At 38.3% G+C, this 123,561-nt stretch overlaps 2 protein-coding genes across 6 annotated transcripts; both read right to left on the bottom strand.

The window, feature by feature from the left end:
- Positions 1-21,425: 21,425 nt before the first annotated feature.
- On the bottom strand, positions 21,426-27,348 carry GP5 (glycoprotein V platelet). Its single transcript, XM_033092517.1, has 2 exons — positions 27,240-27,348; positions 21,426-26,256 (listed from the first exon to the last, which is right to left on the bottom strand). Exon 2 carries the CDS (start codon positions 26,245-26,247, stop codon positions 24,520-24,522), a length of 1,728 nt encoding a protein of 575 aa, XP_032948408.1. The 5' UTR covers positions 26,248-26,256; positions 27,240-27,348; the 3' UTR covers positions 21,426-24,519.
- Positions 27,349-30,950: 3,602 nt separating this feature from the next.
- Positions 30,951-109,634, bottom strand: ATP13A3 (ATPase 13A3). Of its 5 annotated transcripts, XM_033129220.1 has the most exons (35): positions 109,536-109,620; positions 108,674-108,716; positions 107,023-107,168; positions 85,935-86,033; positions 84,530-84,703; positions 83,677-83,859; positions 83,305-83,375; positions 81,554-81,634; positions 80,301-80,370; positions 78,432-78,566; positions 77,926-77,998; positions 75,539-75,670; positions 74,203-74,382; positions 73,904-74,061; positions 73,010-73,198; positions 72,248-72,309; positions 68,589-68,739; positions 65,834-65,950; positions 65,248-65,265; positions 65,002-65,155; positions 64,774-64,894; positions 61,600-61,724; positions 59,578-59,753; positions 58,950-59,072; positions 58,791-58,870; positions 58,119-58,161; positions 57,921-58,030; positions 57,599-57,695; positions 56,616-56,688; positions 54,512-54,689; positions 53,032-53,219; positions 47,856-47,944; positions 42,326-42,406; positions 40,825-40,914; positions 34,215-34,412 (listed from the first exon to the last, which is right to left on the bottom strand). In XM_033129220.1, exons 4-35 carry the CDS (start codon positions 85,983-85,985, stop codon positions 34,215-34,217), a joined length of 3,771 nt encoding a protein of 1,256 aa, XP_032985111.1. In that variant the 5' UTR covers positions 85,986-86,033; positions 107,023-107,168; positions 108,674-108,716; positions 109,536-109,620. The 5 variants fall into 5 exon arrangements, with proteins under 5 accessions (XP_032985092.1, XP_032985118.1, XP_032985111.1 ...); XM_033129210.1 differs by lacking the exon at positions 107,023-107,168 and having other exon boundaries at positions 109,536-109,634; XM_033129223.1 differs by lacking the exons at positions 107,023-107,168; positions 108,674-108,716 and having other exon boundaries at positions 109,536-109,594.
- Positions 109,635-123,561: the final 13,927 nt, after the last annotated feature.

Here is a 123,561-nt window from a genome sequence, read left to right as displayed (position 1 = left end):
TCTGGAAATATGAGGGGAGTGAGTTCAGGAAAATCATTGAGTCAGAGCAGGAAGGAGAGAGCGCTCCCAAGCAAAGACTGAGTTTGGTTGGAGCCCAGGTGTGTGACAGGCCTCACTGGGGAGGGCTGGGATACATTCCGGACCAGGGCAATGTCCCTCTGCAGGCAAACAGGAGCCAGTAAAGGTTTTAGAGGAGCGGAGAGGCACAGTCAGAGCAACACTGCAGCAAGGGTACATGGCAGGGTTTCCAGCTTTCATGGAGGATCCGTGGGTGTCCACAGGGCATACAGTTTTCAAAACACTCCTGTCATCCTCCTTGGTCCTCGGGATAGGACATAGGTTTCAATACAGTAACCAGGCTTTGCAAGAAGGACCCATTTCCCAGATTGGGGATGGCTGTAAGGGTTTCAGCTGCAGGACATCTGAGCTTTAGCTCACTGAGTTTTAGCTGTCCTGAGGAAGGACTTTATCTCTACAGAGAAAGTAAAATGGCCCCAGTCAGCCCCCAGAAATGAGATCTATTATTGGTGGAGAGTAAAAGCCTGATTCACCACCCACAGGCCCTGTAAACCTCAGGGCTCACTTTCCACCCCTCTGCCTCAGGAGAACCAGAAGGGCGAGGAGTGCCTCAGGGCTTCAGAGAGTTCTGATCCCTCCCACCCATCCATGTTTCTCTAGCCTAATTAATAAGCATAAGATCCAAGAACTTGGAGGTCATGTGATCTAGCTTCCCCACTGGGGAGGAAATCCCTCCACAGTACCCTCAAGAGATGGAATTATGACCCTGCTAGGTCCACTTCAGGGATGGAGAGCGTGGTACCACAGGATGAGGTCCCCTGGTAGACAGGCAGAATGAAAAAGATGGAGAACACCCAGGGTTGGCAAGGATGTGGGTAGTCTTTATTGACGGGAATATAAATTGCTAGAGCAGTAACTATCAAAATTCAAAATGTGTAAACTCACTCACCAGGGTCAGTGCCAACACGCAGACGTGATCATGTGTGTGCACAGAGCTGTACGTTCAAGAATGCTCACTGCAGTATTGTTTGTAAAAACACGTCATTGTAAACAAGGCGAATGTCCGTAAGACAATGATTCCATGTATCGTGAAAATCCATACCCAGTAGCCAATTTGAAAAGATAAGATGCATCTTTATTTGCTGAGGAAGAAAAATATACCCAATGTATTAAGCAGATTCATATATATATGGATATATAATATGATTGCACTTACTGGTTTTATGGGGGGGAATCATAAAGGTATAACTCCTCAGTCATATTTCAACGTATGGGAAACATAGCGAAGAAAATAATCTCAATGATCACACAAAATGCCAGAAGATGGTACAAACGTCAGCTTTCCCATCAAAAGCCCTTCCGTGCCACTGAAGTCTGTCTTGGATGGGCATCCAGGGATTCTGTCTCTGCCTGTCCCCCTAATTCTCTCCTCCGCCAGGTCGCCTGCTCTGCTTCCACCTGCTGCTCCCCTCACAGTGGCCCTGCCGTCTTGGAGGCAGAGAGGACCATGGGGTGCCCGAGCTCCCAATGGGCAAACATGGTGCCCGCTCATTCCCTCGGCCCTGGCTGTTCTCTGAAGGAGGGATTGTAGGTTGTTCCTCGGAGCAGTGAATCTCAAAGACCAACAGGCATCCCTTGCGCTCATGTGGACAGCCTCTCAGAGCAGGACGGAAGGAGTATGCGGCCAAAGTCTCTGTCCAAAGCCTTCCCCAACACAGATGAGCAGGAACAAGAAAGAACTATGCAGATGAAAGAACATTTCATCCAGCTATAAATCTGCATGTATGTGTGTGTGTTTATACATACATGTAACACATGTATGTGTGTATACACACATGGATGTATATATATAATACATAAGCATGTATTATGCAAGTATAGACACACATATACGAGGTCATACAATTAAGCTCGTGAACTTGTTGCAACAATGTTGTTAACCTTTTTTGATATCAGAGGGATTATTCATTATGAATTTGTACCAACTGGACAAACAGTTAGCCAAGTTTACTGTTTGGAAGTGCTGAAAAGACTGCATGAAAAAGTTACACGATTTGAATTTTTCGCCAACAATTCGTGTCGTTTGCATCACGACAATGCACCAGCTCACATGGCACTGTCTGTGAGGGAGTTTTTAGCCAGTAAACAAGTAACTGCATTGGAGCACCCTCCCTCCTCACCTGAGCTGGCCCCCAATGACTTCTTTCTTTACCCAAAGATAAAGGAAATATTGAAAGGAAGACATTTTGATGACATTCAGGACATCAATGGCAATAGGACGGCAGCTCTGATGGCCATTCAAGAAAAAGAGTCCCAAATTGCTTTGAAGGGTGGACTAGGCACTGGCATTGGTGCATAGCTTCCCAAGGGGAGTACTTCGAAGGTGACCGTAGTGATATTCAGCAATGAGGTATGTAGCGCTGTTTCTAGGATGAGTTCACGAACTTAATTATCTGACCTCGTACGTAAGTATACACACATATGTATATGTGTGTATACATATATGTATATCTATGCATACATATATGTATATCCTTGTATATAGAAATGTTTAGAAAAAATCTGGAAGGATACATTCAAAACTGCTATAGTAGTGGGGGTAGGGAACAGTGATGACTTTTTGTAACTATGTGTTGTTTTATGTTTCATTTAAATACAAATGCATTCTTCAGTTGCATCTAATTGACAATTAGAACAGTTATATTAAAAGACAGAAAACAAACTTCTATTCTTCCAAATGTTACTCTGTATTACACTGAGACAACTTCCTTGGAACCTCCACCAGTGGGTTCTCTTCCTCCCTTTCGGCCTCACATGTGGGCCAGCCCCTCAGACATTTGCAACCCATGAACAGGCTCACCCCATTCCAAAACCTCCTTTCTCCTGCATCGTTGGACACATCACACACACAGTCCCTTCCCTCATCCACTCTGGCTCCTCACCATGGGGTCCCAGTGTCCACTCAGCAAACTGGATGTTTAGTAAGTGGCAAGCCCTAGGTGAGGTGCCAGGACACAAAAGTGAGTCCATTCTGAGGGAGAGTCAGACCCATGAACACTCGTATTCAAGGGTAAGGCACGCGTGGGATGGGGGCACACAAGGGCGCCACCGAGCCTGCCTGGGCTGTGGGGAGAAGGTTTCTCCAAGGAGGTGACTCTGTGGACTAAGCATGGTAAGATAAGCAGGTATTTGGGGAATCTGGGAAGAACAAACAGCATTTGCAAAGGCTCAAAGGCACGCTCAGCATGTGGCAAATAGTTCAAGGCAACCAGAGAGCAGGGTACTCGTGAGAGCTCAGTGGAAACACCATCCTGGGAAGAAGGCAAGAGGCAGTGATGAAGGCTCTCACCAACTGGGACTCAGTCGTAGGCCATCAAGGGCCGCGGAAGTGTTCAGCCGGGGCCAGATACAGTCAGATTGGTGTAGGGCAGTGGTTCTCAACCAGTGGTGATTTTGCTGCCTCTCCCAGGGGACATTTGACAATGTCTGAAGACATTTTTGGTTGTCACAACTTAGAGAATGCAAATGGCATCTAGTGAGTATAGGCCAGAGACACTGCTACACATCCTCCCAAACACAGGACAGCCAGCCCCTCACAACAAATACTTATCCGGGCTGAGACGTCCATAGCACCGAGGGTGAGAAACACGGGTATAGAGGGTGGGTACTTGTGGCAGCACTAGAGAGGGTGGGTTCGGGGATGGGAGACGGCAGGGAGTGGGGAGGGGACTAATGGGGAAAGGAAGGAAGACCTGACAAAAAATTCCAGCAATGTCTCAGATGGGAGATAATTAAAGCCTGAGCTAACACAGGGCAGTGAGGATAGAGAGAAGGGACTGAATCAGGAAGTGACATACTCGCAAGTAGTGAAATGGGTAAAACATGGTGATGGACTGGTTATCGTGGTGAGTGGGATAACACAGTGGGGCTGTTCCTATAGGCCCCCGTGACAAAGTGAGCCAAAAGAGCACCAGCTTAAGCACGGGGGAGGTTTATTTCCCATTTAGGGCTGGCGGGGTGGCTAGACGGCGTCAGGCACTGACACCTCGTCTATCTAATTGCTCTAATCCACCATCCGCACGCAGTCTGCGTTCCCGTCCAAAAGGGCTGCTCCAGCTTCTCTCTTCACAATCACACTCCGGCCAAAGAAAAGCAGTAAAGAGGAAGTGAAGGGCTCAGTTCTTTCACTTACAGGCATGACCTAGAAGCTACATACATCACGTCTGCTCATATTCCATTGGCCAGAACATAGGCATGTGGCTGCCCCTACCTGCAGGGAAATGTAGTCTTGAGCTGAACTCTGTGTACAAAATTAAAACACTTATAACTACAGAAGTCGGAGCAAGCAGCCATCAGGGGGACATTAGCAGTCCATGCCACAGGTGATGAAAGAGAAAAATTCATGAAAGGAAATGGCCAGTTTTTCAGCATGGGTGACCGAGTAGATGGTAGATACCATTCAGAGGGGTAGAGAACACAGGGAGGGTTGTGGGGGCAGGTGGCAGACTCATTTTGGACAGGTTGTGTTTGAGCCCTGTGGGACTACTGGGGAGATTGCCCAGAAACAGTGCTCAAGCTGCAGTCTACAAATGCCAGCCGTTAAAGCAGGCTCTCTACACCTCAAGGACTAAAAGGGAGATCAACCTATGAATATCCTGAGACTGGATGCCAAAGCATGTGGACATGTGCTGTGCGTGTGCCCTTTTTGGAGAGACACCTCATTACTTTCATCAGATTCTCAAGGGGTCTGGGTGGAGAGAGACAAAAAGAGGATCCAGAAAGGCAGCCTGGGACCCTTGATAATACTGAGACAGCAGAAGAAGAGGAGACCAACTGAACGGACCAAGAAAGAGCAGTGGAGGGCGGGGGATGGGTGGAGGTAAAGGGCAGGGAGAGTGGATATAGAAGCAGCAGGACGGGGTGTTTGTAGAGCAGAGAGGGCAGAGATTTAAGAAGAATGTGGTAGCCCACGAATGAAGCCAACAGGACATCAGGAAACCCGTGGCAAGGGCAGGGTCAGTGGTGTGCGTGGGGGGAGGGGAGTGACAGGAGCAGGTGCAGGAAGACTCCTGGAGTGGACACAGGGCTTTTTAAGATGACAGAGGATTAACCATGTCTACAAGTTGAGTGGAAATGCCCAGCAGAGAGGGAGGGATTGAGAAGAGCAAAGATAGAGGGAATGATATTTTCTTCTTGAAACAGGCCCCCGACACCCGCCAAGTCCTCGGGTGGATGTGGTCCCAGAAGCAGGAGCAGAAGTGCTCACTGCCACAGGAAGGCTCAGGCTTCTGGTGGTTTCCGAATCCCAGCTCTGCCGTTGGCTGACTGGGACCTTGGAAAATTAATCCACCTCTCTGAGCCGCCTCGTCCGCAAGTGTGAACTCAGATGACAACCTGCCGCACAGGAATGATGAAACGTTTAGAAGAAAAATCATGTGTGACGCGCCCAGCTCAGGTCCATATCACAGGAGGTGCTCGGTAAGTGGCGTCTACTTGTCCCCTCCCCAGCCCTCCCTCCTTATAGGATGGGTTCGCTTTAGTTTCTTGCAGGAAAAGGACAGTCTTTAAGGAAATGATTTTATAACCTTCCTACTTGTCCCAAAGGGGCAGAATTTGGTCTATTTACAGTATTGCACACCATCCTCACGTGGGAAGGATGAAGCCAGAATCATTTAAAATATATAGATAATAATAATGACAAACAGACAGTCACCTTCTTAACAGTCACCCCAGTGTCAGTTCCCAGACTCGTCGCCATTCATACCTGGTTATTAGTGGTGTTTCTCCTAAGACAAGTGTCACGAGATTGTTTTTCATCCCCAGCATTCTATTCCTGATGATGATGTGTTTAGAAGTCAGGAGTGTCCCAAGGAGGCTGTTTGGTCGGAGGTTATTAAGCCTGGGAGCAGTGGGTGGAGGAGAGAGGATTTCATACATGAAAAAGCAATCCTCAAACAAACAACCCAATTAAAAAACAGGCAAAAGACTTGAGTAGACATTTCTCCAAGGAAGACATACAAATGGCCAACAAGCCCACGCAAAGATGCCTCACATCACTAGTTCGTCAGAGAAATGCAAATCAAAACCACCATAAAGTACCACTGCAGACCCATTAAGGTGGCTACTATCTAAAACAGAGAAAACAATAAGTGTTGGAAAGTACGTGGAGAAATTGGAACCTCTTGTGCATTGCTGGTGAGAATGTAAAATGGCACAGCTGCTGTGACAAACAGTCTTGTTCCTCAAAAAATTAAACCCAGAGCCACACTATGATCCAGCAATTCTACTTGTGGGTACAGACCCAAAAGAACTGAAAGCAGGGTCTCAAGGAGATATTTGTATCCCATGTTCATAGCAGCATTATTCACAATGGCCGAAATCGACCTAGTGACAGATGAATGGATAAACAAAATGAGGTACATATATACAAGGAACTATTATTTAGCCTTAAAAAGGAAGGAAATTCTGGCACAGGCAACAACAAGGATGAAACTTGAGGACAATCTGCCAAGTGTAATAAGCCCACCATAAAGAAATAAATACTGTATGACTCCACTTCTATGAGGTACATAAAGTAATCAAATTCACAGAGACAGAAGGTAGAAGGGCGGTTGCCGGGGGCTGGGTGGGGGGAATGAGGAATTAACGCTTAATGTGTACAGAGTTGCAGTTTGGGACATTGTAAAAGTTCTGAAGACGGATCGGGATGATGGCTGCCCGATCATATAAACATACTGAATGCCACTGAACTATACATTTTAAAACAGTTCAAATGGTACATTTTATGTTGTGTATATTTTACCACGCACACGAAAAGCAATCTTCACATAAAATTATGTCTGAGAGAGTCGACGACCATTATTTAACAGATGACATGTTTCTCTATGAAACTAGAAATTAGGCTTTTCTGAAAATATCATCAAAAATAAAGAACACAGAAGCCCAGTCTGAGTGAGCTGGTCCCTGGTTCACCCCCCCGGGACGTGCACAGGTCATTGAACCCCTCCCTCTGCTCTGAGCTACACTCAGCTCCCCTCGCCCAGCAAGCATGTCTGAACTTCTGAGGACAGCTGGTCTATCGAGATGACAGAAATGTGAGCCACTTTTCTCTCCTCTATAATTTTGTCCTTTTTATATTTTCTGCATTTTCTGTAATTGGCTGGGTGATTTTTACAATGAAGGAAACATTCCTTAAATTATTTATGTTTTGAAGACTCTGTCCTCCGTGCCAGGCCCTGTGAGCCAGGGCTCAGCGTTTCCCAAAAGGAACTTCCACTGGCCGGGATTAACCCCTGAGGGAAATCGCTCTTCTCAGGTGAGTCCTGCTGTTGGGATCATAGGGACGGGCGAAGTTCACAGTCTAGATGAGCAAACGTCTCAGCAAACCCTGTGGCCATCAGCTGGGCTTGAGGTGGGTACTCAGCTAGGAGTCTGCAGAGACAAATTGGGATGAGCATCAGCCCCCACCCTCAGGGGTCAGTCTCAGGAGACGGAGACACAGAAGCAAAGCACTTAAAGCATCCCAAACTACAAGCAGCCCTGACGTCATGCCTGCAATGTGCCCTGAAAGGACAGGGGAAGGGAAGGTTTGTCCACACAGGACAGAGCACAGAGAGTGTGGTGGGGGGATAGAGGGCTTGAGGATGATTGGGATTCTGAAAGAGTTAAAAGGGGTGGGCGGGTGTTCCAGGCGAGGGGGGGCCGCAGGGGAGCAAAGGCTCAAAGGCAAAACAGGTTGCTTCGCGTGAGGGCAGAGAGTTTTAGAGGGAACTGGATTACGAAGTCCTTGTATGCCAGGTTTAGAAACTTGGACTTTTTCCCATAGGCGACTAGGAACCAAGAAGGGTTGTGGTCATTCTTTGTTCATTTATTTTATCGAGAAACCAGTCCACCTGAATGTAGAGGTCTCAGAGTCTGCCTTCGTATCCAGCCAGCCTGGAGGACAGTCGGAGACGAACTCGGGTAAGCTTGCCCAACGTCTTTTTAAACATTGTGTTTCAAAGAGCTCACCCATCCCTTTCCCTCAAAGGGACTCGAGGAGTTTGAAAATAGACGGTTTAAAGATAAGGGTGGGTGAGGGGCCAGGGCCAGTTTCAGGAAGAGGAAGGGAAAAGTTCTCTTTGGCCTAAAGCAATTTATTCAAGTTACGTTTAATTGTATATTTTAATATGAGACTTCCAAATTTTATGCCACAATAAAACAGCGCAACCTTTGAAATGATTAAACTAGCAACTTCGTAGTCCTCATGGCTGGAGCAGCTTCTAGCGCGTCACCACACCTAATTAAAGGTCAGAGATGGGTGCTGTAAGAGCTGCTGTGTTCTCCTTAATTATTACATGAATGAACAGGTCTATTCTGAATGCCCTACATGACTGAAGTTTACACAGAAACACAAGGGCACGTGGGCTCAATCTAGGAAGCCCCATTCTTCCTCTGCTCCCCACTTCGAGAAACCTGTCTTGCTCATCACGCCCTCTACAAATTCCTCTTAGTGTACAAGCCAGAAAGGAACAGGTTCAAGAACACAGGGAATGCCAGGAGCCCAGAAAACGGACCTTGGCAAGTCACTTCCCCCTTTAATATCAGTTTTTCCATCCATAAAGTGAGGACATTACACGAGATAACCATTTATGACAGCCTGTTATTCTATGAAGAAATCATAACTTTTCACCTTATCTGCTAAAGAAAAGGAAAGAAGGATGGACGGAAGGAAGGAAATGAGGAAGGAAAGGAAAGGAAAGGAAAGGAAAGGAGAGGAAAGGAAAGGAAAAGAGGGAGGGAGGGAGGCAGGGAGGCAAAATTTGTTCCCAGTTCATGTTTGTATCCACCTTGACTAATGTCAGACCCTCCTGACTCTTGCCCTGCCCAGCACACACGTGTCAGTGCCCAGGCCAAATAGCTGGTTAACAAAGGCTAAACGAGCCCAATAGCTGAGGAGGAGTTTCGAAACCCAGGCGCCCAGGCCAGATGAGCATTTCTCCCAAGAGTCTTTGCACGGAGGACACTTGGTCACTTAGTCCAAACATCCTCAACATCAAGCATCCTAACAACAGATGAGGCCTTGAGCTCTGAGCGCTGTTTCTCACCACATCCCTCCACGTGAGCGAGTGGAATCACCGTAAAATAGGAAGCAGGTTCTGCGGAGGGCTCAGCACGTGTGGTCCGGACCCCAGCTCTCTGCACCTCTGGCTTGCTCGAGGGACATCTTTTAGGCTATCGGGAGGAGTGCCTGAACCCGGCTTTCTAGCAACTCTCCCTAAATACTGTTCCTCTCACCTGAGTATTGAAACAACACTGATGGCTATGACGCCAACACCACTCTTTTGGCCAAGTCTCTGCAGAAAGTACAGTCCCAGCCACGCTGGAGCTCCTGCGACATCAAATTGCCTAAAAAGGGAAAGTCTTTCCATGAGCAACGAAGGAACCACCGGGTAATCTGAGAAAAGCAAGAATTCCTCAGGGAGAAAGGAAGATGAAGGAACTGGTTTTCAACTGGGCGTTTAGGTGACATCTTATAACTCAACCTATAAACCAAGCCCAAAGGGCTGGGCTCTGTTTAAGAGGCTCGCACTGCAGTCCTGTCAAGAGGACAACATGCTGGGAAAGCTGTGTCGCCCCGTGCTGCGCACTTGGACCACAGGCAGCTTCCTGTGTAGGGCGGGCCTGGGAGCAGCGCCGGCAGGGACCGCCATCACCACACCGGCTCCGTTTCCAACCACTGAGCTGCGCAGAACACTCTGGTCTCCCTGCTGCCTCAGCCTTGGGGACAACTCAAGGGCTCTGTGGTGCAGGAGTCCTAAGAAGGTGGAGAAGCTTCTTGAGTTCACAGAGCCTCACCCAGAATTCGAGCATGTGGATGTCTGTGGCGTTGAAAAGAAACTTCTCACTTTATAGTTGAGGGAACTGAGTCCAAAGAAACGGAAAACTTGCCCAGGGTCATGCAGTGAGGGGCAAGTCGGGAGTTCTCTCTCTCTCTCTCTCTCTCTCTCTCTCTCTCTCTCTGTCCTCTCTCTCTCCTCAAAAGCACCAGAACACAATACATCTGACCCCAGGTACACAAGTACCTGCTGACCTTACATGGCCCCCAGATGCTCCCAGGGAGAGACCAAGTCCTGGGAGGACGTGACCCACTGGACCACGGGTGCCCAGTGGACCTTCCGGATGTAGTAATTCCTCACACAGAGCTTTGCAAGTCACAGAGCACTTTCTCACCCATGTCTCAGCATGATTGTACCAGGAAAGCCCATTCACAGCCATCCGCAGTGGTTAGCGACGGGCCACACTAGCCCAGAGACCTCCTGCTATTGCATTAGGAAAAATAAGATTCCATGCTGGTGCCAGAGGACGAGTTTCTCTTTGTGAGCAGGGACTGGGTAGTGGCTAGCTGCTTCGGAACACACAGGCGGTGTTCCCAGTTAGCACGGAGTCTTGGGACCAGCCTCAGCATGGACTGAACTGGGACTCAGAGAGGATATCTCCAGGGTTCCCTCCAACCAGGAGTCACGAGAACAACAAGCCCAAATATGTCTCTGCAAAGCATGGTACAGGCAGTAAGAACACACATGGGGACAGGGACACCAGGGCAAGCACGGACACCGATTCTCCAACAGTTCTGAGAAAGGGCCCTTTCTATAACCAGTGTTGGAAGGGAGATGAGCAGGGTCAGCCATTCCAGTGCAGCTTGGGTATGGGGTAGGGAGAGGTGACAGGGATGTGTCTTTGAAAGGACATAGGTCGACAGACAAGGTAGGCAAAGTGATTTGATTCAGGACCTAGACTCTGGCTTCCCGAAGCATCAGAGTGGGAAGGAACCCCACTGTACAGATGGGGACAATAAGCCCCAGGGAGTGGAAAGAATTTACTTGAGGTCACCAAGCTGGTCAGTAACAGTGCAAGGATTTGATCCCTGGGCGGGGAGCCTGAGTATCTAAAAGAAGGGAGTCTGGGAGGTGGGAGAAAACCAAATACACACTCTGGCCAGCAGCCAGCCCTGGAAGGACTGCATGTGAACCTTGGGTTGAGCTTTGCCGAAGCAATCCGGGAATATAAAACACGAGGAGGGGGTCTCTGCAGGCCAGTGAGAGGCCCCCTCCCTGGAAACAGCAAATTGCAAACTGCCTGCTGTTGGGACTGCTGGTTTTACGTGTGTTTGTTTAAAGATGTAGACTGACCCCGGGGCAGTAAGCACCCACGCCAACACAAGTCTGCAAATTGCTCTTTCACTCAGGGCAGGTCAGCTCAACAAAGCCATGGCCAAAGTCTGAGGGGCCAGTGTCTGGGCAGCTGGTTACACCCACACCCACCCTGTTGAACCCAGGGCAGGGCCGATTAATCACAGTCTGTGCAGGGGAGCAGAGATCTTAAAGAGCATTTAAAAACCTCACACCGATCGCCATCAGACGCCGGAATTCCTTCCGTCTTGGGGTTGCTGTCGCAGCCTGGACTCCACCAGAGGTGGCTGACGGCGCCACGTGCTTGACCACTCCCAGCCCCAATGGTACCCACCGGGCTCTCCTTGGACTCAGCCCAAATCCCCGCCCCTCCTCACCCTGTGTTTCCGACCTGTTGCTCTTCCTTCTGTCCCTTGATACATCATGGGACAAATCCCTTCCTCTTCCCCACACCAAACTTTTGAGTGGTTACACACAGTGGCCAGCACCCCCAAATCCTCTTTTCCAGGCTAAAGACTCCTGGTTCTCGACTAGTTTCCACAGGACTGGGTTCCAGTCCTTCACCCAGCGTCCCTCTCACCCTCCCTCTTAGTTATTTTCTACCACACTGTCTCCACTTGGTTAGTTGTGGCTCCCCAGGATTGAACATGACATTCAACGTGAAGGCCAACATCTCAAATCACCCTCCATCTAGAGGCCTAATACGGCGTTTTATCCGCATGCCCTTCTCCTTCCTGTTGTCTGGTGTTTGGACTTCCTGATCCAAGCTTCTGCGACCCAGATGGAAAGGCCACACTTGCTCAGAGAGCAAAATTACAGGTACCTACGCCCATAATTAAAGATGCGTGGCAAATCCTGGTTTTCTAAAACCTTAATAAGGAGAAATATTTAACACTCTAAAGGGTAGTGGGGTCACGGGTGAGAACCTCAATAGCACAGCATGTATTGCAGCTAACTCTGTCAGGTCTGATTCTGGGGCCAGCTTATGCATCACATTTTCATTCCGGTGAGCACTAACTCTCAGTACTGACTGTGCTCTGCAGCCAGGATAGAAAGGCTACTTAATATAGCTTTTACCCCAACGGGTTCAGTTAAGGAGACCAGCATACATAGAATTATAGGACAATATGCTAGATGCTGTAACTGAAGATGCTGGAAAATGGGAATGTTTAGTGTCCTGTTGCTGCTGTAACAAATAACCACAAACCCCAAATGGGACTCACCGAGCTAAAATCAAGGTGTCAGCAGGGCTGGGTTCCTTCTGGAGGCCCTAGGAGAGGTTCTGTTTCCTGGCCTTTTCCAGCCTCTAGAGGCTGCCCACATTCCGTGGCTCATGGCCCCCTTTCTCCATCATCAAAGCCAGTGGTTGTCACCTCTTCAGATTTCTCTAAACTCCTGCTTCTTTTTCTCACTTAAAAGGACCCTTGTGATTACATCGGGTTTGCCTGGATAACCCAAGATTATCTTCCCATCTCAAGGTTCTTAATTTAATCTCCTCTGCAAAGTTCCCTTTGCCGTGTAAGATAATACATTTACATATGCGTAGGTTCTGGGGATTAGGACTTGAACATTTTTATCAGGTATTATTCTGCTTCCCACAGGGAACAACTAACTGTATGCATGAAAAGAGGCATTACGCTTGCATGGATTCTTTGGGGCTTTGCAGGAGTTTTATGCAGAAGCACCCCGGTATGAAAGGGAAAAGAGATTTACAAGAAGAAGGTGCTTGCACAAGGCACAGAGACAAGAAGCATGGCTAGTTTTTGCTCTTCACTATTATTGTTATTATTTGTTGGCTTTCCTTTCACTTCTTTCTCAGGAAGAGCCAGCCTCTGCCTGATTGCCTCTAGGGTTGTAAGTCTCACTACCTTTCAAGGTACCTTGTTTCTTCCTATTGACAGATACGAAAGGAGAAGAGTCTTCCTTAAATTGAATCCTTAAATTGAAACCTAATGTTCAATTTAACATCACTGGAAATGTTATAGATCTCACAGTGCCCAGGAGTTTCTTTAGTTGGACCAGAAACGGGTACTGGGAGGTCATGGCACACAAGGGTCTGATCCATCCAGGAGGTTCCCTGAGCCTCGACCTCAGAAAGACTGTCCCACATGAGTGCCCCTGGGCAGGTCTCCAGGCCAATAACTTCTTAAAGGAATGCCATTCCCAGAGCTGGACAGTCTGTAGAATTTCACCGAAACCACCTCCTCTCAACTGAAAAGAATTTGAACACAGGCTGAATTTGAACTTGTACTTCAAGGGGTAAAAACTCAGAAATACCGACATTTTTCATCTCTCTTTTGATGTCACTGCGAACATAAAATATTAGGGGTTTGGAGCCAGGGAGGAGACTCAACTCTCTGCCTTCTGCCTGAGGCAAGCTGGGGTCTGGCAGGCCTGTCGGTGGTCACTGCTGTGCCGTGGCTGTCAGAGGAGGAAGTGGGGCTTTCTGGGCTGTGGGGCCAGTGCAAGGAGGACAGTGTCACGGAAGAGCCTTGCCAAGAAGACACATCCTGCATCCTGTTCTCTCTCTGCATCCTCTGTTGAACATCCTTCATTCCTGGGCCTCCTCTGTGCCAGGTGACACTGTGACACTGTTCTTGGTTACACTTTGGGGGGTGGAGGCATGGAGCAGACATCACCCTGCCCGCGTGGTGTGGCAACAAGGGAACCCTTTACTGCTGGACAGAGCTTCAGTTTACAGCACACTTTCACATGCATTACCGTCTTAGACTCTTATAACACCCCAGGGAGGATGGGGAAACTGAGACTGTGGCAGAGCTAAGACCCGCATCTGAGACCACCTCTGCCTTTCTCACCACATTTGGACACCTCCCATGGGCTCTGGGTCACTTCTGCTGGGTCAGGGCCAGGATCACACTTAGATGTCTACTTCCCTTCCCCCATGTCCTGGCCTTCACAGTTGCCTCTCACCATCCTTTTTCCTTGTGTAGTCCACTCTCTTAGTCTCCTCTGTTCTCCTTCTCACCAGCCAAGACCCCCACAAGTAGCACTCAGCTCTCAGGGCGCCTCTCCGAAGTTTGAGGGACTAGGATCTCCACATCCTACATCAGGATGTGGGTCAGGATGTCCACAGCCACAAACGTGACTGTCTTTCTGGGGCTTGCATCTCTGTGACCAGAAGGTCCTGGCTTGGGCACTAACCCCAGCCATATCAGGGGAAGCAGTGGGGAGACGGCTTGGACTAGCTCTAGGCCAGAAGCCAGGAGACTTGAGCTTACACAGCATCTCTGCCAATCATACCTTATGTACGTTACTGCCCTACTCAGAATCTCTGTTTTGGGTAAAGTGGGATAATAATACCTACTTCCCAGGGCAGTTTTGAGGGTTAGGAAAGTTGATTTGATGATGCCCGCCATAGCCAGATGTTCAATAAAGGTTGGTTGAATGAGGTAGCAGCTGGAACACAGAAGCCTCCCAAGAGTTGGACTTGGAAATATCTATATCTGTGCTGGGAAAATCAAAGCCACGAAGCACCTGGAAGCATGGACAGAGAGGCGGAAGGGAATGGGAGAAGGAGGCAACTGTATGCCTATAGTCACTGGGCAGAGGCTGCTCATCGTTTCTTCCCCTGGGCATCTCAGGCTCTGGTACTCTGGATCCAGCCACTGAACTCAATTAATGCTTGTCTGTTTATGGTGTTGATGAAATCATCTCGTAGCATTCCAGATGCCTAATGAGGGTGTGTGCTGCAACTAAGTGGTGAGTCCTGGAATCTCCCTACCTTTGGCACGCCCTGGTAGTAATGGTGATTTTTAAAAGCTGGGAAGCCCAGCGTGACTTCTCCCCAAAACAGCCTTGGTTAGTCCCAGTGTCAGCAGAGATTCAGAGCCCAAAATGCCATGGTTCCAGAGAGAGAAGCCTATTAGAACATGCAATGGGGGGAGGGGGAATGAGGGTGAGGCTCAAAGTGCCAGGAGGAACCCGGAGACTCGGGAAAATGCAGACCCAATTTTGTCCAGAAGAAGTCAAAGAAACTTCTAGAGCTGGAAACTTGGAGGATAGAAATGAATGGACTTTCAGTTAAACATGAAAATTGATTGTGCCCAGTTGCCACCTCTCCACCCCTGAATCCCACTTAGATGATAGTAAAAGAATTGAAGTGGCATAAGCCCACAGCATCACAGGAAATGGGAGAGGAGTCTCAATGGACTGCAGATTTCAGCCAGTTTATGGAACAGAACAAGAGAAGGTAGGTGGGGAGGAGGACGCCAAAGGCAATGTGAACAGAGATAGCTCGTTTTCTTAACAGAACCCCAAAGAGGCTTGAAAATTGATTATACCAGATACAATGCAGGACAAGTCTGAGATCCAGGAGTAAAACCCAAGGAGTTACTTGAAAGCTGGCATACGCAACAGTTGCCTCTGCTTTGTTCCCCTAGGAAAACAAACAAAGAATTTGCTTAAAGAAGTTACAAGGTAACAGAGAAAACAACCCTCTACAAACATTCTGGTGGGTAGAGGTTCCCAGTAAATACTCAGCTTGCTACCCCAGAACCCTAAAATGAAACTTGCCAGTCAATAACTCTTGCCATGTGCACAAAGCTCCCAAAGTGTATTTTTATTGCCTCACTTTCAAAATATGAACCAACAACCAAGGATTTAAGGGAAGCAAGCAAGCAATAAAAATAACAAAAATCCCAGAGAAAACAGAGACAGCTTACAAAGTAAAAGGGAACTTTAAAAAGTACAAAAATGTAAACTCTAGTATCCTAAGAAAAATCCAAAAGAGACTGCATCTATAAAAAAAGAATAAGAGTCTACAAAAAAGAACAATTAAAAACAATTAAAGAACAGGGGTCACAGAATTTTAAAATATAATTGCAGAAATTAAAATTTTAATTAAATTGTTGGAAGATAGAATTGAGAAGTCTCCAGAAAGGAGAAAAAAGAAATAAAAAAGACAAGAGAAAAGAGAAGATAATAAAAGATTAAAAGAGAGGACAAAAAAAAAAATCAAGGAAATGGTATAAGAGAATTTCACACAATTTAAGGACAAAAGTCTCCAGAGGACCCTGAATGTCTCCAGCAGTGTGAATGAAGCAAAGAGCAATACCTGGCACATCATATTGAAACCAGAACAGAAAGGACATAGAAAAGATCTGAAAGGCTTCCAATCAATCAATCAATATATAAATAAAAGAGTAAACTATAAATAATAACAAAATCTCACCAGCAATCTTGGTGGCAAAAGATAAACTGAATTTAGAATTTATTCCCAGCTAAACTAGCAATCAAGTGTGACAGGAGAATAAAGAAATTTTCAAGCAAGTACTCAGAAAAGAGGATACCCTCTGTATCTCTTCTCCTAAGAAATTATAAAATGAGGGAGTAAAGTAAGAATTTAGTAAACAGTGGAAGCAACCAAGAAACACCATGAAAAAAAGCTCCAGGAAACAGCTGGGTACTGGCCCAGAATGATTTCTAGATAATTCTAGAAAAATGAAAGAAGTGCTTGAAAGGAAATGTAATTACAATGTACTACTTGACACTATAGTAAATAATATTTACAAAGGAACAATGACATCAACTCCTTTTTATTCATTTTTGAAATTTTCAACAATCACTAAAATTTTAATTATGATAAGAGAACATAAAAGTCATCAGTCTTGACAGAAATTGGGAGGTGAAAGGGTAAAGAAGAGCTTGGGACAAATCGGAGCAATGATGTCAACCTACAGAGCAAGGTGTTAATTAATAGAGACCATCTATAGTTGATGGAACACGACATAAAGGTGAAATTTAAAGTTACAAATGTAATTATTAAAAGGTATATATGGTGTTAAAACTTTAAAGTGAATCACGTGAAACTTTTTTAGGTAAAAAATGATTGAAAATCAGATATTTCATATGATTCAACAAATATATATGAGCAGAAATGTATAATACATTAGTAAATTAAATTTAATTCCAAAAAAATTTTAAAAACCAAGTTTTAAAAGGTCAACCCAAAAGTTAGGTAACTAGATACCAAGGATGGTTGTCTGTGTTCCCTGGGTAGTTAAGACAGTAAAATCCATTGCGTGTTTAGAAATAGAAAAGAAAAACTGAATACTTTAAAATTAGTTAGAAAAAAACATAATTAAGTCTGCATGTTTCAAAAGATAACCACTGAAAGAATAACCACAACAAAAACCAACAGATATGAGAGTACTACTATAAATTTATCAATCTCCCAGAGGGCATGAAAGAAGCCCAGGGGGTTGGTGGTGTGGGGGTGGGACAAAGAAAGAAATGGGAAATAGAAAACAAAAAAAATCACTTTGTAGTAACAGTACATCAGTAACCAGCTAAAATAAATATAAGCAGATTAATTTCAGTTATTAACAGAAAGACGTTATCTAAATAAAATTTAGAAAATTCCAACTATATGTTGTCTACAAAAGAGTCACCTAAAGTAAAACTAAAGAAAAAAGATGAAATTAATGAATGAAAAAATACATACTATAGAGATATTAACCAAAAGAAACCTGCAGTGGTTATAAAACAAATAAACAAAAAAAACACATAAAATAGACTTTAAAAAGAAAACATAGGGAATACAGACTGACACTATATAATATAACTTCAAAAACTTACATAACCTTAAAACTTTAAAAAAACCTATATAAATAACCTTATAAAAGATTAAATTAACTAGGAATTTTAAATTTCTATGTGGTTAATTTTATATATATGTATTACATATAAATTACATAAATATATACAGAGATTTATAGAATTATAATAGGAATTCAAATTCACAAACTTTCTTTCTGTAATTAATTAATCAACAAACCAAAATTTAGTAAGCTTACAGAAGCCTTGAACAACACACTTAACAAGTTTTATCTAATGGACATATAATATTTTGAACCCAATTTAAAAGAGAATTTTTTTTCTCAAGCACATAGAGAACATTTAAAAATATTGTGTACTAGGCCATAAAACAAGATTCAAAAATGTTCAAAGAATTGGGACCATACAGACCACAACTCAGTTAGAAATCAATAAAAAAAAGATTAAGAAAATGGAATAAAAAGAACATTTCTGAGTAACTCAACTCAAAGAAAAAAATCGTAGTGGAAATGAGAAAATACAGAACTGAACAATAACACAGAATTATTGTTAAAGTAATGCCACAGCTTAAAACAGGAGCTGCTGCTAACGCAGTATTTAGGGAAGTTTTATATCCTGAAAAAGAAGAAAGAATGAATGGGCAAAGTATCCAACCTAAGAAGTCATGAAGAAAAAAACTAAACAGACTCAAAGAAAATAGGGGAAAGAAATAATAAAGATAAAAACTGACAACGAATGAAATAGAAAACAATGACACAAAAAGAGAAGTGTACCAAAGGCCAAAGGTTGTCTTAGTAAGAACTAATAAAATAGGAAAAAGGATTGCAAGATTGATCAAGAAAAAAGGAAGATTAATATAAACAATACTAGAGATGAAAAAAGGGGACAACTACAGATACTACAGCTATAGCAGAGATTTTAAAGCAAAATAGAAATAAAAATATTATGAAAAAATTGAAACTTAGAGATGAAAAGAAACTTCCTAAAATATATATATATAATGTATAAAATTGAGATCTATAACCACTGAAAAAAATTAAATCAGTAGTTAAACCACACAGCTGTGGTAGCCAGGCTCCAAAATGGCCCCAGTGATCCTGTCCTCCTGGTATCAACACTCTGGTGTCCTGACCTCCCACATTGAATAGGGCCGACCTAAGTAAACCAGTAGGATACTGTGGAAGTGATGAAAAGAGGAAATGTGACTTCTGAGGCTAAACTATAAAGGACATTGTGACTTCTGCCCTGACCTGTCTGAATCCTAGTTCTGGGGGATGCCAGCTGCCGTGTCCCAAGGACACTGAAGCGTCCCTATGAAGAGGTCCATGCAGCAAGGCTCTGAGGCCTCCTGCCATTAGCCAGCAAAGAACTGCCAAAGACCGTGTGAGGGAAGTATTTTGGAATCAGATCCTCTGGCCCCGTCAAGATGACTGTAGTCCCCGTCAACATTTCGATAACCCCATGAGTGTCCTGGAACCAGAACCACCCAATTAAGCTGCTCCCAAATTCCCAATCCTCAGAAACCGTGAGATAATAAATGTTGTTGTAAGCCACTAAGATTTCAGGTATTTGCTATACAGCAATAGATCATTAATATACACACAAAAAACCAGGTCAAGATGGTTTTAGAAAGGAATTCTATGATACATTCAAGGAAAAAAAATAACCCCATTTTTTACAAACTATTCCAGAGATTATCCCCACCCACTTTATGAGGCTGTATAATTTGGATGACACAGTCAAAATCAGTCAAAGATTTTTTTTTTAAATTTATAAGAGAATCTCACTAATGAACAGATAATAAAAGTTCTCAACAAAACATTAGCAAACTAAATCCAACAACGTAGTTTTTTAAATGCATGACCAGGCTCAGTTTACTTCAGGAATGCAAGAATTATTTTAGTTCTCAAAACCTATACATTTTATTTACCACTTTAACACATTAAAGGAGAAAAACTTTATGAGCGTCTTAATAGATGAAAATACATTGATAAAATTTAACATCTACTTATAGTTTAAAAAATACTTAGCAAACTAGAGCTAGAAATGTCACATTGATTGATGAAACATTAGAGGCATTCCATTTGCAATCAGATGCTTTTAAGGATTCTCATTATCACTATTTCTATTCAATACTGTATTGGAAGTTTTAGCTAGTGCAGGTAAGAATTTTTTAAATTAATAAATAAAAGGTATAAGGTTTTAATAGGAAGAGGCAAATTATTAGGATTATTGTCAGATATAAGATAAATATGTAAAAATAAATTCCATTTCTATATAATGGTAATAAACAATTAGAAACCATAATTTTTTTTAAAAAGATAACATCTACATAGCAACATAATTTTAAAAAAGGGGAGTATACCTAGAAATAACTCTAATAAAATACGTGCAAGATTTTTATTAAAGAAATTCTGAAACCTCACTGGAAGATTAGAAAAGACCAAAATAAATGGAAAGATGAACCAGTTTATAGACAGGGCACTAGGTATTGTGAAGAATGTAAATCCCTCCCCACCAAAATTAGTTTACACATTCACTGCAATTCTATCAGAATCCCAGCAGGGCTTCTCAGTGGAACTTGACGTGCTGACCTTAACCCATGCATAAAATTGCAAAAGGCCCTGAATAGATAAGACTTTTCTGAACAAGAACAAGGTGGAGCAGCGACCCCATACCAAGAATTATTAAAGCTACAATAATGAACACAGTGCGTATAACATAAGACTAGATAAATAGGCTAATGATTTAGGCTACAGAACCCAGAAACCAACCCGTGCATATGGAAACTTGATACATGACAGGTAGCTTTGCAAGTCAGTGGGGACTGCGGGATAAATGAGGGGTTGTGGGATAAATGATCTGGGACAACAGGACATAATGTACATTCGGAAACTACATTGGGTTCCCTACATCGCACTGTATACAAAAATAAATTCCATGTGGACTAAAGACCTAAATGTCAAAAACAAAATTTTACAGCTTTCAGAAGAAAATATAGGAGACTACTTTTATGACTTGAGAGGGGGAAGAATTTCTTAAACAAGATTTTTTTTAAAGCACAAACCATAAAAGTATATTGCTAAATTTGACTAGATTAAAATTAAAGCTTCTGTTCCACAAAACACAGTATACAGTGAAATAGGAAGCCACAAACTGAAAAAGAATAGTTGCAAAGCATCTACGGGCCGGACAATTAAGTTCGTGAACTCATCCTAGAAAAAATGCTACCTACCTCATTGCTGAATGTCACTACGGTCACCTTTGAAGTACTTCCCTTGGGAAGCTATGCACTGACACCAGTGCCTAGTCCACCCTTCAAAGCAATTTGGGAACTGTTTTTCTGGAATGGCCATCAGAGCTGTTGTCATATTACCTTGATGTCCTGGATGTCATCAAAATGTCTTCCTTTCAATATTTCCTTTATCTTTGGGTAAAGAAAGAAGCCATTGGGGGCCAGATCAGGTGAGTAGGGAGGGTGTTCCAATACAGTTATTTGTTTACTGGCTGAAAACTCCCTCACAGACAGTGCTGTGTGAGCTGGTGCATTGTCGTGATGCAAGAGCCATGAATTGTTGGCAAAAAGTTCAGGTCATGTAACTTTTTCATGCAGCCTTTTCAGCACTTCCAAATAGTAAACTTGGTTAACTGTTTGTCCAGTTGGTACAAATTCATAATGAATAATCCCTCTGATATCAAAAAACATTAGCAACATTGTTGCAACAAGTTTGCAAACTTAATTGTCAGAACTCAAAATTTAGAGGATTAGTGTCCAGGATATGTAAAGAATTCCTACAAATCAAAAGGAAAAAGACAAAGTGCCCCATTATAAATTGGTCTATGTATATGCAGAGATAATTCTCAGAAGAAGAAATCTGAATTTCCACAAACAAAAAAAATAATTTTAACTTCACTAGTTATCAGGAAAATAAAATATAAAACAATAACGAGTTAGCATTTCGTACCTTTCAGACCGACAGAAATTAAAATTTCTGACATTATGTAGAGTTGGGGAGGATACAGAGTGTTAGGGAATAAAAAGAAAAGAAAAAACACTGGAATAAATATCCATCAACAAGAAAACAGATAAATTGTTGTATATTCATTCAATAGATAATGTTGTAGCTTTTAAAATGAATGAACTAGAACCAAATACTTCATATGGGTAAATCTCAAAATTATGTTAGCCCAGAAAAAAAAACTATATGCAGAGTAGCATTATTTATATAAAATTTGAAAACAGGCAAAGCATTACTTCAGCTTGCTCAGAGTTGTAGACACATGTAATAACTATAAAAACATGCCTAGGGATGTGAAAACACCAAATTTATTAAGTAGGTTACTTTTAAGAGAAGGAGAGCAATGAGAACACGGAAGACATATGTGCAGGAGACTTCAACTTCACCTGTTGTGTTTTATTGTTTTTAAAAAAATCCATAGCAAATATTTAATAGCAAGGTATAAAGATTTTATAAAGCGGGTTGAGGCGTCCACAGTTGTTCTCCTTACATTTCTGAATGTTTAAAGATAGTGGCAAAGAGTTCAGAAAAGATGTTTTCGTTGGAGGAAACACCAAAATGTAAACCCAACGGAATCACGTATTTTGTTTCATCCACTGCTCTATCCCTCCATTTAGAAGAGGCCTGGTACAGAGGAAGGACTCAACAAATATTTGCTGAATGCATGAACATCTGCAAAGGCACTGAGACGTGTTAGAACACAGCGTGTTCTGAAAGAGCTAATCATAAAAATAGCCAATTTCTATGGAGCTCCATATGTACCAGCCAGCGACTTAACTATTTGGCCTGGATTATTTCATTTCATCCTTGCAACCATGATCATGACCATTATTATCCTCACTGTACAGGTGAGGAAATGGACACTTAGAGTTAGGTAGCTAACCTGAGAGCATAATGAATAAATAGGACTAGAGTCCATCAAAAAAAAAAAAAAAGTCTGGGTTTTATGCTGGGTAGTTGCAAACTTTGGAGCAGTGGAAATAAACAAGACAAGGAGGCACATGAACATACACACACCCCAGAGTGAAGGCTGAGCAGGAGCAATGGGGTGGGGAGGGTGCCTGGAGCCTGAAAGCCTGAGAGGTTGGCACACAGCAGGGAACACTAGTCTGCCTGGGTCGTCAGGGGAGGCTTTACCAGGAAGAGACATTTAAACTTGGCCTTGAAGGGGAAATGCACCTACAAATGCCAGGAACCCAGTAATTCCTGGCCCCCATCCAGCTGGTGTTGCTCAGGGGGTCCATTGCCCTGGACTGTGAGCACAGAGCCTGAGCACACAGGGCGGAGACCGACCACATGTGAAGACAAATTGGTTTGCGTGCAATGTCCAGTTTGAGAAAGTTGGCTCTCACTTTTATACACACAGAGAAAAAAACAACTCGGACCTCTTCTTTAAAAATCATGACAGCAGCACTATAGGTAATTGCTTGCCCTTTAATAAGAGCTAACATTTGAGTATCTAGCGTATGCAGTGCGCTGGGCTGTCATCACAAGCTTAACGCCTCTAATTCTCACAACTCTATGAGGCAGCTACTATTTATCCCTTTCCTGGGCTGAGGAAGCCCAGGCTTAGAGAATTGAGGTGTTTTGCACCAAGGCCTAGCAGTTAGTAAGTGGTGGGGGGGCTGGGATTTGAGCCCACGGGAGTCAACTCTCCAGGCCATCTTTTAACTCCTGTGCTCACAAGGACATCCAGCGAAAGCATCAAGGGTTTTACTGCTTTCAACTGCAGCAGGAGAACGTGATCTGAGCATAATAAACTAGAACTCAAGCTTCTCATTACATTCACAGACACCTGTCACATGTTAGGTGCCCCATAAATGCTTGTGAAATGAGGTAGCATTTAGTCGCAGGAAATAAAAACCAGCCCAGTGTCAAAATGACATATTTCATTCTTCTAGCAGTTTCAGAAATCTGCGCAGACACACATACTTAGACCTCCTGGTGAGCTGCTAACTTCTCTCTCAAACCTGTTCCACCCGCCCTCCCCGTGGTCCCTCCTCCCGCTCCTAAGCTCAGCCCTGAGGGTGGCTGCCTGGTTTGCCACTGGGTGCTGAGCTCCTGGAGGGAAGTCCCTATGTTCTTTTCTCTCTCAGCCTATCACAAAGTAAGTCTACTCTGAAAATATGCATTGAATGAATGGAGTCCAGCACTCTCCCTAATAGCCCACAGGTGGGAGATACAGAAAGTGAGGGACAAAAATAGGATAAAGGAAAGAACTGGAAGAGTTCTGCTTTTTCAAATAACAGTACATAATAAGAACAATGTATCCTTTCCCTCAGGAAAAGTCTCCATCACTTGGACCATGTGTATTCACTTTATTCATTCATTTCACAAACATTTACCAGACACCTACTATATGCACAGGAGCTGGTCCCTAACCTGGGGTTGCCTGGCTTATTTGCACCCTTCCTTCCTTGGTAAACTTTGAAGAGACCGTCTCTCCACCTGGCACAGCGGGCTTACGGATGGGGCAGTCACAATCCACACCCAGGGGCACACAGTGTGTGGGTGTGGGTGTGTGTGGGGTGTACAAAGCAAAGCTGGCAGTCAGAATTTACAATTGTAAAGGCTGTTCTGTGGAAGGGGAGGGAGGAGGAGGTGGAAGACAGAGGTGGGAAAGGGGAGAGCGGAGAGCGGGATGGAGAAGGGAGAAGAGGCGCAGGGAAAAGAAAAAGGGAGACACTGGCAGCCGGGCTGGATTCTCCCCAGAGCCACATCTAACAATACTCTGGTCACGTTTTAATTAATTCCAAGTTTCTCCCACTGATTCTAACAAGAGCTCTCTCTCTGATTAATTTTCTGAAGAGCCGGCCTAGTTTAATCATAGCAAATACAATAAACCCGGTTATGATGGCCTGCGTGGCTAAAAGCAGAAAATAAAGAACCCAGAACAGACTATGGTCTTGATGCTCGCTGGCGGCCACCGGCTGGGCCCACGCCCTGGGTTCTGAACTGGTAGGCACCAAGCCAGGGGGACCCCGGGCCGTGGGCACGGCCCGCCGGGAGGGGATGGGAGAGTGAGGAGGCGGGCTCCAGGTGCCTGGGCACCCCGGGTCACTGTCTGGCAGGGCCCAGAGCGGCAGGCCAGCGCGCTGCACAGGACCGCGGCACCGCGGGGGCTCGGCCCGGCCCACGAGGCTCGAGTGCTGCCGCAGCCACGCCAAGAACGGCCGCAGGCCACAGTCGCAGCGCCAAGGATTGTGCCCTAGCAGGACCTCCGCCAGCTGGGGCAGAGCCCCAAACACGTCGCCGGGCAGGGTGTCCAGCTGGTTGTGGTCGAGCTGGACCTCCTCCAGGCTGCGAAGGTCGTGGAAAAGCGCGCGGGGCAGGGTCCGCAGCGTGTTGTGGCGCAGCGACACTTGGCGGAGGCTGCGGAGGCCACGCAGCAGGCCGTCGGGCAAGGAAGCCAGGCTGTTGGAGTGCAGGGCGAGGACCTGGAGCTCGCCGAGGCCGCGGAAGGCGCCCTCCGGGAGCACGCTCAGCCGCGGGCTCAGGGTCACCCCTAAGGCCCGCAGGCGGCTCAGGTTGCGGAAGGCGGCGTCCGGCAGGGTGCGCAGCTGGGTGCGGTTCAGCCACAGCTCCTGCAGGCCCGCCAGCTCCCCGAAGAGCACCTCTGGGAGCGCTTCCAGCGGGTTCTCGAACAGTGTCAAGAAGCTCAAGTTGTGCGAGTGAAGAAACAGTGCAGAGGGCAGGAACTGGAGCTGGTTTCTAGAGAGAGTCAGATGGTTCAGGTTGCGGAGCCGGTCGAAGGCCCCCGGCGCGATGGAACGGATGTGGTTTCTGTGGAGCTGCAGCTCTATCAGGGCGCGCAGGCTACTGAACAGCTCCGAATCCACAGAGACCAGCTGGTTAGAGTGGAGCAGAAGTTTCTCAAGCTTATCCTGTGCCCCAAGCAATCCCTTGGGCAGGTGGGTCAAATTGTTTCCCGATAAATCCAACAATCTCAGGTTCCCGAGATGTGTGAAGAGGGTAGCAGGCAGGGAAACGAGTTGATTGTGGGTCAAAATGAGCTCCCGCAGGTTAAGCAGTTTCTGAAACATGTCTTGGTCAATGCCCTTTAGTTCATTGTTGTTCAAAATTAACTGCTCCAGGAGCACCATCTTATCCAAGAGCGCGCCCGGAAGATGAGTGATCTTGTTGTGCGACAACCTCAGGGTTTTCAGTTTTATCAGGTCATTGAAGGTGCCGGGGGCGATGGCTGAAATGTGGCTGTCTGACAGTATCAGGCGTTGCAAGACGGTCATGCCTCTGAAGCTGTGCTTCTGCAAGGCGCCGCGGCCCATTCGGAAGAGCAGGATGTGCGTGAGGTTGGTGGGCAGGGCGAGCTCCGCGATGCGCGACACATGGCCCCCGGAGCACTGCGCCGCGTCCCGGAAGACACACTTGCAGGCGGGCGGGCAGGGAAAGGGCTGGGCACACAGGAGGCCTAGCACGGGGCACAGCAGGGCGCCCCTCAGCATGTCTGAAACCTGCAGGCAACACACAAGGGCAAGCGCTCACACTCCATCTTGTAACCCTGGGAACTGACGTTTGCAGAGGCATGATTATCGCCGGGGTCATCACGGACTTGGAATGTTACCCAGATACAAACAAATAAGTCTCCCTCTTTTCTCAGGGCTGCAGATTTTCCAGGATGGTAAGAACACATTCGCTCTACACAACGAAGTCTCATTCTTTTGTTTTACTAATTTTCCCACTCTCAGCATGGACATTACATCGTTTTCGAGCTATAGAAAAGCCAGTACTTTTAAGATCTTTTTACATAGATAGGACGCATTAAATAATCATTCTCAGCTAAGCTCCAGACATCACAGACCAGCGCCCATTATGAAAAGAGCTGTCTCTGCTCTTGACGGTATAACTCACCTAGAGGTGGCTATAACCAAGTCATGAAGGGAACAGCAGTCTGTTAAAACAGCAGCAACCACCGCCCGACTCCTTTTATTACAACCATGGTATATCAGCAATTATCAACTACTCTACTAAAGCAACGGACACCCTAAAATAGTGAACACCCTCAGCCACACTGAGAAAAGCAGGTAATACCTATGTCTTTATGCCATGCATTGTTCCCAGCACTTTATTTGGATCAATTCATTTACTCCTTACCTAACCCTATGAAGTAGGTACTATTATTATCCCCAAAGGATGAAGACATTAAGGCACAGAAAGGTTAAGTAACTTAACCAGGGTCACGGAGCTGAAATTTGAAAAGTAGCATATCTGAATGAACCATAAATAAAGGAGCTATCATTTCTAAGATGCTTAATTAAAAGTTAATACTCGTCACATTATCTGTGAAAGACACACAAAAATACTAATCTATCAAAACAATGTTTCCCAAATGTAATTTTACACAAATCAATTCTTGTACTAAATTGTATTTCTTATGCACACACACTAACCAAGCCCTCCAGTTCCCCGTACTAATCTTTAAAACATTTGGACTTACCTGAAATGGTGCTGCACCCCAAAGCAACTGACTGAAAGGCTTAGAGCTTTGCTTGTGATTCAGCACTTTCCAAAGGAAGAGGGAGGTATTCTTGCATCCTGAGGATAAAGACTTTACCAGAATAAAAGTCACAGAAAGGATCCTATCTCAGAGGGCATATTCTGGGTTTTAATGACAAATATTGTCAAAATGAACGACCATATACAACCTAAATCCTTGTCAAAGCTGAATGATAAGAGCAGAAGGGAGAGAAGTGTCTCCATAAATGGCACAAATAGTTCCAGTGCTAGAAAAGCTTAGTGACACAGTCGGATCATGGCAGCACCCACACCCTAGATGGGCCACACTTCTTTTGGGTCTTCCTCTTAGTGCCACATTGCCCCAATTCTCTACTCCAGTTACCCCTTCAATGAATAATAAGACTAAGAATATTCTCAAATATTGTTCCATTATGGCATTATTCGGTTGAGGGGTGTTTACATGTTCAATTTAGGAGTGTCAAACTGCTTTCCAAAGCAGTTGTACCAACATATGTCACCTGCAGTGTATGACAGTTCCTGTGCTTCATAGCTCTGCCCACACTTGGTATTGATTTTTAAACTTTTGCCATTCATATAAAATAATTGTCACAGTGCGCTTTTAATTTTTCTCTAATAATGAACTTAAGCATCTTTTTATAGAGCCACTTGTGCTTCCTATTCTGAGAAATGAGGGGTTTTTTTTTGCCCATTTGTCTATGTGTAAAATATGTACTTGTATGCTTATCTTTTAACAAAACAAATTATAGGCATTCTTTATATATTCTGGATACTAATCCTTTGTTGGTTATAGGTGTTGCAAATATCGTCAAGTAGTTTGATTTGCTCTTTCACCTTCTTTATGAGGTCTTTTGACAAATGTCTTAATATAGGCAAAATTCATCTTTTTTTTACGTGTTTTTTTCTATTAAACCTTTCCTCCCATCAGAAAAATATTCCCCTATAATGCCTTATTTTTATAGCTTTGTCCTTGCTTTTATGTCTTTAATCCATCTGGAGTTTTTTTGTGTGTATGATGTGAGTCTGATTTTATTTTTTCTCATGAGGATAACCAGCTTTTCTCTCTCTCTCTCTCTCTCTCTCTCTCTCTCTCTCTCTCTCTCTCTCTCTCTCTCTCTCTCTCTATATATATATATATATATATATATATATATATATATATGTATCCCTTCTTCCCTCAGAGCTAGTGTCAGCACTGCCATGAACCAACATCTCACAAATGTATGGGTCTCTTTCTGGGTTCTCTATTTGATAATCCCTGCACCAATACCACACTGAAATAACCTTTTAATGTATAAAGCTTGAAAAATATCCAGTATTTTTTGAAGCATGAATAGACATTCTCATAGTACATTGGTGGGATTATAAATTGAGGCACACTTAGGAAAATTTAGTAGTATCAACCACATTTAAAACATACGTATCCTTTGTCCAGCAGTTCCACTGCAAAAAAAAAAAAATACACACTATGGATATGCTCATTATGTGCACAAAAACATTTATTGCAGATTGTAATAGAAAAATAAATGAAAACCTAAATCACCATCAACAGGAAACAATTTAAATTATGGTATGCCCATGCAATGGGATGCCTTACAAACTTTAAAGAGAATGACCTTGAGCTGCAAATGCTGACATAACTTTCGCAGATATATGGAATGACATAAAACAAGGGCAGCGTAGCCTATAAAATGGGATTCTACTTGTGCAGGATTTTTAAAAACGTATTCTTATATGAAGATTATATATATATACATATACACATATACATATACATGTATATTTATATACATATACATACATATATAAATATATGTATTTATATATATATATATAAAAATGAATGTTTTTTCTGGAATGAAATACCCAAGAAACTTTAGTATTCACCTTTTAGGGGAGCAACCAAGGCATAGGCGGTCTTCCTTATATACCTTTCTGTGAAGTTTGCATTTTTATTAAATATGCTTCTATCACTATTATCTTTTAATAAACATTAATGCAAAAATAAAGCGATTTGGAAGGGAAAATAGCATCACTGAAGAAAAAGGTAAGAATAACGGTATGAAAACATACTGGAGAAAGTCAATGCTTAATTATGAACGAGTCAACACTAACCTCTGGGACAGTGTATGTGGTTCTTAAATTATCCCTTTTGGGAAAAGTCCCCAGATCCATGACATTTTCAGGTGTTGTAGAAAAAGCACTGAGATGCAATCAGCCTTTGATGTAGCAAATGCAGTCAAAGCCCAGTAAATGCTGAAGTGCCTGAAATTATCTCCTACGTCATGAAGTCCTAAACCACAGGGAAAGCCCCTGCCTTGGCCAGGCATCAGAGAATATGTATCTTTCGGCTCTATCAAGGGAAGCAACTCCAGAGCCCAGAACAGCTGCCCTGGGGACAGTCAGTCACACATAGGCACACCAAGTGAAAGTCCCCTGCCCACGAAAACGTCAGGGAGCAACTGTGATGGACTGGGAAGGATACTGTGAAACGATCAGAGTAAGACTTTGGGTCAAACTCCAGCGAAGTGTCGTCAGCCTATTTTCTCAGGAAAACCTCCAGTTTGTATGGCCTCAGGTTTTGCTCTTTGAAGACAGCAGGACATCCTATTGCCCAACAAGGGAAAACTGGATACAGAAGATGCGGACAATGGAGGAACATGGTGAGTCCAGCCACTGAACGAACAGACCAGGTGCCGAGAAGTATTTTGAGCAATGAAGTTGACAACTGCAGTGTTCAAGTGCTCTGGATTTGGGATCCACGGAACAGGTCAGAAATGTGCTGTTCTGAAAGGCGGCTTCTGTATCAGTCATAGACCCCTGGTCTGTGGGGTTTTGCCATTCAAAAGCAGGTGTCTTCTTGGATGGAATATGCTTTTCTTCCTCCATGGGGGAGACTCAGCGGCCAGGACACAGCAGGGGTCTCTACACTTAGAAAGTAACCACTTCAACTTTGAACAGGGACAGTTTCCTTCAAACTCCTGGACCCCGTCCTTCCCAGCAACATACACTCAGAATAAAGCACCTGGCAGTGATGGGGGAAGAAGGAGAGACACGAACTGCCCATGTCAGCAGGCTACAGGGACATGATCATGTGCTACACAAACCACAGTGAATAGCAAAACTAGGCCTTGACACCACTGAATCCATCACACCACAGCCAGCTGCACAGCCCACAGCAGACGACGTAAGGCTCCCACAGAACCTGTGATACCAGTTAACACCTACCCAAGCACAAAAGGCCGACACAAACCTGTCTTCCCTGGGATTTCTACGACCAGTAGTTAGCTCCAAAGATTCTCTCTTCTCGGAGGGCTCTTTTTGTACCCATGGATGCCACTTCGCTTCAGTGTAACATGTCCTCCATGGTATTAGCTGTAGGTTTGACCTTCCCAACAATTAGCAGACTATAAATCCCTTGTCTTAGAATTTACCATTTCCCCCAGGCCTCCTGACACTTAACATTTGGCTCTAAACTGTATCTGACTGAGAGGTTTCCAAGGGGTGGTCACAGACATGATGTGTTATGTGAAATGCTGTATCTATTTCCTTCAAAAATCCAAAGTTAAAAAAAAAAAGGAAATGGGAAAGTATTAAGCAGGAAAATTAATCCAGAGAGGGAGGTATTCATATAAACAGCAAACAAAGGTATAAAGACACAGAAAAAAAGAAATGTTATTTCATTCATTTACATTTTTATTTTGAATAGCTTTAATCAAAAAAGATTTCATAAGGTTATTTACAGTGCTAAATGTACAATTATGAATGTATGCCTTTTTGACATTGGGTACCATTCTTGAGCAGCAATACAGTTTAAAAAATATAAAGATGCAGTATCATTTCTGATATAAAGTTTCTTTAAAAAAAATCCAAAGTCTTAGGGAATTCACAAATCATAACAGGAAGTAACTATTTTATTAATTTAATGTGCACATAATTACCAAATTTAAATACATTAAAAATATGTGTAAATGCCTACAGACTGTACAAAAATTAACATCCCATATTCTGTTAAAAGTTCCCAACCACCTCCCACCATAAATATACAAAAACCTATTTTCAGATATGTCAAAATTACATGCATGAAATCTCAGAATGTTTCCTAAAGCCTGAATTTTGCTCTTCTCTGAATATTGTATGTATAGCCATTTTGGAAACAGAACATATAAACACCGATATTTTACCATGCCTTTGAAACTCTGCAGTATTTTCATAAACATGGAAAACAAAATAAATCAACTGCAACAGTTTTGTTTAACTGCAAGTACAATTTGGAAAGCTTTCGAATGTAAGGATTATAAAACTAATATAAAAAAGTATTTATTTGTTGTTGGCTTAGCCACTTTTATTCAAGCGTTATTTGCAGCATTGCTTTACAGCAGTTGGTGCTAGAAGATACAAAACATACAGTTACTACTATTTATATTTGAGGGAGGGGGGAAAAAAAAAAACTTTAAACAACCCTGAGGGAGACACACATTAAAAATCTTGTTATTTATTTAAAAAGTTAAAAATTACATATCATTATTTAACAATTACTTTCCCGGACATTTCTGTCCTTAACTATGTGCATAAATAAAATTTAAATCAGCAATATTTATTAATCTTAATACATCAAAATAATATATGTACAGATTTTAAAATTTAGGTCTGTATACACTCAAATAATTTAATGTGAAATTCAGAATCAAAATTACTATGTAATGGTGACCTACAGAGAGACGACTCTATATCTATGGCACTGAGTAGGAGCCACACCTGGATTCACAGACATTCTTAAAATAATATTCTGGAAGCCATCAATTACAATTTGAACAACCCACTTTGTCTACGTTCAAATCTAATTTCCTACAACTTCTTTTCCACCTATCTAAAAACCTTCTTCCTTTGAAAACAATATGGACAGATGAGATATAAAACCCTTATAAAATCTAAATGTTAAAAAAGGGGAAGGGTGTAAAAAATATAGCTCTTTACGATCATGCTCTTAAAGATGTTAATTACAATCTGATAATTGGGTTTTTAAGCTGCTACTTAGTAATTAATTATATGCTTCAGTATTTAAATCAATGAATAAGATTTACAATTCTGGGATATCACTGAAGAATAACACTTGTGTATGTTGAAAATTAAACAATCAAGAGAATAAGTAACTACAGAAAACTGCTAAATCACAGCTCAAGAGGTCTAAGATGCATAGCTTCAGAGAATCATCCATGGGACAATTGTTCTCATCATCTAATATGTATTAATATCATATCATCCTTTTTGATGGAAAACTTCGATTATATTTTTGTTAAGAATCATCAGTGGCAACAGCAATAACAGTGATCCTGAGTGTAACTTACATTTTTTTCTATAGTTACCAAACATCATTCATGTCTCTGCAGCATAAAAAATGAGAACCATTTGGTTCTACAATTCTGGGTACATTTGATAAACTGGTTAAGCATGTATCAAGAAAATAATGATCAGCTAGAAGTGGAAAGTACATGCATGCTACTGGTTAAGAACATAGGATAATGTCACAAAGTTTTAGTAGTTTAGTGTCCATTTTACAGCAATATCAGTTTCCTTGTTTATCATTAACTGTGGGCTTTGCCAAACTGCTAGATCTTACAAAGGCATTTTTAAAGTTACTTTAATTTTGTTTAGAATTTAAACATTAACCAGGCAAAACACAAAGGTGAAAAAATATTATCCACATTTCTTTTGGCTCAATGAATGTCTATTCTTTAACTTTATTTCCATTTTTCTTCCAGAAATTTCCACAACCAAAAATGTGCTCATTTGTCAACAGCCAATCCAAAATAAATACGCTCTGACCTTTGGTGCCACCTAATGGCACAAAAGAAACTTTCACTGTGTTCATATTGCTTTGAAAAAATAGCAGTCATTCAAAACCACTCATTATTTTTTAAACCTTATTATTTATAGGATAGATATATATCAAACCTTACATTTTAGATGGCAAAAGTCTAACGCAAAAAACTAAAAAACACACACAAAAAACAAAGCCAACTCACTATTATCCTATGTCTTTAGGTAATTAAAAAAGTAGAAAATAAAGACATTTAAATAATATAAAACCTGAGAGAAAAAACAGGTATGAAGAGATATTAGAAATATAGATAGATCCACATCTATTGCCAAAAGAAATAATCTTTTCTCCTAATGAAAAAGGTTTTACAACATGTAACTGAAACAAATTACACTACTGACACCAGACATAGCACAAGATCCATTTAATAGCTTTGAGGGACATCTCAAGAAGGCAGTGAAGCACCTTGCTGATTAGAAAAATAAAACCCAGGTAGTTTGTACGGAAAATATAAAACCATCAATGGAAATCACCTGAGTTGTTCTATAAGCAACACCATAAAACTCACTCCTAACTCTAGGCTATCAAAGGGAACTGGTGTATGTATATATAGAATTCTTTGGAAGAAATGTTGGAATCAAATGAAAACAGGCTTTTCACCTATTTTCACTGGAGATTAACACCCATTTAATTTGTCAACCACAAATTTAGGGCCTATAATATAAATGAGGACTTTTTTCTAATAGGGTTTGTGAACATAAGTTTAAAGGCGCAAACTAAGTCTCAAAAGGTAATGTCTAAAACCCTACCAAATACCAACTTTCTTCTGTACTGTACCCTATATAAAGAGTATCACGGAGGGTAACAAGAAAATTCTGGAAATATTTATAATATTCAGAGTTACTGAATGAAGATAGAGGACTTCACAGATTGATTATTAATTTAATTGGCAGGCCACTCATTTTCTTTTTCTAAAAAAAAAAGCATTCAAATCAGCTACTATATCAGACGGGGCATAAATTGAAATAGTGCCATTCTGACACACAGGATCAGAAAGTCCTAAAATTACATTCTGCTCAACACTGCCGCTAGCACACCACTGAGACTGATGCACTGCTATGTCACGGTGATGATCTGACATGATCCGTTTTCCTTAACCAAGGTTTTAGCTTCTGTTGTTGTCTGAGGTTTTGGTGGCCATTCTGGATCAAACAAGAGCTCCTGGGCCAGATACATGTACTTTGCCTTTGGCATCTTCTTTCTACAGTCGAGGACCCAGGACAAGCAGCATTTTCCCCAATGATCCACTGACTCCTAAGAAAATAAGGAAAAAAGAACACCCTCGTAGATTAAGGGCTGCTTGTGTTTAACACGTTTGTTAAAGCACAGTACATCAACACAGAAAAATAAGAGGAAATGACTTCTGAGCACAACAAATGAAAAAAAAATCCATGTAAAAAAGTCAGCTTTCAATTATTTAGGAACATATTGTTTTTTAAGATAAGATGCTTTAGTTACTGATGTAATTTATTTTATTTAGTTTTATGTACCTATCTTCTTGTGTGTGGATGCATTATTAAAATGACATGTAGATCTGGATTCTGTAACTCTGTAACACAAAACATCTAATGTATTAAGAATAACTTTAAACTATTCAACAACAGAAAACATTTTTAATATTTAACATGCAAACCCTCATATTCTATTTCTCCAAACAACTTAGCTACCAGATCATTTTTGGAAGTGAAAAAATATTGTTACTGTAAATATCACCTTTCAAAACATGAAGCATTATGAAAATACTGTTAGATCAAAATTAGAACTTAGGTCATGTTTAATGTCAATCAATTCTTTTAAAACCTCATTTTTTATTAATATAAAAAACAATTTTATTTTACAATGATGGTTTCCCTTGGTGCTCCACTACTGACTGGAAAGAGGTACATAGAAAGGTATAGAATATTATTTCTTGGTATTATTTCATTATAAAAAGCTCTGCTGAAATCCTTCTGATCAATCCTGCTTTTTTAAATGAATGTGATCTTAGATAAATAATTCTTAGAAAACAAGAAAGCAGATTCCCTGGTTACTGTACAAAAATGTAAATTCAACAGAAGCCTTCAGAATTTACCTTAATTGAAATCTGAGATACAGAAATGAAATAAAACTAAATGACTATACTGAGACCTGTAGTTATATTTACCTCTAAAAAAGAGTCAAATTTTAATTATTTTGGCTGTTGCTTCTCCAAAGAAAAGTTTAAATGCCAGGTTGTTTTGTTTTGCTATCAGCATATAACCCAGGCTACAACTGGGTCTATTCTCAACTGAAATAATCTCACAAATGGAAGTATAACATGGCTGAGATGGGCGTTCTATTAACACCAAAATATCCTCATGATAAAGACAGGCAGATTTGTTATAACACGTTTTGAAACATATGTTTCTAAATTTGACAATGGAGAAGAGCAAAATACTTTAATATGAAAACTCTTTCAAACGTTTCCATAGTTTTATACGGTAAGGCTTCTCATCTTACTGCGACAACCACCGGGAACACACTAATCTTTCCTTCCCCCAAACCCCAAACCGTGGGGTGGGCGAGTGGCAGCACCGAGACCAGGATAAACAACAACTATGTGCTTTTAAAGGTATGGTTACTTTGTCAACAAAACACAGCAAGCTGCATCGCTACCAAGAATTTACAGGCAGAAACTGTGGTCTCAAGTAAGCCATACTTTAAATTCTGGGGGCTGGGAACAGATGTAAACACCATTCATCTAGTAGCCTCTTTAATGCCACAGCTAACAAGACTTATTACCATCACCTTAAAAGAAGCCCCCCCACACTCAAATTGAGCATTAAGAGATAAAAGAGACTAGACATAAGGATTCTTCAGGTAATCCAAATAACAAATCACTCCTTTCAGTGCAGGAATACACATACACAACAACCTGAACATTTCATCGGAGGTGATGGCTCACTACTTGGATCTCTCTTGGTATTTCAAGTCTTCAATCTAATTGCAGAAAAGATCATTGTTCCTAAATCAATCTGAAAGCTGTCATTTTTTATTTTACAGCATGTGGCACTGTTAAAGGATCAGTGGAAAAGGAAAATGGTGAATGCTGACTTTTTTAAAAAAGCAGAAACACATAGGTCCTGTCCGTCCAGATGAGCCAGCATGGTTGAAGGGCAGTGAACAGCAGGCTGAATTAAGGGAAGTCACAGCCAAGTGTATTCAAATGGAACACACACACACACACACACACACACCTAAATCCACGCTTCCCTACTGTGAAAAATGAGGAAAGCAATAAAATTAAAACTAATTTCATTGCAAACCGAATCACAATAATTCTTTTTACATTAAGGTACATGTTTTAAAAAATCCTCACGTTTCTATTAAAAGCAATGCACATTTGTTATAATTTAGAAAAAATAAATTAAGTCACAAGGAACACCAGGGATACCCCATCCAGTGTAATTAAAGACATATATTTTGTTCCTGTGCCCTCATGTCCCCAATATCACACCACAGGCAAGCATAGGTTTATCAGGTTACAAACACAAACATATCACACATATCCTCAAACAGTATAATCCACTGGTAGAGAAAATAAAAGGGGCCACAGGCATGCTGGAATGAGAGCTAAAGCAAGGGAGAGAAGATGGTGTCCAAGGAAACAGGCAAGCACCGTGCAGCACACAGGCGTGGAGGGTGAGCGTCACACACGGGCTTAGCATGAGCGCTCGGCCGAAGTCCCTGAAGCAGAACAAGGAGCCCTAGTCACTGGAGCTCTGGGTTTGCTCGAACAGGAATGGTTACATAACCCAGTGTATCCCTCAGAGAAGGAAAAGGGGCGACCACAGACCGGCAGAGAGACCACAAAGAAATTTCAAAACCTACAGCTGAAGTTCTTTTTGCATCTTAGACCATTACAAGCTGTTCTTTCTAGAACCCCAATGCCAGTTTACTCTCTGCAGGGTCTTTTAGGAAATGTTTTCATGGGGAGCATGTACAACATAAAACCATGCTTATAGGAATTGTTACAATGTTACACTGGTTTTCATAAAAGTCTTCTTTCATACCAATCCTGAATATAAAAGAAAGACAATCAGAATTAGCATTCTATCTAAATAAGCTTGAATAATATTCCAAGTGGCATAAAGACTACACTTGGATTTTTTTTCCCCAAAAAAGAAAACACAATCAGGCACCAATCCTCAGGCAGGATCAAACTACATGATGGTATTGATGTTATTTCCACCTCTATCACTACACAGCCTCAGTTTACCAGACAGAAGACAGGTACAAGTGCTTCTTAGTAAGAGAATGTGCAGCACAGATCTTCTCAAACAGGGGTAAAACTTTATAGAAAACCACAGATGATGGGACCCTCTGCTAAAGATTTATCATTCAGTAGGTCAAAGAATTTTGAAGTTCAAGGAATTTTGAAGAATATCTTCACTTGAGAATCACTGATGTATCAACATTACAAGAAAAAATATTTAGCTACATAAGTTTTAACTTTGATTATTTGCAAATGGCTTACTTAACCTGTGTTCCGTTTAATTCAGTGGACATTTTCTGGGGCCACTGAGTATCAATAAGAAAAACAATCACTATTGGAAATAAATTACTATTATGTAAAAAATCCTCCTGTATCTAAATTAGGTTAGCTGCATGAAAGTTCAGTAGGCCAAGTAGAACATAATATCTAAAATGTCTACTACTAAGAAAAATGATTCTTAAAAGTTTATTTTGTCTTTAAAGAACAGATGGGAGCTTTTTGGTATAGAAACATTATTGTCCTGGGTCCAGAAAAACCTCAATTTGAATTCCAGTTCTAACACTGTTTTTTCATCTGTGAAAACTGGGAAAGACTAAAGATACTGCTCTCTTAAGGTGGTTGTAAAAATTAGAGCGAATTTATACATAATGCCTCACACAGTGTCAACCATCGAAAGTAGGTACTGAAAACAGTAACTACTGTGTCTCCATTTTGTCATCTGATTGTTCTATTAGTTTACATCTGTATGATCCCATGTGTGTGAGGGACTGTGGCATAATGAAAAGCAACACTCCTCTGGAAATCAGAAACCCTGACTTCAACTCCCAACTCTACCATTCATGGTACAAAACCTTGGCAAATGGACTGAATGCTGTATAAAATGAAGTTAGAAATGCTGTAAGACTGAAGGGTCCTGGAAGTGTATGGTGCCTTGTAGATCACCAGACACTGGGGACATGGTTACTACAGATTTCCAGGTGAAGTTCTTGACTTCCCCATTCACCTGTCAAAGACCTGGAGCCTACTCCAGGGTCTCTCTAGCTTTGAAACTTTCAACCCAATTCAGTGGTCCCTGGTAAGGGGGGAAAGGAGAAACAGGGCTTTTCTTCCCCTGACGTTAACAGAGAAGGTTGGAAGTTGCAGTCTGAGAAGTCCTCATGGGACTCTTAGTAGAAAGAGCACAGAAGGGAGTTTGGGGTGAGGAAGAACTACGGCCACCACAGAAGTCCTCGGTGTAGCAAGCCATTCTGATCTGCACTTCCTTTTTCATCCCATGGCAGGTTTTCAACCTTGGCACTACCGACGCCTTGAATTACATATACTTTGTTGTGAGGGGTTGTCCTGTGTGGGATGTTTATTTAGCAGTACTCCTGGCCGCTACCCAACTTCATGCCAGTAGCAACACCCTGCACCCCAAACTGTGACAATCACAAATGCTTCCAGGTACTGCCAAATGTCCCAGGAAGGGAAGGGGCAGAGGAGTGCCCCAGCTGAGAACCACAGCCTTCCAGTAATATGACTAATCAACTCTTGAAGGGTCGCAAATGTGAACAGTGACACCACATTACACACAGAAATGTCAGAAGATGAAAGTATTTCATTCTGTGCTAAGAGGTTCTAAGAACTCTCTTTTCTAAAGCCAGTAAGTTAAAAAATGCTTTCTTAATGATGACCATAAGAGTTGAAGACTGAAATCCGTATCTACTCAATGATTCTCAGAAGTGGGGAGCACACAGGGCATGCTGCAGCTACCCGCTCAGCCCCGTCTCTACCATTGCTCTCCCCTAAACACTTCAGAGGGAGGACTTCACCTGACAGAGACAAAATCTTAGAAATAAGGAGGACAGATACTTATTAACAAATTTTCAGAAAATAGAGATGTAACAAATGATAGAATTTTCTGTCATTTAATTCTGGTTGAAAAGTATGGAGAGATTTCCAATTCAAACATTTTAAAGCAGTATGACACCCACTTTTGACTAAGTCAGGGCATAACTCCTCTTCAGAACTTACATTTTCTGTTTAGATAAACAGTCGAATATCTTTCTGGAGAAGCTGAAAACTCAATGTAAATGTTTTCCTTGGCCAGGCCCTATAAGTATTTCATATGAGGACTGATGGTAAAAGCCAAAGTTAACACTTCCAGATAATGTAGTAAGGTAACCAAAAAGAAAAATATATAGACACAGAGGAGATTTAGCTCAAGGACTTGAGTCCCTAACACAGCTCTGGTTACACTCACTACTAGGGACAATTGGGCATTACACTGCTTTGAGAAAAAGAAACTAAAGCTGATTCCAGACTCATCCCATCCTTACAAAAGTACCACTATTCATGGTAAAGCATGAGGAAAGGAAATGGTACTCTCCAGGACCTCTTACAAGGGATTCCGTGATATTACACCAGGCATTAAGCCTGCTGCATTCACCAAAATAAAGCTCAGGAGTTTGCTACTTAGGTGAAGAAAAGAAAAAAAAAAAAAAAGGCTAAAATAAGTGAGCATCCCAACTCAGCAATGCCAGGGAATCCTCTTGAACCCTACAAGCTTCCTTGTGGCTCAGGATGAGGAAACAATTTAGATTTAGATATCTTTAGTAAAAGATTTAGACCACATCACCCACCTAAACACATGGGTAAGATAATGAAGGGGTGAGTCTTTGTATTGTCAAGTTCTCTGTACCCAAAAAGCTGTAGTATGTAATCCAATGAATGGCACTGGTTTAAAAAATAAGACTAACCTGTATTTCCTATTAAAAACTATACTTCAACATCGTAACACCGGGAAATGGGTTTTATTCATGTGATTCTCTTCTCTTTTTATCACAGAGCTTGCATATCTTTCAAATAATAGGCTACTTAATGGATCCAAAAAGCCAATAATCCTAAGCCATGGTTTGTACAAAAACGAGCACTGTCACTCTGAAAATTTTTCGGAATGATTAGAGGCATATGTTGAAGAAAGCCAAACAGCCGCCCCAAATTAAGGCACAATAACAAGACATCAGAAATAATTCCTCAAAATTTTGACCTTTGGACTCTGATTCATGAAGAAATAATTCCCATTTCGTAACTCTGTTCACATGAATCTCATTTAGCTTCTAAAGGGACTCATGAAAACCAAAAACATAAAATTTAAGCCAGACGGAAATGGAAACATTTTTTAACTCTCACCACTGAAGACAAGAACTTTACACACACACACAAAATAAGGAATGGAATGGAAAAGACTTATGAAATTTCTGAAGTCCTGAAAAGCCTGTAACAAAGGTTTGCCATGACTTTTCTAGGACTCCTTATAAGAAATGAAATGCCAGGCATAAGGGAAAAGGTTGAAGCAACACACAATAGAACAACACTCTACAGAACGCAGAGTACACAACTGAATGAGCCTAGATATATGTGAAGAATCAAGAGTAAGTGCTGATTTCCAACCTGTGGTGGCTGTGTGGTGGTGAAGCGATATTCTCCTTGTTTGTCTCGACTGAACACAACTTTCCAAAGGACCATGTCAAGGCAGAAGTTCTGAGAGATAGTCCAGTGAGTTAAGAATTAAAAAGGACTAAGTCATTCTTTATTAATGTGCACATTTAAAAAGATCACACAATGCTGAATCATTAGTGAAAAACATGATTTGATTTTCACATAGAGAATTTCAGTTAATATTGCAAAATGACAAAGAATAACGGGACTTTTGTGACAAATATAAATCATAAAATTCTTGATAAAAAGGGACCTCTAAATTTTCCACAAAATATGACTTATATATGAATCCTCGGATCTTTCCCATATTAAAATAATGTCTATAATCTTAAGTCTTAACGATGAGTTATTTCCATTTAATTAATACATAAAATTAATTCTATATCTATATATAGCTATATCTATAAATGAGTATGATTTCATCAGAGTCCAACACAAATAATTCTTTTGACAGTGAGGAAGAATAATAAATTATGAGGGATTACGAAAAGATCCCCTAAAAAAGTCTTGTTTTTGTTTTTGTTTTTTAATTTTTTTATCTTAAACATTTGAGTGAAAAGATGAACTTATACTATAGAAAAAAAAGCTTTTAAAATACATATCTTGGATTTGCTTTCTATTATCCACAAAATAGAAAAAATACACTCCATTGGGCAACTTAGAAAGATCAGCACCAGTACCATAATATCCACACTGCCCACTATGGCCCAATTTAAAGACCAAAAGTCATCTTTTTGAAAGATAACAAATTAAGCATAATTTCTAAGTCTAAAACTATTACCACTAAAGTATGCACTTCACAAATTACCTAATTTCAATTAAAAATCCTGCCTTATGAAACCCTTAACTTATAAATCACAACTGTATCTCTTTCTTCCATTTCATAAATTGTTATTGTAGGAGTGAATTATAGTAGTTCTGAGAACAGACAAAATTATACTGATAAGCAGCACATGAGAAACTTAGTAACACCTTTTATGGAAGCTGACCTAAAGGCAATCCTAATAGAAAAGTAATTATATAATACACACTGGATCAAAGAGTACGTAAGACCTCCAGAGGGAACTTAAAAGCAAAAAGCAAGGAGGAAGTTCCAGTAATCAATGCTAAGATTGGGTAAGTTCCTAATGGTCATTATTTTATACTCTCAAAAAACATCTTAATATTTATGATATTGTGGGCCGCCTGAGCACCAATCTTCTTTCTATTAATCACTAATTTTTGCTTTCTCACTGCTTATTTTTTCCTACCTGTATGAGTGCAACTAAGTTATACCCCTTAATATGACTACTACCAGTTAAGGGAAAACGTCAGAAGAAAAGGCTAAATGAACTAAAATGAACCTGAAACTGTGAGGGCTTCCATCATATAACCTGTCCTCTTCCCCCATTACCATTAAATTGCCAGAATCCCAAAGCAGCAAGGTAGTCATGAGATCATCTGACGTGCTTACCTCCACCAGGACAGACACAAGGGCATTGACGAGAACAATGATGAGCATAGTTACACGCCACTGATTCGGGACACACACTACCTGCAAGACAAAAACGATCACGTGAACACCGTAGAATGCGGTTGGTATTTACAGCACGATATCTTAACTTCCAAATATATTGAATTCCTATTATGTACCAAACACCTCATAAAGATTACCTACTCAATCTCCAACAGCGCCACAAGGTAGTAGATATTTTATCCACTTTTTGAATAATAACACTCAAAGTGTAAGTTGAGGTTAAAAAATTACTGAAGTGGTTGAGCTTACAATCAAATCCTATTCACTCAGATTCAATAGCCCATGCTCTACTAGACCATTTTTTCTAACAAGTCCCTATTTTTGAAATAAAATCCTATCTTTAAACAATGAGGCAGACAGATACTGATCTAATATTACTCAAAACTATACTGTTATAAAAACAAATTCATAAAAGAACTATACAGATCAACTTAAGAAACACAATCTGTTTTCACTTTAAAATCTGTCATTAATTTCTAAGGCCTACAAAACAACAACAAAAATATCCCATTCATGCATTTATCCTTTTAATCAGCAAATGATTTACTGAGTACCTAAAATACGGTGCTAGGTGCCGAGGAGTGATATGATCCAATGTTTTAGAAAAACAAGTATGACTGCAGCAAGAAGGATTTGAGGGGTGAAGAGTGCTCTAGTGATCCAGGAAAAAGACAATGGCAGCCTGAACTAGAGTGGTGGGTGGCATAATAAAAAATTTATATTTGGTCTCTGTCCCTGGGTCCTGACACAGAGCTCTTAAAACTTGTTATTTCCTGAGTGATGGAGGTGATAGGAGTGTCTTACAGAGCTTCTGAATCCCCTGGCATTTCTGGGTATCAGGAGTGCTTTTTGTTCTAATGAGGCCACTCTGGGTGGGCTCCTGGATAGCCTCAGGATGGGGGCTGCTCACCAGAAAGACAAAGCCATGATTAGAAGCTTGGAACTTTCAGCTCCACTACCCCGTCGTCCAGGGAGGGAGAGGAGCTGGAGACTGAGTTAATAATTGATCATGCCTATGAGATGAAGCCTCCATTAAAAAATCCCTGAACTACGGTACAGGGTTTGGAGAGCTTCCGGGTTGGTCAACACATCTAGGTATGTGTTGGGAGAGTGGTGCATCCCAGCTCCACAGGGACAGAAGCTCCTGTGCTCTGGACCCTTCCGGACCTCAGCCTATGTACCTCTTCATCTGTACCTTTATTATACTCCTTATAATCAACCAGTAAACATAAGTGTTTCCTTTAGTTCTTTGAGCCATTAAATCAAATGATCAAACCTGAGAAAGGGATTGTGGGAACCAATTTACAGCTGGTTGGTCACAAGTACAGGTGACAACCTGGGACTTGCAATTGGTGTCTGAAGCTGTGGGATAGTCTTGTGGGACTAAGCCCTTAACCTACAGGGTCTATACTAACTCCAGGTAGTTAGTGTCAGAACTGAATTTCAAGATACCTGGTTGGTGTCGGAGAGTTGGAAAATTGGCTGATGTAGGAACAATCCCCACATATTTGGTGTCGTAAGCGTTGCGAGTAAGGAAACGATAGTTTCCTTCTAGGTGATAAATGAGATTGGAGTAAAAAGAGAGATTCAGAATAAGAAAACAAAATCTAGCCACAGACTAGCTATAAAAATAGATAGAACAGACAAGGACACATTTACACACTTCTGACTTGGATAAATGGTGGTACCAGGAAAGAGACAAAGCAGGGCTCAGGGAGAACACAATGAACATAGGTTTTTTTGTTTGTTTGTTTGTTTTTCAATGAGCTTAGTTTTAAAAATGTTGAATGAAGGAACTGATAGGTGAATCGTTCAGGTAATATTCAGTGTATCAGTGGATACATGGTCCACAGCTCAGTTTTGAGAGCTAGGCTACGAGTATAAAGTTGGGCGTCCTCTATACATAGATGGCTATCGATGAGGTCACCAGAATGTATAGAGTAAGATGAAGGACAATTAGAGAAATGTGTGGAACACTAACATTTGAGGAACAGGTAGAGGGTTTGGAACCACAATGGGGAATGAGGAGTCACACAAGTAGAGGAAAAAAAATCACAAGAGAGCAAAGCATCACAAAATTGAAGCGGAAAAATCTCAAGAATGATGGCTTAACTAACTTGTCAAATACTGCTGAGGAGACAAGACTGAAAAAAAATTAAGGGGTCAAATCCACTGGACTTAAGAAGGTTGGTAATTGCCTTGGCAAGGGCAGTTTCACTAGACTGGCAGGTGTTAGGATCCAGACTAGCTGATGAGTGTGCAGGAGCAGCATTCTTTCAAGAAATAACTTGACTGTGAAGCAGAAGACACATGTGGCAGGAAATGTGTGTTTTTATTTTTTCTTTTGCTTAGTGCTTATCTAAATCTCTCAATGAAGCATGTGGGGAAGCAGACACACCCATACACTGCTGGTTAAGATTATAAACTGTCAACCTCTTCAAAGTTCAATAACACAGTATTTCTAAAAAATTAAAATTCTAGATACCCTTTGACCAAACAATTCCACTTGTGCACATTTGACCTCTAAATATACATTTGTCCGTCTTAATGAATTGTGAAAGAACCTGCAATATAGCATTTTTTATAACAGCAAAACACTGGAAACAACCTAAATACCGATTCAAGGGGGATTAGTTAAATTATAGAAAAGTCCATGAAATAGAATACTCATTCCATAAAGTTCATCTAACTTTGATACGCAAACCTCTTAATAACATACAAGAAAAAAAACTTAAGTCTGCTCTCACTCATGCAACCAGAAGCAAAAATCCTCAACAAAATCATACCAAGCCAAATCCAGAGAATATATTAAAAAAAAAAGCATCATGACCAAATTGCATTTATTCTAGAAAGGCAATGTTAGTTTAACATTTGAATACCAGTCAACTCTAATTCACCACATTCTCCAGGGAGAAAAACTGGGTGATCATTTCAATAGCTGTACAAAAAGCATTAGATAAAATTAAACACCTATTTATGTTAACAACACTATAGAGAGAAGCTTCTTCAACCTGACATAGAGTTTATACTAGAAACCTACAGCCCACAATATGTTCAATGGTGAACTTCCCTTTAGAGTCAGGAACAAGACAAGCCTAGCACTACCATTACAACTGACATTAATACATGAAAAATACATACAAGGCAAGTACTGAAATGTCAGAAACAAAATGTTTGTTATTATTTGTAGATGAGTGTCTAAAACAGAAAATCCTACAGAATCTAAAAATTGTGAGAATAAATTTCAACAAGGCTGCTGAATATGAGATAAATATCCAGGATAACTGTACTGTTTACACCAGCATAAAAGAATTAGAAAATGTGATCTTAAATAGATACTTATCAGAGGAACAAAAACTATGATACTCCAGAAAAAAAAAAATCTAACAAAAACTTGTATAGAAACCTTCAGGGAGAAAACTGTTAGATTTTAGAGATAATCAAGAAGACCTAAAAAATGGAAAAAGATAATATTGTTCATGGAAAGGGAGACTAAATCAATTCTCTCTCAAATTTATTTATAAACCCCATGCAATTCTAATAAAAATTCTGAGAGGGCTTTTCCTGGTACTTGACAAGTTAAAGTTAAAATTTATATGGAGGAGGAAAAGCTTCAGAACGTACAAAAAGATCACGATGAACAACTCTGTGAGGTTAAGGACAGGGGCCCTGCCCAACCACACACCAAGATTTCTTATAAAGTCATGGTAACCTGGACAGTGTGATACTGGCGCAAAGAAAGATAAAAGAATTAAAGAAGAAAATACGGAGCCCCTATCAGGTCAGTGGTTATATACATGGAAAACTGAGAGCACAGAGGTATCACCACGAAAGGATCAGTGGGAAAAGATGAGACTATTCAAAAAATAATGCTGAAATAAATGGGTATTCATGAGGAAAACAAAAAGACAACAACCTAACAGAAAAAATGGGCAAAAAACATGAATAGTCAAATCACAGAGGAAATAAAAACGGTCAATAAACATATGTAAAATGCTCAACCCTACTAACAATTCAAAATTAATATAATTTGCAAATTAAAACCATCATGATATATCATTTTTTTACCCACTAGACAAGTGTAGGCAATGATGTGTAACAATGAATCTCATACACTGATGAAAGTATAAATTGGTACAATAACTTTCGAAAATAACTTGGCACATCTGAAAAAGCTGAAGAGTACATGCTCAAATTTAAACTAGACTACATCAGGGGACCCCTTTGCCCCTAGTGGTATATCAAGGTAAAGCGGATAATAGTGGAAGTAGTATTTTATCATTGACAATTGTTTAGAATTCCCAGCACGTGGTGGTATTTAAAAGCAGATGGACTTTCAGTGGGCTTTACTGCTATATTTGCAGCAATAAATACATAATAAATGTTGCCTGTACCTGGGATGGACCATCCCCACCCCACTCTTTGGTTCACCATTACTCATTCCCACACACTAAGAGACATGTTCAAGAAATGTTTGCAATAGCTCTGTTAATACAGGAAAAGATGATAAATAATCCAACTATTTACCAATGGAGAATGGAGAAATGAATTATAGTATAATCCTATAGTGGAATACTATATAGCAGTGAAAATGAAATGCATGTACCAACACGGATGAATCTTAGAAACAATGCTGATGGCAAAAAGCAAGTCACAGAAAATACAGATAGTAAGATATTATTTTCATAAAGCTCACAAGCAAGAAAAACTATCTTTTATGACTTCATACAGGTAAGTTTATAATGAAAAGCAAGACAATGAGGTAAAAAATTAGAATGGTGGTTCCATCAAGGCACTTGGAGAAAGGTACATGATAGTGCCTTACTGGTGTTGGTAAAGCTGCGTTTCTAGATCTAATGATAGATTCATGGGTGCTATTTTATTACCATTATGCTTAACTTAAATATGCGTGCATATTCTTTTGTAGACAACAAGTATTTCATCATTCATAAAGGTTTTAATGAAAAAAAGTAGGGAGAAGTCAAAGCACAGTGAAGAAGAGGCAGCATGTACAGACTACTCAAGAAGTAGGCTGGTAAGGGACAGATCAAATAACAGGATCGAAGTTTTTTATTTTTAAAGATCAAGGGACATTTGTTTGTAGACAAAAGGAAATGGAACCAGAAGCAAAGACTGAAGAAACAGGGAAGAAAAATAACAGGTACAAATCAATAAAAGCTGCTGTTTTAATTATGTTCTTTATTCTTTTTAGGGCATCTTTGGGTTAACAGAACTGCATCTTAGAAAATTCGGAAAGGATATCCTGGAAAAAAGAAATGTGGACAGCTTAGTCTTTTTCTCCAGTGCCATGTAAGAGCAGAGGGATAGATCTGAAGCCCTAGCAAACATCCCGAAGTCTCATTTGGCTGGTAAATATCACATCATGCTAATGTGTCATTTGCTGTTACTGTGCCAGGTACTAGCACTCCTCAGACAATTAGTAACAATTGATGTGCTTAAGCCTTACCTGAAGAACCTGGTCAATAGAGGCAACTGGATGCAACATGATGAATAACATGAAAACATACAAAATAATCACAGACACAACAAAAAGATCTGAAAAAGAAAGTAGAACAATTAAATTAGGAAGTTCCTTTAACTAAAAAGGCATATAATAACAACTTGTATACTGTCGATACTGTCAATCCTAAATTTGGTTTTGAATACTGAATGCTTCTATTTAGGTTGGTGAAGTATACAAAGTATGTGCTCGGTGTTATTTCCTAGAGTATGGGCATCATTCAGGCCCGAAGGATTCATTTACGTGATGTGAAAACAAACAGCATTTATAAAAAAAGATTGACGTTTATGGACATTTATTTGTATTTTTCCCAGATAGATAGCTACTTTGTAAGACAATCAAGCCAATATGTAATTCACAAATAAGAGACTAGATACACTCTGTATGGCAAAATGAGATTATCATTTAAACATGTATGCAATGACAATTATTATTGATTGTAAAAATGTTGAATAACATTTATTCTCAGTATTAGGTATGTTATAATCCTAAGTAGAAGCATTCTAAGTTAAATGTAAACATATTACTGTTAAGCGAATCCCACGTTTTCATTGACTTCCCCTGTTAAAATATTTCTACAGAAAATGTTAGCTAAAACCTAGAAACTGAATTGATCTATTATTTTAAATGTGGGCTACCCCAAGGCTTGCTGTGCTAGCTAGAAATAGTACGTCTCATCCAGCAGTACTTTGTATCACTTTCCCAACTACAAAAATAAAACTACCTGCTTATAGCCATTTTGTTAACTAATTACATGCACACACATGCATGTATATAAGCATATCCTTATATAATGAGCTACAAGGTGCAGAAATTTCCCAGTTATAGTGATAGCACCGAATTCTTTTTCCTTTTTTTCTTCAGTCTGGATATTTATTTACAAGTTCCTACTTGAGGTCGGCTTCAAACTCAAACTTTACTAAGACCACATATAACCAAAAATTTATGATAAAGCCTTCAGATTGGATAAAGGAGTTAACATCCTATTTTATGGACAGTAAACAAGGGGTCTCAGTACTATTATTAAATGTAGGAATCATTTGTAAATATAAACTTTGTTAATGTCAGTTCAAAACTATAGGCAAATATGTACTATTCTATAAAACAACATTATACATATATGTATATATCTGAGGTGCCAAAAAAAATGTATACAAATGGACACTTGGGTCAACGCTGCTTAAGCAGTAGATTGCCATAATCAGAAGTGTCTTGATGCTGATGGTAACCACTTTGAGCACCTCTTGCAATTGCATAAGTCAGACGTGACTTGTATTCATCTTTTGTTATCAGTATATATTATTAAAATTTTAAGTTTTCTTTTCTTAAAATGTGTATACATTTTTTTGGCACTATATATATATGACATATATATATATATGTTTATATATATATATATGTGATATATATACCACACATAATGTGGCATATATACATATATGTATACATATATATATATAGTTTCATAATACATAAGTTAGATAGTCATTCAAATAGTTGTTATGGTCAGTGAAAGAAAAAGTGTTTGAGAAGTGCTAGTTGGAAGTACAGAAACACACAAACAAAAGAAGACAAACTCAGAAAAAGGACAAAAAGAAATGGTCAGAATACAAATGCCAGAGAGATGTGGAGACAGGAAAAGTTTTGTTTCAATGAAGTAACAGCCAATGTTGAACGTTGTTCAAATTCTATTGCATTTTCACAACTATAAGCAAAAATAGATTTGCAATCTAGTTCCTGACATGTTGCCAGAAGAAAAAAAAAAATTTACTCAGGCTCAGAAACTTCTTACATCTACTTCTATCCACAGTGTTTCTCAAATTTTCATCTGTCTGCTTCCTGGAGCCACCCTCTTTGATCACACCTCTAAAACTCTGCCAAGATCTCCATGTGAAGGAGAAAATAATTGAATCATTCCTTTGTTTAGCCATGGGAGAAAAACAGGCACTATTCAAATAAATTTGATAGGGGAGGTGTATGGCTGGCAGATTTCTATAACCACCCAAATGAAAAGACCAATAGGATTTCAACCAGAATGGAAAAATCAGGTTTTCATTTTAGAGAAGTATGAGTTTCTGGTGGATTATGCTCTCAGTTCCTGGATTCTCCTGGCATTGTCAGTGATTTCTTCGTAATCCTACTGAAGTGCAACTATTATAATACTTTTCACCAGAAGACAGTTATCAAAACAAATACTGTGTTGATGGTGATTGGAGGCCAGGACAGAAAGTCCTTAAGTTAGAGACTTAGGTTATGTTTTAGATTCTGCCACAAAGCTATATGAACATAAATAAGTCATTCAGAGTAAAATTATTTTAACTATTAATATAAAACGAAGATATAATGAGGATCCCATAGGAAAGAGTAGATTTAAGTACCTAAAATGCAAAGTAATATGTAAATTCAAGTTATTATTAAATATGTCCGAGCTTATGGAGTCACAGATTTGTTAATGATACCAGATCCTTTTTCGGGAATATGGTACCAAAATAAGGCACCATAAAGGATTTCCTTCATAGCCCCCTTAGTTAAGTGACTCAAAAATAAAACCTTACATAGAGTAAAAAAAAAACCCAAAAAACCCCACAATACTCGTTTATGGCTCTGATATGTACTTCTCTTGTTCCTTCTTCAAAAATACTACCTGGGATCTTCTAACCGTAACCACAAATTTAGTCTTAGTATTCCTCTCCCCCTTCCTTACTCAGTTACTTGTCTTATCCTGCAAGGCCTCCAGGTGTCTGCTCCCATCCATTCAGGCACAGCAGATGGACAAGAAAAAGACACATAGGCCCGGAATAGGACAGATACTGGCAGTTCAGTATAATGCCTTCACAGACTGAGAAAGCACATGGATTTCACAAGCAGTAAATTGTAGAAATCAAGTAAGAAACTGTAGCAAAAATTGAAGCCAAAAATCACATCTAGTTAAACGAGAGTGCAAGAATTTAGTCCATATCATCATGGCCCTTGAAATGATACCACAGCCAAGCAAGAAAATATAACTGCGCTAAGCTAAAGTTGAAAATAGATAACCAGAGACTGAAATTAGGTTTTATTCAGAATTCAACTGAACCAGAAGACAGCAAAAAACTCTAGTGAGAATGACTTAAATGCCTAAGATTGAGATTAATTTTTTAAAATAATAATCTCAAAACAGATTTAATATATTACATTGTTTAAATACAGAGAATGGCAACTAGCAAGTTCTACAAAGAACTGTGAACTGTCTGTTCTATAGGAGAAAATGAAAAGCTGTCAGCTCTAGTAAAGCCTTAATCTTTCCCCACTCATTCCCTCTATATTTATACTTTATATTGTATATTACTTTATAGAGTTATACTTTGTCATTTCTTATTTTCTTTTCTACTTTTCTTTCTTTACTCATCTGTAACAACTGTATTCGAAGATTAGAGGACTCCAATGACAAACAGACATGATGCAAAAATTAGCAAAATATGCATCTGTTGCCTTTACTGTTCCCACTGTATTTTCTGGGAGGCATGTTTTATGACAGCATGCACTTTTTTTTATCTACTGATAGACATGTACAAGCTACTTAAAGTAAGGATAAAGGTTTTGTGGCTATTTTCCTGCTAAAATATAATTTTAATACACGTTTTAAAAAAAAAAATAGTCCAGTGGTAAACAATTGAATTTATTATTTATTCAGGTCGATTTGAAATTAAGTGGGATAATAAATAACATATACTTATAAATAAATATTATTTATAATAATAAATATAAAAGATATACTTTAAAAATAGGCAACAAAAGTCTCTCTCTCTCTCTCTCTCTCTCTCTCTAATTAGAGAAGTATGGATAGGGTGGATTTACTTACATCTCTAAAAATAACTTTCCTGATGTGGCTATCTTGCTTACCAACTAGTCTGAACACCAGTTTTCTTTATATAAAGAAAGCATTGCTTTTGGATGGATGTTTTAGCTACCCTTGGGCATGCTCAATTATTTCCTTGAAATTTAAAAACATTAAGCCAAAAATAAAACATGTATATCAATGTTAATTATTAAGTTCACCTTACAATAACTTTAATTATTAAAGGAAGCCCTCTTAGGAGTATAGTGATAATCTTCTATAGAAGGCACTTGTCCCTCAGCATGGTTCTAACATGATTCTCAGTAACATAGTTTCTGTTTGTTAGATAGGAAATAGTTCTTAAAAAAAAAAAGGAGGACAGATTTCAATATTATTGATATTTATATTTGAATAGTCTTACCTATCTAAAATATGAGTATAAAGTAATAAAGCCTGCCCTACAAACCACATTAGGTAAAAGTAAAGAATAAATAAGGTACGTGAAAATGCGTTGTAAACTCTAACATGAGACAGAGGTTCTAGTAGTTGTTACTCCTATGACATGCCAAAATCTGTGACCTAACATTTTGCTCAGCTGAACTCTGACATTTCTACACAACTATAGCAAAAAAATAACCATTTTCCACTCCAAGATACTGCAAAATCTGGTTTTTCTTCTATATGAAGAAAAAATTAAGTTATTCCATACATTGATTAGTATATTCTCGACTTTCAAAAAAAATGCCAACTTATATATAGTAACTGGCTTTTATACAGAAACCCTAATTCTGATCAATAAAATGCTATCTCCTATTGCCATAGGCAGGTAAGTCTACATAGGTACATGTCTCTATTCTACTAGCTCCTTCTGTGGTATGCAACAGTGACAGATGTGAAGAATTCCAGGTGAATACTGGCTGCACCAGCGTCAAAAAATGAAGACTAGACAGCTCGTGCTGCGCAGACCACCCAGAAGGAATGTTTAACACCCATTGTTCCAATTGAGAAACCTCTGTTCTTGCTTCTGTTTCTAACTCTCTCTGCAATGAGTTGTAAAAATAAAAGTTGGAGCCAGAAGTAAAATGATGTGAAAACCACGAATATTTAGAACTGGTGGCTTTAATTTTAAAGTTAGGGTGGCACCTACCATAAGAAAAAAACAAGACAGTAAACATCTGAAACACTAAGTTTATTCTATTTGTGAAGATCTATTTTACTTTGGAAAGACAGTTTTAACTGTACTCTTCTTACATTATTTGTAAAGAAGGGAAGTAGGATGGAAATCACATTAAATGCCAAACTTACAATTCTTGTAGCAAGGTTGCCTGAAGGGTTTTCCTTTTGAAAAGGCAATTGCCACTATGAGGTACTGAAAACTGGAGATAAAAAACACTGTGGTATTTTCATAATTTTGTATATTATGTGGATCAAGTTCGGTTTCATTGTACAAATGTGAAGAATTCCAATATAAGCTTCCTGTTGTATTACAAGCACTAAAACACACAAAAAAATTTTATATTACTAAACACAATACCCATTTCCCAAAAGAAACCAACTTTACCTTAACTGCCTTGAATCACTATTATAACATGAACAGAAATAAGGTGTACGGCAAAAGATCCAACAATATTAAGGTAAAATATATGGAACAGGTAGAAGGGTATTAAGGGTTTTTTCTCTAGTCACATTCCAATCAGTTAAAAAATTAGAAGAAACTTCATTAATTAGTAAACCCCTCTCACTTTTAATAAGCCCCTTTCACTTTTGAATTTTTGACAATCATTTTAGCATAGTGAAGGTAAAACAGATCTTGGGTTTGACCTCAGCTGTACCACTTTTTAGCTATAATTGAAGAAATATTATTTAATTTCTGAGCCCATGGGCTGACCTGTACGTGTGGATACCACCTACTCCATCACAGGGTTACTGTGGGGAATGAGTAAGATGACTTGTGTAAATACTCAGCAAAGCACTTGGCACGGAGATGGCCCTCAATATTCTCTAGCTTTGGCTGTCTCATCTCTACCTCCAGGTGGGCAGGACTGTCAAACATATATAGAACTAAGTGTGAGAAGTCCCCAGTGCCATTACTAAAACATCCATAAGCATAGTTAAGTGGTAACAAAATGTTAAGTCTGCTACAAATAAGCTCTGGAAAGATTCTTGAGAACTATTCCTTTTCATGCACAGCATTTGTATGTACACATAGGCAAACAGTAATGTTAAATTTCTAAAACTTTTAAAGACAAGTACTCTCCCCAAATAAGCAAACCAAATGTTTGCATATGAAGATTTTAATTCTACCAAATTACCTTAGTGAATAGCTTGTATGTTTAATTACAATAATGTTCTCATAATTTGTGGATTGAAGAACACTCTACCCATAAACAAATAAGCATTTATTACTTAAAAAAATCTTTGTTTAGATTTTAAAATGTCATTTCTTAAGCTGGGGTCAGAAAAGTTAGAAGCACCAACATTCTGGGTTTAGACGAGACCCTGGTGATTAATTTCAGCTTTCTCACTTTACAGATGAGGAAAGCAAGGCTCAGTAGCAAATTAAGAAACTCGTCCAACGTCCCCATCTCGGCAGTGATTACTACATCTTGCCTGACCACCTTTCTACAAACAGGAGTTATCATGATATAAAGTCAAATACAGGCCAAATTATTAAGTGTTTAATCAAGCTGCATGCAAAACATTTATATACATTTTTACTTATTTTTACATGTATGTTATGTTACACAGACTTTACACAGATTTTTAAATGGATTGACCAACTTACTCTGAATGTGGATGCCATACTTCATACCAAGGCTGCTGCTTGACCCAAAAAAACCCCAAAGATTGAAACCCAATGCAGATGATGATCTGAGACAAAACGGAAAAGAGAAGAGCTCCCGATATAAGACCTGAAGGTGGTCTTTGTGCCACAAGTTCCTTCCAGGCAGGATTTAAACTCACTATGTTAAAAAGAAAAAAAGGAAATGTTTGTATCTACGTTAATTTGTCATTATAAGATACATAATCAGATTCATTTAGGAACTGAAAAATTTTGTTTTTGTCTAACGAATCTTTAGTATGAAAAATGTCCAAAAATCAAGCCAGATGTCCATAAATAATCTATTAAAGTAAACAATTTAGGCTTTTCTAAAAATGACAACGGAGCACTTTTTACATTAGTCTATTAAAATTCAGAGGAAACACTAGTACAAGTAAAAAGAATACCAAATATGAGCATATAAACTAAGATTAATTACCATACTTATATATTTAACTAAGAATTTATTTCTGAATCTTTAATTGCAAAGCTACAGTTAAAATAATACATATTTATTTCTTCCTCTTAAGACATTAACAAAGATTTGAAGAGAGATGAACATACCAGTAACATAAAAAAGGGCTTTGACTGTTTATTAAGATGGTATCCACCAAGTTTCTCCACTGTAAAGTTTCTATTTTTTTCTTTGTAATGAATAAATAATTTGTATACTAAGACTGTGTAAAAATCCTGTTCCTCATCAAATGTTCATTCACTAGTTTTAACATCCACTGAAGACTGTTGAAATAGTTCATTCTCACTCAACTAATGTGATTTTTGTCCCCCAGGGAACATTTGGAAACGTTTGGAGATACTTTTGGTTGTTACAACTGGGGGAGTGTTAGTGGAATCCAGTTGGGTAGAGGCCAGAGACGCTGGTAAGCATCCCACAATGCACAGCACAAGGATTTATCCAGGCTAAAATGTCAGTAAGACCAGCGTCTTTCCAAGGTCTAAGTTCATCATTCATTCTATATTTATTAGTTAGCATATTACTGTAAGGAAAAGCTTTCCCTTCCCTATCTACCTACCTACCTACCTATTTATTGCCAGTACGGATTTATAAATTTTTATTTGATTAAATGAGTCATATCCCATTACCATCATTATTTATTTTGATGTTAATATCACCAATACTGGAACAATTCAACATCTGTGTCTCCTTACATGATGGACCTAGAAGGACACAGCATCACTTCTGTGATATTCCTGCCAAGAATTCACAGCCTGAGTCTAATGAGAATACATCAGACAAACTCATATAACTGGTCTATCTTCTTTCATAAATGTCAACATCAACAAGCCCCAAAAAAAGGCTGATGCAATATTCCATATTAAAGAAGACTAAAGAGAGAGAATAATTAAATGAAATTTGTGAGCCTGGATTAGATCTTGGGCTAGGGGACTATAAGAAAAGATATGATATAAAGGGCATTATTAGGGCACATGACAAAACTTGAATATGGGCTGTGGATTAGATAACATTGTTCAATTTCCTGATCTTTTTATTTTTTGAATTTATTTATTTATTTATTTATTTTTTAAATTTTATTGGGGAATATTGGAGAACTGTGTTTCTCCAGGGCCCATCAGCTCCAAGTCGTCCTTCAATCTAGTTGTGGAGGGAACAGCTCAGCTCCAAGTCCAGTTGCCACTTTCAGTCTTTAGTGGCAGGTGGCACAGCCCACCATCTCATGCGGGAATTGAACCAGCAATCTTGTTGTTGAGAGCTCGCGCTCTACCCAACTGAGCCATCCGGCCACCCCTCCTGATCTTTATAAATGTTTAATTATATAAAAGAATGGTTTTGTTTAGGCAATATATACTAAAATATTCAGAAGCAATGGGGTATGATCGCGTAAACATTCTCAAATATTTCAGAAAAGAGGGAAGAGAGAATAAAACAAATGGGGCAAAATATAAGAGATTGGAAATAAAAAAGAATATTTACAGGGAATCAGGAGACGTATGTACAGTGTTACAATTGTTGATGTAAATTTACCAAAGTTTAATAAGTCACATCAGAATTTCATTTGCTTTGAAATCAATAACAAAACAAAATACTCACTTGTGAATACTACTACCAAAATGATTGCCAGATCAATGAAGAGGAACTGGAAGTCTCCTAGGTTACTTAAGACCTAAAAAAGTAATTTTAAAAACATACTTAGTTTTCAGGAACTATTTTTATATCATTTACCCCTGTTTTAGTCCCCCCCCCAATAATAACTTCAAAATGACACTTGGACCTGCTTAAAAAGTAAAATACATTTGTCTTTCAAATCAGTGAAATATAACATATATTAGCAAACATTCAATTTAATATATTAGTATATTAACATAGGAGCATGGGCATCTCCTAAAAATTCATTCAATAAAAACCTTTTAAAAGTTTCTTGGCAAAAGGAAAACATAAACTTTTACTTACAATATTCAACATTCTTGGAAATTAGTATCTTGCAGCTTCCCTAATATCTAATACCATCCCACCTCATATTTTCTACAAGTGGCAAAAAGGTATAGTTTTACAAAGACTCCTTGGGATGTTACCAATGTTCATTTAGAGATAAATCTAGAGTGAGATCACTTCAAGTATAAAATCTGATGGAGTACCTATGGACACCGTTTAAGCCTTTTCTCCAAATGCATAACACCCTACAAACTATTGCTGAAATATCTTTTCTCATTCTGGCCTTCTCCTGTAAATGTATAGCAAAGTTAAGTACCACTCTGAAATATGTCACAGCTTGACATTTGAAGAGTTCTAAGAAAGATGTCCAATCTGCACAAAAGGCAAAAAACAAATGCAATCATCTTTTATTCACAAGGCTTCAGCCACAGTGGTCAGCCTTCAGGAAAATGCTATTCCAGATTAACGAGATTTTTCAATGTTACTCAAAATACAGTAAGGTAAAGAAAAATTTACAGATGCTACTTATGTAAGTTCCATAATTAATGGATGCAGCATTCAAAATCAAACATACATACTCAAATCTTAACTTAAATATCTTAACACTAAGTGCCATCTCTGTAAGCAATGTCAGTACTCACGGAATACAGTAGAGTAACACTGGAGTACTGTATAATGCTGTACAAAGCCATAAATTTAAAGACACAGAAGGAAGTCATTAAAGCAGCACGGCCTTCCCTGTGAAAACAAATGTTGTCATGTGAATAAAGGCATTTTAAACTCCTCCTCCAAACTGCAATTATATCTTAGCTGAACATCAACATTCAACAGCTAATAAGTTACATATCAAATATACCAATATACCATGAAAACAAATTCATATCACTTTCTATGATAATTTGTTTCCTATATTATTAGCGCAAACTACAAAAAGATAATGGGAACATTTTCAATGTGCACTACCTGATAAGGTTTGGCACACAGGAAATACTAGGAGTTTTGGAGGTAAAAGGAGATGCCACCGAAGCCTCGAGCTCTGATAAGGAAATGCCTCCATGCGCCCTCTTCAAAGCCTAAAAGTTTGAAAAAGGTGACTCGTTAAGTTTTGTGACTGTGACTGAGGCTAGAAAAAGAACTATAAATCACAAAAATTATACTTACACCACAATCATTTGCACCATCACCACACATCCCAACAAAGTAACTAAGAAACAAAAAATGCGTTAAAGTTTGGATTAATTTCTTAAAAATACACAATATTTAACTTAAGCTTTCTCCTATACAGTATTATGAGGAGCTAACAGACCAAGATTCCCCCAGTAAAACTAATGAATCTTTTCATTACAATAAGCCACAAATATATTGCATTGCAAATAGGACCAGCCTACAAGTCAAATGATCTGGGTTATTGTCCTACTTCTGTCATAAGATGGGCAAATCAGTTTATCATTTTGGCATCTCAATTTCCTAAACTTCAGAGCAAAATACTTGGGCCTGTTAAGTCTTTAGTACACGTACTTTTAAGGCTATCAGTAAAACATGAAACATAATTATTAATTTCACCTCTTAAAAACATGAAACATAATTATTTACGAAAACTATAAAGTAACTTCTATCAAACTGATCTGAATGAACTCTAACACAGATATTACTGGAAAAGAAATTGTGAATATTTCACTTTAGCTAAATAAATGAGCACATAAGCCTCTTTTAAATAGACACTTACAGGCATCACTTATTTTATATACATGAAATATGACTTACTTTTCTGGGTTTGAAAATGAAACTACAATTCATAAACACACATCCACACATACACACAGCAATACTTACTCTACATTTTGCAATGCTTCTACTAATTGTGTCTTCTGATCGGGTGCCATACGAGCAAACACCGTGCCATGCAACATCAACTGAAAAAAATATGAATTTCTTTAAAATACTATTACAATGTACTCATTGTGAACACATTCATAAACCCAAATCACTAACCTTAGGAACAAGGTCTTGAAAATGCTCCAATATCACTGAAAATGATTTTCCATTCATTGCAAAATGATAACGAGTCACCTGAAGATCCTCTAAGCTATCATGGACCAATTTAATTGGAATTGCCTGTGTATACGACATCCGGAACAATTTTAAGCAGCCAAATCAAGTAACACAATCCTACTTTAAATATATTTGATACAAAACTAAATTCTCTCAGTTGATATTTTACGCAAGACACTGAAAATTTAACATTTACTGAAAGTAAAATTCAACTTTAAGGTAATCTTATCTATATTTATTTGGGGGGAAAAAAACTTAATGAAGGCTAAATATCAGCTTTAATTTGAAATGATCCATGAACTGAATATTATGAACCACCTGCATTATTTATCACTACTTTTAAAATAGAATAAATCTTTGGGATTCTTATACTTTAAAACTGTGCTTAATTTTGGCTAACTATCACAATTTAAACACTGATATTCGTGGGTCTAATGAATCAGAACCGCTGAAGAGATGGCCCAGGCCCCCGCTTTTGTTTACTTTTTGTTTTATTGTATTTTAATGCACCACTTTTTATTTTTTCAGACTAGCAAGCTTCAAAAGGGAAAATTCATCCTGACATTACCTCGGAGTCAATAGCAGACGAACTACTGCACTGTGTTAGGGTGTCTGCATAATGCCAATTTATCTTGGCAACTTTCCCATCCTTTGGAGGTAATGCTTCAGCAATAATAACTTTATCCTGAGGTAGTATCATTCCACAGTCTCTGGCCACGGAGACAGCAGTCAACATGTTGTCACCTAAGTTTCAAAATATTGAAAATATGTTAAAATTAAAACGGAAATGGAAATGTATTAAACAGTAAGTATTTACTGAGAATCTACTATAGTCCTTGTGAGTGGGCAAAATGGAGATAATGTATGATCTTTACTTTTGGAGTTTTAACAATAACAAAATTAGGACATACTTATCAAAGGAAGCCTCAAATAATTCAAGCACATAGTATATACTAAATAGTCAAAACATTCTCACTCACATTTAAAGCCAAATATATTCTCAATCTTTTTGAGTCATGCACTAGTAGTATCCACTCAACACCAGGCACAATGCTACATACAGAGCAGGCGCTCAACGAATATTTGTTGAAATAACCGAGGAGTGACTGGTAGTCTATATAAGAATACTACAGTTATATCACAGAAAAAAAAAGAATGAATTACAAAAGCAAGATTATACAAAACAAAAAGCTCAGCGAGATAACAAGAATACAATCTTTATACGATGTAAAGAGAAGCAAGACAGACTACCTCTCAGTCATGAGAAGGAAAGAACTGAAGAGCAGCAATGTCAGGACAGGATCAAGAGAAGAAAATATAAGCTTACAGGACAAGCAGGCAAAGGTCTTGGGAACCCACTGCTATCAGAACTGAAAGGCAATATTATTTTTTTCCCCAATTCCCACACACTATTTCCAAGTGTGTCTTCCTGTGACCAGACAGACCCTCTTTGGGACAACAAAGCCATAGTCTGTCATGGCAGGGAAAGAGGGGGGAGAGAGAGAGAGAGAGAGATGTAAAGTGCTTTGGAGGAGTCATTAGAACCAAGAGTTTGCTGGGATGCTAATAAATTTAGTAATTTGAGCTATACGATAATAAGTATGCTATTAGATAGATCTCAGATTCTAAAGCATAAAAACGTACACAGGCCATTTCCATGTAAGTGTTGCTGAACACATAAATGCCATAAAATGAGTATCTTTTTTTTTTTAAATGAGTATCTTAACTCTGATTACCTACTGAGAAAAAAATACTTAGAGCTGCCACAATTTCACACAGCTAAGGAATGACAATTATCTAATATTACTAACAGTACAATACTGTGTGTTTCCCCGAAAATAAGACCTAGCCAGACAATAGGCTCTAATGCATCTTTTGGAGCAATAATTAATATAAGACCTGGTATATATTATATTATACTATATTGCATCATATATCATATCATATCATACCACATTGGGCCTTATGTTATAGTAAAATAAGACTGGGTCTTATATTAATTTTTGCTCCAAAAGACTCATTAGAGAGCTGATTATCCAGCTAGGTCTTATTTTCGGGGAAACACGGTAAAACCAGGAGAATCATTTAGATGCAATAGTAAAAAAAAAAAAAAAAAAAAGAGGCTATTTTCATCATTATGCATTCAAGCGATAATGTGTACTATCTTATACATAAAAAATGTTATTCTAACAAGTGTCTATTAGTCATTTTCCATGCATCTGGAACTGTTCTAAAACTGTAGAAGACCCCAAAATAAGTAAAAGATAACTCTTAACCCTCAAGAATCTTATGTTCTAGTACAGAAAACAAATCCATAAATAACTAATACAAGGTGAGGCACAATAAGTGCTATTAGAAATACATAATTAAAGAAAGATAACAAGGAGCAGAGTTTACATTTTTATAGTATGCCCTTTGCTATTTTACTACACTTTCTATAAATAGAATGCTAGACCTCAAAAGAGTATTGCAAAGTCACCTTGTATCTTGAAAGATATTCAGAGCTGAAATAGGGCAATGTAGGATGGGGCCAGTATGTAATATGCTTTTATAACCAACAGATCATTCTGTGTCCTTTATAAAGTCTAACCTGTAACCATGACAGTGCGAATGCTGGCTTTATGCAAATCTTCAAGTACTGCAGGGGTTTCTTGTTTTAATTTGTTCTGCATTATAATTAATCCCAGAAAATCCATGTTGTTTTCAATGGCATCTCTGCAGAAAGACATTTTAAGACATTACGGTTTAGTCAAGAGAACGAGTATTTTCTCTTTATATTGATAAAGCAATTTAAAATATCCATAAATCATAAATTAAAACATTTTACATGCACAATAAACCATAAATGTGTGTGTTTATGAGTTCAATATCTCAAAAAATTTAAATCTGGAAAAAGAATTCCCAAGAAATACATTTTGAAATTAAATTTTACCCTTTGAAATGTGGGGCTATAAGGATCGTGTGGAAATGTCCAGTTGGTACTCCACATCCCCAGGGGGTTCCTGGAACCAATCCCCCATGGATTCCGAGGCAGAACTGTGTATCTTTGTAAAACTTGTAATACCAAAGAATGTTCATCTTGCAGCCTACTCACCAAATGAAGAAGCATAAATAAATCTATTCTTTACTCTCCGCCATACAACATACTCTAATTTAAATGTTAAGAGAAAAGGAAAAAACTATACCATAAGCACATCTGATATAATTATACTAAATTCATGATCAAGTCTTTGATGAATTTTATAAAACTGTTGATCAAATTCTTGATCCTGGAAGTGTGATCTAAGAACTACTAGCAGTCCAACAATGAGATCTCCGCAAGACCCAGAGACGGGTCTGTTAGCATATTTATTCATATTCAATGGTTACCAAGACGCCATTCCTTCAAATGGTTGGGTGCCTACACTGCACCAAGGACTCCGCCAGTCATCGGGAGGTCAAGGTGAAAAGACGTGACCTCTACTCTCAGTGTGCGTTTGTGGGGAAACAGACATGCAGGGAAAGCAACGCATGCAGAGATGAAACGTGCTTCAGCACGGTGACGGGCATGCTCTGTCAGTGACGGCTGTGCTGTTAGAAATCTCAAGCTATCAAATTATATCACACAAATGCTGTTTTCAGTGTAGAAAGGGGACTTGGGATTAGAGACCAAAATTTCAGACTTGCAATACCAAATGGATTTTCTACACAGAATTCAACAATAAAGGTCCTGTAAGTACACAGCTAAACCTAAACATCTTAAAATACAATTTAGAACAATGTGTGTAAAAGGGATTCAAGAATAGTTAAAAAAACTTAATAGAAATGATACTGCTGGTGGCAACAGGAGAAACAAGCCTTGAAACCTGAAAATGCATTTCAAAGCACGAAGCTGTACAACTGTGAAACTACGGGGTCAAAAGCACTGCAGCTATTTTCCTATGAGGTACTAATAGTTTCTGGCTACAGCTGGTGTCCTAACTTTCCTATGAATGATGCAGGTCATTTTTGCCCTCTAATTAATGAATAGTACAACATTTAATATGAGATAAAAATGGTTCAAGCTGTAAGAAAAATGCCAAAACCTGTTCCTAGAAGGCAGAATGGAAACATAGAGAAGGTCTTGGTTGAAGGATGAGGATGAAGGGAAGTAGAGAGAAAAAACAGTTGATAGGGAGGGACAGGGTATCCTGGGCAGAAGGAAGAGCCTATCCAAAGGCAGGGAAGGATGTCTGAATATAACAGGCTCAAGAACTATAGGCAATTCAATAGTCTTTGAGGAGAGAAATGGCAAAAGGTGTAGCTGTGGAGGAAAAGAGCCTAATGTGCTCTTCACAGGAGTGAGGATATAGAATCTTACATTTGTGGCTTCCGATCATCGATCATTTGGTTATCGCTTTTTTTGGAAATGTTCATGCTTAGACCACATCCCCCAGATACTCTGTTTTATAGTTAGAATTCCTAATGTAGTTTTTCCTTTTAGTTATTTGGCTATCCACTCCACTCCTTTAGTGCTAATTCAGAAAAACAGTATTGTACTATAAACATTGTCCTATCCTTTTTACTTAACTTGTGTGGAATAACTAACAGAAGTACTAATAGTCTATAATTTAACCACCGCCCTACTGGTGAATATTATGTTATTTACACTATTTAAACATGAACTTGTGCACATGTAGAAATATTTCTTTAGGTTGGATTCCTAGAACTACACTTGCTAGATCAAATTATACAAGCAAATTTATATGTTGGTAGGTGTATGTTGTTACAATTTCCTCAAACCTTCGCTAACACTTGCTATTATCAATCTTTCCAATTTTGCCAACCTTAAGAGTGATGTCACATTATGGTTTCATTTCATAGTTTCCCAAGAACTGAAGTGTCCTATCGTTTTCATGTGTTCACTGACCATTTGTATGTTTTTTCTCATGTTTACCTGTTTGTATAATTTGCCCATTTTTAAAATAATGTGTATGTGCTTTGTTTTCTTTCCTAATGCATATCCCTGATTGTGAACTTCTCTAGTACGTGATGGTGAGCCATTTATAAGAATTCCAGGTAACAGATTGGTATTAGATCTGAATGTTGAAAAGTTCTCTCTGGAGGCAGGGTAGAACACAGGTTAGAGAAAGACTAGAGAAAAGAGCTGAGTCCCTAAATTAGACAATGGCAGTGGGAATAGTAGAGAAGGCTATCTAACAGGCAGAATTAGCAGCAGTTAATGAATATTCCTTTCTGCTTACAAAATGCTAGGTATACCATGAAAAATTCCTAAACAAAAATGCTATCCTCCAGCAGGAGGTCTGTATCAGTTACAGTAAAAGCAACAATCCTTGAATGTAAAACCCGTATCTATACATGGAAGTAAATGTGATGCTGGTAATGTCGTTTGACCTTTGGGGTGGAGGGTAGGTAATTGGTTACTGTGAGTCATGATACTCCGACTAAGTTAGTACTTGGTTCCAATCTCTAGGAAAAAGCAAGTTGATCATTTGGGAAAAATAAACTATAGAATTTGGTTTATTAAAACATAATTGTGTTCCTAGAACATGCCTGACACATAGCAGACACTCAATAACTATTTAACAAATGAATTAAAAATAGTTCCAAAGAGCTGTACTTTTACCTCAGTCACCTAAAACAAACACTGCATTATGTGTATCTGTACAAATTCAATAAATATTTAATAAATACCCAACTAGATACAAATTATTGTATGGTACTTATATAAACATAAAGGACACATCACTGAAAAAACTCTAGAAAAATCATTCATCAACCTTACCTGCTAATATTCTGTACTTTATGCCATGTCAGTTTTGACTCCAATTTTCTGTGTGCAAGAGCAATCACACGGAAGCCCTGTTTGGTGTAGTCCTCTAAAACTTTTTCAAAATCAACAGGAACTGTTTAAAAGGAAAAAAATAAATGTCATTGTTGGAAATGCTCATACAAGCTTATATAAATGAGAATTCTTATATAGAATTTTATTCAAAGCCAAGTTGTTTCCTACCTGTTTCAGGTTTACAAAGACTGGCAATGACCTCAGGTGCTCCTTTCATGTAGGCATCCATTTTCTTATCCCCTAGCACCCTTGCAACCACACTCATACGTTGCAAAGCAGAAGAAAATGGGAACTGGCGAACAATTCCTATCTCATAAATAGCCTACATAATTTCAAAAGATGCACAAAGCATTTATTATTCTTTAAGAATTAAAACAAATATACTTAGGTAACAAGTAAACACTGCTCACTTACTGGAAGTTCAAACAGCTCCTAAAAACAAAAAAGAATAAAGAAACAATATAGATTAAATCCATTAACATACTCAAATTAAAAAAAAAACTATACATCCACAAAATATTATTTGGAAAACAGCAAGAAACTTCAATTATTTCAAAGTCAGTTTTCAAGATCAGCTTCTCCACCACCTCCCATTTTTAAAATGTATATTCTTGAATATTTTCAAAGTACTAAAATAAACTAAGGGGAACATGTTTTAAAATTCACCTAAAAATAAAATCTCTCACATATTCTTTTTAGTAAATTCTAGAAATACAGGTACAATTTAAAAGGATTAATCACCATGTCACCATGTATGTAAATCACAAGGCCCTAAGCTGCTCAGTAAATAGGAAGGAAAAGTAATGGTACCGAAAAATAAATCTCAATATTTTACAAAGAATGCCTGCAGCACTCCAGGTGTAGTTTCTAATAAACGCAGTTAAAAATTCATATCTGCGTAAGAGTTAAAGGACATATGATTTCATCTTCTAGTTACATTTCAAAGTGAGAGTTAAATAGGAGCATCCACAGTATAATCTAGCTTAAAGTGATTTCACACCATTTCCTGGTTTCCTGCAGGTGTAGATTCAGGAAGCAGTTGTTTTGGAGGACGAACCACAGTGGGCATAATTCGATTATGAAGGGCTGTTTCCTCTTCAGTTGCTTCTTCCAGAATCTGAAAGGAAAATATGCAACACATTGCTTCATAAAATTTAATGCACTAGTTCCATTTTTAAATGAAACATTATGGCTATTTTCGGTGAAGTTAAAACAAACTTCGTGTCCAAGAAATAAACGAGCACTACTAAATCATTAATATAAATAAAACAGAATGTAAACAAAGCTAGTTAAATTCATGGGAGAGAAGAGGCAGAGGTTAGAAGTGGAGTAAAGAAATAGAGAAAAATTTCTCTAATTTTGCTCCTACAGCTTGTTAGCCTCAGAAACTAGTTCCAAAAAAACTAGAAGGTTCTTACAATTCCAAAATTTTCAGTTTATCATCCAGGGATTCTTTTCTAACAGGGTAAGAATCAAAAGTACACAGAGCTCAGATATGGTTAATAGAACCACTAGGTCAAGAACACACTGAGGTCCAAAGATGTGAGTTAATTGTTTCAGCTTAAACATTTTTACTTAGGATAACACTATCTTATCCCCTTAAAATTTATTTTGAAACATTTTTTGGTGAAAACATTCAAACAAGAACTTGTATTAAAAATACATATACATGAGAAACAAACTAATCCGATTCTATAAACTGGAGTAATCAATCAATGGGAAAATGATGGGGAAGGAAACTGTGTCTAATTAGCCAATTCTATACAATTCTAAGACACACGGTAACATTCCTGAAATTGGGATGCATCTTACATGACATCAATCATAACCAAAAGCAGTGGTGCCAACTTATGTGAAAACATTCCACTGATCCTTTCTGGTGAGATCAAGCACCAAAGCATCTAAGTCAACAAAACATGCTACTATACAAACTTACTTAACCTATTTTTTAAAATTCCACAAACAGAACACTAAAATCTTCTGAAAATCTATTCAGTTGGAGAGAGGCTTTAGAGAACACCAATGATGAATCAGTCCTATTTTGCTTTACTCTCTGCAAATGAAGTGTGTCTCCTTAAAGAAATTAAATTTGATAAGTATTTATTGTGGGCTTTCAGAAGATGGCAAAGCAGTTAAGCCTCCCTTTCAAAATGTCAACAAAACACACAAAAAAGAAATAAACCCATAAAACTAAACAGAAAGGAAAGCAGGGAGAGGAGACAGATTTCCAATATGGAAACAAAAGGCAAACTGAAACATATTGATGAATTCAGCAATGAAGAAAACAGGAACCCAGAATAAACACAAGAGGAAACAGAAGAAGTAGGAACATTTGTCTTCAGCCACAACTGCTGCGCTAAGCAAAAAAACAAAGACCATAATGAGGGAGTCATCCTCTAGACATACAGACTCCCTACCTAAAAGGAAGGGCTGTACTATGAGCGTTAGCATTCCAGAGTAAAACCCTTCTTGTGCAAAAGCATTGTGGGAGCGGGTGAGGAGTTCAACCTGAAGACGAATTCTGCTCCTCGGACACTGAAGAATGCTTGCCGATGAGACCACCCTTGACCGCCAGCAAACTCTCCCTAGTCAGCCTTCCAGCCTCCCATTCAGGGGAGATGTTTCTCAAGAACACAGTCTAACGTACATAAGCAAGGATAAAAACCTTACTGCAGCTACCCAGTTAGTAAAGCAGATCTTCATTCTTAAAGAAGCAAGTATTAACAAGATGTACAGTGAAAACCAAAAGCATGAAGGATTCAGGGTAAGGAAAAAAAAATACTGACCCAGAGAAAATAAATCATTCAGAAGCCAGAAGGAACCTTCTAAAAACAAACTATTATTGCATCTATAAAAAAAAAAATGAATGCTTTAAAATGGTAACACTAACAACCTGAGAACATAAGCAAGCACTCAGAAATTAAAATTATCAATGGCAAAATATATAGAAGGAAAAAACAAACACAAGCGTGTGTGTGTGTGTGGACATAGGCAGTAGAAGATGGGGACAAAGAACACTGAATACACATCACTACTCTACACTTTTTACCTGACCAACAAAGTGTGCTGCTGAAGACCATCTTACTGACTCAGGCCAACTGCCCCAAGTTGCTGACAGCTGATTTCTCTTATAAACACACATAAAGCAGGGGCCTGAGCAGGTCATCCTCTATTAAAGGTGTTTAAGAAAGTCAATTTAACTAAAACAGACATTTTTTTACACAATTTTAACAGTTTCTCCAGTCGTGCATCTTTAGAAATTACATAGTTCCTTTTATGGAACAAGATAGACTGTCATAAAAACAACCAGCAGAAACAATCCTCCTGCAAGGTAATTTTTACTCTACATATTTCCTAAAGTTACTTGTGCTTAAAAATATTGAACTTGGGCCGGCCTGGTAGTTCAGGCGGTTAGAGCTCCATGCTCCTAACTCCGAAGGCAGCAGGTTCGATTCCCACATGGGCCAGTAGGCTCTCAACCATAAGGTTGCCAGTTCGATTCCTCGACTCCCGCAAGGGATGGTGGGCTGTGCCCCCTGCAACTAGCAACGGCAACTAGACCTGGAGTTGAGCTGCGCCCTCCACAACTAAGACTGAAAGGACAACAACTTGAAGCTGAACGACACCCTCCACAACTAAGATCGAAAGGACAACTACTTGACTTGGAAAAAAGGCCTGGAAGTACACACTGTTCCCCAATAAAGTCCTGTTAAAAAAAAAAAAAAATCCCCCCCCCCCCAAAATATTGAACTTACCCATCCAATGGCTTCAAACATTTTCAGATCAAGTGGATCACCAGAAAGCACTCCTTCAATTTTTGTGAGTGAATGACAAGTAGCCATACAAGCAACAAACTGAGATTTTACCAACATCTCATTGCAAACGTTTTCATCTGGCAAAAGAAAACTACATAGAAAGTACAATGAATTAGATTTATAAATCCTAAGACTCAAGACAATATTCTAACAATATTCAGGTTTTATAATTTTTAAAAATAGAAACAAAATGTTTGTATTTTAAAATATTTTTAACCATAGTTTTAGGCATTCAAAAACATTTTCCTGCATTAAAATTATACATATTAAAATACAGTCTTAGTTCAGATTCTGAATAAGTAGGCCAGATATAACACTACAGAAAATACTAGATACTAAATAATTAAAACTGCTGCTTATGGACATATGGCAGATTAGAATACATTAAAACTGTCTTACAAAAAGATAAAACGAATGTGTAGCACATAATCTTTTGAAGGCAAAACTAAGCTCATACGAAATAAAGGGAAATTTTCAACTGCCAGAAATAGAGGGAAAGGAAAAGCAGAGGGGCCTGAACTTGAGCAGATGCTGTGACTACCTGGGGGAGAAGGGAGGGAAGCCATCTCAGTACCCTGACAACTTGGGTTTTAATACCCACACAGGAAGAGGAGACAAAGTCCTGGCCACATAAAAAGTGGCAACCTGAAACTAAGGGAATCCGTCTCACCCAAGACAGCCAGTGCTCGCTCTTCAAGAGCCTCAAAAAACAGTGTACCACAAAAATGTACCCACAGGCCCAAAGGCCTAACTAAGAATAAGCTTAGCTCTTTCCCCTCTGCGCAACGTTTAAGAAAATAGTTACTATCCATATCGTATTTACTGTGCACTAGGCCGTGTTCTAAGAACTTTAAATACTGTATTTGACTCATCTCATCCTCACACCACAGAAAGGTGTTTTATTATTCCCATTTAAAAATGAGAAAACTGAAGCAGAGTGGTTAAGCAACTTGCCTAGGTTACGCAGCACAGCGGTGGCAGAGCAAGGACTCATACACGTCCAGTTTCAGGGCCTAAACTCTGAGCCACTATGCCACTCAGGATGGGATTTGGGTTTGACTATATTCTACTGTCTGGTCCGGAAATCCCTAAGTTACAAAAGTAGTATTAAAATTTGTCTGGCAAAGTTGATACCACTCTTGGCCAAGCTCTTGGCCAAACTCCTGGCTAAGCAAAGTCAAAGCTCTCTAGAGAGGAACTCCCACAACAGAGCCACAAAAGAGGGAGTCTTACAGAAAAACGCTGCTAAGAATGTGTGCATAATTTAAAAATGCACCAGGAAACAATTCTCACCAGTCAACAGACACGACAAAGACAGAATCAGAATCCCATAAATTTGATATAATAGAATGACAATCAGAAAGAATGCAAAAAAGGCATTTTTAAATTAAAGACTTAGAAAAAAGAATACAACACCATAGGGTGGGGGGAGAAGGGGAGAGGCAGATTTGGAAAGGACCAAATGAAATTTCTTGTCCAACATATGGTTAGGATTCCCAGATGGAGAAAAAAGAAAGAATGGGGGAAAGGCCATAATGGAACAGAAAGAGGCTAAAAATTTCCAGAATTTATGAAAAGCATGAATCCTTGGAATCAAGAAGCAAAATGAGTCCTACACAAACAAGTAAAAAGATCATGGTGAAACTGCAGAAATCAAGGGTAAAGAATATTTTTAAAACAACAAAGTTGAAAAGAGATTACTAAAGAGATTAAGTAAGACTTCTCAACAGCAATAACAAAAGTAATCAGGAGAAATGAAATTAACACCTTCAAAGTGCAGAGAGAACACAACTGCCAATCCAGAAATCTATATAGACCATCATTCAAGAGTGATAGTGAAACAAAGAATTACTAATGAATGTAGTTATAGAAGATGACAATTTAATCCAGAGGAATAGGATACAAAAAGCAATGGTTAGCAAAGACATTCATAAAACCTAGGTAAATCTTTGCATGCACATTGTAGAAATACTTGATAATAATCATCAAGTATTATGTAACAAATACATATAAGAAGGAAGGGGAATAATCAAAGTAAAAGTATTCTGCAGTCCATTGGGGGTTTTGGGGGGCAGGGGAGGGTTAAAAACCAATAAAGAAACCCATGAACTTTAGACACTAAATATGAGTATTAATAATTTAAGAACAAGTAGTAAATAAAAGATTAGGATGTATAAATTCTGAGAAAATGTGAGAGAGAAATATAAGGAAATGGGTGAATATATCTGAAATCAGAATAAATGTGGACACAATGGCACAGAAATATTGAGAAGAGATGGAAAAGAAGATACATAAGGCAAACATTGGGCAAAGGAAAGCTGGCATGTAACTACATAAAAACATTAGATGAAACAGAATTTAAGGCAAGATGCATTATCAGGGATAAATAAGGTTGCAATGTGACAACCTATTTACCAAGATGTAACAACTCTGAAATTATATGAACCAAACAATAGTCTTTTAAACTATATAAACCAAATTCCCACAGATTTTTGTTGTTGTTATTTCTCTTTTTTTTCTCCCCACAGACTTTGACAGGAAAAAAATGACAAACACAACCATGGTAACAAAACATATAAGCATCAAAGAACAACAAAAACAAACTAAAAAGAGACAAAGACTGGTGGAATATTTTTGCAATGCAAAAGAAAAAGATTACCCTTCAGAAAATACAAAGGACTTCTAACAAATGAGTAAGACAAAGACTAACAACACAATAGAAAAAGTAGACTATAAAGTGCACAGAAGAATGCTAAATGACTCTCCTTCTAAAAATGTGGAAATATGCTCAGCTTTGTAAGTGATGAGGAAACTACAAATAAAGCCACAATGAAATACCATTTTGTATCTATCCGTCGGGCAAAAATGAGAAGTCTGAGCAGGATGTTGGCAAGGACGTGGAGCATCAGGTATCTCACCTACGAGGCCGAGGGAGCACCGTCACTTAGAGAGCAACCAGGCAATGCTTACTAAAGCTGTAGCCATGCCTGTGCCACAGAACCCAGCAATGATATTTCTGGGAAGTGAGTTTACTGAAACTCAACCACATGCACACAAGGAGTTGTGTATGAGAATTTTAATTGCAGCACTGTTTGTGAAAGTAGAAGGGAAAGGGGAGAAAAAAATGAAACTGTTCTTTACAAGAACAGATATTATGGTTTAACCATATAATGATTAAATACTAAACAACTAAGATTAATAAATTAGATCTATACATATCAACACTGATAAATCTTGAAAAACAATAAGAGGCACAAACGTGTACAGGATATAAATTGTGTGTATTTGTTTATAGATAGATCTTGTTTATAGATATGTATGTATGTAGTGAAAATAAAAAAAACATGCAAAGATAATAGAACACAACTTCAGAATGATGGTAGGGATGGAAAGGGATTAGATTAAAACTTTAGCAGTATCTGCAATATTTTAAATCTTTTAAAAGCTCTGAAGCAAATATGACAAAATGTCAACAGTTTAATCCTGGTGGTGGGTACACAGCTGTCTGACATATTACTTTTTCTATGTTTGAATGTTTCATATATTAAAATATTTATTAAAAATTAACTAATAAATGATCAAGTCTAACTAATATTTACCATGTATTTTCCACTCGTTGAATCCCCCAAAGATCTAAACCATCTTCAGTAAGAGTTCCAGTCTAAAAAAAAAGAAAGCACATATACAAAATATGGATAATGCCTCCAAAAACAAAAATCATGAAAAGCTATGCTACTTATGTACAATGGAGTACTACACAGCTGTTAAAAAGGAAACAAGTAAGATCTCTGTATACGACTGAGAATAATTTCCAGGACAAATAGTTAAAGTGGGGAAAAAGGTGCAGAACACTCCTTACTATGTATGGTTTCTCTATGTAAGGTGGGGAGCATATGTGTAGATCTGTATATTTTTGTGCTTATATTATTTTAAAAAAACAAAACAGTGGACCAATGCACCAATTAATCTATCAATCAATAAAGGATGCCTACATAGCGGGGAGAGATTAGGGCACAGGGAGCCAAAAAGGGAAGAGGAACAAGTTAAATGACATCAGGAGGAAGTAATCAGCCAAATGCTTAGCCTATTCTATTAAAAACATGAAAGATCAGATAGCTTTACTACTACTATTCTAAGGCATAACTCGGGATATGATGGATTAGACAACTGGGCAGATAATATCCCAAGTAAAAAAAAATGAGATGAAATGAGACAAAAAGATTCATGTGCCAAGTAAGTTGAAAAAGAGGAAAATTAGAAGAACATTAAAGAACTGGGTGATAAAGAATATAGAAAACCTTAACCTAAATATTTAAAAGCTACAAGGTAACCTTTAAGAATGATTATGAAACTGAACCAACCTTGTCAAAGCAAACGAGATTCAGCTGCCCACAGATATTTATCCTTTGGGGACTGATACAGAAAATACCAATTTTTTTCAGTCTCCTTTGAGCATACACAATGCCAGCAGTCATTGCAGCAGGAAGTGCAGGTGGCACAGTAATTGTAATGATATCAAGAGACTCGATAATTATTACCCCAACTTCTACCTACAATTCATAGCAAAATAAATGTCAGACCCAAATATTTACTAATCTGAGTATTTATTTAGTAAAAAGTCTATAAACCATTTTCAATTTTATATATAATAACTGTGTATGTATACATCTATTAGCCCTTTATCATTTTTTCCCTTTAGAGATTCTGCACAATAGAAAGCTCAATAAACTGTCAATGGAATGACAGCTGTTTTAAAAGGAAACTCATTTTAATAGCTCTACATACTTCACACACTACACACTTCCAAGTCCAACAAACATATGTCAGAGACTGACTCTTACTATAAGCACTGTCCTGTGCCAGACTCTACAGGGGATAATAGTAAAGAGAAAGTTGACAAGGTTCCTTAGTAATACCTTTGAGTAAGTAATTGCAAATAATTTTAATGCAATACATCCCAGAGGTTAAAAAAAGAAAGCTTTTGGTATGTGGTCACCACTCTCTTTTTTTTAAGTCACAAGATAGTAAGTAAAACACCATCTAAACCAGAGCCATCCTAAAGAACTTCCTGCTCTGATGGAAATGTTCTGTATCTGTACTTTCTAATATAATAGCTACTTGTTTCATACGGCTTTTTAAAGTTAAATTAATTTAAATTAGAATTTTAGTTCTTCAGCCTCACTAGCCACCATTCAAATCCTCAGTAGTCACATGTGATAATTAAGGATCAAACACTAAGAGTCCCATGTGCATACCTCATTTAAAATGCTATTGATAATAGTGTAGATAAACCCAATGCCAGCCACCGCCACAAGACACAGAAGAAACAAGTAGGCATCTCTGTAGAGTTTAAAGTCAGTTGGTTTGGGATACAATATGGAACGGACAAGCTGTCCTTTAGAAGTACTAAATCCTTTAAAAGAAAATTAAAGAAGAAAATGACTATATTTTTATAAGAAAATGAGAATTATCTCCCAAAACAAAATGTCTTTTTAAACATTCAGCAGGCATCAAATATGCTACACCGTGCAAGAAGAGATTAAATGTTTTCTACCTGTTCTAACTACTATGGCTTTGACAAGTTCTCCAGTGTAGAAACGAGTTTGAATAACAGTAGTCCCACAAAACAAAGTGTGCCGCTTATGTATTTCTGGACTATATAATTCATCTCCCATTCCTTTTATGTCCACTGAAGGATTTGGCAAATTAGTCTTTGTCACTGGAACACTTTCTCCTAAAAAAAAAAAAAAAAAAAAAAAAAAAAAAAAAAAAATCAAAGCAGAGAAATATCAGTGTCAAACACATAAACCTTGAATTATTAAATACCCTAAATGTTATCATACTGTTTACAATACCTATTAAAATAAAGTTCTCATATGTGGATAACATAGTTTATTCAATTAGCTTTTTGTCTACCAATTTCCTTGCCCCAAAATATCAAATCTTATCCCCCACAGTAATTCCTGAAAGTGATTAGTGATTCAAAGGTAATCATTTTGAAATGATTGTATCATTTCGAATAAGGAAACCAGGTTAAGTTGCTATAGCCCCGCACCTGTTCTCTTACCCCTAAGAACTGAATTGGAAAGCACTCTGCAACGTCAAGCACACAAAGAGATGTACTCCTAACCCCACTACACACACACTCACACACTTTCAGGAGTAAGGAAGAAAAAAGGCATCTGGAGAAGAGAGAAGAATAAGTGTATGGTAGTTCTCTTAAACAATAACCACCAACCAAATTCTTTTTAATGCTGAAATTTAATTCTCTGCAGCATTCACACTTCTCACTTCAAAGCTCACAGATGTGTGGGGATATTTATATGTGTGAGTGTGTTTTAAGACAAATTCTTAACCGTAGGAAAACATAAATATTATATAGAAATCACTTTCTTACCAGACTATGGCAATAAAAAAAAATTCATGTGATAAAAAATACATCAAGCTCTACCTTCAGATTGTGAATTTCCAAAGGGAAGTCATTTTAAAGTCTACTTCTCCCCAGTTTAAGGAAAATATAAAGTCTTTATTCCCATTTTTTACACATCAAATAGAGGTAAATACGTTGCATTCTCTATGGGCTACGACTTCTTTCCTCTTGTCTTCCTATAAAGTATTTCCTCATGTCAAGAAGAGTGGCTAGGAGCACGCCAAGAAATGTACCATAGCTAACCCCAGCACAGTGATTTAGTACCGCAGCTGAGTATAATGCAGAATTTGGTGCCCTCAGAATTAAAAAAAAAACAAAACTTCAATACCATCCTATTCACGTGACATTCATAAGGATACAAATGGCACAGCCAGTTTTGAAATAGCTTAATCAGTAACGACTTAATCCTAATATCGTTATAAACAACTCATCTGATTTTCACTCATTTTGTTTAGTTTACCTGTTAACATGCTTTCATTTACAATGCAAGTACCATTAATAAGCACTGCATCACAAGGCATGACTGTCCCATTTAATGGAATGACCATGATATCTCCCGGCACAAGGTCTGTAGAAAAGATCTCTTCTATTTCTGGATGTAAAGAAAGAAAAGTCTGAAAAGCATATTCTTTAACTTGGAATAAAAATAAGCAAACAAAAGATCTTACAAAGGTCACCTGCTCTATATTAGATGTTAACAATATAATGGAGTTAAATAAGAAAATTCCAACAAATGAAGAATTTCAACAAATAAGATTATTATTCCTTAGGCTAACAAGGCGTTTAAGTGTGTCAGCTAGTTTGATCCCTGATAGGATGCCAACTGTGCACAGGTGATGCCAAGCCTTCTCTGACCAAATAGGTGAATGGACTCTAATATTCATTACAACACTCAATGATCAATTTTAGCTAACAGCCCTCTTAGAAAATAGTAAGCTGTCATGAGAACTTCTATAATGTGTCAATAAACAGGTTTATATGATCCCCTGGAAACAGAAGAAAGCAATGAGAATTTTAGCATTCTTTCTTTTTTAACAGCATTCTTCTTCTTACTGCCATTATTTATAACCTATAAAGTCTCATTGCCTTCTCTCTATTCCTAAAATAGTCTTAACAATATTTTAGATATTATTTTAAATAAATTTATAAATAAAAATTGTGATATTTTATCTAGTTCATTATTTCTTTAGAACTTTATGTACTATATTCAAGTTAGCTAAACACTTTTAAAAGATCTTCCCAACTTAAAGATTTTTCTTTAGGATTGTGTTATATTTGGGCATTCTCTCCCTCTGTTTACTTTTCCTACCTAGGTTTCATACCATGCTCAGAAGAGTTACACTAGTTTGTAAACAAAGATGAGTGAAGAGAAAATTATAGTTTGTGACACTAGTCTGTAGGACAAACACTCTCCTTTCTAAAAAATGCAGAACTAGTTCACTAAGCTATGAGGAAAATAATTCTAATGATATTTAGCACATAGCAGGTACAACAACCTTCATTTTAAAACAAGATCCCTGCTTTAAAAACATTACTCTTTTAAAGCTGTTAACGCCACTTTAAATTCTATTCCTCTTAGGTGTATGAAGAAGCAAAATATCAATGACCTGTTAGACTACACAAAGGAGGTAAGGAAGACAGAAGTTGAATGGCACATATGTCCTAGCCTCCCCCATGTCTTCAGCAGCAGCACAGTGGAAAGAGGAGGAACACCAATAAACTATACATGTAAGACTGGAGCTAGGGGAAGCAGACAGATACTCCCAGCTAAAGTAGCAAGTGACCAAGAAGCACAGGGAAGTAACCTGCTAGGTCAAACTGTGTTTACAGCCAAGAGAATGGAGACTGATATTCTCAATAAATCAAAGTGGCTATACTGCCCCCAAGGCCCATGGTGCTGTGCTGCCTCCCCTTTGTCTCCTTTACCTCTTCAATATCTCACCAAACTAACATGCCCAAAACATGATCCTTCCCCACAATCCTGCTTCTCCTATTTAACGACATCAACACCCTTTCCCCCACCTGCTAGTGCTCTATCACTTTGTATCCAATGAATCATCAAATCCCATTCAATGCCCACATTTAAGTGTCTTTCAAACCCACCTGTTTCCATATCCACAACCTTCACCTTGATCCATTTCATGCTTTCAATATTACTCCCCTCTAAACCAGTCTGAACATGGCAGTCAGTATGATTTTTTTCAAAAAATATGACCAGATCACTCCCCTGCTTAAAACCCTTCAATAGTTTCCCACTGCCTTTTGGAATAAGTCAAAATTCTTTAAACATGCTTTAGAAGGCTGTCCATCACCTACTTGCAGCATCTGCACACTGAATTTCTTTCAGTTAGTATGACAACCAAACTCTAATTTCCAGGCCTTTGGGCCCTTAGAACCTCTTCTTCTCCCTCTCTCCCATCCCCACCATACCACTGCTCGCCTACCTCTTATCTGACTAATTCAACCACTTCAGAAATATTTACTCAAAGAAGCCATCCCTGACACATACAGTAAATGAGCGCTCCCTAATTCCCTGAAGGCTCCTTGTCATAGCCTTTGTCACACTTTGTTGTTACTGTTTATCATCTGTCTTTCCAACTAGCCTGAAGTTCGGTGATGGCAAGGACCATGAACACCTTGGTAACCACTGCATCCCCAGAGCCTAGTACAGTATCTGTCACACTGCAGAAAAATACAATTTTACATAAACGTACGAATCTGATACAAACTCACATGAGTACAAATCCAAACACCTATTTTTATTTCTTAAGAAATTAATGTATATATATTAGTGCTTAATGGATTTTTTTTTGGTTTATTTTTCCAAGAGTTACCTGAAGTACTTACCTTCATTTACTCTGCAAACTGAAACTCTCACAGTACTGTGAGCTGCCACCATGTCATGCAACATAATATATTGCTGAAATAAGAAAAAAAATTCAAAACTAATATAAACCCACTCTTTGAGATATTAAAAAGCAAGGATACTATACAATAAGTTAAGTTAACATAATAAATGCATATTACTCTGCCTTTAAAAATGTCAAGACTAAAAGAATCAAAGATTGTTCAATGTCTTAGCTCAAGACAAAATAAGAAGCACTTTAGCCCTGAAACCAGTAGAACCAATATTCCGGCCTGTGATAAGCAAGTATAGATCCCTCAGGACTCCAGGCAGTCAGGTGGTAGGTAGTCTGACTCTAAACATCACCTCAATAAAAAAAGTACATATTCATATAACTAAAACAATCACTATATTGAGAACTACTTTGTACCAAGTACTATTCGATATACCTTACATGTTATTACGAAACACAAGCACAGTTGTGAAACCTATAACGAGCCGGACTCACCTTTCTAATGGAGTACAGGGAGCTTAGGATTGATACTATGGACATCACCACAATGGCCAGAGCATAGTAATAGTACTCATCAGTGCACCACAGTACAACACTGAACAGCTGGAAAATGTAAAATGGGTTGAGAACCTGAAAAATAAGATTTTTAAGTCAAATTGAGTGAGATATTTATAACCATACAGATTTTCCACTCTTTCATTTAAGAAGTAACCAACAAGGTACTTAGGGCAACATGTACTAACCACATAGGAGGGCAAGACGTTAGCTTAGTACTGTTTTACCATTAAACTACTACCACTTGGCTCAATAAGCTTAATTTAAATTATCTGCATCCATTAGTCATACCGAACCCAAATACAGATTCAGCTAGAAACAGCTAATGTGTGAATTTAGCTGTTTTTCATTCTGCTTTAGCAATAAAGTACATTTATTTCCAATAATTACAAGGAGACTAAAAGATACAAAACTTTCAACCAGTTGGAACAAATTTTACTTTTTATGAACTCCAAACACTAATTTACTTATAAGTCAAAGGTTCACTACAGTCCAAAAGGAAGACAAATATGAGATGTTACACTGGTTTGCTTTTTCTAAAGAAGTAATTAAGGCTCTAAACCTGAAAGAGAAAGAAATAAGGGAGTCCTGGCAATAGACCTCATTTGCCCAAATTTCACAATATTTTATCAATTTCTTTAATAATCTCTCATTGTCTTAAAACTGATGCTTCCATACTTTTCAAAGCACTTCACATATATTGGAGGTGCCAAAACAACGTATACAAGTGGACACTTTGGTCAGTGTTGCCCAAGCAGTAGTTCGCCGTAAACAGAAGTGTCTGGACGCTGATGGTAACCACTTTGAGCACCTCTTGTCATTGCAGAAGTCAAACGTGACTTGTATTCATCTTTTGTTACTGGTATATATTATTACAATTTTAATACAGTTTTCCTTTCATAAAATGTGTATACATTTTTTGACACCCTCTGTATATATAATTTACAGAGAGAGAGAGAAAGAGAGAGAGAGAGAGAGAGAGAGAGACCCATTTTACTTCCAAATTAAATGAGATAATTAGAAAAGACTCCATTTTCACAGATAAAGCAGCAGCAGGGAGAAAGGTTTTCTTATGACAAAGATAGTTACAGATGGAACCATATTACAAACCAGGCTTTCTAACTCCTATCACTACCACACTTTGCTATGTTCTAAAGCAGCACTGTATGGCCACTCTCAGGAACTCATGGAAAACAATCTGTTATTTCTACTAAAAGTATTCATCCAATACAGCTAACTCTTGATCTTTGGCAAAAAAATCAGAAGACTGGAGAGCCTAATTCTGCTGGGCAAAACCACTTACTCCCTTCCTTTACAGGCACAACCTTTACTCACACCTCTTCTATGACACTTACAGCAACAGTCACTACAATAACTATTGACACGTTTCTTCCCAGGTTAAAGCCAACATCAGGTCATGTTTTGTATTCCAAAGTTCTGGGACAATGTCTAGTTTCCAATAATGTACCACAAAACACCACATGAAGAATAAAGCATGACAAACTGTTTAAAAATTGAAAACAAAAAAGGACACAGCAGGATTTAGATGAGCAACTTCCTGAGAATTAAAAGGAAAAAAAATACAGATAAGCAAAAAAAAAAAAAAAAGACAAAATAAAAAGGCAATTTATATGCCAAATTATTTCTCTACCAGAGTTATTACCTTTACCATCCAAATGGAAAAAAAGAGAGAGAAAGACAGAAGTTAGGAAACAGAAAACTAATAGTGTCCCATTACTTAAATCATGGCTCTTTTCAAGTTGACAAATCTATTGATCCCAATTGTTGAGACATGCACAACAGTCTTACCTCCTTAATTAGAAGCTTAAAAACAGAAGGCACTTTCACAGAAATTTCATTTACTCCATACAGCAATTTTCTATAACAAGAAAATATAATAGTAATACATTATATTACATAATAATAGTGTAATTTAGGGAAGGCATTTCACCGCAAAACACTCAAACCACAGATTGCTCTTAAATCTAGAACTTAAACATTCATGTTTCTAAATACTTGTCTTCTACAATTCAAATTCTCTAGCTACAGTATTTAAATCAATCTAGTCAATATTAGATAAACATACCGTTAACATTTTGTTTCATTCTGTACCATATCTTTTTGTGTGACAAGTATCTTTTCCACTAGTTTATAATAACCATGTCAGTAAAGGCTCTCTTCCATTCTTGAATATAATAGGTCTCAACAATGTTCAATTGCAATTAATTTTTGCAAGAAACTAAGTAAATAAATTTGAAAGGTCATGTATTGTTTTTCTAGTAAGAATACTGTACTAAGTATGTTTATTTCAAAACATTGTACATTTAACTTTTTAAAAAAATACTTAAGTTGCTTAAATCCTTCCACTTAAATTCCTTATGGTATAATTGTACTTTCTATATGATAGAGTAATTCTTGCCTTTTAAAAAGTATTAAGTCTGAATGAATGAATTCTTTCACATTTTAACACTTTGACAAAACATGCTACAGGCGTGTAGGAAAATTTCTAATTTAATTTCAAAATGCCATTTATATTTAAAATATGCAATACACTGATATGTTTTTATACTTTAGTAGAGAATAACACGATAAAAAAGACTGTCTCCCAATTTACAAATCCTCATTGTGGTAAATCTGTGCTCATGTTTATAATTCCCAATATATTTCAGAAAAATCTAAGATGCTATCAGTAAGATATACACACTATTTTATGCACCATCAAGAAAGATAGAAATGCTGTGAAGTAAAGGATGATACTCCATTCCTTGTAGGACATATCCCCCTTTTAGAGATGTTAAAATGTAGGAAAATGTGCACCTTAGGATTGATGAAATATGGCATATTTTCATGGCATCAACTTCAAAATATCAGCTTCAACATTTTTATAATACTTAAACTGAGAGACAGTTTTATCCAAATAAAATACCAGTAAGTTGTCAACTACTACATCTATAATATTTAAATGTTAATATGTACAACTCTATGGTAAAAGGGCGGACTATGTACACTACTTTATTGAGGACTTTTGATAATAGATCTAACTTTAGTTGTATAAAAGTTACCTGTAGGCATGCATCCCCTTTGTCAGTCCTGCACTATGCTTTTCATAAATTGACGTACAAGAAACACCTTCATCCAGTCCCCTAAATAAATCCAAAGTTTTTACTTTAAACAAAGTTTAAAATATCCAAATGTCTTAATGCCTCATTTTTCTACATTCCTGATTTTAAAGTGTGACTACCTTAAAATAGAAACCCTTAACAAAAATTGAGATAATGAATGAGAATTTTAAAACCTCAAATTCCTAAGATAAACAATAAGAAAGGTCTAAGTCTCAAATGTGGCAACTTCTAAGTTATCCAATGTATCTATCACATGATAAAATGGCTCTAAATACTCAAGTTTATATAATATTATTATCCTTTAAGGCTGTGTACCAAAGCTGTAAGAGTTAATAATTAAACTAATAAAGTTAAATGTAAAGTATGACTAGTTTGAGAATTCCAAACTAAAGATGAAAAAACATTTTAGTTTTTATTTACATAGCTTTCCCTCTTTAATTTTTTAAGCTTCACACTAGGAAATCCTTTCACTTATTTTTCTTCCTACAAAAACATCAATCCAAACCCTTCCCTGATCTAACGCACACCAGGAAGAGAAGTACAGAATTTATATGAGTCCTAGGCAATGTCTAAAATCTGTAACAATTCTAAGTGGGATTCAACTAAACTATCTACTTTTCCCTCCAAATGTCTTAATTATGCTTCTTTTACTGAGATACTAGTCAAAGAACTCTGAAGAGAATCTTACATATCATTTAATTCCAGTCCTTTTCCACTTTTTTCAGATGGGAAAACTAAGCTCCATAATTAACTGCTGGCATCAGGATAACCTTAAATTCTACATGTTTCTATGGTTGGCAAAGACTGCACGGCAATATGTTTGACATTTTTCCCCAAAGTTGATGACCTCTCTAAAGGCAGCAGGGATGAGCTTCAAATCAATTTTTAAAAAAACAAAATGGCAGCTCATTGGCAGTGTTCTGTAAGGCAGTGGTTCTTAACTAAGAATGCTCTTCAGAACTAGGCATGCAGAAATGCCCTGGTCCATTCTAGAATATTCCAATTCCTACTGTCAAGGTTAAAAATCCAGGTATGAATATTTTAAATGTTCATAAGGTGATTCTCTTTATATTGATAATATTAGAATTCCTTTAGCATCCTCAAGCAATAATACTTAATAGGCGTTTATAATAATCAGCTTAACAAAAGCAATAAAAATAGACTCCTCATTAATTTAGTACTTACATAACTTGAAGCCTCCACAAAAATAAATTTTAAGGGACTACTCTAATTTGTCCTACCCAAAGCTTAACGCATTTGACAATGTCCCATCTTAATCCACATAGTCAAGTTAAAGTTCTGTTTGTCTATCACTCCATCCCTCAAATACAAGCAGATGTAACTGTCAGCAAACTGGGAGGTAATGATTCAGACAGGCTGTAAGAGGTACTCAAAATTCACTTTGAGATGAACCTTCAAGAAGAAAAGAACTCAGACTCAGAGTGGATTTTAGGATCACACTGCTTCCAACTTTTATGTAAATTTTGCCACGGTATAAATTGCAGGTGAGATTTATTCTAAAATGGTTAATCAGTATTCAAATAACACCAAGAGTTGTTAATGAATAAGTGAATAAAAGTTATATAAATAAAAATCTCTTCAATTTCATTTAACACTAGAATGAATTCTTTTCTATCTAGAACATTTTTAATATACTCATGATATAATCCAAACAAAAGAAAATTACTTACTTTAAGAAATCAAAATTGTGAAGGGTATCACTCCAGAAGTATTTTACACTATGGTGGGTGAAATAACGAATCTATAGAGCATACATAAATGAATGTTACATCAAAAAGCACTATCATTACTTGTTATCAATTAAGTTTACTAACACAAATTTGTCATATAACAACATATTAAAATTAAAGTGTTCACATATGACATATAATCTGTTTCTTCTACTAATACCTGTTATATGTAGTGATAAATGGGTATTTTACATGCATATAAATTTATCTCAAACAAAAATAACTGCAAGCACAAAATTATACGCTATCCAAGATGGCATAAAATGTAACAATTCTGATTTTTAAAGAACTTTGAGATTAATATCACAATACCTGTTCTGATTGCATCTGTGAACGTGTACTTATCTCATGTCTGTTCTCTTCAGCCAGATTTTCATTTAAAAGAATAGCATGGCCATTCGAAACTTTATTAGCCATAGATTTTGGACTCAAAAACGGATTAGTTTCCACAGAAAGCAAGCGAATTTTTGCACAAAACCACATTCTGAATTCATCCTTAGAAGAGAGAAAGGTAATAAGCCAATTATGTATATTATATAACTTCCTATATTTTTATTTGATTTCCATCTTACATATTATTTATTCATCTCTAATTGAGAAAGCAGCACTTCCTACTCACCAAATGTTAAACCATTTCATGAAGATGCATAAATTTAAACGTGAAGTGCTTTCCATTACTCACCATTTAAGTGACATACTTCATTGATACAATATCCCATAAAAGGTCATAAATAATTTCTTAATTTACCCATCAACATACTGAGATTAGATATTAAAGCCTCTTATAAAATGCTTCCAATTTGGATAAAAAAACAAAAAACAAAAAACACTGGGTTGCAGCAGCATTACGTAGTAAAAGGCAGCTGGTCTAGCAAATAAGAGATCTAAGATATAGTGCTAACTGCCCAGTAACCTTGACAGACAAGCATCTAATCTGTCAGTGCATCAAGAGCTGTAAAAGAAAAGGGAGGTTTTGATCATCATTAAGATTCCTTATACTCTAACTGCTGCACTTCAAACACAGGGGCTTTAGGATTACTATGATTAGTACTCCTCAGTGCATCTCAGCAGTGATGTTCTCTTCATATACTCGTTTGAACAAAGTACACACAAAGACATTATTTTCCTCCTCAGATAATCAGCTACAGTAAATCCGTGCACTTACAGTAGTCCTCAGCAGCACCACTTCACAGTCTTTAATTGCAGCTCTAATACAGGTCGCCTTCACCCGCCACTCAGGCATCCAATACAGGAGGAGGAGGAGAAAGCCACCGGTGCAAACCACTCCTAGAGAAACTATGGCAAGCTTCCAGCGACACAAATTATAGCCATAAATCTCCTGCATGGACACAGTAATCATATGATTAAGTATCAAATGATATGAGAGATAAACTCCAAAGTTGTTTTCCAAATAGGTGTTATTGTCTTGTCACATAAACTAAAAATATTTTTCCAATCCATTAATTTACCTATAAATTTTGTTTCGATGAGATCAAAGTTATACTTTTAAATAGTTAAATATGTTAATATTTACATGCTATGGTTTTACATTTGATGTTATGCTTAGTAACATAACACTTTCCCACTGATAAAGAATATATTTACCTTTTTAAGTCTTCAAGAATTTATCTTGTTATGAGGTAGTTTTTTAAATAAACTTTTAATTTTGGAATAATTTTAGATTTGCAGAAAAGTTACAAAAATATTAAGAATTCCTGTATACACTTCATCCAGTTTCCTCCAATGTTAATATCTCAGTACATTTATCAAAATCAAAGCAATTAATACTGTTCATTATTATTAAGTAAATCTAGTCTTTATTAGGATTTCACCAGTTTTTTCACTGTCTTATTTCTGTTTCAGAATATCACACTGCATTTAGATGAGATAGGTTTTAACTTTATTTTTTTCCCAAATCATTCATTAATTATCCCAATACCACTATGACTATCAATTGGACCTCCTGACCCTAATTATTTCAGTTGTTTCAGTTATCCCCCATCCTAACAAGGATTACCAAGTTTAGCAAATGAAAACGCAGAGGTCCTAGTTAAATTTAAATTTCAGATTTTAAAAAAAACTAGTATTTTTTTGTTGTCCTATGCAATATTTGGGACATTGGGACACTATACTAAAAATTGATTCCTTGATTATCTGAAATTCACATTTAACGTTTAACAGAGTATCTTGTATTTTACCTGACAACCCTATCTCTCCCCACACACACAGAGTTCAGAAGTTGTTTTTTATTAAGCTGATTTTAAACATTTTTATAAATCAAAATTAGAAATCTTATATTTGGGATTATATTTAAGCATTAGCTAACATAACTTCTTAAATTACCAAACAAAAAAATATACTTTTTTCCTCTAAGTTTTAATAGTTGACAAGTGAAACAGGAATTATACTAAAATCAACAGAGAGATGTTAACATAATCCTAATTCAAAAACACAGGATGAGGAAAGCACATTGATTTAGCTGGGTTTTTTAAATATACTTTTCTACTCCCCTAGAATAATAAATTGCAGAGAAAAATTCTTCATACTTTATAATTATAAAAACCGGTTACCATTTCATCTTCTTGACCCTGGTTGATAGTCTTCCTTTCTTCTTTGTCCATATCTACAGTGATTTGAAAGGTCTTGTGCTTCAGAACAGCTGAAGATAACTGAGGAGAGAGAGGAACAAATGTTAGGGAATTATTTTGTATCTTAGTAGACTATATAACTTCATACTATCACATTTCTCATTGCGATACATGTATCAAAGTTTAACTGACACTTAAGTACTCACTGAAGTGCTAGCTGGTTCTAATGACATTTTCAATGGTGTGCAGTTCTTGAACTGGCATTACTTACTATCAAAAAACTTGGCATATTTATTAATTAATTTATACTAGCAATAGCCTTGCTACAAAACAATATAAATTCTGGGAGAAACTACTACAGAATCTTCCTTTCTTGTTCTCCAGACTCAGAGAAGTAACCTGGTTGTGCCACTTTAAGCTAAAAGTGCTTCTCACAACTCAATTTATTGTTTGAAGTATAGTGAAGAAGTAAAGCAACAGCATTGAAACTAACCCAAAACCTCTAAGGGATTAAACTAATCATCCAACAAATATTTGCTGAGCGTCTATTACAAGAATGACATTCCCTGGCCAAGAGTCAATCCCTATGACAGGTGTACCCCTATTGGAGATCGCTGAACTGAATCCTCCATTCTGATTCAAAGTCCACCATGCAATTTTCTGATTGTTTCTGACTACCCATGATATTTGTCTAAGAGAAAATCCATTGAGCTCACTGACAAATTTTCCTGTATTAAAAAATAAGATGAATTTCAAATATTAGACATTCAGCATACATTAAAGAGATTCGCAAATTGAAAAACAATGCCAGTTTCCTCATGAACCTTTTTTCGTTTTGTTTTGGCAAATACTTTTCAGAAAAATGTTACTTAATATGTAATGTTTATTAAGTACTGTTATGTTTTATCAAACTAATATTCTCAAAGATATACCAGTTTTAACTAATATGTTATCAACAGATATAATCCACATAAACAAAAGCTCTTTAGAGTTCATAATAAATTGTCAAGATTATGGGTCTAAGCCTAAAGAGTTTGAGAGGCACAGCTCTAAGGTGATCTCTGCAGAACAGCGGTAACATTACCTCCCTCATTCCAGATGGCACACCTCTAACTCATCTATCCAGGTGTAGCACAGGCTTGACAGGTGGTAGGCACTCAAAAGAGGAAGAATTTGTGCTAAGATAGCAATAACTAATTTAATGTTTACATGATAGAAATTAATAGCTAAATAAAACTAACTGCAGGATTTTAAACTAATCCTATATGAGACTATTGAAATATCTTGATTTATGTCAACAAAATGACCGATAAAAATCACTGATGCCTTCTACAGCAGTACCCAGAATTTCTCTACCTTCCAGTGGCCCTAAAGATGGAGTCATGGCTAAGTAGAGTCTTTCTACAAAAATAAAATTCTGGAATTTGATTACAAATATGGATGTGTACACACACACACTCACACACACACACTCATACACTCACACACACACACACACACCTTCCAAAAGAAACTGTAAAAGTATCTGGTCCAACTTCTCCAAAACAAGCTACATTGTCATACAAAACCTTTTGAGCGATTTAGTAACAATTTCTTTTCAGTCTAGGGTAGTGTTACAACCCTGAAGCATGCTACTAGAGTCATTCCCCCAAGGTAAGACTGCTCTATCAAATCAGTATGATTTCTATGTACTATGGGGAGAATGAGCAAGCCCAACCTCTTTCCCTGTAGAAAAGATCAGCTGTTGTTGCCTGACCATGCAAGGTAAATTGCGCATACCTACCTTCAAAGGATAACACAAAATCACTCTGCCCTGACACTGTCCCCACTAAAGATACCAGTCTGGGGTTCTTAACCTTCAGTCTATGGTTCTTCCTTAAGTTCTGACGTGAATCTCAGGATCATCATTCAGGATTCATAGGACTCATTTTTCATAACTAAATACATATAATTCGGATCTTCATTTCCCATCACCACCACCTAAAATGTTTCTTAGGGGGAGGAACTACTTCAAATTCTTATATGGAGAGACTTCTGCTTCCACCCAAGATGCAAAAACAGGAACCCGATTTGCCCTCCTGCTTAAAATGATGGCAACAACAAAATGTACAAAACATATAAAACAACAGTTTTCAAGAAATTGGACATCAGGCAAAGAAGGGTTTTGATACAGAGATGAGAAGCAGCAAACTTGGTGAGTTTTACAATTGTCCCAGTTTACAAACTGAAGAGTTTACAGGCCACAAAATGGGAGGGCAGGGAACCCGGGGGGGCAGAGTAGTCTCCCTGAGTTGGGGAGATGAAGCTGGGAGTCTGGGGAGGCACAAAGTGACCAGGTTTGCAGGGCAGATTACCAGAGGAGAGATCTGTACAGAAAAAGAACACTGAAAATCTGCAAGATGATCCCCCTCATGTCTTTAGCTGAGTACTGATCAGCCTTTGTGTGTGAGGAAACTACCAGAGTCCAGGGAAAGAACCACCCAAAAGGATTAAAGGGAAAAAAGTGTCAGGGTTCACATGGCTGGGAAGAGTGCCTGTTCCCCCAAACCACAGTGAAAAACCTCATTAGTCACCAGGAATCAGGGGAGAGTATTCAGAAGAGTTTTGCTTTAGTAGTCCTAAAAGCTAGTCCTGCCTAACAAAGCTTTTAAGACTTGAAAAGATAAAATTGTTTCTAAGTAACTTAATTGATTCATAGAATAAAGTTCAAGTAGACTTATAGGTTTATAAAATATCTAGTCCCAGTAAGTCACAATGTCTAGCATCCCGTTAAAACTTAACAGACATGCAAGGAAGAAAGAAAATACAACCAATGAGAAAAAAATAAATCCAGAGAAAAGGACCCAGGACCGACACAGATAATAAAATTGGTAGACAAGGACATTAAAACAGCTGCTATAACTGTAGTCCATATGTTCAAAAACCAAGAGGAAATATTGAACATGGTAATAGAGATATGAGAGATAAAAAAGAACCAAATGGAATGTAAGATAAAAAGTGCAATATCTGAGATGAAAAACATACTAGATGGAATTAAGAGCAGATCTGACATTACAGAAGAAAAATCAATGAACTTGCAGGCATAATAATGTAACACCCAAAATAAAAAATGGAGAAAGAAAACTAGGGAAAACACACACACAACAACAGTAAGCTGTGAGACAACTTCAAGCACACTAAGATGCACGCAAGGTGGGGGGGACCAAAAATATGTAATGACATAATGGCCCGAATTTTCTTCTAAATCAGCTGAAAAACTTTTAAGTCCATAGATCCAAGAAGCCCAACTAAAAGTAAGCCAAGAAACATTAGGAAATTACACCAAGGCATGTCATCATCAAATTGCTCAAAACAAGCGATGAAAAATATCTTGAAAGGAAAGAGTAAAAAAAGACATGTTACATACAAAGACAGCTAAGACCAACATCAGATTTCTTACTAAAAATAATACAGGTGAGAAGTCAGCAAAGCAATATCTTTGAAGTACTAAGAAAAAAAATACTATTTATGTAATTCTATACCCAGCAAAAATATCTTCCAAAATCAAAGGTGAAATGAAGACATTTTTTAGACACAAAAGCTGAAAAAAAATTTACTAGCAGCAAACCTACACTATTTAAAAAAATGTTAAAAGTCCTTAGGCAGAAAAAAAAAATTAACAGATGGAAATATGGATCTCCACAAAGGAATGAAGAACAACAGAAATGGTTAACTATGTGGGTAAATATACATAACAGCACAAAGAACAGGGAGAAACAGAAGTAAACTCTTATAAGGTTCTTATACGATACATGAAATAATATAATATTACTTAAAGGTGTATCATAATAAGTTGGAGATGTATACTATGAACCCTAAAGGAGCCACTAAATAAAACAAAGTCATAGCTAAAAAAAAAAAAATCAACAAAGGTGATTAAACAAAACCATAAAAAAATACTCAATTGCTGTAATAAGCAAAAAAAGGGAAAAGGAAACAAAGAAATAGGCAAATAGAAAACAAATAGCAAGATGACTGATTTAAGCCTATCAATAATTACATTAAATATAAATGGCCTACACAGCAATTAAAAGGCAGGTTATGGTTGTAGTTTTGAAATGCAAGACTAGGTAATTGCACACAACTTAAATATAAAGGTACAAGTAGGTTAAAAGTAAAAGGAAGATATACCAAGCAAACACTATTCAAAATAAAGCTGGAATGGATGTATTAATATCAAACAAAGGGATTTCAAAGCAAAGAATATTATCAGAGATAAAGCCATTTCATAATGACAAAGGGGTCAATTCTTGAAGATAAAATAATAATACTAAACATGTATACACTTAACAGACCTTCAAAATACACAAAGCAGAAACTGATAAAACTGAAAGGAAATAGACATTCACAATTATTGTTTCAGATTTCATTTCAATACTACTCCCTCAATAAGTAGGAGAACAAGTAGAGGTAAAAAATACTAGTTAGGATATAGAAGAGCTGAATGACAGTACCAATCAAGTGGTCCAATTGGTCACAACACTACTCAACTACAGTAAAATATACATTCTTTTAACACTAAACAGAACATTTACCAAGGAAGACCACATTCTGGGACATAAAAAAGATTCAAGCCATACAAAGCATATTCTGAATACAACTGATTAAATTAGAAAGTATTAACAATAAGTAGAAAAGCCTTCATACTTGGAAACAAAATAATACACTTCTAAAAAAAAATCCATGAGTCTAAGAAATCAATGGGGAAAATACAAAGTATTCTGAATTGAATGAAAATGAAAACGTAACATATCAAAATTTGTGAGACTCCACTAAAACAGTATCTAAAAAATTTATAGCACTAAGTTCCAGTATCTGAAAAGAGGAAAGGTCTCAAATCATGACTTCAGCTTCTATTAATTCCTTAATAAAGTAGTAAACAGCAAATTACATCCAGAGTAAGCACTAAGGGGAAATAAACTTCAGAAAAGAAATCAATGAAATAAAACACAGAAAAATGGAAAAATAAAAAAATGAACCAAAAGCTGGTTCTTTGAGATGAATAAAATTAATCATTATCAGACTCAAAGAGAAGGCAGGGGTAGATACAAATGACCAATATTAGGAATAAGAGAAGAGACATCAATACAGATTCTGCAAATGTCAGAAGGATAATCAAGGAATGTAATAGACAACTTTACATCAATACAGCAACTTTTCTACAGTTTTGAACTTCCAAATAAAAAAATTTTTAATTTAAAAAAAAACACCTATTTTTATCAGTCAGGGGATGGCCATGAGTTAATAACTGCTAAAGCTGAGTTAACAGCTGAGCACTAAGTACATGAGAGAGTTCATTATACTCATCTTTCTACCTTCCAGTGTGGAGAAATTATCTACAATATAAATTCTTTTAATTAAATAAAAGCACTCATCTAAAGCTTTTACATGAAAAAAAAATTTTTTTCATTCCTGGCACCAAAGCCCATAAAATCTTGAGAATTCTGCTTCTATGAATCCAAATTCCAAAGATTCAACCTATTATGCACCAGGCATACTGCTGGGTTTCAAACCTAATACTTCTTCACCCTTATTTTTTATCCATCACCTAGGTATATAGATGTACTTCCCCACCTTTGTAAATCCTAATTTTTCAGTGTATAATGTATTAGTAGATAAATAAGCATGCTTTTTATAATTTTATAAAAATGAATTATCATTAAAATGCATTGTTTTCATTAAGTCCATGTAGTTATAACTATTTAAAATCTTTTCCCCAAATATCTCTGAGTTCACCTTAGTCTAACATAACTATTGTGTTTCCCTGAAAATAAGACCGGGATTAATGTTTGCTCCAAAAGACGCATTAGGGCTTATGTTCAGGGGATGTCATCCTGAAAAATCATGCTAGGGCTTATTTTTCGGTTAGGTCTTATTTTCGGGGAAAACACAGAATATTCTCATTTCATCTTCTACAGTTAAAAACTAACCACCGCCCCCCCAAAAAAAACCCTAAACTAACCATAGCAAAAAATACTCCAATTAATTTTTAAATAAGCTATTATATACATAGCGCACTGCCTATGACAATCTATATTCATACTTTTCTCATTATAATTCTTGACCAATTTATCTCATTACTCTTTTTACAAGTGTTATTTCTCAAAACTTAGCTTCCTTTTTAAGGCAAAATTCTTGTCTTACCAAGTTTTACCAAAGTTGAAATATTAAAGGTAATTCAAATAATTTAAATAAAAAGTTGCTCTAAAAACCACCAATTATTATTCTCTTTACACACATTATACCTCACAAGAAATTACCAAGAATTCACCTTTCACATAAACTTTTAGTAAAATCCAATGAGAACAATTCCAACAGTTTACATTTAAAATATACTGTAAATGTAGATTTAAATTTTAAAACCATGTACATAAATAGAAAGCCCTTAACATTTCTATGACTCCATGAAGATAAAAATCTATATAAACATAATTTAAAATATACTGCTTATCAAGATGAAAATACATACTAAATACTATTTTACCATACATCTAATTAGACATTTAAAGCATTAATAGAAAACTTCTAAAATCCATCTAACTTATAGAAGTATAGCTTTAGTGGTTTGCTGGAATGCATGTGTTTTTTAATCAAGCTTGTAAGAAACAAAGAAATTTTTCTTACCAATAGCACTACATCAGCATTTCTCCCAATTGCTGATATTAGCAGAGTTTCAAAAGCTGGCTCTTAATGATAAAAATAAATAAATCTAAGCATAAAAATCCATTCAAGTGAGAATTCTCTGCCAAATATTTATTTTGGATTTTTTTTGACCTTCTTCCAAAATTATTAAGACATTAAAATTTAGAATTTTTTAATTTACTGACTTTAAATGGGTTTTCAGAAGTATCCCCCTCTTACCATCTGACTACCACTGGTCGAGCTCCTATTACTTGAATAAATCATATCGAGCTACCACACTGAAGCCCCAATTCCACACCGCATGCCTGAGCCTTGATGTTATCTAAAAAGCAAGAAGCTTATAGGCTATTGTGCTCACCAAACCCTTCCTTGCATTTACAATGAACTTGATTTTTTTTTTTTTTTTTTTTGTGAGTAAAACCATCAGCACAGGAAAAAGTGAAGCTATCAGGAATAAATCTCACTAAATCTAATACTAATTTTTTAAAGTTTACTTATTTTTTTCCCATTATGTAATTACTAGGAACCATTTAAAGCATACTCTTTAGAATAAGAGCTGTCATATCTCATTTCCTAAAACAAGATGAGTTGACTTTAACAGGCATAGAAATTCCCAAACCTCTAAATCTTCTTTGCTTCAAAACCTGAATTTCTCATTACCTGTACCAACAGTATTGTAATAGTATATGTGTGAAGGGTTTAAGGATATTCTATATATGTGCCTAGAATTCCAAAGTAAGTAATTTCACAAGGTGATTTAGAGAACGATCTGTAACTCAAGTAAAACTTCAAGCAAAGCAATTTTAAATAATGCATTTTTAATTTAATTGTTTACTTCAGTCAGTTTTTGGCAACATCAGCAAGGCTGAAGCAAAAAACTAAAATTAAAAATGTACTACTCCAAATTCACAAAACCACATTATTACAAAAGACATTCTCAAATAATATGCTTTTTGTAAGTTTGTAACGTATACAACTGGAGTTTTAAAATTAAAACTGAACTAAGACTTTTGAGCCACCTTGTATTGTTGAAAGAGAAATGAATCCTCCCCCTTTGTTTTGTTTTTGTACTTCTAAGATTATTTTCTGAGAATTAAACATACCTGCCCATGTCAAATAAAGATTTGAGAAACCCATCTTTTAAGGACTCTGCAAAAGGTGTTTTAAATATCCTGAAGTATAAACAGCATAGCTGGCATTCTGAATATTATTTCACTGTCAAGTTTGAAGCATCCCAGCAACTAAGATGACCTTCTGCAATTCAAAAGCAGTTCCACCTTTACAATTGAAATAAAAAATGCCCTAAAACATATAAAATCCTAACTCTGCTCATGAGCCCCTTCAATTTTCATATCTGTACAAATATTTATATAAAAAGAGTAAAAAAAAACCCTCAATCTCCTAACTACAGTAACCAAATTGTGACAACTTGCTATGAGGGCAAAACTTACCACTTAAAGTCAGCTCCTAACAATAAGGATGACATAATATAATTTAATGAATACGTGGAAATTTTACAAGGATACCAGCTAAATTTTAACAAAGCTCTACTCAATACCCATTTTATCACTTCCCATCTTGAACTTTCTCTTAGAATACATGCTTTTGTTTCTGTGTTTAGGCTTAAGGAAGACCATTGTATCCAACATACACCAAAGCAAGACTATATTTACATTTGTAAAGTGCAGTCTTTGTAAATTATACTTTTTTGTATGTTACAAAACAATGTGATAGCTTTAACAAAATACTGTAAGTTATAACTGGGAAAGATAATGTAATTATCTGTCTTAGACTTGATATTAAGAACATTACGAGTTATATAACTTAGCTACCAGTGGCAACAATGTGTTGGGGTAGTAGTGAGAGAGACTTCAATGCTTTTTGAATGCTTTCACCGTCTACATATAATAATATTTTAAAATAGTTAAAGAAAGAAAGGAATGAAAGAAGGAAGACTGAGTGTATGCATATGGATAAACTTCTAATTTTACAATGCATGGTCAACCTTGGGTTTGAACTTGCTTGAAACCGCCAAAGCACTTCATGGTGCTCTATCAGACCATTCTCCAGATTCTCTGGATCTCACTCTTAATTAAGTTACTTTAGCCCAAACAAGTAGTCATTTTCGTAATTTTTAAAAAATTTTCATTACAATTGACATACAATATTACCATGTTTCCCCAAAAATAATACCTAGCTGAACAATCAGCTCTAATGCACCTTTTGGAACAAAAATTAATATAAGACCCGGTCTTACATTTCTTTTTGTGCTTTTTGAAAATTATATTTGAATATTATATTTTACTTATCTTATAGTAAAATAAGACCGGGTCTTATATTAATTTTGCTCAAAAAGTCGCATTAATTAGAGGTGATGGTCTGACTAGGTCTTATTTCGGGGAAACATAGTATTATATAAGACAAGGTTATTATATTATACCTGGTATTATATAAGACCTCATATTATATTATATGTATTATATTATATTTTATTATATTATATTATTCCCAGTCTTATATTATAGTTAAATAAGACCGGGTCTTATACTAATTTTGCTCCAAAAGACTCATTAGAGCTGATTGTCTGGCTAGGTCTTATTTTTGGAGGAAACAGGTAGTTTCAAGTGTATAACATAGTGATTAGACATTTCCATAACTTACGAAGTGATCACCCCAGGCAAGTAATTTTGAAGGCTTCTTTAACAAGTATATTTCTAGTAAGCTACAGTTGTTTATTTCTTTATATATCCCCTCCACATTTTGGCTCCCACTGAGAAAAAGCATGAGCCAGTGACACCACATAAATACAGGAGCAGCAAATTCAAAATTATTTTATCAGACTAATTCATCTATAAGCATTAAGAAGCATATATGCCATATTCATACCATATTAGGGACAGTAGGAAATATAAAACTGTACTCCAAAATACATAATACACAAAACAATGAAAAGAGCACAGAATTCAAGAGTCAGCTTTAATTTGTCCGTAAATAACAATTAATTCACATGAACTATACGCAAGCTCCTTCAACTATCTTGGTTTCAACTTCTCCACTAAAATGAAGCAGTTGTAATAACTCATATGATGTAATCCAACCATGGAAGTTTTTGACCTAAGATAGATAGTAAAGTATGTATTGCCCTGTATATAGTCTGCTGCTGCACTCTTTCACCAGTAGGTGACGTTCCAACATTGAAGGAGGTTGACAGTTTCACAAGTCTTCACAGAGCAGCTGGCTGCTGATCAAGAGTGATTAAAGATAAGAAATTACATATAAGAGGATTTTAGTACCACTGGAGGTACTAATACAGGAAAGTAGGAGTTGCCTATATAATAGAGCCTCTGTTTCATGCATCTCAATTGAAAAATAAGACATGCAATAAACACAAAACAAATGATAATGGGGAGGGGAGGAAGGCAGTGTAGGTACATTATTATTCCCCTAATACTACAGATTACTCCCAAATCCACAATTGTCTGAAACTAGAATCTAGGGATCTTACAATTCTGTGGAGCAGGGGAAAGCAGTGACAAAGAACATATGAAAAAATCAGAAACAAGATGAGGTAAAGTGTAAAAATTGTTGCCTATAGCTGGCAAAAAAAAAAAAAAAAATGGCAAGGAGCACCCTTATAGGTTGCTGTTAAGAGCGAATCTGTACTACCTTTGTGGAAAACCAACTGACAATAAATTAAAATTTAAGCTTCCACATATCTTGATCCAACAATCCCGGTTAGAAATTCACGTCACGTGTACCTATACATAGTATATGGTACCATTAGCCATTTCTTTAAATTCCTCTGCATTGTTAAGATCTATGAAATAAGTAAAAGTTTTGTGCTTTTTTTCTTTGGGGGTGAAAAGTGGGCACTTACAAGCAAAACAACCTAATTGAAACAAATAAGAGGATTGTCAAAAAGCACAAAAGAAACTGCGTGGCATGGGCATCTAATACAATAAGAACTGACAAATCAAGAGTTCTAGTAACAGCGTGTACAAACAAACCAAATGGATAAGTGAGCCTAACTCCCCAAACTAAAAATTACACTTTTAAGTCAGAGATAAGTGGGTTTTGTTAAGTAATATATAAATCAATGTTTATTTTATTCTAATGCAAATTAGTGATTATTTCTTCTAAACTGCAATGCTATTAATCCAAATCCCTAGTAACCTTGTTGACATTTCAATAAGCAATAAAAGGACAGTCTTTGAAATTTAAACATTCATTAATTCTAAGACTCAAATTACCACATTTAGCATAGCTTAAAATCAGGATGCAGCTTAGATGAAGTTTTATTGCTTCTATTGGCAGGTGACCGTCCAAATACAGTGGTCACTATAAGCATGTGCTCAAAGTTGGTCTTAACTGTTCACAGTATTGTCATTTCACTTGAGTAAAGGGTACTGTTGGTAGCACAGTGTCATTTTTAAATGGTTGATTAAACTATTCAAAAAAGTTACATTTTAGTTGCATATTGAAACAAAAGTAATAGCATGAACAGATAGGAACCAAAATAGAGCAGCAGCTGAGAGAAGGACCAGGATGAGAAGGGGGTGGGCAGTAGGAAAAAGTAGAGAAGAAAAAAGAGGGAAGAACAAAAGAAAACTTTACAGGAGTATACTTCTATGTAAGTCTCAGTAGATTAAGGAGTTACATATAGATCCCAGAGATGCCCATTTTTCTTACTAACAGCAAACCCAAAAATATTTTTTTTCATTACTCTGCATGGTTCACTTCAGGATTATTGTATGATTGAAAAAAATCAAAGCCAAGGGGCAGCCAGTTAACTCAGTTGGTTAGAGCGCGGTGCTCTTAACAACAAGGTTGCTGGTTCGATCCCTACATGGGCCACTGTGAGCTGCGCCTCCACAACTAGATTGAAACCACTACTGACTTGGAGCTGATGGGTCCTGGAAAACCAAACTTAAAATAAATAAATAAAGCAAAATCAGTTTTACTCATGATCTATATATTACAGTAGGTTCACATTTCATTCTTCCAGACATTATGAAGACCCAACACAAAGGAAGAAGCACAAAATCACTAGGAAACTATTCTGCACAACAAGTACAATCCTACAAATTTAGAATTATAACTGACAGGCATTTGGATCAACTTTTTAAAATTATGTGAATTAGTCTTTTTCCTCTTTACTCCTTTTTCCCAACTTGAAGCCTACCCATAGTGACTCAGCATAGAAAGGAAGTGCAAAGCCCTAACTACGTATTCAAACAATATTTTAAAAATGCAGCACTTTAAATTGCTATTGAACAGGATATATGGCCTTACTCATGGTACTATCATTACAGAAATCTGAACTTTCTCATTTCCTATGGTCATTCTGTAAGACACTATGAGGTTTGTGTTTTTTTTAAATCGATGTATTGGGTACTGTGCCAACTATAATAATAATGACATTTGTACAGGGATTTTTGGTTTACAGAACACTTCTACAGGGCTTCAAATCTACTTTACTTACCAGTTTTCAATCAACATTGTCTTTTAAAAACGAGGGTCGGGGGTGGGGGAGGAATGTTCACTTAACCAAGATCAGCACTCATCACTTTCCCTAAAAAATCAAGCATGAAGTGACTTTGTATCAAAAAGGAATGACATGCAGACAGCACTATCTTTTAAGGGTCTACTTTCCCAAAAATTCATTTGAAATCCAGTGTACTTGAAATACATCGTCCATAAGAAAAATAGTGACCAGGCTCCCAAGATGGCCCACAAATGATCTTTTTACTCCCACAATTAAGCTGAATTACAGTTCATGTTACGTTAACCTGGGTAATGGGGCAGGTAGCCAGGTTACCAAACTTCTACTCCTCTGTCCACTTCTGACATATTAATATTCCCCAACTCTACTTCTTCTGCTCACTTCTTAATTATCCATTTCTCCAGGCTTCTCTCTTTGTAACATCACCAGTGGCCAAGGACGGCACGACTGCCCATCTACAGTGGCAACTCGCGACTAATCATACTTTTAGCTGATTTCAGTTGGTCTCACGAGCGCCAGACCAACATCCAGACTCAAACGTCTATCATACATGTTTGCATACAGTTAAAATTCAATTTTATCTTTCTTCCCAAAAACATGCCCTACCACCACCGCCACCAATTTCCTCTACTCTAACGAATACAATTGGCCTAAAACCCCATGCCAGGAATTTGGAAGTTATCCTACACGCTTTCCTAACCCACACCTACGTCCACCTGGGTAGTGAGTCTATCATTTCTACCTTTCTCTAATCCGCCTCACCATGCCCTATCTCCACTGGCACAGCCTCCACTCAGGTCCTCATCCCCTAACAGCCCTCATTCAAATCAACAAACGAACAAGGTACGATCATTTCTTTCCCTCCTTAAAATGTCAATAGCTTCCCATTGTCTGCAGCAGGATTTCCCAAACGGGTAAGAGTCCTTCCAATAAAAAAAAAAATTAAAGGCATTTAAAATTGCTATCATAAATTGAAAAAAAAATACTGGATTAAACAAAGTTATGCAGTCCTCTCATTAGCAAGACTTTGAAAAGTCTTACCATTCCACTACCAAGAGGAACTGGAGTGGAAGTGAGGCCCAGTTGGGCTCCAAGGACAAAGTTGCAACTAATTGGCAGCCATGCTAAAGTCCTTCCAAATCTGGCCCTGCCTAGGTATCAACACCATGTGCCATTCGCCAGTGGTTCTCGTTCACCTCACAAACTGTACGTCTCATCTGCATAGAACACCATTTGTGATGCCTCCAACAGCCTCCTGTTTCCAGTAACTCCTGTATGTTACTCTGTCTGCCAGCAACGCCCTTTCCTAACTCGTTCTGCTGAAGAGCTACTACTCGTCCTTCCAGACCCTGTCGTTACCTTCCCTACTAAACTCTGACTGTCTCTTCTACCTTCCAGCAAAGGACTTTTCCCACGTTTGTCCTTCTTCCGTTATGCGGCAGAGAACATTTCCCACAATAATGGACATACAGACTGGGAACCAGGCCAGCACCCAGCAATGCAGCTGAATGAGTGCGACAGGGCAAGACAGGGTAAAATTCTATTTCTGTGGGCAAACTTTGACAACTAAGTACATTTTGTCTTTGGTGTGCCCGCACATCTCAAGCCTATGCCCGCGTCCTGACTCTCCATGATCCGCTTCCCAGGCCCCTCGGTGACCTCACCTAACCCTGTGTAAACACCAGCACAGAGCTACGCTCCTAACTATCAACTACTTCCTCTTCCTCTCAGGCAAGATCACTCTGTTCAGAAGTTAATACAGAAATGAATTACAGCTTCTTAAAGCTGACAAATCTAAGATAAATCTCTAAGTAACAAAATGTTAAAAAGTACGGAGACGTGGGGAGTGGGCACTTCAGTTCTACCACTCAAAGGGTGGCCGGAGCAAGTCTGGAAGTCTCCCTGACTGCGCTTGCCGGAGGGGATCCCCCTTCTACACTTCATCCACTCCTGCCCGGCAGCAGTGGGCACCACTGGCAGAGACAGAGGTAGCACTGGGTGCCACCGCAGTCCTGGGTGTCACCTTTCCTGGACTGAAAGCCTTTGTTTATTTTAGAGATCATTCATGGTTAATTTTTCATTACTATGAACAGAAAGTCTCACCAACATGTTCACCTACAAACTTAAAACACCACTTTTATCCTAGCTAAGTAGTAACTTGAAATCTAACCCCAGACCACTGCTTGATTTAGGAAAAGGCAAATTAATTGAGAAAACCAAGATGTTGACCAAGTATCCTAATATTTTAAAATAAGTCTATAAATAATAAATTAGCATTCTAGCAAGAATGACCACTTGTGATTTCATAAAAAGTCATTTGTTATGATGTCATTGTCTACATGTGCCAAGTACTGTGCTAAATGCTGGAGATGACATAGATTAAATTTCTAACCTCAGGGAGCCAATTCTAGTAGACGAATCCAGCAAGTAAGCTAACATAGACCAAACAAAATAGTTGAGTGCCATAGTACAGTAGGTGTCATGGGAGCAGGGAGGGGGACAGGAGAGGGAAAGGAGGATAGAAAAGACTTCAAAGAAGAACTGTCCCTTGACCTAAGACCTGAAGGGCGTTAATTCATCAAGCAAACAAGCAGTCAAAAGAGGAGAAAGAACAGGGGAATGGACTCCAAGCAGAGGTAAGGCCGTATGCAGAAGTACTAACGTGAGGAATCCTAGAAAATATCAGGAATACAAGTTACTTAAATTGGCTGGAGCACAGGATGGCCTCTGGGGAACGGCTGGGAAGGCGGGGATGAGACAATCAGATTATGATGAGGGCCTTGTCTGACATGATAAAGATATAGATGAACTTATATGTAATGAGTCTGAAAGAGACCCCAGGCCGCGCAAAGGGCCACATCCCGAAGAACACAGTGTGAGTGACGCCCTCTGGACTCGTGTGATGCAGCAGCATGGGTTCGCCTGCCAGACTGTTTATCTCTAAGATGGCAGAACTCATTCATCAATGTAGACTCAGTATCTAGCCCTAAGCTTGGCACATACAGGAACTAAAAAAGCACTGAACAGTTAGATGTGCCAACACAATCCTAAAGGCATAACCAAGAGGCGCTAGCCAAGCCTCCTTCCTCACTGCCTGTAAGATCACAACTCTTACGCACCACAGTAATTGGTAATTGCCACAGCTTTTAACAAAACACGAGAGTCATTCACAGTGGAGACTGTGAATATGGAGACTGATGATGTTAGGTGACGTAGGGGTTCTTTGGTGAATAGTTTGACGGCGTCAGCGATCGGCTGGAGGAGTCCGTAGGGGCCTACAACGTTTGGAATTGCCCAGTACTTTTCGTTCAATGAGGGTTAGAAATGCTACGGCTAAGAGGATAGGGACTATTAGTAGTGGGAGATTAACTATGAACATATTGTTAGAGACAGGAGTTGAACCTCTCTGGCCATAAAAGTTTAAGTTTTATACAATTACCGGGCTCTGCCACTCTAACCTGGGCTGCACCAGAGACAAGAAAGGATTTAGGGAAAAAACACATTTAGATGCTTTTGAACCTGACTAAATGAAGCCGTTTATTCTATTCTTCTTCTCACCAAAAACTTAACAGAAAACAACCAGAGGTTACCTCAAAATTATTCATCAACTGACTCTAAGGCAGTGGTGATAACTATAAAAAGCACATTTTCATATCAAAAGGACCTATGAAATAAAAATTTAAATTTATTTTAACTAAGAATTTGCTAGGTTAGTCTAGTCTTTCAAATAATTAAGTGCTCCAAACAAAAGCAGGCTACTTACCTGTAGGACTTTACATTTTACATAGTAAATTAAATTATGTTATTATAGTTGCCATGTAAAATAAGGATTCCACCTCTCACTTGTGAAATAAGGAAAAATAGTTTTTAGAGAGAAACTTTAGGGAATCATGGACAAAAACTAATTATAAATGAGCTTTAAAAATTGATGGCTTAAAAAGGCATAATCTAGAGATGTATGAAAAATCTTCGGTCTATGAAGAACCAGTAACCCACGTTTAAAGAAATCAAATCAAAGGCCACAGAAGTAAAATTTCAAGTCTCCTTTTTAAAGAAAAGATGTAGACACATTTCACTAATCAGTATTTTCAATGAAAATAAGGCACATAAAATCCTATTAAACACATACAATTAAACACGTTCTTTAATTTTATAATGTGGCCAGGGAGAAAGACAATGGGTAAGTAACAGTAACAGAGGATGGGGGAAAGAGTGCTGCACACACACCCGGAGACACAAAGAGAAAGACAAAAATATACATAAAATGTACATTAGAGATACATGAGATTAACATCTTGAGCTTTTAGGATGTTGTTATCAAAGATACAAAATCATGGCATTTTTGCTCTGAAAAGCCTGAATATAACACCATGTTACCATTGGCTGCTGTTCCACTTTAGGAAGAAAAAAAAGAAAAACAATAGCAATCCTGAATCACGTCTCCCCACAAACACATTTCTCTCTCTCGCTCTCTCTCTCTCTCTCTCTCTCTCTCTCTCTCTTCTCCTCTCTTTTTCAGTATGCTAAATACTACTAACAAATAATAGTAAGTTACCATTTACTGAGCCTTTTATCCTCACAATCCTCAGCTGTATTTTCTTACCTCCATTCAGCAAATGAAGAAACTAAAAAAGGTTAAGTGACTTGACCCAGACTGCAGAGCTATTAAGTGATGAGGCTGGAATTCAAAATGGCTTGTACATGGCTCTGAAGTCCACCTTTTAACCCATACACCAGGCTCTCCTCCCAGGGCATCTTTAGCCACCATTATTTTTTTTTTTTAAGACCTGGTGTTTTCTTACTGTGCTATCCCAAAAGTGATGTTTAGTTTCAGACACTTTAAATTTCATGAAAAAATATTAACAACTTATATAGTTCTTTTAAAATAATGCAGATTTGCTAAGGAAGGCATTAACTCTTAAAAACACTGAAAGGAGCTGAGTATTAACCCAGAATTATACAAGTACCAAGGGTCCCCCAATATTCCCAACTTTATTACTTAGCCTTTTAATTAAGCTACATTTTTTGCATGGTATAACTCTGGGGATATAGCAGATTTCATAAATACCAAATTTCTTTCTCTATTATTCACACTGTGGAGTCACATTATATATGCATTTAATTATATCCATTCAACCTACCTGTGCTGCAGAAAAAAAAAGAAAAACAAGAGAAAAAAAACTTTCCATACTGGTGGTAGGACGCCTGCCCTTCCACCCTTGTACCAGAGCACGCACGCAATGGGACGATAAATCTGCTCTTCCTCAATGTAAAGTCCCATTCACCTGTCAAACGATTATGCCACGTAGCTGACTATAATGCAGCGCACCAAAAAAAGGAACCTGTTCTAAAAGCTGGAGGGAAACTGGCTGTTGGAATTGACAAATATGTCAGTTAACCAGTTTTCAAACTGGTGCTTTCTAAAGGACTTTTTCAAGAGTAATTCTGACAAGATTTTACCTGAAGTGAGAATTTAGGTCCAAAGCCCCCCCACATAAACGGTGATTTGACTTTACTTAGCTCTTTAGATCAGAAAGAATAAGAAATCAAATCATTTGTCTTTTGTATCAAAATAAGTTAATAACTAATGTATTTTCATCCTATTCACAAGTGAGAAAAAAACAATATAGGAACGCTGTAAAGAAGTCATGCTAGACATGTACAAGGGGTGATCAAAAAACTCGATGAATGTTTAAATAAAAAATGTTTATTACAGTAAAAAACACATTGCCATTAACCACCCCCCCACCCACCCCAACACTCCCGCTTACTTCAAATACACTTACTCCATCGTTCCTGTCACTTTCTGAAACAGTTCTGGAAGTCCTCGTTAGTGTCTAATTGCACTGCCGTGGCTGCCTTGATGTCCTAAATCATTTGGACTTTGGGGAAGAGTCAGAAGTCTCATGGTGTCCAATCTAGTGAATAAGGTGGAGGAGGACACATCGTAATGTTTTTATTTGACAAAAATTGCCATATACCAAAAGCAGTGTGTGACACGGTGTATTGTCATGATGGAGGATCATTTACAGCACACTTTAAAACACACCTTCTCTCAACCGTAGCTCACACCCAACTGACTGCACTGAACAAGCTGAAACCTGTCATACACTGTTACTAAGGTTCGACGTGCCACTTCCTGCATTGAAAGATCCCTGCCTTTTCCGTTGGATGGTACTCGGCAGCAATATGCTTTGATCACAAAAGAAAGGCTCAGTGTCACACATCGCTTCTGGTACAGCAATTTCTGTCAAATAAAAACATTATGGTGTGTCCTCATCCCACCTTATTCAGTGGATCTGGCACCATGCGACGTCTGGCTCTTCCCAAAGTCAAAATGACCAGGAAAGGTAAATGTTTTGAATCAATTCAGGCTTCGAGGCAGCCACAACAGCGCAATTAAAGACACTCACGAAAGAGGACTTACAGAAAGTGGCAAGAACAATGGGAGCTGTGTGTTTGAAACGAGGGGGAGGGTTTTGAGGGTAATGTATCTTTTATTGCAATAATTTTTTTAAAAGATTTCAACATTCACTGTATTTTTTGATCACACCTCATATGTGGGAGCTAATTCCATGACTCATTTAAAATATACTAAAAAATGTAATAGAAGCCTGTCAAGTAATCAAAAGCAACCCTTAAAGTTGTTTCTCAGTAGGGAAAAAAACACACACTTAGTTTTGACATGTGCCATTACTGCAGCACAAAATAAAGGCCAGGGTGAAAAGAATAGCCAACTAAGAGAATCTCCTAAACCCCACATACTTTGGCAGCATCACTTACCTCTCCAGATATCAGTTTCCTTTTCTGTAAAAAGAAGGGACTGGTCTATGCCCTATCTATGAACATTCAGCATTATTATTTTCTAATCTCATACCTCTATATTTCAATGTCCAATCACAAATTCCTTTGTGAAAATAAGGAAAACTAAATAAAATACGAGTCAATTAATCTAGCTTGTTATTACTGAGGTAGAACTGCCTTTCACACATAACCCAATAACATTATAAATATTTTTATTTAAAATGTTCTGAGAAAGATTCTACAGAAATCAGAAGTTCTACATCATGTAATCAAGAAATTCTACTTTACAGTTAACTCATTTTTTCCCAGAAATTAATTTCTTACTTAACTAGTATCTTAGTGCTATAGATCACTTAATGCAAGATCCAAAGGAAGTGAAAGTCAACAAAAGAGAGAAATTTTGATTAAAGATTAATTATAATACAACTGAATTCATTCCATCTCACATACATAAATAGACTCAAGTATAGAATACTTCTTCCTGCATTCTCAGTTCATACTCGTATTGGTAGCCTTTGGCAATAGGAAGAGGTAAAAGATACATTTCCACTTAGACTTTCAAAGGAACATGCCTCGGAGGCGCCGTTTCCATAGGTCTACATAGCCTTTTTCCATGGAGAGACAACTTGTGGTACATGCGTCTTTCTTAACGTTTCCTATTTAGCTGGTTTTACCACCTCAGTCCTAGCAAAGGCACCAGGATGAGCCTTTGAGTCAAGGATGTTACTAGATCTGGTGTTGGGATAGTTCTTTGGAGAAACTGTTCCATGGAAACCTCACCAATCCCCATCCTCAACTTTACTCATTCTCAGTTATTGGTACTTGAGTGGTTGTCCCTTTCCTGCATTCCATTTTTCTCCTGCGTATCATTAACTCACTATTATAATAACAATCGTTTTTCCAATTACCATTTTTCATGACATTTCACATTACTTCTATTTTTAATCTTACTAATATAAATGTTTTCACACATAATTTTTGCAATCATTAATTACCATTAACTTCAGGACATTCTATCTTAGAAATACCACCTGTTTTTCTCCAGATTAAATAAGCCTAGAAACTTTTACATATTTTAACCTAAATCTCAAAATATGTGCCCCAATTCTGATCTTATTTCTCTACTATCAAAATAGAAAGATCAACAAAATTCAAGTTAGACTCTAATATTATATCCTTGCTTCTTGTATGTTTCCTGGACTAGGTAGGTGAGTTAATTAGAGCATGGGTTTGATGACTTCAAATTGACTGTCTCCGCAGGCCAGTTAGCTTTATTGCACAAACTATGTTGCAAAACCAAAGACTAAATCCCATCAGCTATCTCTTGGATTCAGATTTAACCAGATGAGCTAAATGGCACAGTCAGAATACATTCCATCACTGGAACAAACATTCTGGTGACCTCTCAGGTAGATGTCACACACTACTGGTATCTTCTTTTAGCATATCACTGTGAATTGTTTCAAGAGTTTTAAGACTGTTATCTTTAATAAGTGATAAGCTGCTAGCTCTTACTCAACTTAGGTCTATTCACAAGGTCTCTCACTTAGTACTTGCGTAGCTAATTTAGGTTACTGAGTACACCAGTAAATAGAACCCAGCTTTACATAAACCAAGGGATCAAGATCATTTTGAAATTCTATTTTCTGTCTTCCAAGATTTTAGAAATTACAACCACCTCATTGTCATTCACAAGCATAAAGTTCTTATTTCCACCAACACCCAGACAACAGGGAAAAAATACAGAATAAAGACAGTTTCACAGAATGCCCCATATCACTGATCATAACTCATCTCGTAGGACTGCTATTAATCTTAGGTATAAAGTATATTCACATTTTAAAACCTTATATGCAGAGTGGTTGCAAAACCACAATGCTATACAAGCAAAGCTTGATTCAGTAAATGGAATGGAGAGTGAAAGGAACTATGTATTATGTGCCAGGAAGAGTGGTACTTTTTCTTTATATGTTCTCAGCTAATCCTCAAAACTCTGAGGTAAGTATTAGTAGACTTTGTTAACTTGAAAAAAAAAAAAAAAAAAAAAAGGAGGAAGAAGAACAGAAAAGTTAAGCAACTTACAGTGTAAGGGACTTTGATGACAGCCAGAATCCTAGCTCTGTTACTGTATGAGAAGAGGTTTCTACTTCTAGGTTTAGCTGTATGTGACCAAGTTAGCTGTATGTGACTCTGAGCAACTTAACATCTCGGAACTTCACTTTCCTCATCTGTAAAATGGAGTTTAAATGAGATACTTCATGTCAAGTGTTTAATTCAAAGCCTAGTATACAGTAAGCTTACTCAATAACTATTAGCATCAGTCAGAGTCAAACGACTAGTTAAGAAAGTTAGAAATCAAACTCAGGTCTGATTCTCCATGCTTTTTCTACTGCAGTATGCTATAGCTGCCAACCCACAATTATCCACATTCTTGAAACATGACATAGATGGGAAACTGATATTACCTAAGTGACACAACTATTAAGAGCTAACTAAACCAACAGAAGTATTTTATCTCTAAATTTAGTAAGCAGAACCAAGCAGAAATTTCATCAGAAGATGGATACTACTTAGACATTCAGGGTTATAGAGCTTTGTTCTGATTCCTATAAAACTATTTTCCTATGTAGGAATTTATCCTATTTGTCTCAAATCACTTGTAAATTAAAACTTAATTACCAGAAGTACCCCAAATAAAACTTCCTGACTGGCCTGCACAAAGAAATCAGCCCTTCTATTACATAATTTGAACACTGCATCAAATTGAGGACTCAGCTTTATTTTCAAAATAAACTGCTACTTAATATTCTATTTAGGGGGCAGCCGGTTAGCTCAGTTGGTTAGAGCGCAGTGCTCTTAACCACAAGGTTCCCAGTTCGATCCCCACATGGGCCACTGTGAGCTGCGCCCTCCACAACTAGATTGAAACAACTACTTGACTTGGAGCGGATGGGTCCTGGAAAAACACAAATAAATAAAACTCTAAAAAATATATATTTTATTTACATATAACTGTACTACTTATAAATTGATTCCAAACAGTGTCATCACTTTTCCTACCCAATCCCCTGACCGAAAACAAGCTTTGTTGTTCTAACAATGTTCAAAAATCTCACTTAACCATCTCACCATCACCTAACGGTGGATATGGCAAAACCAACAATAGTAGCAAAAGAAATTTCCATAACTATTATTAGTAATAGGCTTACTATTTCAAACAACTTCCAGGAACTGATTTGCCTTAAAAAAGGGGTTGCTAAAACCAGAATTGGGTGCCTACATACATATTTTGGCAACTGTAGCCTATTCCACAAGTTAGCAATCCTTTTGAGAAAAGAACGCTACTTATATTCGAGTGAAACAAAATTAACAAATGTGCCTTGGTAGAGAGGCTGAGTTCTAAGCAAAGGTAGAGCATGTAAATGTCCTTCAAAAGACAAATCGCCTTTAACTTTAGCCACAAAGCCTTTAGAAGATAGTGTTCATTTTGCAATAATCTTTTACGTTCCTGCATTTTAGATTTTTTTAAAATTCTAACGTCTGACTCATAGATCTAAAATAGTCATTACATATACAAGTGTTCTCATTTAGCTCAGAACCCTATGTAGGAAACATTGGTTTCTGTTTCTAGGTTTACTACTCCATACCCATTCATTTTGCACTAATATAACCACTAAATATAGCTCTAAGACACTGATGATTAAAAGTAGTTAATTATGTTAGTGATTCATACCTCCTATGTCCAGATACCAAGATCCAAAGATGTTCTGTCAGATCTATGGGAAGAGGAAACGATAAACACCTGTCACAAAAGCTTTCCAAACTGGGAAGCTACTGTCAATCCTCAATCTGATTCACTCGCTCCCCCCACCCGGAAAAAGAGAGAGAGAGAGAGAGAGAGAGAGAGAGAGAGAGAGAGAGAGAGAGAGAGAGAGAGATCATACATCGACCAGAACCTAACTTTGTGAAGGGAATGAGCAGAGCAAAGGCCATAAAGAGAGTAGCCACCTAAGAATTAGAGGAAAGGGGCCTGGTTTTTCTAGCCCTCGTTATGAGTCAAAGTGAGAGGCCTTAATTAAGCAGTTAGAAGTCACTTTTCCTCTCTGGGCCTTAGTTTCTCTGTAAAGTATGGTGATTGGCAAGGAGCTCTACTGTTCCATGGCTACCGGCGAACTCAAGATTCCTTCAGTCGCCACCCGCAGAAACCCATCAAATGATCTGCCAACATCCCTACCTTCAACCACACCATCTCCCGGACTTTCTACACAGGCTGGTGCACCATCCCTCTCCCAAGCCCCAACACAAGGAACGTGTCCAAACCAGGCAGGCCTTCACACCCACAACGTGGATCGCTCCTTCTCGCCTCACCTGTCCTAGAAGACATTCCGTGGTCTCGGAGCGCCCCTCTACACCCCCCACACACCTCCCCCGAAATGATGCCCCACTCTGGCCCGAGGAGGCCGAACATAAGCTCACCTGGTACCCACCACCCCGACAATACCGTTCGCCTCCTCCAACCTCCCCCCCCCCACCCTCCCGCTCCCTGCCCCGCTCACCCTGCCCTCCAGCGCCCAGAGAAAGCCCGGGCCACTCACCGGCCGCCGCTGCCGCCGCGCCGTCTCCTCCGCGGCCTCCAGGCCGGAGCACCCCAAAGGCCACCCACGGGGGGCCGGGGCCGCGGCCCGCCGCTGTCGCCGCCGCCGCCGCCGCCGCCGCCTAGCCTCAGCCCAGCCCCATCGCCCTCGACAGGCGCCGGCGGCCGCGGGTCGCTCGGGCTCAAGGAGCCGCCGCCGCCGCCGCCGTCGCCGCGCGCTGCGGCTGGGGTGAGAGGAGGGAGGCGCCGCGGCGGGGCCCGGCGCTAGGGTGTCCGCGCTCTCCGCCCGCCTGCGGCGGCGGCGTGCAGCGGGACAGAGCGAGAACAAGGGAGGGCGGCAGTGGGAGGCGGGCAGGGGAGGGGGGCGGTCTGCAATCCGAAACGGCTTCCCCCCAGCCAGCTACGTAGCGAACCCCCCTCCCCTCCGCGGTGGCGCCCAGATCTAGCTGCGGGGACAGCCGACAGGCGGGCGGTAGAGCGCGCCGCAAGCTCGGGACTCCCGCGCCGGATGTGAGGTCACGTGGTTGCCTCATCCCAGCGCAGAGGGCGGAGGGGCGCAAAGGGGACGACGGGAGGGGCGGGACCATCGGGTGGGCGGGGCGATATGACAGGCCCCGCCCACCCGTCGCCTTTTTAGCCCCCCCCCCCCGCGCCCAAGCGAATGAAGAAAAGAATGCATTTGAGAGGGCACCCTAAAAACAGTTAAGTGTCAGGGAGGGGGTTACTAACGGAGGACGGCTTTTTTTCCTTTGGCGGGAGGAGGTGGAATATGCCACCCTGGCCGTGCAACGACAAGATCATAATCCAAATCCCTGTTTTATGAACAGGGAAACTGAGGCTCAGTGAGGACCCTAGACTAGACTTGCCCGGAGTCAAGGTCACAGAAGAAGCTTGTGCTAGAATGATGGAGAGGAAGCCAGATTTTAGCTCCCAATCCAGGTCTCTTTTATTCCTTAACAGCACCCCATGCCTTCCAAACACAAACAAAAAAACTACTATAATTCTCATCTGACAACTGGCTCGGCGCGCCCTGCCTCGGGCGGAGGACTGGGAGGCATACCAAGTGAAAGATCCCACATGCCCACTCCCCCCACTCCTGCGGGAAGGAGTTTCTTCAAACAGTGCTGGATGCAAATTAAATACTTCCCTCCGCAGAAGGTTTATCTCCCAGCAGAGCCCCGGCCGGATATACAAATCGCGAGTTTGGTTTTCGCAGCGTCCCTTCTGCGACGCGAGAGCGCACTCTGTCACCTGCTGTCCCGGGCTTGGGCCATCTTTCCGCCCTAAGTCTACTTCGCCCGCGCTTGTGAGACCCGGCGATCAGGCGCGGACGAAGTAAACTTAGGTGTTGTTATTCCACCTTGCTGCTAACAGAACTTTTAGTTGCTTGAGCCTAATAAAGGGAGGGGACGTACGGGTTGGCCCCTGGTCCGCGACACATGGTGACAGCTCATCTGGGGCAGCACACCGCCCTGGCAAGTCCACGGCACCGATGTCACCTCACCAGGAGCCAGGAAAAAGCTGCTCCTGGCCCAGCTGTGTAGGGCGTGGTGGCGTGGACAGCACCCCGGACAGGGATGGATCCACCCCTCTCTTCACAACACCTAGGCTCAGTCTCACTGTTTATTTGTTTCAAACTTCACTGTGTTCAAATGATTAAATGAGATAGGGGTGTGGAAGTGTTGGGCAAACTGCAAGAAGTTGTCTCAGTGGAATTCAGCTCTTAAAGCCTCCTCCTCCGCCTCTCCGGGCTCCTTGGCTCCTGGCTGTTTCCCCTCAGCCTTTAAACAAGCTCAAGTCTCTCAAGTCGTAAAAACAAAACTATCAAGTCAACCCGAAATGCCCTCTCCACTCAGTTCCCAAGTGTTTCTCTCCCTCTCACGCAGACCACTTAAACAGTGGTCTCCCCTGGCTGTCTCCACTTCCTCACTTCTCAACACTTGGCCGCCGTCTGGCTGGTCTTTTCTCCACACACACACGCTTACGCGCTGCGCGCACCTTTCACCGCACTCAGACAAGAGTAATCCATGACCTTCAGCCCTTCTCTCTCTGGATCTCTGCTTCATTTAACACCTCAGATGACTCTCACCTTCTGGAATCTCAATACAACCATGGTTTCCAAAAGAGTGTACTCTCCCAATACTCACATCTCAGCAAATAAAACCTCTGTCATCCTTAAATGACACCAATTGTGAATCTGCACCTTAAATGAAAAACTTCCTCTAAGTCCACAGCTCCTCTCACCCCACTCTCTTAGGAGACCACCTGCCTCCACCCTCATGGTTTCAACTACCAAGTCAGCACTCTCCAGCCCAGACCTCTTCCATAAGTTAGACCCAAATATTCAACTGCCTGTCAGGCAGTTCTATATAGATATCATTGGGGCTCCCCAAACTCAGCACGTCCAAAACCGAACTCATCCTCTACCTCCATAACAGCCGCTCCCTCAGCTGTTGGCACCACCATCTACAGTCATCGGAATCGGAAAGTTAGGGATGAGTGAATCATTCTTGCTTCAGCTCTTTGCCTTATTTGATCACCCAGCCCTATCTATTCCATCTCCGGAATAAGCCTCAAATCCCGACCTGCATTCCCCCTGGCACGCACGTAGCCATCCTTTTCAGCCTGATCTATTGCAGCAACCTCCTCACAGACTCCTTCGGACAAACTTGATCTCCACTCAGCCTCCAGAATGAACTATCTAAACTGTGCTCCTATTTAAAATCTTGCAGAGGTTCCTCCTGGCTTCTGGCTGCATGTGTACCTCCAAGGCATCCAGCATCAACTTGTCAATGCACTCGGGCTTCTCAAAGACCAGGAAGAACACAAGAATTCAAGAAACAGCCAAAATCCCCAGAAAAAGGTAACACACGCCCAGGCAAGGGGAAACTATAGGAAGAAAAAGAGCAATTGAGTATTTCCAAAAATTCCCTGCTAGAGTTGTTTTGGCTATGGAAAGAAGCGAATTTGGACACTGCTGGGAGGAGAGGCTGAGTCACTGAGAAAGGCTTGAGCGTGTTTATAGGCTGCGGGGAAAAGATGGAGCCAGGAAAGGAGGGGATGCCAGAAGTCAAAAAGAGGAGAGATAGAGAGCGAAGCAAGTCCTGAGAGGTTCTAGAAGGCTTGTTGATTCTCCACCCAGGATGATTCTGGGCAGGGCCACTGTTCATGCTGGGCCTAGCTCTTCCCTCCTCTGATCCTACTCATTCCTCCAAGACCCACCCATGATCACAACCCTCCCAGTTAATAGACAGCAAATAGACAACAACCCTCCCAGTAAGCTCTAACTTTACTTTCCACAAAGACTATTTCACACTTCCTCCATCCTCAAAAGCTCCATCCTTGCATGACTTCCCCTCTCACTATCACCTTACCTCCTATTTCGTTGAGAAAATGCAGATTGTCAAGAGGGAACACTCACAAATCTGCACATTACCCCACACCTGTGTTCAGTGTCTCTCTCCCTCCAGTTTTTGCAGAGGATCAATCAATGCTTCCTGCTGAGCGAGCTAACCCTTCACAAATACTATCCTAGGCCTCCCAAAGGTCACTGCTGTGGCCAACACCAGTGGACACTCTTTCTAGCTCTCTCAGCAGCATTTAGCTCCCATTCTTAAAATACTTTGATAAGTCTCTTTTGGAATTCTTCCTCTTTTTTTTTTTTCACTCCTTCTCACCCTATTGTGGATGCTTCCTCTATTCTCTAAATGGTACTATTCCCCAGGGCTCAGTCCAAGGCCCATTTCTCTTTCTACACCAGTTTCATTGTTGTTTTTTTATATCTGTTATTTATCAATGTTACAAGAGTTTTGGATGGGCTTTAGGGGGTCTATAAATTCCTTAAACTTGAATGCAGTTACTTTTAAAGGAAGAAGTATAGCATTCATCAGCTTCTCAAAGGCGTCTGGGACCCAAAAAAAGGATAAGAGCCCTGATTCACATGCGCTCCCGCAGCTGACCTCATCCCCACGGCTGAAGCTAAGATGTGTATGGACATTAGTAACTCTCCATGGTATACCCACAGCCCAGGTCTCTCTTCACAGTCCCTAAGCCATACTTCCCTCTCACATTCACAAGACAACTCTCCGCTACTTCAGACATTCACTTACCCAAAACTCAACTCTTGCCCTACTTCTCTACACCAGCTCCTTTCCCAGCCTTCTCAACCTTCACAAAAGGCACTACCCATCTAGCTGCTCAAGCCAGACACCTTGGAGTCATTCTTTCCAATCTAATACGAAACCCATTTCAAATCCTTCCACGTGTCTCTATCTCTACTGCCACTAGAATAATCCAAGCTGCCTCCATTTATCACCTGGAATTACTGCCTTCGTCCCCATCTGATTTCCCACTTTCACTCTTCGCTGCTTCCAAGCCATTCTCACACAGCAGCCAGAGTGTATTACTGAGTGTGACTTGGAGCATAGTTCTCAATGAAGGCTTTCAAGTGCTTCCCATTTCACTGAGAATAAAATGTGAACTTCTACGACCTACAAGGTCCACGGTTGGATATGTCCTGCCCATCCTCCTTCTTCACTGGCACTCATTCACCCCATCCCCCACCCGACCCGGCTCCTCTCACCCAGATTTTCTTCCCTACCTTACCTCCTTCCAACCACAGTGGGCCTTCTTTCAGTTCCTCAAACACATCAAGCTCTTCCCTGCCTCAGGGCCTTTGCAAGACCTTGTTTTCTCTTCCCTTTTTTACTTGCCTGGCTCTTACAAATTTCAGCTCTTGTCTTAAGTGGGCATTCCCCAGTTCTTGAAAAAGGCCTTCCTCAGACACTCATTCTTTATTTTCTGATGACTTCCATTTATTTTCTTTATAACTATTATTATAATTGTAATTACTTGTGAGTTTATGATTGTATTTAACACTGTCTCTGGGCTCTGTAATGATGGGGACCACCTGTAGCTCCAGAATCTTTCTAGAAGGGGCTTAAAAAGTGGCAATCCTTTTGGAAGAGGAAATGAGTATTTGTCTTGAGGCTGTGTTTGCATGGCACTTTATTAAGATTGGAAAAGTATCAGTTGTCCATTTTGTAAATGGGGATACGGACTTTGGGAATTATGGGGAAAGGGCACATAAAGTTTCCCCTCTCCGTCCCCCCCAAGCAATTTCTTGCTGCTACTGGCAGAGACTGAGTTGATTTATCACTATAGACCCAGCACGGGATGAAGCCTGGCATACCTGAGACGCTCAAATGTCTGTAGTCTGACAAATGAATAAATGAATGAATGAATTTACAATCAAACATCAAATGCTTTCCCTGGCTCCCACGCTAAGAATCTCTCTTCAGTGCATCTTTTTCACATCATTTACAACCTTGAATAACTAGTGTCTGTTTATTGACACTATATAGTGTTTGTGTCTTCCATTAGTCTATGTCATACTCATGGTTTTTTCTACAGTTCTGAATATTTTCAACAATGCCAATACTAAAAGTAGCAGTTACTGTTATCTGTATTTTTTATAAAGAAACTGAGGAAGTTTTAAATGTATTAAATCATTAAATCTTTAGAATAATCCTAGAAAGTAGGTACTATTATTATCTCTCTGTTTCCAGATGAAACTGAAAAAAATACCAGAGCACTCACTGCCTTTCCTAGAAAAAAGTGGCCATTAAAAGTACTTTGATTATGATGTTTGCCTAACAAGCTCTCTTTCCTTTAGCTCCACCTAAGCCATCTGTCCCTATTTAGCTTGAACCATGAAGGTTTCTCTCTCTGTCAATTTCTCTCTCTCTCTCTCTCTCTCTCTCTCTCTCTCTCTCTCTCACACACACACACACACACACACACACACACATACACGAGTGAGAGTGTGTGTGTGTGCGTGTGTGTGTGTGTGTGTGTGTTGGAACAGGAACAGGGAGCAAAGCTGTGAGTCAGATGTCTAGAAATCAGAGTCCAGGGGGCCAACACTGAGTAGTTTGTGTTGCTAAGCAATGTAATCTTTATTTATTTATTTTTTTGGTCTCTGCCACAAAGCAATAGCCAGTGGCCAGCATTCTTCTCAGGCCACCGTGCCCTAGGATGTGGTGCGTCACGTGCCACTGAATACTGTTTACCAGCTCTTTATTTAGGACACAGGGTTCCTGCTGGAGGAGTGCTCACTGTTGACATATAGCCAGTCATGTGCTAGTAAGCGAGTCTTCCAAAAGGAAGGCAGCACCTGCCAATTTCGTGGTGTAAATACTCCCACCACAGACAATTTCAAGCTATCAACAGTTTAAGCTGCTCACAAAATTCCTGAAAATTTAGCAGTCTGTTCTAATAAGCTGACTCAAACCAGCTCCAGCACGCTGCTGCTTGTAGTAACTCCTACTGTGGACGGGGAAAGGAAATATACAAGCAGCCCTTTAACTGATGGTTTTAGGGGTGAAGCCTGACTCACACATATGCTGTTACAAGAAATTTCCCTATGTTTAGATGTAATGATTTCACTTCTGATGAGTAAAGAGCAATTGTACTGGAGGTGGGAAAATGAGATTCAAAGCTTAGCCTTCTTTGAAGTAGAGTATTTATTTCTTAGAACTTCAATTTTAATGGGAATAATATTACCCACCTCACAAAATGGTTGATTATCTAACAAACATTTACATGCATTTACTATCTGCTAGGAACTGTTCAGTACTTTACAAACTTACTTATTTAATCTTTATAACAACACTGTGGCGTAAGTACTATTATCAATCTAGAAATGAAAAGATCAAAGCACAGAGAAGTTAACTAACTTCTCTAAGGCCACACAGCTAGCAAGTAATAGATCCAAGGTTTGAACCTTGCTCCAAAGTCCATGCTTTTACCCTCTAGAGCCCCAAGTCAAAGCCAGCCGACTATTTTTATAAATAGAGGTGTACTGGAACACAGCCATGCTCATTCATTTACACATTACCATGGCTGTTTTTGTGTTACAACGGCAGAGTTGACCAGTTGTAACAGAGACCATATGACCTACAAAGCCCAAAATATTTACTATCTGGCCCTTCACAGAAAACGTTGGCTGACACCTGCTCTATGGTGTCCTCCCTGTTCATATAGAATGAGACAATAGTTATTACTAGGAGCCTAGTAGGCCCCAGGTTCAAGCTGGCTTTGAAGTTGGATTCTGGGCCAATAATACAAGTAAAAAATAATGTTAAGATTTAACTGTACCCTAACATCTGTACTATAACAATTATGTCAGTGAACTAGCATTAAACTTCAGTAACAAATGATCCATGAAAATGTGTGTTAACAGAAACATACATCTGACTTCATGGGATCCCAACATCTCAGAGTTGGAATTCAGAGGTTGTTCATCCCAACCCTGACTTTCCACTTGGGGATATTGTATTGGGTTTCTGAAGTTAATGCTGTAAATCCCTTACGATCATCCCTTGATTCCTGCAGGATCATTCCTCTATATCGACATGGGTTTTTTGCACAGCAGAGCAAAGGTACCTCTTTTATGGGGCTCAGGCATCAGGTTCACGTCTCCATGCCTGTCATCTGACTCCCTGGCAGCTCCACCATGGGGCTATTTCAGATGCCAAGCAGAGAAGCTCCTCAAACTATCATTCACTGGCCTTCTATATACTAGTAGTTAAAAACGTTCCCTAACCTTTACAGCTACTTCCTGCAAGCCTCACAGGGACTGCTCGTCACTTGTGACCTATTTTCAGATCTGGCAGTTCTGGCTTCTAGAGCGAATGAGGAACAAATCCAGCTACAGGTGGTCCAAAGTCTCCCTTGCACTCCTGGCAACAAAAAAGAATTGCTCAGTGAAAGGATTGTCAGTCATATTGGCTCCTGACTGCCTCACTCAGATCAGCAGATTTTCATTGCACTATAAACCACAGGTCAGTATCTCACCATAAAGCTGTTTGATAAAGATAGTTGCTTCCGTATAAAGAAAAAGAACCCATTTGCTCTTCTTGTTTTGTTTTTGGTTTTGTTTTCCTCTCAAAGCAAAGATGCCTCACCAGAATTGGTAAATTAAGTCAATGCTGATAAAGCTCCCAGTTGGATGTCCCATTGCCATAGAATTTCTTTCACGAACATTTCAAAAGTGAGTTGATCCAAAAACACGCCTCCACCACGAGGTTACCCGTAATCTAATCCAGTCTGGCAAGCAGAGTCCAAACAGCTCGAGGTTTCGTAAATTCCACAACAGCCGCAGGCACAGAATAAAAGAGAGCAAGGTTTCAAGGTAGAGACCACTAGAAAAACCTTGCTGTTTCCATGTTGTTCTTCGTCAGTACACTCCTTAAATATATTTAAGTAGCTCAGGTCACCAACTGACTACCAAAGTGAAACCTCTTGGGTTTTACTAAAAGTTTCTTTTATAATCTTTTAAATTTATGTTATTTTTTTTTTCTGGGCGGGGGAGGCGGGTATCTTTAAATAAATGTATAAACTTAGTTTCATTTTTTAAATATACTCATACATAAACTTGAGGAAGACTCAGGACCCTGAAGATCTCAAATATTCCTTCAAGTGGTGCCTAATAGGTTTTTCAGGTTCCTAAAATACTTGATTTTATCTTTTCATGAGAAATTACATGTTCCCACAAATAAAAATCATGTCCAGCTCCACCCTCCTTCTACCCATTCAAATATTCACCGACTAATTACAAGCTCCGATGGAGAAGGCAGAGCTGTAGTCACCTTTTTTACCCCCCACACCATGTGGCCACAGTAGTGGGGGGTCAATAATTGTTATTGTTGATGTGTGAGCTCCATGAAGTCAGGAACTTTCTTGATGTTGCTCATTCCTGTAAACCCCAGCAACCAGAACAATAACCTCCAGGTATTAGTTACTCAACAAATATTGAATAAACGAGCCTATAGTTTTAATAAATGAGGGAGAAGGAAGTTTGGAATTCTTAACATTTTTCTCGGTAAATTTGGTCTGCTTTGTAAAAGTCAGGGATCACCCAGAGAAGTAGAATCTGTAGGAGATATAAAGAGATTTATTGTAAGGGATTGGCCTATACAATCGTGAGGACTGGTGAGGCAAGGCTGAAATATGTAAGGCATGTCTTCAGGAAGGGCCGACTAGAACTCTTAGATGGAATTCCTTCAGAGAAGCCTCAGCTCTTCTCTTAAGCCCTTTCAAATGATTGAATTAGCCTACCCACATTTTTAGGATAATTTCCCTTACTTAAAAGTCAAGTGATTATGAAATGTAACCATATCTACAAAATATGAGTACCTTTATAGCAACAACTAGATTAGTGTTTGAAGAACTGGAGATATGGCCTAGCCAAGTTGATACACAAAAAAGACCACATCCTCCAAATACCTATTTTGGAACTTTGGCAGTGACTCCTTCCATACATATATTTCTTTCCTTTTCTTATTTTTTATAAGAAGGACTAATTTAAAAATATTCCTTTATGTATCAAGTTTCTTTAGAAATGTTCACATCCTCTGCCCTAGATATTTTAATTATAGAACCCTAATAATATAACCTAGGTACCTAGGAAGGTATTAATATTCCCACATTGCCGATGAAGAAACTCAAACATGAGTGACTTACCCAAGGTCACATAGCTAGGTAAGTTGAAGAACGAGGGTGTCCCTCCAAAGCCATTTCTCTTCTATTACCCTATACAAGAAATTGAAACAGAAATAGATATGGTCACTTCAATATCTTTTATACTGGGGGAAAATGGAAGAAGGGAAAACCTAAAGCTCCAAAGATAGTCAGCAAAGTTGGAATGTAATTTATAACACATCCACATATGGAATATTTTGCAAACATTTAATAGTACCTTTACAAAAGACAGAAATAATAAAGATTAGAGTAGAAACAAATTGAATAGAGAATATAAAAGCAGCAGAGAAAATTGATGTAACCAAAATTTGATTCTTGAAAAATTTCAACATTGACAAACCTTTAGCTAAGTGACCAAAATAAAAGAGAGAGGACTCAAATTACTAAACTTAAGAATGAAAGAGCACATCATTACTGACCTTACAGAAATAAAAAGAATTGTAAAGAAATACTATGAATAATTGTATGCCAACAAATTAGATCTCCAGACAAGATGGATACATTCCTAGAAAGACACAAACTACCAAAACTGACTTAAGCAGAAAATAAATCTAAATAGATCTATAACAAGTAAAGAGGTTGAATTAATAATAATAATAATAATAATAATAATAATAATAACTTCCCACAAAGAAAAGCCCAGGATCACGTGACTTCAGTGATCTGTTCTACAAACATGTAAAGAAGCAAACCAATTTTTCACAAACTCTTCCAAAAAATAAAAGGGAAAACTTTCCAGCTCATTCTATAAAATCACTATTAACCTGATAACCCCCCAAAAAAAAGACATCACAAGAAATATCCCTATGAATCTTAACACAAATATCTTTTAAAAACTACTAGCAAACCAAGTGCAGTTACATATAAAAAGAATTTTGCACCATGACCAAGCAGGACTCATCCTAAGAATGCAAAGGTTAGTTTTACATATGACAATCAGTAAAGGTACTACACCATGTTAATAGAATAAAGGACAAAAACCACATGATCATATCAATAGATGCAAAACTAGTATTTGACAAAATTCAATACTCTTTCATGATAAAAACATTAATAACAAAGTTCATAGCAGCATTACTCACAACAACAACAACAGAAAATGGAAACCATCCAAATGTGCATCATCTGATGAGTGAATAAACAAAATGTAGCATATCCATACAATGGAATATTATTTGGCAATTCAAAAGAGAAATATTGATAACATGTTAGAATATGATACATGTTACATGAATCTTGAAAACATTATGCTAAGTAAAAGAAGTCAGTCACAAAATGCCACATGTCATATGACTCCATTTATATGAAACATCTAGAACAGGGAAATCCATAGAGTAGCGTTTGCCAGGGATACGGCGTGGGGGGAGGGAATGAAGAGGGAGTGAATATCAATGGGTACAGGGTTGCCTTTTGGGGTTACGAAAACATTCTGAAATGAGATAGTGGTGATGGTTATACAACTCTGCGAATATGCTATGAACCACTGACTTGTACACTTTAAAAAGGTGACTTTTATAGCTGTGAATAATATCTTCATAAAGTTGTTATTTCTAAAAATTGTGTATTTACAAAGGGTTTTAAATAACATAAAGCCTCCGGGCCATGGTTCAGCTGTGCCTCACTTAAACCTTATATTCTTCCAGGTACCATAATTCAATTCTTTCATCAAATTCGGCCACCAGAAGGCTCCAAATGGAATCATATTAATCTAGTGCCTCACAGCATCCCTCTAACAGGGGTTCATCTAAATAGCTTCCCTCCAGTTCGTTTCTAAGTTGCTATAATAAATAGCCGTATGAAGCTTACTTCTGCAGTTTTTGCACAAATACTGAGACTATTGCCCATCCCATCAACACATCACTCATTGTTCCCTGATTATAAAATACTTTATGGGGGCGGCCGGTTAGCTCAGTTGGTTAGAACATGGTGCTCTTAACAACAAGGTTGCCGGTTCCATCCCCACATGGGCCACTGTGAGCTGCGCCCTCCACAACTAGATTGAAACCACTACTTGACTTGGAGCTGATGGGTCCTGGGGGAAAAAAAAAAACACTTAAAAAAAAAATACTTTATGAAAACTTTAAGTTGCAATTTAAGAAAAGCAATGTCCTTTAGGAATTAACCTTTCTGATAATCAAAACTATAGAACTGACTGTAACTTCTTTTTAACCTTGGAGAAATCTCAGATGAACCAAAACAACGATGTTGATTGAAATGATTTTAACATATTTGTATCACCATTTTTTCTTTCTGGTTTTCTTCCTCTATTCATAATTTGCTATTTTACGGCACGGAATTTTGGTGTAAGTCACCCCAAATCTCAATATTTATTTGAAGGATTAGTCCAGGATTTTGGACTAAGATTTGATATTTAACTGTACCTAACATTAAATTAAATCAAGGTTTTTCTATATTGGCACTACTGACATTTTGAGCTAGATAATTTTGTGTGTGCCGGGGGTGGTGGGGCAGGAAGAAAGCTGTCCTGCGCATTGAAGGATAGTTAGGAGCATCTTGGCCTCCACTCACTAAATGTCAGTAGCAACTTCCCAGTTTAACAACCTACAATGTCTTCAGAGATTGCCAAATGTCCCCCAGGGGACAAAATTGCCCCTGATTGAGAACCACTGCATTAAAACATCATTGAGAAACTGACCCTCACCATTCTTTCCAGTAACTCTTGAGAAGAGTCAGAAATTCATCACTCTGGATGGATAGATAGATAGATAGATAGAGATACTTTGCTCACTTGAGATGAATCAAGGACATCTCTGCAACTGGTGTCAATCCCTGAAGCGGAGATGCTTCCATGTAGATCTTCTCATTTTACAAAGGAAGAATTGTCTGGTCTATTATTTCATTTAAGCCCAACAATCCATTGAAAAGGAAATTATTATTATTCCAGTTTTTAGATGGTAAAAACCGAGCGCCATGGAATGAAAACAATCAACTCCAGGGCTAAATTCCAAATTCGGTGCTGCTCCTCTCCCTGCTATGGAAAGTTTGCCTCTCTCTCCTCCTCATATATAACCATGTCCACGTCCCTTGTACGCCTCCCGTCAGGGGTGGAGTACTATAAGGCTAAAGATGATCTTCTAAAGTGCCAACACCTAACATGGCATTTAATCTAGTCTATTAATACCTAGAAAATGGATACCCCCTCCCAGATTGCACTGTACTTCAATTAAAACTCACAGTTTCCATTAGAGTTAACTTCCTGTTTATAGGGAACGTAGAGGGTAGAGGAATGAGTTAGACACTAATAGGGAACAATCAATCAAATCCAGAAGTGGGGACATTCTAGAAGACAACTGGTCTGAATGCTTCCAAAAAGTCAGTATCTTCAAAACAAAACCATGGAGGGCTTGTTTTAGAATAAAACAGACCAATAAAACATAACAATCAAATGCAATGTGGGAACCTTGATTAGAATCTTGGAAATATGTAAAAGGAATTCTTAGAATGAAGGGCATTTTGAATTTAGACTGGGTATGAGATTGTGGAATCAGTTTTAGTTTTCTTAGATGTGATAATGGTATCACGAGGAGATTATCTTTAAGAGATACTTGCAGAAAGTATTTTGGAATAAAGTACCATGATATCTGCAATTTTCAAATGGGTCAACGACAGATAGATAGATAGATAGATAGATAGATAGATAGATAGATAGATAGATAGATAGATAGATAGAATAAATAGTAAAATGTTACAATAGTAAAATATTAACTTTTAAAGAAATTTAAATGGAAGATGCATAGAAGTTTGTTGTACTATTCTTTTGATTTTTCTGAATGTACGAACTATTTTCATAGTGGAAAGTTGAGGGGAAATTAGCAAGCCTCCTTAATGTACTGATTCTTAAAGAGTTCCCCACAGATCACTGTGGGTTGGGCGGCCCATGTTTATGTTTCAAGGACCCTATAAACTCCCAACAGCTGGGAGTAACATCTTGTGTGTGACATAGCCGTAGCTCTACCTTTTTCTGGGGAGAAGTTCTGTAGCTCTTGTCCAATATTTTCAAAAGGGCCCCGTGACTCCAGAAAGCCTGAAGCCTTGAGGCTTATCTGGAGATTTTAGGTCTGGTGGCTGCCAATGTGTGAGATTTTTGGACTTCGACATAATTCCTTGCTGCTCAAATCACAGGTTGGAGATGGCTGCCTAAAGTCATAGGATCTTAGAACTAAAAGGAGCCTTAGGAATGTTCTAATTTAACCCTGGGGACAAAAGCTCTGAAATAGGCCTTGTCCAAGGTCAGGCAATTAACTTAGTGGTAGAGGGAGAGGCAAAGTCCAGATCTGATACCAAGAACCAGTCTTGTCTGTCAGTCACTTGACCTCTTCCAGTTTCTGTGTAGACTCCAAAAGCCAGCAAACATCCTTCTGCAGGCTACACAGCCAACCTGACCTGCTGCCCCTCCCCCTTCCTTCTCTGCTATCCCCTCCTATTATCCTACCTGATTCACTCTTCACCTGCCACATGGTCTC

This window comes from Rhinolophus ferrumequinum, chromosome 2 (genome assembly GCF_004115265.2).
Source record: "Rhinolophus ferrumequinum isolate MPI-CBG mRhiFer1 chromosome 2, mRhiFer1_v1.p, whole genome shotgun sequence".
Classification (NCBI taxonomy): Eukaryota; Metazoa; Chordata; class Mammalia; order Chiroptera; family Rhinolophidae; genus Rhinolophus; species Rhinolophus ferrumequinum.
Note: the sequence above shows the minus strand (reverse complement) of the source record. Positions and strands in the feature narration are given on the sequence as shown.

Excerpts from the sequence above, each read along its gene's own strand:
- GP5 (XM_033092517.1), bottom strand. The coding sequence starts at position 26,247 with ATGCTGAGGGGCGCCCTGCTGTGCCCCGTGCTAGGCCTCCTGTGTGCC.
- ATP13A3 (XM_033129210.1), bottom strand. The coding sequence starts at position 85,985 with ATGGACAAAGAAGAAAGGAAGACTATCAACCAGGGTCAAGAAGATGAA. Across the intron at positions 64,895-65,001 it reads TCTTTGTAAACCTGAAACAG|TTCCTGTTGATTTTGAAAAA; the intron begins GTAGGAAACAAC and ends CCTTTTAAACAG. Across the intron at positions 47,945-53,031 it reads GCAACCTTGCTACAAGAATT|ATCTTTTTGTTGTGTCTGTG; the intron begins GTAAGTTTGGCA and ends TTTCTTTTTCAG.